The sequence below is a fragment of the Scophthalmus maximus genome, chromosome 13, assembly GCF_022379125.1.
Source record: "Scophthalmus maximus strain ysfricsl-2021 chromosome 13, ASM2237912v1, whole genome shotgun sequence".
Classification (NCBI taxonomy): Eukaryota; Metazoa; Chordata; class Actinopteri; order Pleuronectiformes; family Scophthalmidae; genus Scophthalmus; species Scophthalmus maximus.
Window position 1 is genome coordinate 10,426,638 of NC_061527.1, and position 143,293 is coordinate 10,569,930.

Genomic DNA, 143,293 nt, shown 5'->3' on the forward strand with positions numbered 1-143,293 from the left:
AGCTGAATCGGATGGAAGGGAGAGGATTGTTTCTGGGCAGCGAGCACAAGTTTGCAGTTCGCTCCAGCCAAGCTCCGCTAATGCTGCCTGTCTCTCAGACTGCCGGTGCTGTTGCGGGCGGAGTGCCTGGAGACTGGAGCTGTCAGGGCCTTGCCTGAGACGCCAGCCTCTCTCCTCGTCTCTCGCCCACCCGCAATTTCCCTGGCTCCCTCCGCCCCCTCCGCCGCCACCACCCCTGCCTCAACCCCATCAGCCGGTAGGCCAGCACGGCTCCCCCCGACCGCTGTTTTGACAAGGGCTTTAGACATAATGTCACAGGGAACCCCCCGGCCTGCCAAAAATGCTAACTAACCATAACACTAATTAGTCAGCGGGAGAATGGGGTTGGAAATGGTAGCCTGAACGGTGAGCGGCGCTGGTGGGGGGAGACTTGGACCCCATCCTGATTGACTGAGGGAAAAGAAGGGTGAAGAGGGGAGGGACGGCAGACGGAGGGCCAGGGTGGAATTTCGGGGCTCCATTTCCCTGATTTGCGGACGTCAAGGTGAACAGCGAGGCTTTTTTCAGGGGACGGGTTGAGTTTCATGCGGTCCGACCCTGGTGCGCTCCCCAACCCACTTATCTCCGATAGCATCAGTGTCAGCAGGATTACATCTCCCATAACCATTTAATGGTTTCATCGCCCGTGTCCCCAAGACATTTTATAAGACAAATAAAGTCCATTCTCTCGTTACTTAGAGGGTTCTCGTTTCCTGTGTGTGTTGACTCAGTAGGACCTTTTGGCCAAAATGTTATAGCTGCCAAAGAAGACAGATACAGTATAAAAAAATTAGTGAATTGCGAGCAAATTGCTGATGAATGACCATTTATTCATGGCAAATGGATGGTAAAGGTATTATTGTGTAATTTTTATGGGTATATGTGCACAGAATAAGTCATACTCATTGCTTTCTTGGATGATAAAAAATTAAAAAGAGATTCATTCTCCAATGTGCAACAATATGTTTATCTGTCGAACTTGTAAATAGCTTCAAGAAACATGGCAATTGTGTTTGACTTGTTTATCTAAAACACATGAGCAGAGGAGTGGTCCAGGAGAATGCCCCGCAGCTGCTCTCAAAGCAGCAACACATGCTGTCAACAGAGTAATGACAGTCTTATTGGCCCCTCGCACCCACATGAGAACGATAGTGGAGCGACAGACCCCATCTCCGAGCGGTTAAATGATGTCTCCAAGCTTTCAAAAAAGCCCATGTGGTTTACCCAGAGAACTTTCCCCCCTCCAGAACCATCGTCACGGGCACGCCGAGTTATTTGCATGGGTTGGCTTCAGTGCCGTCAGTGAGGGAGCGGAGGCAGGAGACAATGCAGTCATTGCACTCGGCCGTATTTCGTTTCATACTGTGCCAAAATATAAACCAGAGTTTTAAAAAATACATTTTTTCACATGTCACAAATGTCTTGTGAAAACACACACGCACGCAGGCCCGATGAATTCCAACATCACATCCAAAAACATTAAAGCGGCTGCATCCAAATTTCACAGACTTCAGAAAGAGTTGTGCAAGCAAGAATGCAATCTTTGGAAGCAGTGGGGATTGTGTGCGGTTTCCTCCCGCACTTTATTCAGCAGAGTTTGACTTTATAGAGCGAAAACCTGATTAAGCCAGTAATGTCTAAAGCTGTAGGAGGTTTGTGCTTGTGGTTCGGTTAAATAATATGCAACCGCTACCGGAGTTTATTGTTAATGGCACCGCTTTTGCTTTCCAAAATGAGCCACAGTGCCATCCTGTTACTCGACTAATGTCTTTTTCTAACTGTGTATTTGAATATCAAAGCCTTAACATAAACTGTCGCAATTGATGATGTGAACGAGGCGCCGGAGTCATTTGTGAGCGGAGGAGGAGGAGCAGCAGCAGCTACCTGGTGATGAGTTTACTTAGAAATTAAACCAAATAACAGAAAAACGAGATGGGTCATTAATCAAACATAAATACCGCCTGTATAAACTCACTTACAGGCATGTATCACACATCTAAGGCATACTTTATTTTTCTAACACTAATACACACACACACACGCGCTAACTAGATCTGTTTATTAACTCTGGAAATTATGCTGGAGGGCAACCAATATGCTAAAGTTAAATGATGCAAACTGTAATGCTCTAAGAAATGCATGAAGAATTAGCAAACCAAATTGTTGTGCGTTGATGTAGAACATTAAATCAAAAACATTCTTTTGCCTCGGTACGCCCATGACCATGAGGAAGTTGGATTGAGTAGGATTTTTAATATGATTACAGCCTTCTCCGCTGTAGAGAAGCACCGCAGCCCAAAAGATCGGGGCGATTTTGAGGTGAGAGGTTTTGACAGAAAAAAAAAATTCAAAATAGAGATGCACTTTTTATCACAGTTATCAGAAGGCAGCTCAACGCTGAGTAAAAGACATCAACTAACATTTACACAGCAGAAAAGTAGACACACACATGTATGGTATTGAGGGAAGTGCATGAACAACATTAGGTGATGCCCTTGTACCGAGTAGAACTCTATCCACAGCATACTTAATGTGTTGCTACTCTGCGATATTTGTGTAATGTTTATCAACGTCTTCAATTTACAGGTAAATTATAGTTATTATTCTGATTCGGTGTCATTATACTGATGCTCAATGACTCCTGGCTCCTCGGTTTGACAGAAAATAAGGTAAGAATTCAAAGTTGATGTTGTACTGTCAAAATGATTATGTCAATGTACAAGTGGGTTCACATTGGTTCTGCACAAAAAAAAAAGAATTAAAAAAAAAGATGGAGCATCATATTGATTCATTTGACCATGATTCATTCTGGGTCTGAAGTGGTACCAGTGCTCCCATTGAAAACTAACTCAAACATCCCCTCGCCTACGCATGGCCTCTCCACATTAACAAGCAAAATCCACAAAATGCCAATTATTGCAATCCAGTTACAATCTTAATTCATGGGCTAACGACTCCCTCTAAACTGTAGCAGCAACGTGCTTTCACTCTGTGGCAGCGTGGGTTTCCGTCGCCGTGCACGCTCAGGTGTGCTGTGCCGACTTTGGAAAGTAAAGCTGATTACTGTGGAAGTTTGCTCACACGCTGATGAAATCCCATTGTGCCTTTCATGAGCGATGCGGCGCGAGATGCTGGCGATACGGCTCATTTTGGCGAGTTTGCTGCATTTGACGAGGTGGACATTTTGATGCAAATGGAGTGCTTGTCTTGCATATTGGAAAGAGTCAAGAATCATAATCAAATGATACTAATCAGGTTCAAGAAGGCAGGTCTCAAATGCTGTAGGTCAAAGTGTTAGTCGCTCGGATCTCTCCTCTCGGGGGGTTTCTCCATGAGCCAAGTAACTGAGCTCCATCTCTCTCTGGGGCTTTGCTGCTCCATGGACGTCATTAGAGCGCTGCGAGCTGTCAGATTGCACGACTACAGGAGAGCCTATGACATACCATACAAATTTAAGCTACCGCAGGTCAGCCCAGCACTTGTTGCGGGGTCACATCCTCAGCCACGCTCCTCCAGGACTTGACCACGGGTGTAGTGGCATCACTTCCTCTGAGCGGAGGAACGACCCACCATGTTTTAGGTTTTTGTTCTGTGCAATTTGATCCATGTGAGGCTGGATCTGGAAGGACTGAGATTCAAAGGTCATCCCCACAGTGCCTAGTGGAAAAGGTCATCAGCACTGCAAAGAAAATATTTACTGTCAGCAAAGAAACGACTGAAAAAGAGCCACTGAGAGGGGAACAAATCCAAAGTAAAAAAAATTTAAAGTATGTATGCAAGTTTGTATGTTGTTAATCTTGATATTATACCATTATGGTGTTTCACAGTTATTTTTAAAAAAAAGTTTATGAAAAGCATGAATGGGTGTATCTTGTACAGGATTTTCATGAATCATAATATGATGTCAAAAACCTAACTCTTTCCTCCAAATAACAACAACAATCTAAAGGTTGTTTTTTTTCCTTAATCAAGGAATAAAAATGTCAAAAAACTGGACTTCTGAGATACTGAGACAGTTATGTCATCCTGTTTAGTTCAAGATGTCAGAGTCACACTATCTGCACTCACATTTTTTTCTTTCTTGGCTCAGTAAACATTTATCTTCTTAGCCCATCTACAAATCAGATCCAGAATTTAGCAGATAACTAAATAGAAAACCAAGCCAGTCACAATCATAAATCCAGGCTACGGCGACGAATGATTGTTTTTCTCTCTGTCTGTGAGAACAGAGACGGGGGGGACATTCAGATGTACTTTCATCATACCAGATATTCTGTAATAGATCTACATGCTAATAAGTAGTTTGAGATACATTTAATCTTGCAAATTTGCCAAAAACTGGAAGAAAAAAAAAGTGGTTAAGTAAAGGTTAAGTTATATATTAGATTAAATGTGGGTTTTTTTTAATGTTGCACTGTCAATATTTTGTATATGCATAAAGACAGGGAGGTGTTGGTTCTTTTATCATCCAGATATTGCATTTTAAACAGATTCACATAAATATACACACAAGTAAACATGCGCATTTGCATGTAACGCATGCATATGGCACACATGTAGGCCAAGCTGTGATTTAAAGATCCCTGTGGGGGAAATGAAGTATAAATATGTACACAAACAAGTATGTTTAAACATAAAAGCACACAAGCAGCCTCATATAAACACGGTACTTATTTCTGTTTGCCTGCTCCTGATCCAGCGGGCTAAAAGACAACTTTGTGTCCTCCTCTCAGCAAAGACAGTTTATACAGCCTCTGATTTATGAGGCAACAGTGTGCAGCTAAAACAACGCCTCTGACCTCTTTTCCCACACTTCTCTCTCTCTCTCTCTCTGTCTATCACAAGATGCTGAGTAGAGAATCTCTTTTTTATAGGTGTTGCAGCAGTCGACCCGTGTCAAACTGTTTTTGCAAAAACACTTTGAAGGGTGTTTTAGCATATTTACTAGGCGCAAGAGGGGCAAGATTCATGCAAACCACCACACAAACAGAGCCAGGAAGACCATAAATGATGTGTGTTTTTACTGCTGAGCCATCACACAATCTTATGCAATAAATTAGATCCGTCCTGTAACATACACCACAATTTTTTTTTTGCATCGCATCGCATTGGACTAACACAAAACTGGAAACTGGGGAACTGAGGCCGAGTCCGAGGAGCAGAAAATAATGGGTGGAACAGACAAAATCAGAAACAGTCACCGAGTGAAAAACAGAAACAGGTTCACAAATGAGAAGCGATAAAACAGTCTCATATTGAGAAGCAGAAAAGATTTAGACTCGGAGGAAAACCGCAGGTCGCTGGCAACTGGGACGATGTAGGTGACCTGTGTCGTCCGTCCATAAATAAGGCCCCACATAAAACCCATAGTTACGTTTTATTGTTGAGCGACATCCAGCAGTCGCGTGGGACAGTATTAGTATTTTCAACAAATGTCCCAAAGCAACATGTTTTTACGTTGAAGTGAAAACGCCCCCTTGTGGGGAGCAAAGGAGGAGGTCAGGTGACGTTGTTACAAAGTCCGGGTTGACAAAACATTGGCCTTAACATGACAAACCTTGACAAAGTACTTGAATTAAACCCAAACCATGATCTTTCCCTAAAACAACGACGTTGTCTAACAAAGTTGTCTTTGGGCCTACACCGAACTTGAAGAGAAAATGATTACAGATGATGCAAAGGAAAAATGTATTCCCGCTGGCGTTGACATGGGAAAGCGCCAGAGAGGATTTCCACCGACTAACACACATATAATAAAGGTCTCGTCAAACTGTGATCATTCTGTGAGGCATCTTTGTTTTCTAGATGTTTTCTCCTAATGTTGTAGTTTTAATGAAATCCTGACCCGAGCCCTGACATTTGGCGATGTGCCTTCACGTGTTTTCACTTATTGTAAGAGAAAACTCTCAAAACACCAGGACAATATTTAATCTCTTGCTATGGTGGACTTTGTTTTGTAGTTCAGAGGGTGACATGGAGCCAAAGCCGACTGATCCGGGCCACAGTTCGCAGGAGAGCCTCATGGGTATGCAGTGTTTTCCGATGTTGGCGGACTAGCAAAGTGAGGAGGGCCAACAAAAGACCTCAGAGAAATTTTGCATCATGATGGGTGTGAAGAGTCATCCGGGGTCGTGCTGACCACCTCAATCCTTTCATATGATTCACAGTTTCGATGTCCACACCTCCCACTCAGTCTCCTCTTTTTCTCCTGATCTTTTGCCATCTTTCCATCTCTGTCTCCAAAGCCATTTACACACAGACTATCTATCTGTAAACACACGCACACGCACACACACACACACACACACGCACACACGCACACACACACACACACACACACACACACACACACACACACACACACACACACACACACACACACACCAAGACTCTTGACAGAAACACATGACGTCCTCATCGCGACTTGCTTAGATTCCCAAAATTAATGCGGGAAAAGAATCAAAATATTATGTCCTCTATTATGGGCGCTGAAACATTAATGGGGAAAAACAACAGCAAAAATGAAAATCGTCTTAACTCTGTTTCCTCAATCTTGCCAGCAGCTGGCAGACACAAAATCAAAAAATCAACCCCTCGTCACCTCAATTTCTCCCCTCAAAGAGGAGGGAGATTTTGCAGAACTACTGGAAATTACATGTTGAATTAAAAGTCGATTTCATCTAAAACCAGAGGGCGTTTGACAGAGACAAAATATTATGGACTGTTGGCAAAAGCTCTCTGTTGGCTTAACTACTCCTGCCACCCGCCATAATTTTACATTACTTTATTGTTTCAGTCAAATAGCTTTTTCCACCCTCAGCTTTTCTCTTAATTTCTCTACTTTGCTTTTAATGGATGTCATTTTTCAAAAGTGGGAGAGATAAACACACTTTCAGCGGAGGGATTTATAAAGGGAAGACATTCTGGATTTCTTTTCCTCTCTCTCTCTCCCTGAAGAACTTTTTGGATTAGCGTTGTTACTCTTCTGTTTTCATATAATCCAGTTTCTCTGTAGCAAATCTCCCAGTGTTGCTCTCGGGCTGCCGTCCAGAATGACAATCTGTTGGTACATTTGACTGTCCACCATGTACTCACGCAGTAGTCACACACACACAAACACACTCACCCCATCATACTGCGCGTGCTCACCCACCTAGGCTGACAGTGAGGCATATTCGCATATTCTCTCTCTCACACACACACACACACACACACACACACACACACACACACACACACACACACACACACACACACACACACACACACACACACACACACACACACACACACACACACACACACACACACACACACACACACACACACACACACACACACACACACACACACACACACACGCTGACCCACCCAAACAGCCGCCCACCGCACCTACAAACATGCGCGTGTTATTTCGAAGGTGATGAACTGTGTTTGACTTGTGCAATCTGTTCCAATGAATGTCCCCGCACCTTGTGTCACAGTCAATTATGAATCCACTGAATCACAAAATTTGTTTCCATTCACTCTAATGAAACAGTTATAACCTCGGGAAGACGATGGTTCAAGTAATTGTCATGTAAACACCTTTAACAGGTTTGATTGAATTAGGGCGGACTGGATGAGGAGCTAGGTTCTTTCGAATTGCCTTTTTTTTTCCTCTGTAAAAAATCTTTAATCTAGTTATTTTGTGGTGGGGGTTTTTTTTGTCTGCGTGCTCACCACTTACCTCATGACATAAAACAGATGCAAAGCAATGTGTTTCATGAAAAAGCAGAATGGCTGGAGGTGGAGGAAAAATAAAACTTGTTTTTTCGCGGCGACAGAGAAACAGCTGTTACAACACGTCGCATTATAGAGCTCGAGCTATGTCACTCCAAATTAATCAGACTGGCTTTTAATGTATTATTAGCCTGCGGGCTTACACATGAGCTCCAATGTCCACTTTAAGATGAAGCACCTCATCTCGACCTGGGGTATTGAGTAAGCAGCTACTAAGTACATTTACCCAAGTACTGCAATTAATTATGGTTTTGAGGTACTTGTACTTTCCTTGAATAATTGCATTTTATTCCAAATTTTACTCAGCTAAGTTTGTCTGACAGCTTTATCTACCAGTTACTTTGCTAAACATAAGGTCACCTTCTGAAATATGATTGCAGACAGTTATGCCCAACAGTGTATACTCTAGAGTGTTTTTTTACATTATAACACATCTGGAATAATAAACCAATAATATATATTTTTACACTTTACAAATGGAGCCATAGTCATGATACTTTAAGCACATGTCGCTGAACATATCACTGTACTTTAACACTCATTGTGTTTGTTTGCTTGCTTCCTTGCTTCTGTTCACATAAGGAAACTGATACAGGCAACCTTCCAAAAAAAATTACCTAATGTGTGTTTAACATTTTTCTGCTCAAAATGAGTTTTCACCTATTTATTATGATTCGTGAGCTCAGTTCAGTCCATTCTTGAACGTGAGGAACCGTCCAAGGTCCATTTCATGCACTGACTCAAATAGACAAATACACTCAGTTTGCTCGTTCACAGGATGCAGTGTTGCGCTTAAAATTTGCACAATACTGAATCCAGGACTTCTACTCCTAACAGTAAATTTGCACTGATTATTTTACTTATGCTCACATTCAGGCTCATATTTTTTTTTATTTGGCTTATTACTTGAAAAGGTTTACGTGCTCTAATGTTCAGTTAACCCATCAGTTTACTCATACTGTCTATTCCTACAAAATATCTATATAACACACTGGAGGAAAGGGAATCCAAAAAGGGTTCTATCTATCTATCTATCTATCTATATATCTACAGTATCTATCTAATCTGTGGCAGGGACAAACAACTTTCTGGTACTTTTCTCTATAACAAAAAAGCATCACATTGCATTGACAGAGGATTCCGGTGTACACGGAAATATCAAGAGGCCTCTCTCCTCCTACATGGGTCAAAATTCTGGTTGCTACAGTCGGCTTTCACTCCCCTATTTATCTCTCTCTCTCACTGCTTTTGCCCTGCTCCTCCTCGTCTCCTCCAATCTCACATTTTCTTTGCAATTTTTTGGACGTGTTGGGTTTTGGTCCATTTCCCTGAACATGTCTCTCAGCTTGAGCTGTGCTGCATGACATGAGAGTCAGACAGAGAAAAACCAAGCGGTGCTTGGATGGGAATGTGAGCAGCCTCTTACATGGTGTATTTGTCTTTAGCACAGCTCACTTCCACTCAGCCCCTCAATGCCCACTTATCATCCCACCACATAACTGGGAATGGACGAGGAAGTAAATGAAGAAATGAGTGACCAGGATCTGGACATGTTTTACCTCTACAAACAAAGAAGGCACTGAATATTATTTTGGCAATAAACCCTAATCTGAAAATGAGTGTTAACTAACTGTAACTCTAGAATATTACATGTTGGGCGGTGGAAAAATTTGCCCTGCCTCTTGCCACAACCAGAATTACTGATGAGTGTGGGCACCGCCGGTGAGCACAGGAACCATTCAGAGTTTTTTTGAAAACAAGGTGGATTTTACCAAATTCTCCTCAGCAGAATGCATTTCAATTGTCAAAAATCAAAAAGCATTTTGAAAATGTAGTGACCTGCCCTTTGTTTGTATCTATGTGTGCAAGCTTGCAATCTTGCTGAAGTATCTTCGGTGCAAGTGATGTGAATTTCACCTCTCAATACTCAAAAATGTTGCTCCATGGCACCACAATTGGTCCAAACTCCAAGGGGTACATTAGAATCATAAGTAAAATTAATAACAGCAACATGAAGCTACTCTGACACTGTCTTGGACTCAATCAGGGACCTGATTTGATCCTGGTTCTGACCCAGTTGAAATAAAAATTTAAAACAAATAACTTTGCTCAACATTGATCAATATAGCCATGCAGCATATGCACAGAAAGGGGAGAAACTTGTTCTGGTGCAAATGGTTTATGTTGACTGTCAACCATTTACACCTATAAGAAACACAACTAATACCCCAAGCAAATAAATCAGCATATCACATATATGCGACAACTGTACATGTCCAGTATGTCCACGTATGATGGTCATGATATTCCAATGTAACACCACAAGCTACATACCATTAGAACCCTCTGAGTCCACTGATTCCATCTGTGTCTTTCTGATCACGAATAAGCAGGTGAAGAAAAGCAACAAAGAAATATTTGTATCGAACAGCGACATACAAAAATGATGTCTTGAATCCCATATTGCTACATGCTAAACATGTAGCAACACAGCCACACAGCATATGCACAGAAGGGGGAGCAGCTCGGCTACACACCGATATCAACCCTTTTTGCGTGTACGGAACCCGATCAAAAACACCGAGCAACTAAGTCAGCATATCGCATAAACATGACAACTGTACATGTCCAGTATGTTCACAGAGAGAGTCCTGATAGTTGCTTCTGACAACATGCTAACAACACAAGCTACATGTCATGCTAGAAGCTCTTAGCGCACTGATTCAAATGGCATGCTCCCCCCCGAACAAATGTTTGTAGCAAACAGCGACATACATAAATTGTGTCTTACCATCAAAGTTCTGTCATGAAAAGTTCTGTTTGGATCCATAAATCCACTTCCGTCAGCTTGCACAAAGACCACTCGTCCTTTTGAGCTGTTACTCCGCCTGCTCCGTCGCTATTTGCCTGAAGTGAAAGTGATTCTAATGTGAAATGGCATCATGCAAAACAAACTTTGTCCCGGTTTGTTCACTTCCTGATAGTTAACGAATGGTATTGCTGACAGGTATGGGGATGCTGTTGATTCCATTGGCTCTGACGGTTCAATAGACGTGTCAATCATCCAGATTGACCAATGAGGTGCTGAGCTACAGCCCTTGGAAGTTAGCGCCGACGTCACTACAAAGATCGTTTGTAGAGAGACAGATGAGCACTCCGTCTAGTGGAGTGAGACCCGTCACTTCCCTACTGAAGCCTGTAACTTTGCTCTGCTTCACTTTATCAGCATGAAATTTGGCATGGATCATGTTCAGATGTTGTTTTATGGATTTCAAGAGGAATGGAATTAATTTATGCATTATTCCATAGGGGATATTTAATCTGAAAAAAATAATAATAATTCAGGCGGACACAAAATCTTATATTTATGTAGTGTAACTTCTTCATCCACTCTGACCCAGTAACATCTATACTGATTTTTACACCTCCGATGAAATTTCACAGGTGTTTTTTTCGTTATGAATATATGTATAACAAGATTATTTATATAGGCCTTGTAGTTGCCGAGATAATGGTTGAAGATAGTCACTGGCTCTGAACCGGCCCTTCAACTGCCTCGGTGGAAAAGGGGGTAATAGTTAAAACCTGCTGTATTACCTTCAGTGTACTGTAGCTCTTATCACTATAATTAGAGATTGTGTCCAGACTGCCAAGGACTAAGTTTGCATCATCACTTCCTTGGTACTGACAGAGTGACCAACAACCAACACTCTTCATCTTTCGGCCAATCAGCACTTTCGTGGTGCTCAGCACGCACAATGTTTAAACCTCGCACCTTTGCTCTACACATTAAGTCTGTTTCTTTCAAGCAATAAACCTTATGAATAAGAGTGAATAGTGTGTGAGGTTGTCGTTTTTTTAGCTCTTTTGTCTTTTAAGCTCTTTTGTTATCAGATCCATTTGATAGTGTTATCACAGTCAAGTGTTACAGCAACCTGTTTAACAAAACCCCGCAGAGCAGCAGGAACAGTTGAATTTCTCGCAACATATGGTATTGACAGGATATGACAAGAAAGTTATGTGTTATGTATGGCTGCAGGGCATGTGGGGGTGTTTGAAACTATCTTTACGAGTCAGACATAGTGTGGATTTTTCAGCTATACATTCACTGTGTGGGTGGATAGTGTGGAGTCAGACAGTGTCAAGAATGTGAATCACAGGACAGAAGCAAACGTTGAGCACAAATGTACAAAAATACCATCACTCATATCATCGGAAAGTAAGTGGTGTGTAGGGTAAATGTTCTTCCTGTTGCTGACAGGATGATGCGAGCTGCATCGTTCAGTTTGTTCCTAAAACTTTAAATTCTAATCTAACTGTTTTAGTTCAAATGCGTCACCGACAATTGATTTGACCCTCTGCTAGAAGGATCAAACAAATACCAGAAATAATATGTAAGTTCTGAATTACTTTTCCCTACCCTGCTTACAGAGAGGCAGTTGAGATGAAAGCAAGTGTAAAGGTTAATGTGTGGATAGAAACTTACAGATCCAGCTGGTGTGAGTGAAAAGCTTCAATATTGAGTCTTGTGTGCCAACAGTGCGCCGACGTAATGAGACGAGAGGCTCCGCTCTCACCCGCCTGCTGTGAGCACAGTTCAAGTGTATGAAAAGCTTTTGCTGTTTTGGGGGGATTATTATCTCTTGTGCATGAAAATTGGCAATCAAAAACAGAAGCTGTTCTCTAGCAATGCCATAGTTACATTTCTCAGAAGGTCATGATCGTTGCTATTGAAAATATTTGATCAAGTTTAGGCCCCGGGCGTCTCTTCGTTCTTTTTCTTTCACCCTCTTAATGGACCATATGGCCAAGTTGGGGAAAGAATGGGAATATCACTGAGACCATTACCATTTTCACTTCCAGGGGAACGTCTCTACTGGGAGATGGGTACAGCCCCTTTCTTTGCACTTTCTTTGGAAGTGCATTTGCTTCCGGTCAGTCAAGTGCAAGAAAGATACGGGAGAGATGCTTCTAAGATTCCCACTGTTGATCGCATCGTGCAGAATTTAACTAAATTACTTTTCTTATTCTATTTCTATGAAATAAAAGAGGCTCTTTGAATCATGGATTTTTTTTTTTTTACCTTGTGAAGCTGATATTTGTAATTTTCTCCTGCAAAGCCTTTCTTATTTCCCTGCCCACCCTTCCCTCACAGCTTGTAGTTCAGTTCTATGTGGACGTCATATTTTATCGGTTAATCATTACAACTCGAAATCCTGTACTTATTTCTTACTTGTACGTGATAATTATCTTGTTTTGATAATTCAGGGAGGTAAATTTCTCAGTAGAATTGGACACCTTCCTTCTCCTCCCACACACACACACACACACACACACACACACACACACACACACACACACACACACACACACACACACACACATTTGCCTGCACAGCCTTCCCTGTGACTCGGTCAGCTCAGTAAATCCAGTCTGTCTAATCGATTAGTCACCCCTCTCTTTTTCGAGGCCACAGTGCTTCTCACCTGTTACGCCGCAGATAGGCCAGGGCGATGCTTACGACAGCGAATGTGGAGACGTTCACTGAAAGGCGACATGTGATAGCTTGTGATGAATTCAAATGAATTCTTGCTGACGACTTTCTTCCATTTTTCCCATTGTTGCGATTCGATGGGGAACAGTTCACGATAGGAGACTGGGGCCGGCGTGCGTCTGCGAAGCTGAAACGCTCTGAAATAAACTGATAAGCCCGAAGACACCACCGAGCAACGGCAGCAGCTTACTAATTGAGGCCTCTGTCTCCTCTCCAGCTGTGAGGCGCATCCCTTTTGGGTTTTTTTTGCATGATTCTAGCGGCTGGATGCTGTTGTGACTATGCCTCTGTTGGAAAGTTGTCACACTTTTGAGGTGACTCTGTCCTTGAGTTATGCTTTCTGTGAGATTTTGCACGCGTAGGATTTGTGTAACTCAGTCCCACGTGGTTGTGACAATGGCATCTAGGTAAGCAAAGCTATTCAATACACGTTAAGTAACTGCACTGCTTGGATGGCTGCATAATTAAGTAACGGAGGCGCATTTGTTTGAGTCAAAAAACCTGTTTGGGACCTTGATAATCTGTCGACCAACATAACAGATGAGAGGCATCTCTGTTAACAGAGAGAGAGAGAGGCCCATTAGCCTGGTATCAAACTCTCACATCTTGGCCACTGCACATGGTCCGGGCGTAAAATGCATAACACGAGCGTCTGTCAGGGATCCGTGAGGTGAATTAGTCCTAACAGTTCAGCTTGGCAGCAGACGAGGCTCGGCGGGACGGCCAAAGGGCTGTGAGTCTGAGGACTCCATATGAAAGACAGAGACCAACAGTTGTTTTCAATCGAATAAAGAAAGACAACTGAAAAACAGAGTGGTGGGTTGTTTTTTCATTCTCAGTTGAATCAAGGGAAGACATTACCAAATATGGGTTAATGCATTTTCCTTTACCGTCTATTTGAATTATCTAGTGTCACTCAATAATTATTGCTGTCAGTATGGTTTATTTGTTATGAAATTTGTTTAACTTTTGTTCAAAGTCAGTGTTTGTAGTCACAGTGTAGATAATCATAATAATCGGTGAAGATGTTTTCGCTCCAGTAATGCTTCGTTATTCTTTTGGACTGAACCAGCTTGTTTCATTTGCCTGGAAAGAGCTGTAAGAATATTTAATGTATTTAATGTAAAACAAAACAAAGGATAAATAATGTGGGCAGCAAATCTTCTTTTCTTTTTTTTAAGAAAATTCTGACTCTGAAAGCCTGTGGATTGGTGCTCTTTGGAGTGTGATTTAAATTTCACTGCTGTATTTTTAAAAAGGTGCCGTATAGACCCGGGGCTCTGTTTTGAAATGCCAAGAGGATTAATGGCACTGATAAGTGGGGATGGTGTATCCAGCTAAGTCCTTTTGAGTGTTGCCATTTCTGTTTCAGCCATGATTTGTGGAACATGGTTTTTAAGTATTACAGAGACGGAAAAGGAGAGCGAAGGAGAGCGAGCAGGGACTGTGGTTTCTGAGGGAAAGTGTGCAAAGCTTCAGATCTATGGCTCTCCGGGCGTCGCTGTGCTCAGACTCCAGCGACACAGACGGAGAGCAAACGTGAGCACAGGCAGACATTCGCAGACGCACACTGGGGCTTTTTCTGCATGACTGGAGGTACATATCGCCAGCTGCAGCGGGGGCAGAGGGCAGATGGTGCCTTTGAGGCGGGAGGTGTAAATATACAACGGAAGATGGTGCGTGCACGCGTGCGTGATGGTGTTGACATAAGGCCCTGGCCGAGGCGTCTGGAGCACAGCAGCACTCGAAGGTGAAAGGGTGAGATGCAGCTAAAGAAATAAATGCCAGTTTCATCTGTGCATCTTGTGCATTTCTCTCCCATGTTCTACTTTCTGCTTTACTCAAGGTGACGGTTGATAAACTGAGAGCTACATTTTCCCCCCTGAATCATGGTCTCTTCAATTATTCTGTCCGTGTTACGTACAAGACACTCTCCGGTCACCGGCCAGTGTTAATCTTTTACATCACGGTGAAGATGGAAACACTTTTCACATTGAAGAGGGTGGTGTAAATTCACAAGCTAGTCCATGAACTATCAATGTTATGCAGCGTCATCACAAGACGCCACAGCAGGTCCCTCCCCGTCCGCAGTCGTCTCTCTGGACAGTCAGAGAAAGTGATGAATCTCATCTCTAACCTCTGTTAGGATTTCAGGGTTTTTAAAGGAGGTGGGTGTGAAATCCTGTTATGCAGCGTGTGGGATACGTGGGTGGATGTCTCCATCTAGTGTTCAACTTTTCCCCCTTGCAGCACCTCAGCTTTCTCCACCGAATTGTCTGGGGGAAAGACAATTTCGCTTTCGCTTGTTATTGTGAGGCTGATAAAATCACACCATGCATTCAGTAATTCATAACTTTGTAAGATCATGATCCACAGCAGAAATAGCAAACACTCAAAAGTCTCCCACCCATCTCTGTCAATTGACTGAATATGGAAAGGTACAGGGGTGTATGTCTAACCGTCTAAAAAGTTCCAGGGACTAAAAGTTCCAGGTACTTTTGGTCAAAACGCATCTTAGATTTTTTCGAGGTATAGGCGGCCGGATTAAAATTCTCTCTCACATGTGCACAGACAAATCACTTAACAAGCTAAAACACAAGCAAAGGAATACAGCACACAATTAGTGTAGACTTCCTGTGTAGAATTACCTTTTTGGAAAGAGCTGGTTTTGGGCTGCACGTTTGATATAAATTGGTCGATGACTGCTTTGATCACACCCTGCAGGGGATCTCCATCCATCACTGATAGGTAGCCCTCCACGAGAGGAAGGTTGGACACATTCCAAAGACAATCATCTCTTTGTAAGACAACAAGGTTCGGCGATACCAGCTGCAAGGAACTGAAAATCTTTTTGAAGTTTCCCTTTTTCGAAAGCTTATTTTGGGGTCAGCGTTGGGGCAGTTTAAGCTCACATATAATGCACATTGGACACACATTATGGCCTTCGAGCTGGGTCGGCTACACGTTAGCAAACAGCTGCTCCCTAACCAGCTAGTCGGTGATGAGCAGGTGATGCACGGTGAAGCTTTAAATATGGTTGAAGAGAGCAGTCAGAACTGTGGGACGTAGAAACCAAAACAATGAGCTGAAAGATGCTGAAACTCATTTTGTTTAGGTTTTACACCCACAGATGTACTGCTTTGGTTCAGTCTCTTCCCTCTAATTGCTTTGGTTTTGGCCACAGCAGCAGGCCACTGTTTGTTTTGTGCGAAAAGCTCTAAAGACCCACTGTTTAGCCTCAGCAACAAAAGACTAGAGTCCTCCCTCTTCATCCATCGGCTCCAAAAATAACGTCGGGCAATTTGACCTTCCTATGTACCTGTCGCAATGTCTTATTCATGGATGCAGCCAGCTTGCCCACATTATAAAGATCGTGCATTGTGACCGGGGATTGTGCAATGGTTTTCCCAGGCAGGTGGGTCGTCAACCTCACACAGTAGGTTTGAGGACCTTGTCCGCAGCCTAAGAAAAGCACGGTGCGATAGACACAGCCACGTGTTTAGATCAGCACTGGAAAGAGGTGATTTTGTACATCAAATGTTTTTTTCCAAGAGTGTTTCACATTGCAAGCTGGATAACACACGTGATCATACATAACTGACTGCTAGATTCATATTATGCAAATGTGTTCCTAATGACTGTGTCCTCAGCCTGCATGTCAATAAACACTGGTCTGGTCTGACTAGACGGATTCCTCTGTGCCATGACCCGAACATCAGTATCTGACATAGTATCCTCCAACAACAACACAACTATTGGTTTCTGTGGAAAGAGGGTAAGCTTGGAATACTAGGTCAAAAAAACATCTTTCTGCAAAACCTCCTGAAACCTGACAATCCTTACATAGTGTTGTTGGACGAGAGGCCAGGGGGAAGCTATGAAGAGGGGAAGGGTTGTTGCTTCGCTTTAATATATATATATATATATATGATATACATTTGAATGAGAATTTGTACAACATCTGCTTTTGGCCACAACGGTCTCTGCAAGGACTTGATGCACAAGACAGTGCCGCCTCCATTAGAAGAGAGAGCGTCTGAGAGCCACCAGAGGGCAGTATTACATCTGATTTTAAACCAGAATTGCATAAAGTAATCTGCTCAGTGAAACAATAAAACACTTGATCAAACAAGTTTTTCAAAGCACTTTCTTGAATTAAATAATGCAGGAGTAGATAGAAATGAATGATCAATCCGATACATTGTGATCTTTAAAGTCAGTGAGTTACATTAAATGTTTTAAAAAGGCAAAATCATTTATATTATACTTTTTAAACAAACCAAAAAACTGTACCTAATCTAGTCTGTTTTGATCTTGTGTGTGAGCACGTTCAGTTTCTTTGTTTCATGCTTCCCAGCAATGTACTGGTATTTCCATTTGTAGGAGATTTCTGAGTAGATTTGTTTAGCGATTTGCTGTATTGTAAGGGTCAAAGGTTATAAGGGTATAAGGGTTAAAGTCGACTCAGCCGTCATAATGGTTTAAAGTGTCTGAGCGTGCTGTTTTGTTTGGATTATGTTGGATTAGAGCATTTTGTGGCAACCCAGACAACATCTTTATTACATGAATCTTTTGGAACTCCAAAATCCATGATCCTAGTGTGAGCAGTGTCGTGATGGTATTTGATGCAGAAACACTCCAGACAAGTAACTGACATAAATTCAACTGAAGCACGGTACACAGCATTTTAAAATGGGTCATTTGAATCTCCTACTTTCAGCTCAGCGCAGCGACTTTGGAAACACTGCTTCCATATTTGCTGCTTTGCAGAAATAACAGGAGTCATGACATGCTCTCAAAATATCGGCTTGCCGGTTCAGATGAATTGCGCCGTCTAGTGGTGTCTCCACCTCGGCTCAGTCATCAGCTGACAGCACACTTGAGTTTTTCCAGTTCAGCCCCCAACATGTGGATCTCTGAACTGATTTCTCTAAGGGGACTGATGATTCAACCCTAAACAAATCTGATTATTATTGTGAGAAAGAATGTAATTTAATCCGTCAGGAAAATCGCTCCTATAACCACATTCATGAACATATAATATTTAAGGGTAAATATGGCCACAGAACAAAAGACTTTCTTCTTATTGTTGTTGTTATATTTAAGGTTTAATGTCCATTCTTAAACTTGTGAGAAATAGTTATTACTACACTCTCACACTCTTAACCTGCTATTCATATTGGAATTTATTTTTTATTTTCCCTTTTATTGTTTTATCATTAAGTTTTTAACTGCTTTTATGGGAAGCAATTTGTATAGCATTTTTGTATGAATTGTGCTATATTAAGTTATTATTATTATTATTATTATTAAAGTAACTAAAGTAATGTTAACAATCAAATCAAACTAAATTGATTTCTGAGTTTCCTGTAGCGCTGATCGAGTTCAATTTGCTGTCACCTGCACATCATGACAACTAGGTGCTGAGTTTGAAGGTAACCACACTTGTGGTGCACAAGTGCAGTAATTCCAGAGAGGTTTTACAATGCAGGTCAAACATTGTACAAATTCCTATTATTATTAACCAGACAACCGATAAGGATCAAGAATGTGAGGGTCAGAACACTTGTCAGTGCTGGACTTCAGTTACTTACGAATGAGACTGTTGTACAGTACTGTAAATGCAGGTTGATAACTTTATTTAATAAGTGCAAAAGCTAACAGCATTAAGCAGTACAAATTGATCTAGTGGTTACAAATGATTAAAAAAAAATGGCAGCATTGAATCAAAGTAGTCAGTCACTATAATTGCATCACTCACAGTCAAAAAATCTTTAAAAGATAGTGGTAGATTCTAAAGAAGATAATTCTCTTTTCATCCACACCCAGCAATTCATAACATTATTCACATCTAGTCAACTAACGCAGTTCAAACATATTAAAAAAATAATAATGATAATAATAAATAATAATTCTTACTTTTCATAGTTTCTGTAGCATTTCAACAATCATTAATGCAACCGCTTCAGCATATCTGTATGACAATCACAGTCACATCCTATCTCTCACCATACAGTGTCATGATTTTACATTATACTGTCTTATTCACATTACTTTTACCTTTGAGCAGTTTTTTCTATTTCATCTCCATCTTCATACTGTTTTTCTCTCAGCAATGTCCCCACATTATAGCTGACATGTTAGGTATCTCTGTTACAATTATCCCTTTGAACAGTTTCGCACTCAATCTCATATTTGTTATATATATATATATATATATATATATATATATATATATATATATATATATATATATAAATATAAAATGCAGTTGCACCATAACCGTTCCTCACCACAAACACACACAAATATGGTTTGAGTAAACATACTGAAAAAACAAAGAGTAAAATTAACTTTCTTCTGTTCATTGAGATAATTGGAATAACATAAAAGTTTTAATATCTTGTTACAAGATATTTGAAATGTGACTAGAGCATTCAATTTTCTTTTGTGCTTGGCAAAGCAGATAAAATTTAGTTCTCAAGGCACAAGATCTGTTAAAACGTATCTCGGGTCTCCTCCTTCATTCCCATAAAAAACTTGAAGAAAAACAGGAATTTGTTCATGTCAGAGTGAACAACGCATTGATGGACTTCAGTGGCGCACAGCATCCAAGAATCTCATAAGCATGAAAAAATGAATTGATAAGGTAATTGCACTTAATGTTTACAGACTTTCTGTGTCTGAAATCACTCCACTGTTCACTCATTTTCAGCTCCTTTCATTTAAAACACTGTCTTGTGTTCTGTTGGGATTTTCAGACACAGAGTTGTAGCGTCAATCAGCTGTTAATTCATGCATCTATAAAAGGCCAAGCGAAAAAAAATGTCATACTGCAAATGTACTACGCTCTGCACACCAAGACTTTGCCTGCCCCTATACTTACATCATCTCTAAGTTAGTCAGAGGTGATAAAAATCAGTCCAACGTCCATCCAACTGGGCTGTTAAACAGAGGAGCACCCTGGTACACGTGCCCACTGAAGCGTATAAAAGCCCTGATGGGTTAAGGCACCTCTTAAATTTAATCACTGGTCAGTTATTGGCAGAAATGACTGCCTCTCCATGATTAGCTGCGAGTTACTTTGGGAGGTAGTCCTTATACATGTCTGAGGAGATTCTCATTCATCCAGGTCATGGTCATCCACAAGGGTGTTAAATCAGGAGCAACTGGACTTGGTTCAATCAATCAATCATCTTGGTTGTAGCTTAACGATAGAGCTGCAACAGTTAGTTGATTAGTAATCGACTACTAAATTAATCGCCAACTATTTTGATAATCGATTAATCTGTTCAGGTCAAAATTCTCTGATTTCAGCTTCTTCAATATGAATGTTTTCTGGTTTCTTTGCTCCTCTAGGACAGTAAACTCAATATCTTTGGTTTGTGGAAAAAACAAAACATCATATCGGGGTTAATGGGAAACACGATCCACATTTTTCACCATTTTATGACATTTATGGACCAAACAACTAATCGATTAATCGATTATGAAAATAATGGTGTGTTGCAGCCCTACTTAACTACAACCAAGTTGATCCTGATTCAACAACCATGGACTCCCTATACGGTACTTTTCCCTAAATGCTTTGTACTGTTACTCTATTGGTTAGTTTGATGGAAACTTTTGCTTTTATAGTAAATGATCCATTGTTACCATACATACCCCCTCCAGCACAGTTATTAATCTACTAATCTCTAATTCAGACCCACTGCAGTATTCCTATTTAATGTATGTCTCAATCTCAAGGGGGTTATTTTAAACATCTCAATTCTATTTTCCTCATCTATTCTAACATGTTAATTATTTATTTATTTTTAAGTTTGATCTTGTAATTGATTAATTTGTACAAAAGGTTCGGGGGAATCATCCTGTTGTGGTTTAAAATTTTTGAATGGCTTCTCTCACTGTCTGTCACTGAACTGAGCAGCACTTTGGAACCAGACCTTCTCCACCTGCTCCTTACCGAGCTCCCACACTTGACGGAGAATTCCGACGCCCTTCCTGGAGGAAATCATCAGGTACTCTTCATTTTCAGGGTGCAAGGTCACAAAGTAACGAGCCAAAATCAAAGACTGGCAGAAGCGCGACAGCACCAGCACAAAGAGACATTCTTTCTCCTCCTCGTTGAGGGGAAGGACACTTTCCCAGCCCGCCAGGACAAGTCCACCCACCTCAATGGGGTTAGGGTGCTCCATCATCATGTACATGATGGTGATGGCTAACTCATGAATGTAGTAGCCGCTGTTCAAGTCCCCAAAGTCAAGGATGCCAGTGATCCTGTGGCCGTCACTCTCATCAGGTTGCACAAGCACATTGAGGTCATTGAAATCGCCGTGGTTAATGCCTTGGAAGACAAATAAATAAAATGTTGTTGGTTATGGGAACTGAAATATTTTATCAATCTTGTTTTCAGTGACATAAAGAGATTAAAGCAATTGAGTCAAAGAGCACTGCTCAACGCTACTTTGTGTTCTTCTACAATGCAGTGCGCATTCCACCGGCTGATTTGTCCCAGGTTGCACGATGGCCAATACACGACCCTATTATTGCTGCTGTGCCATTTTTGAAGGCTCGCCTTTTTCCACTGTGCAGTCATAGGGCTTTCCAAGAGGATATGGAGTAACCAGCCTGTGGGACAAAGTAGCCTACTCGGGTGCACATTCTAATGCCACCAGTCCATCTGGCTGTTCGGACGTTTACCTTTCAAATAGCATACATACGGCTGCCGGGCCTGCTCACAATCCCTACATATATCCCCTTTAAATCTACACTTATCTCTGACAGGGTCCTCTATGGAACCCAACTGATGGAAATTCATCGTTAGAACGGAGAACTTCAAGCCCTGGACATACTTGGTCTCTGCTGACTAGACACAATCTGCCAATGACATCCATTTAAAAGGCCCATAGTGTCAAAATTGAGATTTCATGGCTTTTTTCATAATGAATAAGGTGTAGGGGCTCTGTAAGTACAGTACAAGTGTCAAAACAGGCAATAAACAGAGAAATACACACAGCCTGCATTCAGCAGCGGCTTTTTCTTTTACGATGCCCAAGGCCTTCCGCAGAAATATGATGTCACAGCTACAAAGCAGCTACACAGTCACCGCCTTCAGCCGCTCTGGCCCACCCGTCATTCCGTCGCTGAGCTATCAACAACACGAAATGTCGAGGAAACTACATCATTGTACATGCTTCATTAATATTATCCTTATTTAATCATGGCACAGGCTTCCTAAGAATATTAATATGAGAGACCAGTGGCTAATGCATTGCCCAGGAAGTGGCCCAGATGCATTGCCCAGGAAGTGGCCCAGAGGGAGACAGACACGCCGCTGCAGTCACAGCTGGGAGCTGCTCCGGTCAGGCGGTCGCTAACTGGCGGAACCAAGTAAGACAGGCCAAAAAGACCTGTTTCTTTGCAGAGCCCCTGAGAAAAGAGCTATGAAACCATATTGAGATGTTTGTTGGTACTAAAACAAACAAATATATCTTTTTAAAGATATCAAAACTTGAAAATAAAACACCTGAAAGGTGACAATATGGGCCCTTTACAAATGGTTCTAGCTGTGTCAAGGGAGGTAATAGGAGTGTTTGTATGACCATCGTCCTGGGGCACAAATTTAAATAAATGAGAATCTGATAAAAAAAAAACTTTGACTAGGTAATTTTAAAAAAAAAAAGCCTGTTTCATAGGAAAGCCAAAAGTACTTTATGAGAGAATCTAATGAGTAGATATCATACTCACATTTGCGGAAATTGGGGTATTTTGCGACCACAGAGCTCTTGTACAGATGAATGACGGACTTTATGACCTGCTGAAGAGGATCTCCATCTAGCACATTCAGGTATCCTTCCAGGAGGGTCACATTTGACAGACTCCATATGAACTTGTCCCTCTGCAGCGCACTGAGTTCAGGGTGTGCCATCTGAAAAGGAGAAAAAAACAAACAATAGTAATCATGACGATCAGAAGGCAGAAGAAAAGGTACAAGACATAAGACAAAGGGAGTGAAGATTTTTGTCAGTTGAGATCTTTTTCCAGCAACATTCGCAAAGCTTAGCAGCTCCACATGTTCACTTAAACCTTTGGCGATGTGTGTGATACTGAATTGGCATAATGATGTGGTTTGTAAATTTATCACTGAAAAAATGGAGGAATCCAATTCAGACGTGATGGAAGTAAACGATTTTAATATCACACCTCTTTCAGGATTTTGTCCATTCGGGCTGCTGTCTTGCCGATATCGTATAATAACTGTGGTGTTAGAGGAACCTTGGAAACAGTAGTTCCAGGCAGATGATTCAACACCCGCACCATGTACTTTTGACAGCCATAGCCACAATCTGCAAAAGTTAAATGCAAATACATCAGATTAGTATTACAACCATTTGTCTCCCCTTTCAGCTCTCATAAAACATGACTTATATGTTGCAGCAAGGAACATTCATCATTTCTAGAGTGTTTCAGTAATAACAGTGAAATTTATTTTCTTGCCATGTGCCTTCTCCAACGGTTAAGTATAGCCTATCACTCATCTTTAGGTGCTCTATGAAGCAGCATCTACATCTAGCTCTTTGAGCAAACTAGAGGATATTTTCTAGGCCGGTCACGATAACTACTTTTTGTCGCACGATATATTGTCCCCTAAATTATTGCGCTAAACAATATTATCATCCTTTTTAAGACCGTTTTTTTGATACTGAATCATGTGAGCTTTGTCGTTGCGTGTGCAAGTCCTATGCGATTTGTGTCGCTGCTGAGAGAAATGTTACCCAAAATTTTTAGAAAAAAACATATTTTCTGACATTTTATAGACCAAAACAGTCATACCACGAGAACAGACGAGAGGACAAAAGCAAGCGAGAATTGCTGGACTGTTGTTGACATTCATTCTTATGTCAACAAAACACGCATGTAGACACAATGGCTGTTATTGAGGTCAATAAAAAAATTTTGATTTCATTTTCATGTATCATACGATAAGTCGATAATGTCATTATCGTGACAGGCCTAGATATTTCTCTAATAATAATATATTTTATTTGTAATGCACAATGGAAACAAATCTCAATGTGCTACAAGGTAAAAGTATCAATATAAAAAGCTAACTCTAATGTACTGAATGACATAATTAAAGTCTGGATGGTATAATTGGCCTCTTACCCATTTCTTCCAGACTCATGAGCTGTCCTGAAGCAGTGGGCAGGGCTGTTTGGGCAGGAAGTCCATTCTGGTGCAGGAAGGACATGGCGTATGTCTGCATCTCGATCAGCTTGTGGTTCTTACTGTCCTCTGAGTTCATGATCTTCAAGACGTACTCGCCACCCTCCACGGTTGCCAAATAGAAGTTTTGGTCGTCGTAGCTGGGCAACGGGCGGATCTCTGCTGGCGTCAGCCTGAAGACCCTCTGCACCATCTCAGACGCCTGAGACTGGCTGAAGTTGGGCTTGGCATTTTTCGCCAACATCAATGCTGAATGAATAAAAGGCGACACCAAACTAAACAATTCTAATTTACAAAAAAAAACCATCACAATAATCTACAACAACTAAATGCCCCCCCCCCCCCCATTAGAAAATTTGCTACATTTCAAAGATAAATCCATCAATCTGGTGAACTTTGACAGCAATTTAAGAGGCCAGATCTATGAAGAACTTTATGCTCCTGTAAAAAATTGTGTGCTGTAGTAAATAATGTAATCATAAACACAGGTTGTATGGATATGAATGAGCATCACCTCCATTAATATCCTTACAATCTGCGTGTCGTATGGACACTGACCCCCGCCCACCTACCATTACAAAAAAGGGGGAAAAGTAGCTTCTATTTGAAAATATCATTCTTTGCAGAAAAACAATAACATCACAGAACAATTAACTGTACAACGAACATAAATAGTAGATTTGATACCTGCAGGGGTTTTCAGTAAAAGTAGGAATTTGCAAAACTTATGAGCAGATTATTTCCTGGGGATATTGTAATGCATCAGATGAGCTGTCCTCATATTTATCAGACCATAACTCCGTCTGTAATATGATTTTCATAAAATGTCCACTATCACCTATGACCCTATGGACCTGTGCAATCTGATTCGACGTCCGGCTATGAGCCAATCAGATCGCTCGATTTGGAGCTACCCCTTTTATTATGTGGAATAACTAACAATCGCTTTTGGAATTGCAATGCTCCTCGTGTGACGGCCGTTCCGTCCATAACGAGCAAAAATCACAGATGATATCTCTGAACTATGGGAACTTGTGATGGAGACCGTCCTTACTTCATGCCGAATATTGCGATATATATATAAATATATATATATATATATATATACTGCGAAACTGAAAACGAAAACACGGCAACATGCAACGACATCCTAACCGGAATTTGATCCGCTATCAAAAGTTGAAAAAACCGCCGCATGATTCTCCACGTGTGCACGTTTCCCCCTTCCGATCCGCAGCAGTGATCTTCGAGCTTCACGCCTGCGAGGCAAACGATGAATTCAGTGTCAACGTGTTGCCAAATGGAGGGAATCGCACTTACAACGCGAGAGGTTCAAGCGGAGAAAATGTTGACACTTGCCGGGCTGTAGACTGCAGCGTTCCTCCTGGGTCCTGGTTGTTTTATTATTACTCAGACGATCACTGAGGAGGCGTGAGTCTGACGGTGACCGCTGCGGAGTCTCCCAGAGCTCCCGCGGAGTGCACGATTCTACATCCGGTAAGACTTTTCAAAATACAACCCTCACTGGACATTGTCCAATCAACTGTCCAGGATCGATCAACTCCTCCCAAATACCTTAACCCACCGACCTGTGATGGGCAAAGTCACATATCTAATATCTTCTGAAAAAAATTATATATATATAGATATATATATATTTATTTTTTTATTTTTTTATTTTATTTTTTAAATGAGGAAGGAACTATGGCAGCTACAGTCGTGTCTTAGGTCTGACAACATTAAGAAGCAACTACTTGGTAATAATAATGGCGGCTGCTTACCGCCTCATCAACAACTTCACTTGATCGCTCTGGAGTTACTTTGTAACTGCAGCAAATTACCTTAATCCACCAAGGCTTTATATACCTCAAGCTAAATATTTTGTTTTCGAGTATCTTTTGAAAATGCAACTCCATAGTGGTCTGCAATCAATAGCAGATTATCCCTATAGCACAACAATGAAATCCCCCAAAGTAGGAGATTCCACGAACTCCTGGCACAATATTCAGCCACTTAACAAAAACGCTGCCGCACCAAACGACCTCACAGCTGCAACCTCCTGACTACTGCAACTTAAGAGACAGCAGAAACAACTTGGTCTACAAAGTTACCTCAGAAGTCCCAAAGGCCACCCACAATACAGGTTCCAAACACCATTTACCAACAACCATCCACATAAGATGTTACCAAAAAAAACACCACAATGAAACCTTCAAATGATTTTTATTCAAACGAGCCCCCAAAATAATTTGGCAAAACACTTTGGCAAAATTTTATGTATTTCACCTGCCGTGTACAAAACGTGACCTCTGAGGAGGGAAAGAGAGAAAAGCAGAAATTAAAATGCATTGTGCAGCCTCCATCTGATCCCCTCTTCATATTTATGATATGGCCTTTAGCTTGGCCTGTCCTCGCCACTATCTTCTCTCCCTCGCTCATGGCTTGATCAAATGTCCCGTGAAATGGCAGCTGTGACACTGACACTGACACTATTTATCCTCCAGTGATCACCGTGGCTCATGTTCCAGTGACTGCTTTAATAAGGGCTGCATTTGTATATTAATGGGTTGTGTTGTGGTTGTGGGGGCAATTGACTCATCCCGACTCCCGAGTCATATCAGTCTATCCGCGTAGTGTGATGTGCTGACCCTGTGGTGCCAAACTTTTCTCTTTTTACATCCCCAATGAGGCGGTCAAACGAAGCCAACGTTTATTCATTTCTTCTTCGATGCCACTATTTTTTCCCATCTATGAGATTTTTTTTCCCTCTAATTGACAAAATTGTGCCCATTCATTCATTCACTGCATCTGACCGGAAAAATTAGATGTCGAGCCAAATGTTCCGATGCTGCACTAATCCAGAGAAATCAAATCAGCTATTTCACAAGAAATAATTTGAGTCATTTTTGACCTTATTTCTAGAGTAGACTTTAAACTTGCAATGAAACTGTGGGTGGCACGTCTTTAAATGTTGATTCTTATGATGGTTTCTAATAATCTTAACTAACTTGGATGTTTTGCATCTAATATTCTAGTATAAGTATCATGGTGAACCAGCTCTAGCTATGAACTGAAACTGTACTTTAATCACAAAAATACATGAAAATTGCAGGCCATGGTTGATTTTGATATAATCTTTATTCAATCAGGCAGTCTCAGTGAGATTAGGATCTGTTTTTCAAGAGAGACCTGAGAACAACATTCCATAAAATCATGAAGAGGGTTCTTGAATGGAAGGATTTGAGGATTCATTAGCAACTGTACATTAAAACAGGTGTAATGTGTAGAGATTACTTCCTTCACTTTATCTCATCCACACATGTATAAATATAAACATTTGCATTTGTCATTCCGGTAACCACTAACTGCCGGTTCTCATTGCAGACAGCAATAATCCTGCTCTCCATTAAACAGCCTCTTCTGATACAACCTAAAACTTTAACTGCATCTGTAAACTGCGTTCTCAAAACCAATATTTTTCATGAAGAAAATGTATTTTTAGTATGAAGAGTGAGAAAGGGCCAATCTCACAGTAGACATGAATACAGTAATTCCTTAACATTCCATAACTTTAGTTTTCTACACCCGAGCTTTCACTTTACAGTACAAATTACCCCAGTCTTCACTAATTTTTTCAATATGTCTAATGTAACAAACATTATTGGAATGATAATGAGGTAATTTATTTTTCCAAATCAGTAACATATAGTAACAAAATAGTTGACCTTTTATCATGAGGTTAATTGATTTAGCTTTAAAACGAAATCATACGTCGTAATATGCTGCTTCAAAAGCAACCTCGCTGGTCGTTTTTTGGTGGAGGACGGTCTTCCCTGCAGGATGTGACACAGGGAACATAAAACTATTACACCTACCATCCTGGATCACTTTAATCTAGCTTCACAGTGCTAGTGCTGCAAGGATATACAGTACAGTAAAAAGAGTAGATGCAGTAGACTCCCCACTGAGTGTGTGTGTGTGTGTGTGTGTGTGTGTGTGTGTGTGTGTGTGTGTGTGTGTGTGTGTGTGTGTGTGTGTGTGTGTGTGTGTGTGTGTGTGTGTGTGTGTGTGTGTGTGTGTGTGTGTGTGTGTGTGTGTGCGTGTGTGTGTGTGTGTGTGTGTGCCCCAATCAACTGCTGAGCCTTATTTTTCTGTCACGACGCAGTGTGGTAAATTGTTAGAGCTATACTTACCTTTCCAGCTAGATGTCCTGATTTTCAGCTTGTCAGCGCCTCTATGCGTCGTTTTCCCTCTCCAAAGGTCTGTATTTAGTTCAGGTCACCACCAAATTCAGTTTAGGATCTATTACATGTATTGCAAAAAAACTCTTATACCAAATACTTTTTTGAGTCCAGAATATACAACAAGAAAATAACTTAACAACCTCAGGATTTCACTGAAGTTCTTCACTGAAATGTGCCTGTGCCACTTAAATTTACGTCTAAATATTCATCTGTGGCTGTTTGTCAGTGATAGGTGGTTAGCAGCAGCATTGGCAATCATGGACCTTTGTGTTTTGTTAGTGCTATTTGTGCTTGGGCTCCATATTTTGCCAATGTCTATCTCAGCTTTTCCCATTCTCATTATTATTGATATTATTTAAAAATATGCATACAAGAGCGTCCTCCCTTTTCCTCAAGATCCTGCGGACGATGAAGTGCCGATGGAATAACTTAATCTCAATGCGCTATAATGTCTTCACATTAATAATCAACAGGATACGTTTCAGCAGATGTAAGTGATGCACTTGGATTAAGTACACAATATTACGCTCATGTATGAATCCGTGTCAAACCTGGTGAAAGTGATGTGTGTTTTTGTGCCAGAGAGAGAGAGCAAAAGGTCACGTATTAACATGCATCAGTCCTGTGCAGGTTAACATCTGCTGAGCAGGGATAGATTATTCATGAAAAACAGAAATGCTGTGTGATATCCTTGCACTATTAAATAATTCACTCTTATCAGCTACCTATGTTATGCCTGAAATTAGGAATATTTCCTGAAGGTAAATTTAAAATGCCAGGCAATTAAATTACGTACCAACCTGAGACTGATCACTCAATAGACAATCAGCTTGCAGTGAAAGACATTTAAAGAAGTCTGCATGATGCGTTGTTAGGTAAACTGCATTAAATCATCTTGCCTCCACCTTCTTTGTAATTATTATTCAGAGAGTGCAGCAGTCTTAATCTCTTAATTAGCAGTATGGATTGGAAATGAAATAATTTCCCTGCCCCATTGACTTGATGAATTATAAAAAAAGAAAAAGTTTTCTTCACAACTCTGAATAAGGAGTTAATGATGTATCACAAGGACATTTTAATTATCTGAGCCATCAAAGAAGAAATGAGCAACTGATTACCAATGAGTTAACCTGAGGGTTGGTTGGAAAATGACAGCCAGGCAGTTGTATTGCAATTATGTAAGAAATATAATTTCTAATTTTAATCTAACTTTGGGCTAGTACATGGTATGGATACCTCTGCCTTCTGTAGCCCAGGAGGATGGAACAAATGGTTTACTGCTGGTGCTGGTATCAAATCCACTGTCCTTGAAGGCCAGTTACATTTTAAGTTTTTTGTTTACAAATTTCGATTCACGACAGAAGTCCACCACCCACTGCAACCAGCTAGCAGCACCAAGTAGCACTCTAACTCTGTAGTTCTAGAGGGGCGGGTTGAACATATTCTAGGCTGTTTTCAGAAATGAACCCTGTGTCAGCACCCAGTTTAGCGGACATTTTCCTGGGTTTGCAGGACATTGTCCAAGTCAGACACGTTCAGGAGCATTTCTGGAACATTCCAGCAAGGGGTGGCGTCTGGGCAGAACGCCCACTCGCTCGCACTGAATCTTCTGAAAGGGCTGGCAGGATATGTTCCTGAAAATGTTTGGAGCAACATTTGTGGACATTTCAGTCATGTCCACTATAGTCAAACTCAATAGATTGCAATAATTGAAAAAAGTTATATTTGGCATTATGGCTCTGTTCTGTGACCTCCCTGCCCTTCCACATTCATAGGTGGAAAGCCTGAAGTAGGGAGAGCAAAGCTCCCTACCATTCCATGAGCCTTCACGGAATCTGAAGCAGGGAGAGCAGCAAATAAAAGAAACCCAGCACATTGCTTAGGTCAGATAGGGCACCGTGGCTGAGGTTGACTGTGTGGCCTACCTGAGCTAACGCTATGCTTGATTTGGGTTTTCACATCCAGCTACTCCAGAAAAAGTTCAGTGCATATCTGAAAACAGCAAACTCCCTCTTACACTTCTGGGGCAGAATAAGCCAGCTGTTTGTCACCAGCCAGCACCACCTACTCTGACTGTGCCTTCTCTTTATGGCCCATTACCCCCTAGAAGGAAATCAGTCAGCCCCAAATTAGGTGGGAGTCAACTGTGCCATTGATTACATGTTCAGTGAACATGACACTGGCATATTTGATATGTAAGGTCACTGCTTTATCCATTAAGGCCAACATTAGGCGAGAGGCGGGGTTCACTATGGACAGGTTGCTGGCCCATCACAGGGCAACATACAGAGACAAACAACAATTCACAACATTCAATTTTAGAATTTCCAATCCACCTTACACAAATCTGCATGTGTTTGGACTGTGGGAGGAAGCCGAAGTACCTAGAGAGAACCGCACGGGGACACTATGCAATCTCCACACAGAAAAGCCCTGGTTCTTGTTGTGAGGCGACAGAAAAGATTTAAAAGAAAAGTTTTAAAAGAGAAAATGTTGTAGCAGACCTTTGTTCGTGTGGTAGCGAACTCTAGACAACAGGATTATAATGAACGAAGGCACCATAACCTAATGTAGAAACTTTTCTTGGTTTAGTGGGGAGGAGACTTTTGCTTGGTGATCTCGGGGATCTAGGCAATGTGTACTCAGTGGCCACAATGACCATGTCATGCACAACAGCACAGAACCATCACTGCTGGATCACAGAGGCTGGAAACAGTACAGGGACGGGCAGATGGCCATGACCTGAAGTAATGCCTCCAAAAAGTGAGTGCATGAGAGGGAGGTGCACATTTGACTCTCCCTCTGGTCGCAAACAAGTTGCCAACACGTCTTCTCCTAATACTTGGGCCCCGTGAATTTGTGTAAAGTCTTGGCGCTTCCTGCATCATGGTGCAATGCTTCTCCACCAGTGAGAACCAATGGTGACAGCTGCCGGGCCATGTCCTGCAACTACTCTTCTCTTTCCAAAGTTGCAGTGAAGGAAATGCTGATGCCAGCACAGTGATACCACTAGATCTCTATAGCTCATGAAGCGATAAACAGACATACATGTTGATTGACTGCAGTATGAATGATTCACTTCCATTCATTCCTGTCACGTCAACGACCAAAGGAAACTCCACCTTGTGTATGTGCAAGGTGGAGTTGAAAGCTCAATATCCATGCAGATGGTTCTTTTTCCTTTGTCTCAGCAGTGAACGAGTGGTGCCTTAATGTGAAAGGCAAACACAGCATGTCATTAGCCTATAAACATTACAGTTATTATATTGTAAGTGTGGGCAGTATTATAGATGAATGTTTTAGAGTCTACATGTTCATATCTGTATAGAGAGGGTGGAAGTGAGGGTGAATGACAGTGAGAGAGAGAGAGAGAGAGAGAGAGAGAGAGAGAGAGAGGGTCGAGAGAGAGTGTATGTGTGTTTGTACGCTATGTATGTGTCTGTTATCGTAAGTGAGGCTTGTGGAGAAGGAGCAACAGACTGGGGGAGTAGAGTGGACCAAGAGAGCGGCTCATTGTTAAAACCTCTCTCAAGACACTAATCTGCCTTTACACCGGGGAATAACAACAAGGGAGACACATTAGAGGTAAGACGATTTATTCTCTTTGGAAAATTAGATATTAAGTGTTCTGGACTAATAATCACTGTACTGTAAATCCAAGCTGTTTCCTCTTGAAATCACTCAGTGAGAGGATCCTGGTGGATTTCTTTGTGTAATTAATCAATTCATTAACGTACCACTTTTCCGTAAATCAACCTTTACATTTTTTTTGAAGCTACTGTTATTTTAATAGTGTCACCTTTTGAAATAGATAAACTTCACATTATGAGGTTAGAAAACACACACATAATATCATTATACAACCATGATCTACTGTATCTGAACAGATCATATCATACCATTTTCTTGATATCAGGGGAAATGCACATTATTGGATATTTCTGTTATTTTAATATTTGCTGCGTGGAACTAATTATTTCTTAAGAATCAACACCGAGGCTATAATTTAATTTGTGTCACCATCATTTATCTAAGTGGTGACCCTCTGTTCAAGCCATACCAGGTTCAGCATAACTGGATTTTCTTTGTTTTTAAATAACTGATCTCAAACCACTGAAATTTAATTAGACTAAGGAATCTAGGAAACAATTTGAAATAAATGGCAATCAGGAAAGGTGCTGCATGTTCATACTGCAGATGACATGCATCAAAAGTGAACATGTTGCATAACCAAACGTGCTTTAACCCTTTTGGTCCCATAAAGACATGACATTGTTCAGTCTCAAGGGAGCCGTGTCATGTTGACTGCAGTGCAAAAGCTGGAACAGCTGTTCCAGATATTTTTGCTGTGTCGACTTTTCCTTAAGGCAAATGCATATGATTCTGACGTGTTTTGGATTATTCATGACATCCTTCAAGAGAAAAAGAGAAGCACGGACATGCCTGCACTCTGGGGCTTAAGAAAGTGAACCAAAAGACAGACGCTTCTATATGTTTTAGGTATAATCAACCACCCAGGTGCTTCAAATGTTTCAATTTTTCAGACACACAATTCAATATATTGGTTTTCTGACAAAGCGTGTTGGGACTTAGTTTCACTCATTTTAGGTGAAAACAACTCATGACTCTGACTTTGGTAAGATAATTATCTAACTTATCTGAGCATCGATAAACATGCTTAGCACTTACAGAACACAGACATTAGTATGTAGTCTGCAAAAATGAAAACAAGAGTTACTGAGACTTTAAAACCAGAATATTTGCGATCTGTGGCTCGCAGCATGCTCATGAGGATGATGTGATGAGTCATCCATAAATGCATCAAGTGCACTCTAGATCCTGTACTGAAACATTCATTACAATGTTAGATCTGTATTTATAAAGCATACGGAAAAGAAATATGGCCAAGTCAGATGGCTAATGAGCTTTTGCATCCGACATTTCCAAACTGGAACAACTGGCCTGATTGACACTTGAAAATCTAATTGACAAGTGAACTAATCCATGGGACAGAGGTGGCTGTACTCAAAAGCCACAGGGCAGCATTTGGTGGTATACTATTTGTTTTAATGGATGTGGTGCTTCAATTCACCACCAATATCGTACCGGTGATTGTGTTAGCTCATTTTCTGTCACGACTGAAGGCTTTAGTTTAGTTTAACAGACATGAGCAGCATCCTGATGAAACACAGAAAGTCTGTGCCACAGACCTTTGACTGAAATATGTAAATGTGAAATCATTGTGTTTTTTTCCCCTGCTTATCATCAGCAACTGGCGGGAAAGCCTTCCATTTTCTGAAGTGCGAATATCTTTCCACTTCACCCCCACATCAAACGTTTGCATTCAGCTAAATGAACAGTTCCATTTTCCCTACATCAACTCAACAATGACAGAATACAAAGTCTTGAAAATAAAAAAATAGATATCATGGCATCACATTTAAATCCTCCCCAGAATTTCCTCTGTAAAATATAATTCAATTTCTTTTAGGCAATGCAATTACAAACTAGGAAAATATAGAAAAGAATCCTGTACATTTCATATCATATTTAACAATGGAATTATCAAATGACTATCATTATTATTATAATTACTTTCCGTTGACCGGAACTTCAAAAGCTTTCAAAGATTTCATATATAATGACACACTGCTTTGTGGTTTGCTATTTGTGTTCCCTGAACAGCAAGTGCAGTAACAGTACTTTTCAAGGACATGTCCTGCTGGCAATAAGAATCTGTAATTAGCAGCAGTATAAAGGCCACTGAAAGGATGTCTGTTTGATCCCTAGTCTGGCAGAACAAATGTAGTCCAGGTAGGGAATGTGCAACGCCTGCGTTATTAAGCATATTGAGGTGCCTTTAAGATACGATACGATACGATGCGATAAGATAAGATTCACTGACCTCAAATCACTGTGGTCCTGCCAGTGAAACATATCCACTGATTGGACAGTCGAAAGAAATACTTAAATAGGTCAAACATTTTCTCTCTCTCAGTAAATCCCATGAAAAGACCAAAGCCAACAGCGACGTATCGCCTGTGCATGTGAAGCCTTATAAACCGAAACATAATACTCAGTGTCATAGACCTTCATTGTCCAAAGCTAATAACAACATCATATCAACCAGTCATTCTACTGCACCAGGCGACATGCGTCTTCATTACCATGGAGAAAAGCACTGTGATCATAAATGTATTCATCCATGATGCAGTAGTCACCAAACAAATCAAACAAAATGTATTCCTGGTTGAGTAATATAAGGAATATATTAAAATTTAAAGTCCCCAGCTATTTTTTAGTTGTTACTGAGCTCTAACTATGAAATATTATACTATGTTATAATACTCTTTACATTTGTGATCAATTTTTAAAACCTGCATTTCTTTGGCCACTTGGGGGCAATGCAACAAGCTGTAAACATTCACAGAGAGCAAGATTAGTGTTGATTTGGATTCTTGTTTTGGGTGGTTGTAATTCCACTTCAATGTCCTTTTACCTCTGTTTTGGCTTCCGCCTGCTCATGAGAAATATACAGTATCTTGCTCTTTTGCTGCTAAAAGCTCCACCATGTTCACCAGCTCGTCCCTGACGTTGTCGGTCTGTCGTTTGGTGGACAGGTAGAGAACACTGGGTTCATCAGTATATTCTCACTGAAAACAGCTGCCTGCTGCAGATATATACGACTCTGAGTACTAAGATGAGACAAGAACGAAAAAGTAGAGTTGGAGGCTGTAAAACTAATGAGTAGGTTCTGTGGGTACATGACGACAAGCAAACCCGTGTCAAATGAAAGTAATTTCATTCATTTCTACTATTAGAATATTAATACAAATATTGATTAGAGTAGCTTTTGAAAAAATTGCACCACGGCTCCATTCATTGTTGACAATTTATATATAGAATAATTATAGGCTGTACAGTGGCACTAACTGGTTATTGGTCTGGTTGACTGTATTTTAAATAACAGCGTCTCTGATGTTGCCAATTATTTTCCAAGACAATCCTGTATGTCCGTTGAAGCATAGAGGCATGGCTTCGTAAGATTTTGAGCGCATCTGAAAGGGCAGGAAACAGATGGCAAATTCAAGCCCTTTCAATCCCTCAGTCTTCTGTTCACTGTCAGAAGTGAACTCAAAACACTTTAGCCCAAAAAGCAGTCAGAGCTAATCTTAATCAGAGTTTGGAGAATAATTTCTGCAATTAGAAATCAGTTTTGCATTAATGTCATTACCATTCACTGTCTTTCTTCTTGCATGAGTCTTTTCAGAACTTTTGATCTAAAATGGCATTAAATTCAGATGACTTTCACCCCCCCCCCTTCAGGCAGCAAGTCTACTGTGACTAAATCAGCAGGATGTCAACTTACAACTGCTCCTATGATCTAATGGCTGAAAAAGGCGAGTGGCTTTGTCCTCTAGGGGAAAATTGTTCCAATCTGACCCCTGGCATGAACAGCAGCCACATCAATCTGGATGACGCATGCTTGACGTGGTACCTGGAAAACAAACTTGGTCCTCGTCGATCCTCTGTGTTCCTCCCTGTCTGTCTCATCTACCTGATCATCTTTATGGTGGGCGTGTTGGGGAATGTGCTGACCTGTACTGTCATTGCACGCAACAAAGTGATGTGGACGCCAACAAACTACTACCTGTTCAGCCTGGCGGTGTCAGACCTGCTGGTGCTGCTGCTCGGCATGCCACTGGAGCTGTATGAGCTGTGGCAGAACTACCCCTTTCTCCTGGGGAAGGGAGGCTGCTACTTCAAAACCTTCCTATTCGAGACGGTATGCTTGGCGTCCATCCTCAACGTGACAGCACTGAGTGTGGAGCGTTACATTGCTGTGGTGCACCCACTGCGAGCGAAGTATGTTGTGACACGCACCCATGCCAAACGGGTCATCCTCATGGTGTGGGGTGTGTCAGTGTTGTGTGCTGTTCCTAACACAAGTCTGCATGGGATCCAAATCCTTCCCAGTCACTCCAACGACCCAGCTGGGAATGTAAACTTGGAAATACCAGACTCTGCGATCTGTACACTGGTGAAACCACTATGGATGTACAATCTGACCATCCAGGTGACCACCTTGCTATTTTTTGCACTTCCAATGCTCATCATCAGCGTTCTCTACATGCTGATCGGGCTGCAGCTGAAGCGCGAGAAGATGAATACGGCAGTGGAGGCAAAGTCGGGTTTCCGGCAGGAGAGCTTCTGTAACGTCCGTACACAGCAGCAGAAGGCACGTCGCAGGCAGGTCACTAAAATGTTGTGTGAGTATCTGTGAGCCATCTTCCTTTGTCTTTACAAACAGTATTTCCCCTACTCTTACTTGGAATTGTCTGCCTGACTGTTGCAACAACTATAGTGTTCAGTATAACTCAAGGTTCTTTTAGGTCAATATGTGAGAGTTTTTAAGATTAGAACTTTCTGTGATTTTAAATTATTCTCCATGAAAAGCAACAAATCCCTTTCAAGGAGCAAGATAGATGTACAAAACAAGCAATGCGAAAAAAATCACATTGGGCTGTAATGATGGGGATTTTTAATTGGTTGCAAAATCAAAACAAGAAAGCAGTCAAACCTAACAACTGTTATGAAAATTAATGTAAAGTGCCTTATTACCCCTCCTGTTTTGAAAATAGCACTACAATCTGATACACCTGCTGCACCCAGTTGTATGAAATAATTATTAGTTTCATGGAAATAAATAATAAAAATGCTAAAAGTGGACAGTTTCTAGATTGGTTTCAGTGTGTCTAATATGTTGATAAAAGCACATATTTATGTATACAAATAAATAACGATAATATCATAATTAAATGTGGCACCAACCAAACAGACAATGTTCCTCCATCACAAACATCGGCACATTCAGATCTAACAGGGTCTGTCACAGTCTGTCATATATGCTTAATGATGTAACCTATGTGTGCTTTTGTAGCAATCAGAAGTTAAGGTCAAAGCAAAGGGAAACATTAATGTCTTTCATGGTGTGCAGATAGTAATCCATACCTTATTACTGATATGATACTATGACATCGATTTACAAGATCTCAGATTCTTGGCCACACAGGCACAGCTGCTGAGAATGGGCTTTCAACTGTGTCAAAAAATTAGTCATACATATAAAAAAAAATACACTGCAATATACTTAGAAAATTACAGAGCCTGTTTAAAAATTGGATCTGTGATGATAAAAATTGTGAAACTTATCTTCCTCAGATGTCACTTCTGCATCAGGCGAGTCAATAGTGGTAAATGGACTGAATTTATATGACGCTTTTTACAGTCGTATCAACGACTCAAAGCACCTTACAATACAAGTCACATTTACACATTCACACATTTGTACAACGCTGGTTTTGCTGCCGGAAGCTGAAGTGTCTTGCCAAAAGAGTGGAGTGGGGGAAGGCGGGGATCGAACTGCTGACGACTGTCTCTACCTCTTGAGCCACAGCCGCCTGTAAATAGTCTAAATTCAGTCATGTACTCACAGTGGTGTCTTGACCTTGTCTGGACCTTTCAACCAACACATCAACAATGAGATCTCAGGAATTAGCAAATTCCTTATTACAATTCATTTTTTGCCAAGAAAATTGTTGTGGCTGTAAAAGGTTTTGTTAAAATAGAAACCTTGAAAAAAGGAACTTAGGCTACTTGGACATGAAAATGCACGAATATCAGCTTGTTAGGGTCAATTGCTGACGTTGTCCTGCTCATATAGAGAACCATCTCAGACGTTATAGTCAAACTGAAATTTAATTTTGAAAAAGCTTGCAGGAAGCAGTACATGGCCTCTCATTTCAATCTTTTACAGGACAGTATAATTATTATTCTGCCTTTAGTTTCTGTATGATATGAACAAGGACTTCAATTTCAACTTTTTGAGTTCAAAATGTATGATAATGATGTGTTAGAACTCAATCGTAGCCCAGAGCAGAGATTCTCTGCATTATTGACACACCGCCCCCCAGTGGGACAATTTAATTGAGAACACAGGGGGCATTTTAGCAACATCAATCAATGTACCGCTTTAAAAATCCCCTCAAGCTTTGTCTCACATTGTGTTTTTCTCTCTTTTGCGGTTCTTCCAGTTGTTTTAGTGGTGGTTTTCGGGATCTGCTGGGCCCCATTTCACACCGACCGCCTCATGTGGAGTTTCATCAATGACTGGACTGACAACCACATGGAAATCTTCCAGTATGTGCACATCATCTCTGGAGTGTTTTTCTACCTCAGCTCTGCAGTCAACCCAATCCTGTACAACCTCATGTCCACGCGCTTCAGAGAAATGTTCAAGGAGGTCATGTGCCATCGGCCACATCACATCACTCCCAGGAAATACTCGCTAAGTGTCACCCGTGTGACTCTCCGCAGCACCCTCAGTGATGCGCCACTCAGCAATGGAACTGTTGTTGTTGAAGCCGAGGCAGAAGAAGGGGAAGCGAAGATGAAAGAAGAGACGACTTTTTCAACTTGAGGGGTTGTCTAGGGGGTACATTATGTTGGGAGGGTGGCATGGTGGTCAGAGAGAGTGTCCCGTTCTGAGTCACTGCACCCATCAGCTGTTATCAACATCCATTTCAACTAGGTTACAGTAGGTGAATACATGAAATAGTCTGGGGAGACTAAGTGCAGGGAAAAGGCACTCATCTGCAGAAACTGTCAGACTGCTGTGTAAGTGTCACTATGCTACTTTTGAAAATCATAATCTCTAACTCAGCAAATCACATACTGAAGTTTAACTCCAAACTTCTTGCAGGACCACAGGCCAAACAGGCATGAGCAAATTTGAAATCTCTCAAGTCATAGGAAACAGTGCAGGAATGTAGATACGACTCACTACTTCAGTTGGAATGAATGAATGACAACTCACAACGATATAAAACTGGACATGATGCACATGAGCAAGCAAGCGGAAATAAGACTCTTTTTTGTTTCCCAATGAAAAGTCCTAACCTCAGCGAACAAGCTGAGCGATATGTCTTATGTTTAGAAAAACACTCACTCCGGCTCTATTTCTGCAGAAATTTACCTCAATTGCCCGAATGTTTTCAATGTAAATCAGTGAATTCAAACCGGTGTAGTACAGTAGTTAAGTGCAACTATACTCTAACATAACTTCTATGTGACAGTAACTGACAGTTAACTAATATCACTTTTTATTTCAACCTATATAATGAGCCAATTTTAATTGTGTATAAATTACAAAGGCATTTTTCAAGATGAGGAAATGATTAAATCGTAATAATTTTCAGATGTAGAAATCACATGGGGCTCTTAAATACAGTGAAACTACAGCAAGTTCACTCGCTTACTTGCCGCATGTTCGGAAAAAGTGTAATGTTCAGTGTATGAAAGCCATTTATATTAAAAAATATATTTTTAAGCACTTCATTGCATTTGGAAAACTATTTTATGTTTAAATGTTGATAGCACCGTTTACAAAAATTCAGCAATTTGCAAATTGAGAGAAAATTTGGTCCAAGCCAGAAAGAGGTTGAAAGGGTATATATTTATACTGTATAGTTTGTCATGTGGGACTCAATGTATGGCTTTTGCATTTTAAATGTTAACAATAAAAGCTGGGAGCATCTTCATTAACATGTATGTAAAAACATAGTAAAAATGGCCCATGTGTATAAACGTCATGATGGATGGATGAAAGATGAGGGAAAATTCAATATCTTATTAGAGTAGTCTGTGATGTAAGATGTAAACTATACTGTATGCGGAGTTGTTATTTGTATCAGACACACACACACATATATATATATATATATGTATAAATTCTGTATATCTGCATATAATCTGAAACTGCTATGTTGAAGCAACAAAAATGCTCGTCGACCCTGTGAAATGTTTACATTGGTATTTAAGTGTTTGTTAAAGTAAATTCTGGCAAATCTCTATTATTGTTATTTATGGATTTAACAAACAATATGAGGTTCACTGTGGCTTTTGGTTGAAATGTTGATGTTACTGTCAGATATATGAAATATATGGGCTTGTTTTTCCAGCAGCAATTTGTAAATATGTATGCAGCTTAGTAGGTGACATGAGCATATTTATATGAACCGCATGTACGGAAATGCCGATGGGAAGGGGGAGTGCGCCTCAGTAAGTGGCAAATTACTTAATTTGCATGCGTGATGGAAGTAATTTTCGATTTACTGAGGTGCACCATCCCCTTCCCATTGGCATTTCAGTTCACAGTTTGCTAGCACAAAGTTATAAACAGCAAATGTGTTTTTATAAAAAGAAAAAGTGCCCATCTCCCGGGCTTTGTAAACATGCATTAAAACACGTTCAAAAATAATTTTGGACATATGATGCTAGGAACAATGATTCCAAATGCATTTACAATGCTTTTATATTTCTTCATGAATATTGATTTAAGTCCCAAAACCTGCTGCTCAATAAGTGGTGTTGACAGATTTTCATATTTTGTCATATTAGCTGTCTGATGTTGTTTTATTTATGTGTCATCGGCTCTCTGTTCATGTTTGTTGTCCGGCTTCTAGCAGTGTTTCAACAAGCCGAAAATATCTGAAATGAAGTTACTGTAAATCATATGGTCGAAACTAAACAAATAAAGTTCTAAAAGACCTACATTTCCCTTTAAGACAACTCCCGATGTGCAATATAAGACACTATATGACTGAATGCCATGATGGTGTAAGTGGAAACATTCGTCATACCTGGCTTCGCTATTCAAAACCATTCTTGTGGAAAGGTCACAAGTGAACTGAAGACGTTTGTGAAACACATTCATGGATGCCGCTTCCCTAATGTAAGGGTGGGGAGCAGGGGTCGTTTTAGCTGTGGGTAATCCCCCATCTGTGCCTTATGCACAACGTAATGCATGAACCTCTCTTCATCTCTAGAGCACTGTCAGACCAGCAGCATCCTCATCATCATTAGTAGGATGTTCTATTGACATAAATGAGCTATGGAACAACAGTCATTTTTCATGTGTAGATCAGTCAAATTGACTAGGAAATGGGTTAATTGCCCCAACCCATACAGATTTACTTTGACAAGGTGAGGGATAAATGTCAAAGTTTTGTTGCCGATGCAATTCTGTGTGCACAGTCATCTAATATGGTAAATTATGTTTTTAATCCCTGTCCTTGTGTAGTTTTCTGTTCAAACAGCTGGGTAATTTTATAAACTTTGCGTTCAAGTTAAAATATGGTGTATATCAGCATTTTTACATCTTCATTTTTAAACGTTTTTTTAACATCTAGCAAAACTGTATACAGCGATCTGCTTAGCATATATGTTGTTTGTTTTCTTAAATAACATTCTTCAGATGAAAAAACTAGCACCAAATTATCATCCACTTAACTTTGGTATGATCTACTTCTACTGGTCACTTACATCAATCATTGCATGGAAGAATCATTTTAGTGTTCATTTCAGACACATTTGAGCTAAATAGCTCTTGTAGGCCTGTTGCCCCATTAAAGAGCCACAAGGATCTTTAAGATCACAACCATGGTTTTGTGCACTGCACCTGTTTGCTGAAGCAATGCTGAAGAAAATCAGATCAAGGAGGTTTGATGATGAACTAACGTACTGACGAGGGGGTTTTGAGTTCTTCTCTCACTGTGGTATAAATCCAAGTGAGGCACAGTGAACCACTAAATAAAATCCTGCAGCGATGCCCTGGGCTCTTTCATGACTGTGGCAGTGGCTGGAGGGTCAAACACTCTCTGGAAATGCAGACTAGTCCAACTCAATACTCATTTCATGTCAGAACATTTGAGTGTACAGGGTGTTGCCAAGAGCACCAACCTGCCTGACTGTATAATATACAGAGAGGAGGAGGTACATTCTGAAGACTATATGAACAGTGTTTGCTTCCTAGATATTAACTGACAATTTATGAAGAGACTGGACTCGTGGTTAGGCAGAGCATATTAAATATGTATGACTGCATCTAGCGCGGGTGTAGATCTAGTAAATTTCATTGCACCATTACACCTACTTACACAAGTGCTATCACTGAATTCATGAATACATTTTTAAACACTAAAGGGCTGCATCTCCATGTGTTCCATGATTCATCCAACCAATGTGAACATCTGATGTTTTCACATTGTACTTGTGCACTTCTAATTTACTGTATCTTTCTCAAGATAGGAGGAATATCCATCAGCCACACTCATACGGCGCACATGCATTCTTCTCATGTATACTTAAATCAGGATACTATTGCATACGGTAAACCGCCAAGAGAAAAATAAATCCTACATGTAGAACGGTTGCATTGGTAAAAATCTCTTGGAGGCACCACATGTTATCTTCTTGCCCTCGGTCAAATGAATAATGAGGGTGCTTTACTGGTGGCTGTAGTTTGGTGTGATTACCTCAAAAGGCTTTTCAAGGTTTCAAATTAAATCTCTTTGTCATAAGTGAGAGCTTCCGCCTTCTCTCAAAAACAATCCCGTACCTTGATTGTGAAAACAAAGAGCAGTATGACGTCCACATGAATGAGTCACTTAAGTAAAAGCATAATGAATTTTGAAAATCAAATGAATTTCTCATTGCTATTCTATTCTCTTTGCCGTTAGAAATTAAACTGTACTTCTTACCAAACCTTCACTTAATGTGTTAAAGTCTAGCTTATTAACTGTCTATAGTACAGCACTCATTTTATTATTCATGTTGTTGTATATTATTACTGTCTCATCTACTGTCTTATTGGCTTGTCTTTGTGTTGCATGATGTACAGTATCAGGTGCGTAACACCAGTTTACTAACCAGTATCTGCATCTTTTAATATTTTAGTATTATCAACATATTGATTTTTTTATTTTTATTATTGATGTATATATTTATTGATATATTATTCACATTATTTATGACCAATGTTTATTGCTACTCTGCATAACAGTACGTAACAAAAGATGGCTTTGGTTGGTGTCTTGTTGCTTTGTGCTGCTTGCATTGCTTTACTGTATGTACCAAAATCGTGACTTTTGCTGTCGTATATTTCACTGTCCAGTCGCTGTGCATGGCCTGTGTTTTTGTCTTGATAATTCTCGTGTTTGGGTGTCGCTGCCTTCTGTGGCGTCTTTTATTGCGTTGATGGTTCTCCAAAATACACCGTGCCTAAGGACTGACGCTGAAAATTTGCCATCTGGTTAACCCTGGCACATTCAAAGAAAAGTTGATTAATGTGTGTTGTCCTAATACAAAAGTCTTGCGTAGTGCCAGATGCTTTAACCCTTGGGCCCATTGCCCAGATAGATTATCACCAATGGATTTGACTAAAACACTCCAGTAAATAGCTCATAGCCAACTCTCCCAGGAGAAAATTGGAAAATAAGGCCTCATTAATGCACTGGCACAACTCTCAAACAGAGTCTAACAGTAGATTGTGAACACAGACACACAACCATTTATATATATACCACAGTAAGAGAAGAATTTAAAATCCATGCCTCATAAATTGTCAGTTAATATCTAGGAAGCAATCACTGTTCATATAGTCTTCAGAATGTACCTCCTCCTCTCTGTATATTATACAGTCATGCAGGTTGGTGCTATTGGCAACGTCGTGTACACTGAAATGTTCTGACATGAAATGAGTATTGAGTTGGACTAGTCTGCATTTCCAGAGAGTGTTTGACCCTCCAGCTACTGCCACAGTCATGAGAGAGCTCAGGGCATCGCTGCAGGCTTTTATTTAGTGGTTATACCACAGTGAGAGAAGAACTCAAAACCCCCTCGTCAGTACGTTAGTTCATCATCAAACCTCTTTACTCTGATTTTCTTCATCATTACTTCAGCAAACAAGTGCAGTGCCCAAAACCTTGGTTGTGATCTCAAACAGAGAGGTTATCCTTATGGCTGCCCAACAAGATGGACTGCCAAATGAAATGAAACGAACCAAGTTGGTGCTAAAACAGCTCTATAAAGATATTCTTAGATTGCTGCTGATTAAAAACTGTATTTATCATCTATTATGCACTGTTGATTGGTTAGTGATTTACAGTAATATAATAAAGAAAAAACTACATCATCACCTAAATGTACCCAGGAATGCAAGGTTCTGCAACATCACCAGCAACTGATTTCACATAGTTTTCAGCTCCCTCTCCAACTCCTGCAGTTTACCGGTTAAGATTAGGTGGTTTAGTCACCATTTTATGTTTCTATGGAAACCAGAAAAAGACTCATTGAGCTCAAAGGTGAAGGTACTCTGAGAAAAGGGTAAGCGTACTTGCATTTCCACATTTGTCTACTGGTTGCAATTCAAAGGGCATGGCTGGAACACAGGAAGACCAAAATCAGCATTACATCAACAAATGAGTAATCTTATAAAAGTAATAGGTTGAATGACAATTAATGGAATGAGTAACCTGAATTTATACCTAAAAAAAAAAGTAAGATTGTCTACTAAGTTGCCTTTTGTTGCATAGTTTCTAATATTCATTAGAGATAAAAGAAAATCACTTTTGGCCACAATTAATGTCTCAATCATTTTTGTAGCAGATGAATGGTTGACGTGTCCTTGGGTGAACCGCCCCTCTTACCTGTGTCAGTTGGGAATGGCTCCAGCCCCACTTCAGCCCTCAAAAGATAAGTGGTGTAGCTAATGGATGGATGGGAGGATTATTATGCAATCACCAACAAGGACTGTCGAGCAGTTCCATTCTGCAAGTGGAGGAGGAATGAAATAATGAAGCTCAGAGGTGGGATTTGCATCAGCAAGTGCAAATAAAAAATAGAAAAGCTGTGGCCACCTGAGAACTCCAACTGAGGAAAATTATTTAGGCTTTTATTACCTTATAGGCTGGATTTAAGTAAATCCAACACATTTAATCAAATGTCTAATTCCACACATATGCATGAAGGAACAAGTTGTTTTGAGCTCCAGTTATGTGTGGAATCTAAAGTGCATGTCAAAATACACATATTTTGAGATAATATTTTGAGAACATGATTACATTATTTTGCTATTTCAAGCACACTTTTCTCAACCTTAATATATGTAAGTCTTTAGTCATTAACACAACATAAAAGGTATATCTAGATGAGATAAGATGATAAGTTGGTGCTGTTTCATAGCTAATAATAAACTAATGAAGGTATGATCTCAACAACTTGTGTTGAAGTTCACACTACAGTAGATTTGAAAGTAAATATATGAAATTCATATATTAAGTTTCATGGTTAGAGCATTAATAACTCACTACACCGGTTGTAAAGATGAAATATTTAAATATCAATCATCAATCTTCAATTGGCTCAGGTGCCACGAGTGATATTTTACATTGAATTAAATTCAATCTATGATCGTGTGCATGTGTTCATCTGTGTGCATTTTGATCGTTTAATCATATGGAGATACAGACAAGCAGCTATATGTTCACAAAAAAGGTGTCCCTTGACGTTTTATAAAGGAAGCTGTAAGATGTAAAGTTGAATATAATGTTAAGCAGTAACACAAAGAGAGCAGAAACACAAATACATGGCAAAACATAGTCACGGTATTGGTTCACCAGCTCTCTGATAAATAAACACAGGAGTAATGTGTTACAGAACTAATCAAGAATGACAGAGTTTATGACACATTTAAGGCAGATGCCTTTAATGTGCATTATGGGACTGTGGTGACTACAAGCTGAGACAACAGTTTGCTTCTTAAGCAGTGGGAGATCATTGAGAAAAAAAACAAGTTAAAGACAGGATCACTACACATTTTCAGTAACATACATCTCAAAAAGTCATTCTCACTACAAACTTTCTTGCCACAGTTTCCATTATCTTAGAAAAGCTTAATTAAATGCAAACACATTAACTTGATTGCACAGCAATATTCTCCTGTTCAGCAGCAAGACAAACGTTCCAATTGCCAGCCTTATAACAAAGTGAGTGACAGGGTGTAAACACAATTACTTGGTGGAATGTAATTACCTCCACCAAGGAGGTTGTTTTCACCCGTCCATTTCTTTGGTTGTTTGTTAAATTGTCAGCAGGATTACTCAAAAAGTACTGACTGATAACGAGGAAACTTGGTGGAAGGATGGGACATGGGACATTTCTTTAACACAATTTTCCACAGAATAATTCATGGATCATGATGAAAAAATCTGGCATATTTAGGGGACTGATATCTATGAGTGTTAGTAAAATTTTACATTGACTATGTATAGCATGTTCCAAGTTTGGACATGTGAGGTGCACATGCGTCATGCATGGAATTCTTTCACTACTTAAGAAGAAGTTTCAAGTGTAGGTAAATAATTAAGATTAATAATCAAATAATCATACTTCATCATGGTACACTACTCTTGCAGTGGTGCTATCAATGGATGAAATGTAATATTGAGCTATGGATTACATACTCCATAATTTAACTGTTAGGTGTTCATCAATCAGTGAGTGACAATAATAGGAGAAATTTATTCCATCTGTCCTAAAGGCTGTTGAATCAGATGCAACTGGACTTGGTTGTAGATTCTTGAAGACGTTTCACCTTTCATCCAATTTCTCTGAAGAAGCCTCTTGGATAAGATGAATCCAGTTGCTCCTGATTCGACGCCTTTGGATAACTATGACCTGGATGATTGAGAATATTCAGACATTTTTCTCCATCTAAAATCAATTTTTAGAAAATGGTGATCCAATTGTCCTTTTACCAAATATTGTTGGGAAAGAGAAGTGTTCCGGGACTAAAAGGAGAAAAATCAAACTGTAGCAAGTTATCATTTTTCACTTATTATACCTGTAATTATACTAAGCACCAGTTCTTTATATGCAGCCTGGAAATTGTGTGAAGCAAAACACTGGCTGCATTTATGCAAATACTGTAGTCCACCAATTAAAGCATAAATATATATATTTAAAATATATATATTATAAATATACCTAATAAGAGGGAGTTTGATAATCATTGCAGGGCTCTGAGCAATGGAAAAGGAGACAGCCACAGATATTACACTACTAATTGCAATACACAGCCCATTTAAACTGTACTTCTGCCAAGACATGGCAGAGAATGAAAGAAGGCACAAGTCTCATTGCACTGATCAACATTCCACATTTTTCCACAGCAGATCTCTTCAAAATCCTGTATTTGTTCCCTATACTTTATGGATTTAGTTTAACTCTCACTAAAAACACCTCTAAAACATCTTAAAACTGGCCTCTTGTCCAGCCTCGAAATTCAGATAAGTAAAGTTCTATACCGCGTCTTCAGGGCCTTAAAAAAATAACCATGGATCCTCTGCATCCTTCTAGAGGGGGACAAAATGATGTGATAGTTATTAATAATATTCACTTAAAACATTCTATAATTTAAGAGAGAGTAAGCAGGACAGAATTTTTGTTTAAGGTCATCAACGCACCCACTTGCTCCCTGTAAAATTCTCAAGAGATTCTGCTACTGTACTCTCTTGTGGGCTCACTCGGACATACACCGGAGATTATACCTAGGAGGCTTGAAGGAAAATTTCTGGAGAATGTCCGGATCAACATCTGTGGACATGCGTATTCTCACATACAGCCCCTCGGCAGAAGATCAGGACAATGTCAAAACTTCAGTACATGTCTGAAAGCAGCTATAGAGGCAAACAACCATATAATAATAATAATAATAATATATTTGATTTATAAAGCGCTTTTCATGCACCCAAAGCGCTGGGAGAGGCGGCAGTGGGGAGGAGGGGTCAGGGGGTCAGGGGAGATGGGGAGGAGAGGGTCCATGGTATGTGCTGGAGTAGATGCAGGGGGTGATATGGGGGATAATGATTGATTTATTAGGTTGATTCTATCAGTGAAAATCCGGAGGAATGAGTTGCAGAGATCAGGGGTAGAGGTAGGAAGGGAGTTGGTGCGGGCCTACAGGAGGTTGGTCACTGTGGAGAAGAGGGTTCTGGGGTTTTGGCAGGGGTCTGTGAAGATGATGGAGAGGTAGGCAGATTTGGCAGCGATGAGGGCGTCTTTGTAGGCAGTGATGTGGGTTTTGTATGTTTCGTGGTGGACTGTTTTTTTGTAAGTCGTTCAAGTTGGCGGCCAGTTCATTTCATGTCACGGAGTGCGGGTGTGAACCAGGGTGAGGAGGTGTTGAAGGAGACTGTTTTTGTTTTGAGGGGTGCCAGGGTGTTAAGGGAAGTAGACAGGATGGAGTATAGGTGGTTTGTGAGATCGTCAGGGGAGATGAGGGTTGAGTCTAGGGTGAGGTTGGTGGAGAGCATGTGAGAGAGATGGTGAGGGTCAATGAATTTGAGGTTGCGGAAGATGATTTCTCTGGAGAGGCGGGGTCGGGGGGTGGGAGAAGGGATGGTGAACTGTATGAGTTTATGGTCAGAGAGGGGAAAGAGGCATGAGTGGAGGTCGAGCACCGGTGTGTTAATGGTGCAGACTAGGTCGAGTTTGTGTCCTTTGTCGTGGGTGGGGAAGGTGACATGCTGGGTGAGTGCTAAATTTTCCAGGAGAGTGGTGAATTCAATGGAGAGTTTGCAGGTGGGGGAGTCCATGTGGATGTTTAGGTCACCGAGTAGCAGCAGACGTGGGGAGAAGGATGAGACAAACAACCTTTCACAACCACACCTACAGGCAATTTAAAGTCTCCAATTAATCTAAACTGCACGTCTGTGGGAGGAAGCCGGAGATGAACATCAATAAGACATAACAGATTAAAGTACAGTGCTATTTTAAGTAAATATGCAAATTAAACATTATCTAACAAGTCTCTGATTGCAAATAATTCCAATTTTATTTATTAGATTAACATTATCATGGAAAGCACAATAACTGATAATATCACGTATTGTTAGCCTGGATTAAATTAATTTTGTGAGTGCAGGAAATAACATTCACATATATTTCCTCTCATTTTTATCCCACAAAGCCACAGTCAAGCCACATCCCTGTCATTGTGAATGCACCCTCTATAAGTCCATTGGAAAATGAACAGGAGAATGAACAACAGTTAAACATTTGTTGATACAATCAGCTCACTAAAAGCATCACATTTGCAGACATTTTGTTAATGATAGTGTTTAGATGCATTATTTCTCAAGGTCAAAATCCCACAAAGGATATCACCGATGGACAAATCATATATAAATGAATTAGGACAGGTGACATTTTCTTCTGCTGCTGTCTGCATTGATGAATAAACTTTGCAGTATGCAAATCCTCAAAAGGCATTGCAGTTGTGGGAGAATTCCCACAACATGAAAACTGTGACAAAGATCCATGTTCATGAATTGAATGATGACTATGAATCTTAAGAACTGTTAAATACAAAATGGGGTATAAAAGACAGTAACCTTGAAGAAGCAATGAGCGATGAGTGAAGCTTTACTATTTGTAGATATACCAAAGGGCTCCAACTATCATATGCATCAAACATAAACCTTAAAGCCAACTGTAAATTAGAAAACACCCACACGTCACGCCTAATGATTAAAGGGACACGTGTCTTTGATAACACAGATGTTCAGTCTTTCAGAGCCAATAAGAAAATAAGCTATGACGGCACCCAACAGGCTCCTGGGAGAGTAAAGTGACATTGACAGAGGCGATGAAAGTGATGAAAATACATTAAACCCATGAAGTCACTATTGAAACCATTTTTAAGCAGATTAATCGTTTTATCTATTTAGTCATGGGGGTCTGGAGTGAAGGTTCCCTTCAAAGTCACTCAGCTTCACAAAGGGAATTGCCCGGTGTAGTCCTCTTTTTCCTCTCCAACCAGTGGTTGTGAATTATGTTCTGAGAGGCAGGCATTTATCTAAATCTGTTGGCTTAAAGCCATGAAATCAATGAAGGCTGAGAAGCAAGCTCTGAAAAAAATCAATAGTCCTGCTTACTCACTACACTGGCTCAAGGGGAAAAAACAACGGACAACTTTGGACTTCAGATGGAAGGTTTAATTAACATGTCCACAGTCTTAACAAATACCATTGAGTTAGAAAAGGCATCGAGGACAATAGTTCAGTGCCTGGTCTTAAAAGGCCTGTTGGGACTGGGCTGTTTGATCGCTATTTCTACTTGCAGCTTTCTTTAACAGCAAAATTGACCTGCACTAATTGAGCCACTGCTGACTTGGTGAAGACATGTCGGACTCAGTCCACAGAGCAATAATGTTCACAGCGGGGGCTATGGGTGAATTGATGAGTCCAACACTGGAAACGGGTTCATTTCCAAAGTCCTACCAATAGTCAAAATTGGTTTATTTTAACCACGACCAAAAAGGTCTCCTAACTTTAATGTAATGTTAAGTAGAAATTTTAACCCAAAAAACAACAATGCTCTACAATCAACCAGGTAGTTATTCTAACCCAAGCAATGATCTTTGCCTACCAATTCATTTTTTCTGCCTTAAACTCACTGACCACTCGATCAGAAAACTGATTTATTTTTGCACCTGTGCATTGTAAAGGTTTTAGAAGCCAATGACAAATGTTGACATCCTGCCAACAGAGTCCTCAGATCAGATGTGTGTGTCCATCTGGAAGACTTTTACACAGCATATTGTTAAATAACAAAATAACATTGCTGACAGACAGTTAGGAAGAGAGAGCAGAGTACAATAGAGGGTTTACAGAAATCACTGCTACCTGAGTGGCAAGCATCCAACAGTCGGCATCTGTCATTGTGAATTCACGATGAAAAAAACAACAAAACCACTGCATAAATTGTGAAGAGCAGCTGTGCAAACCACTGCACAAGCACAGTCCTCCGCATGTATATGTAATCAGAGTGAGAGTCATTTGACTAATTGATTCAGCTACGCTCGATCACGCCAACTGCTCACTTCTGTCTCATTTGTCTTTATATATAGAATGAAAAGCATCTTAGTTTAGCCACGGAGGCAGGTCATCCTGAAATCAATTGGAGGGACACAAAATAACTACCTAAACAAAAGAACATCTGAAAATGTCCTCCTGTCTCACTGAAGACAGGCGTCTCAAGTTCACCAACAAATTACAGAGAAGAGCTGTAAAACTTTTCAGATAACCAGATGTAGTTGCAAATATGATAGTTAAAAGGAAAGATGAAATGAAGTTGAGGTTTATGGTCAGCCTTTGAGGAGTTATGAGGTGAAATGAGTGAAAAAAAAATACAATCCTGTAGAGACACTTTAATAAGGCAAACATGCCACGAATTAAAAGTCACAATATCTTTGAAATGGAATAAAACGCTCAAAATTACCACCAAAACATACAAAAAAGCAAAAAATGACCATTTGTTAACATGCTGTTACAAATACAAAATGGATCTGCGAATGTGCTGTATGAGTGTTATCAAACTTAAAAGATTAAATGGTTATGTGACAATTTTCAGTCAAATTAATTTAGAAATCAGTGAAAATTTGGTAAAGTTGACATTTTCTCACGGATGGATGTGAAGCTAGCGGACTTCTCCGGTAAAAATATCTCATGAATATGCTGAGGATTCCCACACCCACCCAGACATTTCAACACTTTTGGGAACTTGTTTGACATTCAAGGAGTCAGGATTGCAATGTTCTGAGCTACATCATGAAACTATTCAAGATTATCCATGAGAGACCCACCTTTAATAGTCTTTTTTCCAAATCAGGAGATGCTGGTGAATTCTTTAACTTTGAAGATGCAGCAATTACATTACTCCAGATGCACAATGGACCCGAAATGATGATGGTGAGCGGAGTACAACTCACATCCTTCCATCTGAAAGATTTCTGTCATCCATCGTGTCATCCTCAGTAGTAATAGCTCCCAAAAACTGCCACCACACAGAACAAGCTGTCCTATAAAGTGAAAACATGGAGAATATGTTTTGTTAAAACACAGAGAATTGAAGCGAAACTGTCTTTGGGAAGTGAGCCCCCCTCCACCAATTACAAGAGTAATCAGAACAAAGGCACCTACGTTCATGAAAACATCTTCTGCATAGTTGTCTGTGTCAGCATCCCACAAACACCTGGAACACATCCTAGTAAAACAAGAAGATGAAAAAAGATGATGTTGAAAACAGCCCGAGAGGCACCCAGAGATTTTTGGCTCCACAGTATTTGTACAGCAATAATCTTGTTAACAGAGAGGCACAAACACTTTCACTTTCATCTGCTTTCCCCAGACAATATAGTATGCCACACAATACGGCAGTTTTACAAACTTTAATAGCTATCTTGTTTACCAGAACCAAATGATCACTTACTTGACTCCCTGTCCCCGTTGTTCTCCAATGGCCACCTGCACGACAAGCTTATATCTGTCAAATCCAGCATCTGTTGAGGAAAAGAAATGAGCTGCAATAGTGTACATCAGTTATTGTGCAGTGGACAATACATGGGGGTGTTTTTAAGAGAACCCACATGCAGACAAAGATCAGGCAGCCCAGAACAAGTCAGAGATTTTATTAGAGGATGGTGATAAGAGAGACTCACGGGCATGCGAGCTACAAAACTGGAAAGTGGCAGGAGAAAAAGAGTGGCAAAATAAAACAAAGGGGCTTAAAGGACAATAATCATGATGAAAGACAAACAATTTACTTGTAAGACTAGTGGGAGATACCTGAGTAATCACTTTTTGAACGATACATACAACAGTATTTGGCTCCTCTGTGCTTCTGAGTTACATCACGAGAGAGGGGGAAAAGCGTCACTCACTCTTCACTTTGTCCTTAATGCAGTCTGCCAGGGACCGGGACAGCTCTGGGACTTCCTCCGGGTCGTACTGAACCCCAGACAGTCGCTCCCTAACGACTTCACGAATGCACTCCTTCACTCTGGCTGGTTTGAACCTAGAAGATTTCACAGGCGGGAAATTCACTCAGTGGGACTTGATCATCAGTGGCGGCTGGTGGGTGAATTCACTGAGGAGGCAGACTATGCAACATATCATGTCACTAGCAGATACAGCGGAGCGGAGCAATCAATGGCTCTGCGATTGGTCGAAAAGTCATACTCCGCTAGTCTCCCTCCAACCTCTTTTTTACTATGTTAGCGATACAGTATTCTACCTGACAACAGCATTAAGGTTAATTCTGATTGTTTTTAAGGGGTTCTTTTCGCCGAGGGAGGCAAAGCCATTTCAAGCCTCCTTTGATCATGACAGATCCATGTGCCTGTGATGGCTGGTTTGCTCTCACGCAGACGAGACCCGGCAATAGCCTGAACGAAATTGCACAATATTAATTCAGTAAAAATAAACACACAGAATCTCAAACTAAGTTGTGTTTTATTGTCATCCCATGTAACCTTTTCTCCCTTCTCCATTTTCTGAGGAGGCGTTGCCCCCCTTGCCCCCCACTGATGAGCCGCCACTGCAGATCATCAGCTTCCCTCACTACGGGGTCATATGTCGAAATCGAATAAATGATGGTGTTGGTGTCGTGGAATTTTGTCAATCCTCGCCTGAGAAACTGTTAAGACGAGTCTTCTCAGGCACCAACAGGGGTCAACCTGTCTGTGGCAAGCCACAACGATCATCGAGCAGCTGAAGTCTCTCTCTCTCTCTCTCTCTCTCTCTCTCTCTCTCTCTCTCTCTCTCTCTCTCTCTCTCTCTCTCTCTCTCTCTCTCGAGGTGTCATAGTCGCAGGGAGATGACGACATTACCCTGAACTAAATACACTACAGAGGCCGGGAACAGGCAGATTGTCTTGGGGCGCCGAACACTGACCACCTTGTTGATCCGTGTAAACGAACCAGAAATCTCCTTGATATATATTGAGCTCTTATAATAAATACTTCTGCTTAAGACATCCACGGTTTCCGTCTCCCTGAATCAGCATCCACTCCATCAATTATTCCTTGGCAGTTAACACTATCAGTGCTCCACACTGTATGTGAGTAACATGTATATATTGGTGCCAACACTCTACATGGTGGAATGATAACTTCAGGAGTGTATTAATTTGAAAGCATTAGATAATTTTAAACTTGGTGTCTCGTTATAAGTGCACCGTGTGGATTCGTGAGTCTTCTTGACGTTTACTTTTTGACAACTTGACACTTTCCTCACACACGTTTAAAGCTAACGTTATTGGCAACGCGACAAACTGCGGCTCACCAGAGCACTGACGCCCAAAAAAACCTGTTCCACGTCAAAGTGACTGACGCCAACCTTGGCTGGTTCATCTTTAAATGAAACAACAGCGTCGCTAGTTAACCTCGGGTTACACCGGAAACGCTAATATGGTGGCTAGCGTTAGCAATGAACACGGCGGTCAGAAGCTAACTTCACCCACTAGCATCGACACGTAGCCGCTTCGTCAGACTCACTTGTGCTGGTGACTGGGTCGTATGAGGTACGTGGCTGAAACCTCCATGGCGAATTAAAGTCACGGCTAAGAGGACATAAACAAAAGGCACGACGCTGCTAACGAGCTAATTTTTGAAGAGTGGTAACCGTTTCCATAGCGACGTCTGACTCCCCTGTTTCCTGTTTCAAAATAAGAGTTTGGGGAATGCGCGCGTTATATCACCGGTTTTCGTGTCTGGGGTTTCTTTTTCAGTTTAGTCTCGAAAACATCTATTATATTTCAACAGAATCAATGTCATAATCCTTTTTTAAATGTGTGTGTTGGTCTACCTTCTGCTGTAAAAGACTATGAGCTCTTTGAAAGCAGTTGAAAGCACAATGAAAGGCGAATAATCAGGGGAATACAGGTATTTATGATCGCAACGTTACATAAATCCACACCCTGGAAGCTGTCTAGATGAATCAGTGATCTCCGGAGGTTTGGGGTCAAGGTCCAAGGACACCCCAGTTTCTCCTTTGTGTTTCTCAAATGTCAACACTTCAAGTCAGAGAGGCTTTGCATTCGACCTTCGACGTGATCAAAAAAAACCCTTCGGTCTCTTATTCCTTTTGTGTCTCTGTCTTCGTCAGTCATGTGTGAGAGGAACCAAAATGCCCGCTTCTGATCTTTACTCACATTGTTCTGTCTCTGACAAGGGAAGCCTTGTGCGACACAATTGTCTTCTAAAATGTCACGACTACCACCAACCATCTCTTTCACTTCTTCCTTTTCCTCCCACGTGGAGTTGAGTGTCAATTCAGAGAAGTAACACGGTGCATCCAACTCGCTGAGTTCTTGATATCGGACTCCACTGCTTTCCAGGCCTCTTCAGCTGCAGTCAGATCAGAGCATGTCTCTTCTGGTTTCACTTCCCCGACAAGGAGGGTTAGGAGCAGATAACAAGAATACTATCAGGCTGTTATGACCAGTGTCTGGCTTTTCTCATTTCTCCACGGATTTTTCCACAATATAATTGTATATCTTAAAATATTTGTATTCCACGCACAAATATTTTACCATTTATCACATACAGGTTAAATCTAAATATCTGTATGAAAACAAGGTTCTCACCTTTAGTAGCACCATCCAACATTTGCATAAGATAACTGTGGTGCTGGACTACCAAGCCGAACAACACAAATCCAATGATTCTGTTTCAAATCCACCTGAAGCTTTACTCTGATAATTAAAGCTAATCATTTTGGATTTCAGATCAATTGTGCTTGTGTCAAATAAGCCACAGGGGTTTACACTATGTGCTCAGTGTAATTGCTCATAACCTGGAAGACTGCAGGACGATAATGTGGAAGCTAATGGTTGATTCGTTACATTCAGTATTGATCATCATTATCTGCAGGCCCTTAATGAGGTACAAATTCCAAATAACAGCAGGTGAATTGGTCTCGCTTCAAACATTAAACCTGCAAATGAGTAATTACACCCTAACGGTTTTTTAAATTGTTTGTTACAACGTGCGGCGGCCGACATCGTTGTCATGAAAGAGAATACATTTTAATGATTCAAGCACCATTTAGGCTGACTGCGACTTAGGTTCATGTGTAAACAGCAACAAGAGTTCTTAATCCCTTTATTGAAAAAACATTTTACAGAAAAGTTGTATTAAGATCTCGCTAATATTATTTTTTGAAATTGTGCATTGGTTGATGTTGAAAAAGGCACATAGCAACAAGATGTACAAATCCTAAATGTAATGACCTTAGTGTTTCTGCTTGTGGAAAAGAAGAAGATATTACATTACATGACACTGGTCGCTTTCGTCAAGCTTTTTTTAATTATTCATTTTATACCACTACTTTCACTTTACCTAGAAGACAGATGACTTCACAGTTATATAAAGACAGGATTGGGATGTATACTGAAGTACAGTACTGAAGAGTACAGTCTGGATGAGCCAGTCATTTTGGAAATAAGTGCAGTGGACAGATGGAGTTAAAATTGAGCTCTTTGGCTACAATCACCAAAAGATGTAATGAGAAAAAAGGAGCAGAAGTTGCAGAGATCAGGCGTTAGAGTGGTTGAAAATTCCTCGATCAGCAATAGAAAGATGGCTACAAAAAGCATTTGGCAAACTGTGATATCAACCAAATGGTGGGCTTTGTTACTGAGTGTTGACTTAGTACTTTGCCCATGTCACAATTAAAGTTTGATTTTTAATTTTATTTCCATTTTAAGGTCAGGAAGAAAGGTTCATTTTAAATGTTTGCCCCAAATTGTTGTGTTTAAAACAAGAAAATATGTCATTTGGCCAAGGGTGCTCGAACATGTACATAGATGGACTGTTTGAAGGCTGTAAAGCAGAAAAGCTCTAGCAGGTGGCACTATTACTGCACAGCTAATATTCAGTTTCATTTCCTCATGCAGCCCAAAGAGTCTCGATCTTGATTAGTCAAGTGCTTCCATTTGTGATAAACACAATCCCTCAATGAATCCACACCAATCTAAATTATTGGGTGTGTATTTGTGTGTGTGTGTGTGTGTGTGTGTGTGTGTGTGACGTTGTAATAAATGGAAGGGAGGAAAAAAGTTTCTCACCTTCAGGCATTAGGATCCTCATCGGCCCATATAAACAAAGAGCAGTTACATTGACTTTATTCTGACTAACAGCTGTATATTTACCTTTTTTGACAGCTAGTGCCTTCAGTGACCAATGGTGTTTATATTCAGTGTCTGCCATAGCAATACAAGCCTTTCCTCACCCCGGTCATCAGAGCAACGTCAGACCTGAAACCTAAGGGGAACAACTTTTAAGTTTCGTTTAGCTCTAAGTGTCTGCTGACATCCCTCCCTTTGTGATGGATGACATAAATACTCTTGGACAAGCAGCAATAAGAGGAGGGTTGAACAGTCAGATGTGTCATTTTCTCTAGCTGTTCCTTCACTGTAGAGATCAGCTGTACGACTTTGAGGCACCAGCACCACTGGCACTGACAGGATGGCACTATCGGAGTGGACATCTATTTTCCTGAATGAAGGACAAGGTCTCCTGCACGGAGACGCCTGGAATCTGGAGTTTGATTCCTCTATTGTACCCGAGCAGCCCGAGCAGGGATGGCAGAAGTACATGAGGAGCACAAGTGCCAGGTCAGTTTGTCGGACGACTGCCAAACACTGTAAATGATCTTTATACACACAGTCAGATAGATTGATGATAAATATTACACTTTACAAGAATTGAATATCTGGTTATAAATGTTGGAATGAAAATGTAATAAAAGTAAATAACTGATAGTGTAATACGGATTAAAACAATTATAGACAGTTAAAGAAAAAGTGTGTGTGTGTGTGTGTGTGCGTGTGTGTGTTAAGACTGGACTTTAGGATTAGGGTAAGGGTTTGGGCCAGGCATTGATTGTTATGGTTTCGGTGGCTGTGGCTCTTTGGGTGTGGCCATCGTCCTAGGGTCAGTTTGACAATGGGATCTATCCAGAAAAAAACAAAAACAAATAGATCCTCCTGAACCTCACTAAAACCCCACCCAAAACCTACTTCATTGTCATTCCTTTCAGGGGCCTGGTGACATTTTTATTACTTGAGTCAGCAGTATGATCAATCACATTGTCATTCCATGGCTTTTTTTTTTTACTATCATTTTATCAAGATGTTTTCTGTGGCAAACAAAATGGCTGATCAAAGACATAGCAATACAAATTTGACAGTGAAAGTATTAGTAGTTGGTATTGTCAGTTACACATACAGTGCATTACATTTGCAGTCATTTATAAACATGTGCCATCTGCCCCATGAAGGTTCCAATGCACCCACTGTCCAAGGGGCTGGCCCTCCAACCGAGTGATGGTGGTCTTCCACATGCGGCTGATGGGCGGGACGGGCACCGTCAAAGTGAAGCGCTTCCGTCAGAACTGCAAAAGGTGCTGCAGCGAGGCCCCGATGGTAGATCCCAGCATCACCGCGGAACACATCACCGTCCTCATGAGGAATCTGGTCAAGAAGATAAGAATTAAGTGCTACAATGAAAACCTGGATCAAGGCCACTATGATCATGAGAGGATTGAGGTCAATAGTCCTCATGAGCCTGCCCATTGCGAGGGGTGTATGGCAGGCATCTGTACAAGAGTGAGCTGAGCTTTCCGATTGTTGAGTTTGGTGCCATTGCTTTTGGCATCGCTTGCAACTCAACCTTCAATGCATGTACCCAAAACTAATATTGGTCCCAGACTTATTCTAGCAGGAAGGGAGTGTTGTTTTGAGATGGTATGAGTTTTTTAATTTGGTGTAATGCTCATATTAAAAGTGTGTAATGTATATGTTGTCAATTGAATAAATGCATCTCCAAGGAAAAAAATATTTGCAGTCTGAATTAAAAACCTAAACATGCTGTGAAGGTATTAAACCCATTTTAATTGCAAGACGCAAGCACATTTCAAGACACACCCTAGTCTGCAGAACACCTGCAGACTGCATCAATACGATACACACCTACACTCCATTGCCTGCGCATCGCACAACACCGATGCTATAGAAGACTCTTTAGAAGTGAAGGACTTCTCCCCTGTGGAATCCCCTGAGGTGGACATTCGGGTGGTGGAGGACCATGGTGGTATCAAGCCGGATCAGTACCAGATTACACCACAGCTCTCAGAGCCGAAGCAACGCTAGTGCAAGAGAGGGTTCCTTTACGAGGCTAATGTTAGCCAGTTTTCAAATAAGTTGTAAAACTATTATTGCCACAAATATTTTTGTAGCTATTGCATAAAAAATGTTGCATCCCTGCCACCAATGTCCTTTACCCAGGTGTGTGTGCGAGCACTACAGTAGCCCGTCTCTCTGAGAGGCTGTGTGTTGTGGGGAGGTGCCAAAGGTCACGCTACGCTACTGGAATATGAACAGACCACAGTCTGTCTGTAAAAACCATTTTACCCAGTCTGACGATGAACATGTCCACATTTGATTATGGAGTGTAAACTATAATACAAATTCATGATGTAGAGATGTCACAAACATTGAGTCTATGTCAGCACTGGTCTTGCGAGGTCCAAGACGGTTTTAAACACTAAGTGGCGTTATGAGTCAGTGGAGTTTTGACTCCACCAGTTTCATTTCTGAAGTTGTTACAGACATCAGAGGTCACCTGTTTCTCACGGGGCATCCACTATTGATTTGCATCCGACCAGCGGGTGTGACATTGATTCTGCTGTGGTCAAACTTCACCATCTCCCAGTCACACACTGAGGTACCAAACATCTACTGTGGTTTTGCCTTGTTTTGTATGAAACCACCGGCAGGGAAAGTAGCCGCCTTGCAGAGTTTTCCATTTTCCACATCATTTGCCAGAGGCAGTATGTATAACCGGACCACTGAGGCTGAACTTAGTCTCGCAAGAGTTAGTTGGCCAAGTAAGTACCACTGGTTATTCACAGATCACCTCAGCTGTTGTTTGAAATTATTCTTCTGATCATACAACTTAAATCAAATGTTCCCATAAAGCAAGGTGACAATTATGATTTCCTCTCTAGGCGTACTGTAAGTTACTGGACATCATGGCATCCAAGGATACTCCACTGAAGGTAAGACCTCTTCTGCATGTTAGGAAGTGTTATTTCTGAGGCTTAATACAACATTGGTTATGATAAATCTCCATTGTAACGGAAGATCTTCCCCCATATATTTTATCCTGTGTTCATTGTAGTGGCTCCTTCCACCAGTCACACCCACTCTGATTGTGTTTATTGTTCTAATGCCAGGTAAGTGTTTTGGTATAAGTATATACAATATGAGTATTTCAGGTCCTACTTTGCCCAAAAACCAACCATTAATATAATGTAGATTGTATTTATCATATAATGTCTCTGCAATGTTGCAAGCTAGAAGGATGTGATACTATTAAAAATGATAATATTAATAATTATTATTATTATCATAATAAACTTTATTTCATAGCATAAAATATGTCTGAAGGAGTTTTTAATGAAGAGGGCAGTTAAAACAGAAACATTTGAGACAACAAAGGATGTTTATACAATTAAAATCTTAAAAGAAGGGTCAAAGCAATGTTATGGAAATGCTTAAAGATTGAAAAACTTAAAGATTTAAGTTCCTCTCTATTGTTCAATATTTACTGAAAATCCCATAAGCCAAAGCATGCGAATATGTCAATCTTCCCATCAGCTCCATGCAGTGCCATCAAAGTGAACTGCTCTCAGCCAACCCAACCTGCCCTGCTGCAGGCGCTGACTCCCATCTTTAACCTGAGCGCCATTCGACCCGTCATGAACATGAGCACCTGCACCAACGTCAGCACCTTCTTCATCCTGTATGGAATACTAGGAGTGGTATGTTGTAACATACAGTGAACTGTGCTGCGTATGAATTTCACGGTTTATTCTTTTTATGGCACTTTTCTCTGAAGTAAAAATAATTCTGCGTCTGTCTCCAATCAAATGTCCGTGTCTTAACTGTGCTCCTCTTTTCCGCCAGGATGAAAAGTCTCAACTCTTGATGACTTACCTTTGGCTAAGTTATGTAAGTCCTGCAACCATCCATCAGTCAGTGATGTAAACCTCGGGACAACTGTGTAATCATGTGAATATTGTCCAATTCACCAGCTCTGTGCACTCACACCAGTTTCGTTGTTTCAGTGGTGGAGGAATGAGTTTGTCCACTGGGATCCAATTGAGTGCGGCACCCACAAGATCGCTCTCCCCAAAGACAAATTTTGGATACCAGATATCGTAATCAATGAATTGTGAGTTGCCTGCCACCTGAACACTTAAACCTATACTATACTGTATTTACTGTATATAAATAAAAATCCTCTTCACACTCTGGTACAATACATCTTGAGGATTAAGTGCTCTGCAGCGATGAGCCCCTCTTTCACCCCCTTCATGCTTAAGTCTGTCCTATAAATAAAGGCAAAGAATAGCCCCAAAAAGTTTGTCTTTCGATTCTTTCCTCCATCCCGTGACACTCACCTGCAAATCTATTCATTCCAATGGAAGATGTAACTCTTTAATTAACAGCTGGGCACTGTTTGTTTTTTTTAGCAAACATGGCTCCAACTAACTATTTTCACAAGAGAGTTTTGGTCCTCGTGGGTATTTGTATATCGAAACTTCCTTACATGTTTGACTACGCGTTGTAACAAGATCAATTTATTGTTTTTTTTTCTTTCTTTTTATTCTTGGTCTCTTCATGGGTTTTGTGGACAACAGAAATCTTATGCTTTACGACAGCAAGAATACATTTTTGTTGTTCTACATGAATATGAGAGCCAAATAAATGAGTAATGTCAGAAATTGCAAGTGAATAATATGAGAAAATATATAATATTATTGTGATGTTTTCCAAAATATTGTGTTGAACTTAATTCTGTGGTCAGAGACATTTAGCTTTGTTTTCAGATCTAAACTCAGAAATGCAACTAGTCCCTAGAAAGTCAGACTCTTAAACATACGTGCCCTGGTAAAAGCTGCCCTTACTAGGATTTTGCAGATGTTTCACTCTTAACACCTCTGCTCCCTCTTCTCTTGCAGTATGGATGAAAACACGGCACCTGACGTCCCGTACTTGTATCTGCACAGCGATGGTCGGGTGCAGGACGCTTACCCGGCCAAAGTGGTCAGCTCCTGTAACCTCAATATCTACACCTTCCCCTTCGACATACAGAATTGCACTTTGACTTTCAACTCCTACCTCCACGTGGGTAAGACACTTCATGGTAGTTTCATTTTCTTTCTTTGAAGATTTTGTTGGCCAGTTTGGCCACTGTGACAAGACCATGGTGCAATGTTTGATATCTTTACTCTGTTTCTCTTCAGTGTTTTACAGTTGATGCATCATGACTGATATCTGCCGTTTCATGAGCTGATTTCAGTTCAGGATTATTGCAAATTGATTCAGATTATTAAGATTAAGCATATGCACATCTTAGAGTTTCATTGATTTGTTCTGCCGTTTGTTGGGCTTGAGTTGGGATAATCAATGAGCATGGGTAATGTGAGAGGGAGGAATATCTATTTTCCTTCAGTGTTTACAGGGATGTAAATGTTGAATTATCAGGATAATATGTTTCTCTGTTTTTCTCTCCTCAGCTCGAGACATAAAGATTTTCCTGGCCAGAACCGTAGATCACATCACAGAGCACTCCAAGATGGTTATGACCACAATGGGGGAATGGGAGCTGCTGGATATCACCTCCCACCATCACAGCTTAGATAACCCTGATTACATTGACGAGCTCGCATTTCATGTACGTTGTTTGAACTGTCTCTGGAATCGCACTAACTGCCGATGAAATTGCCTTCCAGATTATGAGTGTGTATTTGTGCTATACAATCACTTTACTTATTTTTCTGTCCAAAATGTTTGAGTAAATATTTGTAACATACTAACACTTCAATTGCTAGGTTGTCACAGTAAAGAGTTATGAGAGTTGAAATATTTTACGGCATGGGTTGTGAGGAAAGAAAGGATCTGAGGCAAACTACACCCCCAAAATCTGCAAAGATTTCAGGAAATTCAAGTTGAAGTTGTACGCGACTAAATTTTACCAGGGGGCTGGCAGGAAAATTTCTGTCGGCAACTTACTTTTGTTTAAATGCAGTATATGAAAAAAGTGACAAGATTTATATCGTCCTCGGTATAATGTGGATAGGGTCTAATGCATTAAACCCAGACTGTCACCTGCAAACCTTTGATAAGAACCGCAATGAAACTGAAATTCTGTCAGCTAGTTTTAAAGAATACAAATGTGTACGGATATTGTTCCTGACAACGTGCTGTTTTTCTCTTCTCTATCTTCCTTCTGCAGATCCGAGTGAGGCGCCGGGCCACCCTGTATGTGGTGAACCTGCTCGTCCCCAGCTGCTTCCTCATCACGGTGGACCTGTTCAGCTTCCTGCTGCCTCCGCAGACCACCGACCGATCCTCCTTCAAGATGACCCTCATCCTGGGCTACACCGTCTTCCTGCTCATCATGAACGACCTGCTGCCGATCACTGGAGACACCATACCTCTCATAAGTCAGTTTCATTCACATTGAGCAAATGTTCCCAGCAGTGTGATTCCTCTTAGAGCTCAAGTGTGCAGTGAGAACTGTAGGAAAGTTGGGAATATGTTGTAAAAACTTCCCCTGAGGAGTCACTTTTGACTGCACTGTATTCTGTCGCCATCGCACAGAAATCAACTGATAACTGACAGAACTAAGGGCATGGAAGAGCAGGTGTTCAAAATATCTGCTCAAATCTGCAGGGAACTTCTGTGAGCGATCAGTGATCAGTTCACTTTCATAATTAAAGAGCATACAAGTGGCTTTGGTTTTTGTTTTTTTTAATGCCTCGTATACACACAAACGTCTGGGGCAGTTAGTCAGGCAAGTGTTACAACTTGATTTCCATACTCTAATCCATGAACTGATACTGTGGGCAGAATGCTTTTACGATTTACATAATTTACATGTGTTTTTGCAGAGGCGGCAGTAGGGGTGTAAAGAGGTTTACATATACGCGGCAACATGAGCATATATCGGGCACCGTAGATGGCAAAGTAACGAACAAAGATAAGGCTGTTTGTCGACTTCGTACAAAGCAGCTGGCTTATTCTTCAATGTCAAAAAATCAAGAAGTTGTCAAAAAAAGGGGCTGAATATATTGGAACCAACTGCAAGTCATGTCAAAACCGTTTGAATTTGAGACAGCTAGCCTGAACTTCTTGTTGTATGATTTATATAATTTTATAGCATGTGTCAGCCACAGTTACTGACAGTTGGCACATTATACCTCAATGTCTATAATCAGAAAACGAACGGCGCTGCATTTGTGGTTGTGTGCTTCTGTGAAATCAGTAAATATGTATAGTGAGGGCCTAAAAGCGATTCATGAATAAATACATTTACACTAATATCAATGGCTGTGTCTGTTGCAGCAGCTGATTGAAATACTTGTGTCATAAATTATTTTTTGTCCCCTCCAAAAAATACAGACGTGTTCCTCTCTCTGTGCCTGGCTCTGATGGTGGCCAGTCTGCTGGAGACCATCCTCATCACCAACCTGCTGTGCGGCTCCGCCAATTTCTCTCCCGTCCCGCACTGGATCAAAGTGCTCGTCCTGCAAATTCTAGCCCGTCTTGTTTTCCTGCCTCAGAAGGCTAAAGATCCAGGTATTCACTTTGCTGGTATCTTGCAGTGGTTGAATACGCAGTTTACGTGAGGACTGTAAAAATGTGAGAAAACATAATCGACATTAAGTGCTATTGTCTGGATTGCCTTTTTATTTATTTTTTTAAAAAAAGCAGCTGTGGCCAAGTGTGAAGCTGATGAGGATCGTCCTCCGGAGGAGAGGGGGACCGTGGTGGAGGACAAGGCCGTGCAGGAGCTGAGGAGCCTGGGCAGGGACCTCCGGGCTCTCCGCCACCAGGCGGAGCAGCATCTTGGTCGGAGCCAAAGCGCAGAGGAGTGGATCCAGGTGGGTGTCATCATAGACCGCCTGCTGTTCGGCCTCTACATCCTCTTCATATCAGTCAGCTTCATTACCATCATCATTGTCTGGCTGAACTCGTACAATCAGTAGACAACTGCCGTCTGTGTTGGAGGGCTCCAATTGTGTGGACGGCGACTCAAATGTTTCAATCAATATCTGATCAATACATCATAGTTTTGTAGTATTTCAGATCATTTTATTTGATTTATTTATTTAATGTACCACTGTTTAAAGGTAACAAATGCTCATATTATCACCATTGGACATTAAATTAGCTCTACTGCAATAACTAGATGGAGTTGCAGCCTTTCTCTTTTATAATGTGCAATTTTAAAATTGAGGAAACCATTGTATTCCAAATAAAACTATTTGGAAAATGTTCAGCTTTTGATTGACATTTATTTCAAACAAAAAAAATCCTGTTTCAATTTTTCTATTTATTTTTTATCCATTATAAAATATTGTTGCTAAGCGATGAACTAGTGCTCACACTGCAGAAACTAAGCCAAGATAACATAGTTACAAAATGTAGTTATCAGTTGCTCCCCCAAAACTTAATCTAATAATGTAGGACAATTTGCAGTTTTCATCATGTAGCATTTCATCAAAAACCCTTTAACAAAAAGTAGTTATGATAAAAAGTTATTGCATTTGTGAAGATGCATGTAACCAAGCGAATAACTTATTTGAAAACAATCTACATGCTGATGTGTAGGTAAAGCCTGAACCAAATGAATTTTGAGAAATGAATTTTATAATGATTACATAAGTCAAGTTTGTTTAAAAATATATTGAGTGACTAAAGCAACAAACTGTTCTTGAAAAATTGCAAATATCATTGGTGATAAATAATTTGCTACCCTGAAAGGGGTTGACTACATGGTCAAAAATATGTGGACATCTAATTACAAGATTTTTAAATCTGGCTGCTGAGATTCCTGAGGTCAGACACTGATGTTAGGCGACGTGGCTCACTGTCTTCCAATTCATCCTGAAGGTTTTTCTACATTTGTATTGCAATGTGAACCAAAACTAATACCAGCAACATTAAGAATTTAATTTAATTTTGGTAACCTTTAACACTTTAACACAATCTAGTTTAGGGGTTGAATTTACTTCTGTGTTATGTAATGGTTTCCTACTGTTTGTATTTCATCACATTTTGAAATAACTCACATCTACACTGAGAACTTAAAGGGCAATTACACAAACAAGTATATATTTTTTTTGATTATATGTATTTATTATAGTTAATAGATATACGATCTGTGGAGCCAACTTTACAGGACAGCTCTCACCAGGACAAGGACACCGCACACACTAACAACCACTTTGACCCAATGTTAATGTTTTTAGTGCTGCCCGCTGAAAGTCAAGCCTTCTAAGCTTCTATTCATCTTCGTCTTTGTGCTCATGCATGGTGAGTAGAGCTCACGTTATACAATCATATTCTTCTTAAAGGATCGGTCATTGGTAAAATGAAAAAACAAAATCATGTCCTAATGTTTCTCCTAAACCATGCTAAACTCGCCATCATTGTGTCCCTTGTACTGTTTAGGGACAGGTCACCTTAACATTAAGTTACATTACCATTTTTTGGCTTGTACCACCAGCTGTCGTTTGCTGAGAGTTGATAAAGCCTGTGTGAAGTGGCAATCAACAATGATAGAGACACATTTGTTCTTCCCTCTGAAGCTGGCTGCAGTCCCTTCATGCTGAACTGCTCTCAACCCGACGCACCTTCCCTGCTGGAGGCTCTCAAACCCGTCTTCAATCTGAAATCCATTCGGCCTGTCATGAATGTATCAACCCCCACTACTGTCAACATTTTCATCATCCTGTTTGGCATTTTGGGTGTGGTAAGAAACACGACATTACCCTGAAGCCAGTTGTGTAATAGTAGTGTAAAAGTCAGCTTTATAATAATTAGTTAGTTTTATTTTGTTAAAGATCAACTGACTAAAAAAAGAGGACATACTGCAACCAACTACTGTTTCTGTTCCAGGATGAAAAGGCCCAGATCTTGACAACTTTTATCTGGCAACAATTAGTAAGTACTTAATCTACAGCTCAGTTTCCCAGCAATAATACAATCCAATACCACTCTCCATGCCTGGGAATGAGAAAAAGAAAGCTTGGATCAGAGTGTAACCTGATTGGCAGATTTTCAGTCAAAATGATTTTTGACAATCGCGCTGCTTTTTCAATTTTTTTAAACTGGGAACATCGTTGTACATTTCAAAATGTAACTGGTGGGCAAACACCTGTGACCGCCAGAGGTACAGATCAGCATGTTTACCAGATATCACCTGTACGTGTGTGATTCATGTTGCAGGATTGGAGGAATGAGTTTATCTTGTGGGACCCAGAACAGTGTGGTTCCCAGTGGATTACAATTCCAAGAAAACTGCTCTGGGTGCCTGATGTGGTCATCAACGAGTTGTGAGTACCATCTACTGCTGTAGAGCAGTGCAGCCTGAGATGTGGGGTAATATATATATATATATACATATATATATAAAAATAATGTTTGCTGGGTTTTATGTCTTCTCTCGTCCTGCAGTATGGAGAAGAACTCCGCTCCATTCGCCCCATACAACTACGTATATTTTAACGGCTCGGTTGTCGATGCGCAGCCTGTCAGAGTGATCAGCTCCTGCAGGCTGGACATCTACCTGTTTCCATTTGACGTCCAGAACTGCAGTTTGAGCTTCAACTCCTACTTATACCGTAGTAAGAAGAAACGGACTCCATCTTTTATTTTTTAACATCTTTTTATTCATTCTTTGATTGAATTGTCCAAATTGATTTTTTTAAAACTGGATTAAATCTCACAAAATCTTTGACTATATTTCAGAGTATGAACTACAGATTGACCTTCTATCATCTGCGGAGGATATGTTTGACTTCTCTAAAGAAGTGATGGCCACTATGGGCGAGTGGGAACTGATTGGAATCACCGTGAAGAAATTTGATCTTACAGGTCAGGATGAAGAAACGTATCAGGAGATTCGTTTCTATGTAAGGAAATACTACTGTATGTACAACAATAAATACATATATATATATATATATATATATATATATATATATATATATATATATATATATATATGTGTGTGTGTGTGTGTGTGTAAAATACTTTTTGAACTCCCATATTGTGTTTGATGTATTTACACAACAGAAAAGCTGAGCTGATGATACAGGGGGAAGGACAGGGTGTTTGTTGTCCTATGCATTGTATATGTTTAAACCTTATAATATCACCCCCCCTAAATGTTTCCTGTGTCTTGTCTCACCTGTTATGTCTCCTCCCACTACATTCAAAGTGTTTCTGAAGGGAAAAACTTAAAAATTATGAACCCGACTGCGACAAACTTGTTGTCCAATTTATGACTTTTGAAGAGGATAAATTATTCATCAGTAGTTTTGGAAATCACAGTCACCCAGTCGGGTTCATCATCTTCATCACTTTAGTTGTCGTACTGCATATGCCACAAGAACAGGAATGTCATGTCATAAAAGTGTAAATCAGACTTGTACAAATGTAAAATAACCGGACATTACCCGTCACCACTGCTGCAGATCTCACTGAGGCGCCGGGCCACCCTGTATGTGGTGAACCTGCTCGTCCCCAGCTGCTCCCTCATCACGGTGGACCTGTTCAGCTTCCTGCTGCCTCCGCAGACCACCGACCGATCCTCCTTCAAGATGACCCTCATCCTGGGCTACACCGTCTTCCTGCTCATCATGAACGACCTGCTGCCGATCACTGGAGACACCATACCTCTCATGAGTCAGTGGATAATACGGTCATTAATATCTATTTCTCGTTCTTTGTAGCCTTTTTGACTCTGCAATATGTAATCTCCCCACTAGATGTCACTAAATCCTGCACACTGGAATTTCAAGGTCTTTTAAAAACAAACTTATTATTATTATTATTATTATCCCAGATGTGTTCCTGTCTCTGTGCCTGGCTCTGATGGTGGCCAGTCTCCTGGAGACTATTCTCATCACCAACCTGCTGCGCGGCTCCGCTCATTCCTCTCCAGTTCCTCACTGGATCAGAGGTTTTGTTCTTCATGTCCTCGGCCGACTGGTGCAGCTCCCTCCGAAGTCCAGAGATCTGCAAGACGTCACGGTCCTCCGAAATCCTGCAGCATATGGTAGTGTGTCAGACCTGCGATTGAGTGATTCCACTCAAACTGTTTTATGAGTATTAGGAGCCGCAGAAGTTTTTTGTATGAGTCAGTATGATCACTCAACTCTTCCTGTGTTCTCGCTGTGACAGAAATGAAAGTCACCCATCCGGTGGAAGGGTACGTCGAGGCTCCGGAGCAGAATGGACCACTGAATGAGACCAAGGCCCTGGAAGAGCTGAGGAGCCTGGGCAAGGAGCTCCAGGCTCTCCGCCTGCAGGTGGAGCAGCAGCAGCTGGGCGGGAACCAGAGCGCGGAGGAGTGGGTCCAGGTAGGGTTGATCATCGACCGCCTGCTGTGCGGCATCTACATCCTCTTCATATCCGTCAGCTTCATTACCATCATCGCTATCTGGGCGCAGTCATACAACACCGTCTGATTGTGCTTTCTGAGTTAGTTTTCTTCCATATTTTTGGATGAAGAGTCATATTCCTTGTTTTTAAGCACGCAGAGAAAAGAGTTGTTTAAATTCTTTCTTTTGATTGTTAAAATGATCTTTTTGTACAGTCACTGTTTTACAGGCACTAAGGCTCTGAAACCAATATCTGAAAGGTTTTGTTTCCCAAAAGTATCGTAGGGCAAAGAAGAAGACTGTGAACTCCTCCTTGATCTGCACAACAGATCTTAGTTTCTATCATTATCATTCTCAAAAGTGACGTTTTGCTGTTCGTATATTTTCAGGCTCCATATCTTCTCTTCTCTATTTATTCACAGTGCTGATCTTCTTTAACACATTCTTAAAGGTCTTATACAGAAATTATGACATAATGACATCCACGATGGATGATGTGCATTCATGAAATATTAATATTCATGAAACTTAGACATAAAGTTCCTCCTTTGTATTCATTGTTCAATACAGGTAAAGTGTGTCTGCCATTGTAGATGAATATTCATATTGAGACTAAATAAATCTACTTTCCTTCATGGAAACCGTCTCTTGTGTGTTTCTTCTCATGAACGTATCTGTCTGTTCTGTGCTGATTCAGGCTCACCGCATGTTGAGGTGTGTGTTTGTTCGGGACAGGGCAAAATAAAAAGACATTGTATAAAACAACAATGTAGTTAACACTGTGATGACGTAAATCAAACTGTCAGCTGTCTGTGATTGACTTGTTTTACTTGAATCCAATAGACATGTGAGTTGAGACTAAATTTATTAGCAACCGGTACCGTTTGTTCAGACTGTTGTCGTTTGAGTTTGGAAAATGGGTGAACAGCCATGACTCTTCACTTGAATGTGACAAAATGCCTGTGTAGTGTTGCTTTAAATTATATTATTACATATTGCTATTTTAAAGTGATTTTTTTCTCTTTATTGTTTTTATAAATCTAATAGTGTTTTCATATAATTTCTGTATTTATATGAACTTTTATATGATTTTATAGAAATCCTGTTCACATTCACTTCATGAGATTATCTTTTATATTGTACCATGCTAATTTCCTTCATTGAAATTTCACCTGCCTAAATGGAGAATTTTGTCCTTGCAGCCACAATTGATCCTATTTTATCTTTATTTTATCTCATTTATTTATTATAAGAATATAACACACATCCATATTTCAATGTTTGGGCTCAGAGCTGTCGATATATAAAATATGTAAAGGGGGGGTTTCATGGGGCCCTGATTTTAATTGCTACCCCCTTTTTCACTTACGCTTGAAGAGTGTTATATAATTAAAATGCATTATTATCTTCCTCTTTAGTTCTCCCTTTCACTTTTGTAAACTTACGTTACAAAACAATCAATCCAGCAATAAATGACTTTATTTAACTAAAACAGATCTGGTTTTATGTTAATTCTCTTTCTCATGGACAGCTGGGTTGTAACGCTGCAACACATTTCTAAAAAGGCATAAAACCAAGAGTAAGCCCGTGGTTCAACAGCACAGAACACGAGCGATGGAGAACGGAACAGATTGGAACTCCCAGAAGTGGAGGTGTTGGAAAATAAAATGGATGAGTGGTCACCGAAGGTGTGGAACAACAAGCTCCATCCACGTACCACAGTTCTGTGTGTTTTGAATCTCTTTTCTTGTGTATCTATTCATTATGCATTAGGATGCATTTCATATTTTGTATTCTTTATCTTGATCCCCATTAGCTTCCACAAAGTGGTCGCAAAGCATTCTGGGAGCCACAGAAATCTGAAGTCAAAGCATTTGAGCCCTAAAAGTATGAAAATAACCCTAACCCTTTTTTTTAACTTGAGAAAAAAACATTATACATTGGGAAAATATACATTTTAATTGTTTATGTGGAAATTAAATGAACTTATACCTATTTGCCAATGCTTTACTCAAATTGCGGGGACAAAACTGCACACAGTTACATTATAGAGTCTCATCTTTCAAAAAGCTGGTTACTTTCCTGTTTAGGGTTCGGTAATGGGTTGGTGTTAGGCATGTGGAGGTTGTGATTAACTCTCCAGAGAATTCATGTTAGTCGTTACAATCTCCCATTAAGTTACACAAACATGTACTGTATGCTTGTTCATATGCCAGCAGGAGCCCTCTTTTTTTGTACATGATTTGATTTGTGGAGGTTTGTTTGTTCCCTCAGAAACATCCAGCATGAGTCCGTCGCAGCAGAGGATCAGCATCGTCTCAGGTTTACTCTTAATGTCAGGTAACGGACACCCACTTTTATCTATTACTTCATTGTTCGATGTCACGTTTATGTATATTATTTTCCAAACCGACGCGTGTTTAACTCTGCAGCAGACACATCTCGCTTTCTCCCCATGTGAATAGTATTGTTATTATTTTAGTAATAATATGTTTATACTGTCAATTTCAGGTCTAAGTAACAATTACGGTGCACTGAAATTGAAGCCGTCTTTTCTGGTGGAGGAGAAAAACCTCAAAAATCGTTATCATCCGCCACATTTCACAATTAATCCTTTGACAAACTTAGGCTGCAGGTCTTACTACATTATGTCAAGGGGCATGTTTGAGGAATTAAAGGATGTCTGCTATCAAACAGCATTTTGTACTCAAGCCATATAACAACAAATCATAACACCACAACGGTTATTAAGAGCTCATTTCTCTTCTGTGTCCAAATAATTCAGGTCGATTTTTTTCCTGATACTTACTACTACTACAACAATAAAATAATTAGTGACTTAATGCATATGCTAACATAGTTTTGTTGTATTTGAGCCTGTTGCTAAAAATACTCTATACAAGTACAGTCTTTGTTGTATATAATAATAATAATAAGAAGAAGAAGAAAGCTCTCAAATACTTGACGAGAACGTGCAGTTAAGGTGCAACTGAAGCAACAGTCGGTGTTTATCATAAACGTCCTCCTCTTCTCTCCTCAGCTTTTCTATGTCACAGTAAACTGTCTTGTAGAGACGGCCACAGCGGTCCGACCTACGAGTCCATGCAAGCTGTGTTTGACCTGCAGCCCTTCAGGCCAGCAGTGAACCTCAGCAATCCCACCATCGCCAACATCTCCTTCACCCTGTACGCCGTCCTGGGAGTGGTGAGTTTTCCACTCAATTCTACTCTGTTTCAGAGAAAAGCAGTCGGCTTCCCTCGAGGTTAACCTGTTGTCTTTACTGTAATCCTAGAATGAGAAGACTCAGATCCTCACTACTTTCCTGTGGCTCAGACTGGTATGTAGCATGGAAACATATGGCAGAAATTAGTGTCAAAATTATAAAATGTCAGTAAGCAGATATTTAGATTTTATTTCATTTTTTTTTGTCACTTTAGTACTGGCATCATGAGTTCCTGGTCTGGGACCCTGATGAGTGCGACGGTGTCACCAGGATTTCTCTCCCCGTGAACCAGCTCTGGTCTCCTGACATCATTGTGTATGAGTTGTAAGTTTGGTTCAAATGTGTAAAGGTTTCTCTCTCTTTTTTTTTTGAGAGCAAATTTCTTTTAATCGTTATGCGTTTCTTTTACTTCACCTTCCACCTCCAACCTTCCAAGTGTCGATGATGACGTGTCCCAGGCCTGTCCTTACGTCTACGTCAACCACACGGGTCACATCCGCTGGGACAGGATGCTGCGACTCGTCTCGGCCTGCAACCTGAAGATCTTCAGTTTTCCCTTTGACGTGCAGAACTGCACATTTACGTTCGGCTCCTACATGCACACCAGTAAGAAGAGGCTCCTCTGATTTGAAACACAAACGAACAAGGAGAACTAAAATAAAAATCACTGTGTAATAAAACAGCGTCACCTTGCAGAAGCACTTCGACAGCACTATGATACTGTCTGGCCAGTTTTCTCTCTCTCAATGTGTTTTCCTCTTTCACAGTAAGGGATGTCAGGGTCAGTCCAGCCCTGACCTTCGAGGAGATGTCTAGAAACTCAAAGCTTTACCTGGAGGCCAGTGGAGAGTGGGAGCTGGTGGACATACTGGGAGAGACGTCCATCCTTCAGTTTGGAGTCGACGAATGGGACATCATCACCATTTGGGTGAGGAAAATCCATTCACACATTGTTTGCTACTCTTGAATCTGCAAATACATCAATGGTAAAAGCTATCCCGCTATTATCTGTATAGAACTATTACCTGAACCTGCTGCTGCCATAGGCTTAATGTTGCTTCATTACAAGTTCCAGCTCGGTGTTTAGCTGTCTGACATTTAGTTCCTTACTGTCAAAATTTTTTTTTTTTCCACGTACATCCACAAAGATGCATTTAAACTGAACACACCTTTCTTGTTCACCAGGTGGTCATCAAGCGGCGCCCAGTGCTCTACGTGGTCAACCTGCTCATCCCCAGCTCCTTCCTCATGCTCATCGACATCCTGTCCTTCTACCTGCCGCCCCACAGCGTTGACCGCGCCTCCTTCAAGATGACACTCATCCTGGGCTACACCGTCTTCCTGCTCATCATGAACGACCTGCTGCCCAGCACAGCCAACGGCACGCCCATCATAGGTCAGAGGGGATGACACGTGGTGGTGTAGTGACCGGAACACCTAAAGAGTCTGGATTATAGATTATAGGTTATACCATTGTTATCATCATTATAATCCTGGTGTAAATCACCATAAAACCATTAAATAGTTTTTTTTGCAGGTCTGCAGTACTTGATAGTACAATTACAATGTACTGCAAAAGTTTTTATAGTGTTTTTTTTCAGAACATCAATACATTACATTATGTCTTCATGTTCCGTCACAGAGAGAGATATGCATGTATTCTTCACAGGTCCGGCCATACTTACTTAAGAAAGTAAGAATTTGCCTTATATAAGAGAAAGAAATTAGTTGTTGTTTTTTTTGTTTGTTTTTTCACATTTCCAGAATGAAGTCGAAATGTCGAGGATAAAGTTGAAATACTACTTCGAGAATAAAGCCGAAAATTGTGACCCGGAGCACTTTTCAGCAGCACCAAACAACCGGATGTTGATGTTTTGATAGCCAGTTTGCTAAGCTAACGCTAGCTGCTAACCAAGTTTTAAAGTTGCGATATTATTATTGACCAGCTGGATCTGTAAGAAGCGACGCGGTGACAAGGGTGTTTGCACATGCACGTCAACGTGTGTCCCGACACGATAACGTTCAATTGCAAACAACCGTTAAAGAATTTTGAGAGGCTTCCAGTTAGCGAAGCTAGCGTAGCTTTGCTAGCGTAGCTTGGCTAACGTTAGTCAACGCGCATGTGTGAAAGCTGAAATCTGAACTGGCCCTAAAGCTCTTCCGTAATGGCCTGCATATCGGTAAGCTAGCTAGTTATAATGGAGACGATCGTAACTCTTTTTATGAAAAAGATTTATTTTCCTGAACAGAAAAACAACAAAATAAAACAGTGTTGAAGATGAGTTTTGAAAGTACCTTGCAAAAGAAATCACTGAGTGATTAGACCTTCACACGTGACCTCTTTCATTTGATCTTTCAATGTGTCCCCCTGTCCTTCGACTTCCTGTAGGTATCTATTTCTCCGTGTGTCTGGCCCTCATGGTCATCAGTCTGCTGGAGACGGTCATCATCACCAATGTGCTCCACCACAGCTCCAAGAAATATCAAGAGGTCCCACACTGGGTGAGGGTGGTGGTCCTCAAACACATAGCCAACCTCATCTGCTACCGCTGGCCGGAGGACGTCGGGCCCCCGTGTGTGCAGCAGGAGGACAAACCTGAGGGCCCCAACGGCAGCTCGGGCCCGTGGGTCACCCAACCGGCCAACCAGGCCCCGGCCCAGCACCCAGCCGACAGAGGAGGTACTCAAACAGACCCAGTGAGAGACGAACACGATTTGATCCATCACTTTTACCCGATGAAGGTCCCAAGTGGCCTTACCTTTGAAAATTAGAAGTCACATACAAACAAACAAAAAGTATCAAACAAACTTATAGTATGAATGTCGAGTCAAGAATGACATCTTATCTAGTATTTATTTATACATAGTATAATAAGTTTATCCTTATATCATGTATATAGCTCATTTATTTTACACGATCTTGCTCCTACTGTTTGTATATCCACTCGAGTTCATAATTAATACTAGCTTATTATTACCTAAATTTAGGAAAGTCTGTGAACTGTCCAGTCTAAAGAACAATGTACACAGTCACAAGCCTCAACGTAAAGGCTAATATTGGCCAAACAGTGTGAACTTTATGAATGTGTTATGCATGGATGGAGACATTCAGTTTCAGAATCAGTTCCAGTTAAAGACTGAGAGGAAAACACTAACAAGACAACCTCACCGACGTCATTTGGTGATTTAGTATAATGTAATCTGAATATTGGTGTAAGATTTTGTAATTTGATGTATATTGTTTAGTGTTTATGGAATGTTTCCAGTTTTCATCATTATTATCAGCTCTTTTAATTAATATTATTATCTCTGTAATTATCTATGTACTCTTCTCTCTAAACAGCAAGCAGTTACAGCTGACAGTCAATCTCTGTGCAAGAAGCAGTTTGAGTTTACCTAAGTGATGCATGATTCTTCACATAGTGAACCTATTTGTCATAACTAGGCTATAGTTTGATTGTCAAACAGTGGGTTCAACCGGTCGCTGGTCCTGATTCCAGATCATGTAGCTGTGACCCCGACCGTCGCCGTCCCCCTGCCAGGCCTGACTGAACTGCAGCAGATCCGTGAATACCTGGGTGACCTGCGTGACCACCTCACCTCGCTGCAGAGGGAGAGCCAGCTGCAGGACCAGTGGTGCCACGTGGGATACGTCCTGGACTACCTGCTCTTCCGCATCTATCTGCTGCTCATATCCTGCTACGCCTTGGTCATCATCTCCATGTGGTGCGTCTGGATCAGCCAGTCCTAACCCCCTCCCTGTCGATTCAGAGTCTAAATAGAGAGAAAAAATAAAACTAATGTGTGAGTGTAACTAGAAGGTAAAACAAAACCAAACATATAGAGTTATTGTTTCTTTATTAATTTTGTTCATGTTCATTTTATGAGTTTGAATTTGCAAGGAAACACAATGTGCTGTATCTGCACTACTGCTGATTTTATACCAATAAGTGAGTGCAGTATAATGGTTTTTGGGACAATGACTGTATAATCATCATCATCATCATCTCCAAGAATATGTATCTTCCCCCTCCATTACAGTTAGCCACTGATCTCTTCTCAAAGTGCAATGATTTTGTAATTTCTTCGGAAGAATAAAAAACATCCAAAATGTTGCCACCACGCAGAAATAATTAGGTCCCAAGTTCAACATTCAATTCTGTCAATGATGAAGTATCCTCTGACGCTCCTGCAGAACGTGTCAATGTGATGGAGCAGACAGTGGACCCTTTTTCTTGCCTTGTAATTAAAGGTTCTTGACACAACTAAGGCTAAATTGAGGCTGGAATCAACTTAATGTTAAAAGTGATGCATTTTGTAATAAAATGTATGACTGGCTGTAATTAAACTTCATTTCAATTTTAGGCCTAACGGTTAAATTTATGTTAATGATGATGATTATTGAAAATATCTGAGGCTCACCCTATCAGATTATATCCACTAGATGGCGCCATTGGTCAGCAGTTGGACATTATGTACGCTGCATAAACAGAAGTCAAATAGTTGTATAATATCCATATTTCAGAAAGGATAAATAAAGTGACTGGAAACATCCCCACCTTAATGTTTGACATTTACACATGGATGCATTATTTATTATGACCCAGGAACATATTTTATTCTGATATGGGCTTTTCTACATGGTTATTTTGATGCTTGTACTGTAAGGTATTTTACTTGTGACAGGGTATTTGTCCACTGTTAGTGCTACTTTAACTATACTTAAAGATCAAAGATCTTCATCTACTGTGTTAAGTAATAAAGACTAAAGTACACAATAAAAAAAGTTTTTTTAAATTAGTTTTGTCTTGTGTTTCTTCCTAAGAAATTATTTCAGTGCTGCTTCACTGCATTCTGACTGAATCACACATTGAGTGTTTAGTTGATGCTAGTTCCTGGAGATTGTGTAGTTGATCAGGTTTTGTCTGGCGAAAATTTTCAGAATATTTCCTGTTTTAACTGTTTTCTACTAAAAGTTGAAAGTGAGAGATAAGTCAGTTGAATTCTAATGTAAATAAAATAAACTGAAGCTCTCTGATTGTTGGGCTAATAGTTAAAGTCATATTCATACTCCGGGAAATTGTGATTTACTGTTTTCTAATGTTTTATTGTCTAAAAAAAAGTTAGTAAGTAAAGAGCAGATTAACTGAAACAGGTGGTAAATGTTAGTTGCTGCCCGAATTCAGTGTCGCTTTAATCAGCAAGTTTTCTGTTGAAACAAAAAAAATGAAATACAATGAACATTGTGAACAGTCTTTTATTGTCGACATCATAGAACAAAGGCAAATCAACACAAATAATATTGATATTAACAATTACCATTTTTAATAATAGACATTTTATTCTGTAGTGCACTTTAAATCCCCACACACTCCTCCAATGTTAAAGGCAAAGGACAATCAATCTGCTGAGCTCAGGGTTTTCCAGTGGAGTCGTTTGGTCACTTCGTTCAGGAGTCATGAGGTGAAGAGTTCAGAGTTAAAACGGAGAAGACACTCGGGAACACTTGATCTCTTTACGTCTCGTCTGCGAGTGTCACACTTATTGCTTTAAGCGGCGTCTTGTGAGAGTGAGTTTGGACACATAAAGCTAAGCCTGTAGACGATGCTACGTGTCCTATTAGAAGGTTTCGACGTACAAACATTGTACTTGGGACAAGAGACCCTGGCCAAAAACACTTTAAAATCTGACAACAACATTGACAAACCCTTAGCTTGGACTTAAAACCCTTCACGGCATAGTGCGACCTGGGCGACGGGAGGTTCTTCAAAGAACCAGTAACGGTTCATGGCCTTAACAACAAGCTTCTGAAAAAATCCCAGAGAGAGAGAGCGAGCGATCGTCCCGACTCTCTGCTCCCAGCGAAAAAACAACAGAAAGGACGTCAGTGCAATTTACAGGAATCTGTTATTCCAAAAAAACTAAAAAACAAGATTGCTTTGTTAGAAAACAGGCAAGTGCTGATTAGGCTGGTGCAACCCATTTGTGCATGGCTGCATGTACAGCAGGTAGACATGTGTACATACATACACACACGCACACGCACGCACGCACGCACACACTCGCACTCATATTCACACACACTCTCACCACTCATGCACACAAAGCAGCACTAAAAAAATGGAGCATTTGCAGTTTCATTTAAAATATTTTTGAGACCTCTTCCTGAAGTGCAGTCCTCCGACACATTCATCACTTTTCTAATGTGAATCTGTCAGCTCTGCAGGTCTAAGCTCATTGGTCCTAGAGGCACATATACGCTCGGCTAAAACAGATCAAATCAACACGGTGAGGATCAGGGATGATTTAAAATCAAAACACACAACGAGACTCAGTATAAAGGGCGGGATAACGTTGATACAGTGTGTGAATACTGGAAATCAGTCAAATCATAAAACAGATCTAAACTTTTATTGAACTATTTCATTCATTGTTCTTGTTAAATAAACCCTCAGCTAAGCCAGTAGCCAGTTAAAATCTCCAGAGTTGAAGCAGTTGCCAGAAGCTGCAGTTGTAGGAAAGATTAATATCAGACCTGGGTACAGTAGTCTGAACAAACACCTGTTGTTTTTTGTTCAACTTCAATGTGAAAAAATAATCACATTGATTTAACCAAAGAAGCAGTGAAGCAAACCTCGGGACGTTTTTTTACACATTTGACTGCAACACAGATGCTGTCAAATATCCCCTGAGACCTTCTCATGCAAATCTATGTAACATACATTTTCTATTAATACAACCTCATCTGAACTGTGCACACAAGTGCATCACTTCTCAAAAAAAGAGTTAAGTAATGACACAATGGGAGGGGGAAAAGTGCTCACTTTTCTCACAGAGGCCAATGATGAACTTTTAAACATGTTTTTGGAGCAACAGAGATGGTTGTCAGATAATAATTGTTTGATTCTGCAACTGCGTGTCACCAAGTCATGGTAGAAATGTAAAAAATATTTTTTTAAATTGTGTTTCTCTTGATGAGGGTTAAACCAAGGGTCGTTTTAGAAAACTACCATGCCTTGGAGCTAATTGTGTCATAACTGTCCCTCGATTTTACATGAAAGTGTAAATGTTTCCATGTCATGTGACACAGCTGAAGACTTGATGTGGTAAAAAGGTAAAAGAACAACAGCTGTTTGCAGCGAGTATTGTCACCCCGGCCTGAGAGGACTGGAAAAAGAAAGAGAGGTGAGGTCTGTCACTACAATCATGGTCGCGTTAGGCTCCTCCCTCCCTCTGTTACCAGCACTACGTCCCTCCTCCCTCGTCCTCTTGTTCCTCCATGTTCTTGCGCGCCATCCTCTCTCTCCGCTCCGCCAGCCGCTGACATCGAGGGCAGTCTTTACCCGTCCGGAAGCAGCCGCGGTGGTAACACGCATGGCACTCTGGGGAGAGCAGAGAAACAACGATCAGTGACGTGACCACGAAAATGTGTCATCTCGACAAAGGACGATATCAGTGTTGACAGAGAGCCGCTCCCATGTCCTAAAACAAACAATGCCACTGTGTTTCCATAAGTCAAGCGGTTAAACGGGTTCTTCAACAACGAGATGTTCAGTCCTGAAGCAACAGCCAATCACGAGCAGAGCAGAGGGAGGGAGGAAGGGTGAGGAGGGGAGTATAAAAGGCAGCAGTCAAAAGCAGCGAGGCAGAGGGCAGGAGGAGGCAGGTAGGTAGGTGAGAAGGCCCACATCCTGGGAAGAACACACACACGCACACACAAACTCCACCCTAAACCTGTTCAGACACCTTCAGTTCTTTTAATAAAGCCTCACAACCAACTTATCTGCTTCAACCGACACTTATTTTCTGTAATCACCATCTGAAATGATTCTGTTTCTGTTTCCAAAAAGACAAAGTGATGAAAAGTGGATGAAATGACAAGCCATTCAAATTCAAAAGTAGTGTTTATTTCATGTTCACATTAAAATGGAGCTTAAATAATAAGGGAAAAGCAACTAAAAGGCATAAATTACACATTCATTCGGCCACACGTAGTCACCTCGCACAGTAACAATCTCCTATCAACAGAAAATAAAACGGTTGGAAAAACATTCACAGGTGAGGCAGCAGAACAACAGGCATGAAGTTTCCTCTGCAGTGGACCCATCAATACATTTAAATAAAACAAAACTACTTCTGCTGATTCCACAGAGATGCGTGACACAATCACAAGCATCAGATGTGTTTGGTTAGAATAAAAACAACACTACTCAATGTCCAAACAGAAATTCATGACCACAGCAAACTAAAAAGTAAACATTAATAAGACAGCGACGACTTTGGTGTCATTTTCCAAAAGCAATCTATTTCTAAAGCCGTTTTCAGACATGCACTAAAGTCTGGACGCTTTCCTGAAATCTTCCAGAGCTTCGACAGCTTAATGTGAGAACGCAAATGTCGTCTAACGTTGCTCTGGGTATTTTCCAGAACTTTTCCTGCAAGCCCCCTAAAATGTCCCGTGTGAGAACACAGCAGGAAAATCTCTTTTTCACAGTGAGTGAGTGGGCATGTTCAAGACTGTAAACACTGCTTTCCACAGTGGATATTATCGTCCTGTCCGCCTCCTGCATGCTCTACCCAGACCCCACAGAATGTTCCGGAAATGTTCCTGCTGTTGTGAACGCCTCTGACTCGGTCAAAATGGGAAAGGCGAACTCAGGAAAATCTCCAGACCCAATGTTCTGGACATTTTACCCAAGTTCATGTCTTAAAAAAACAGCTTAAGCCGAGAACCGAACAGTGCAGAACTCAAGAGCCAAAGACAGGAAACTAGACGAGTGGAACCAACACCGACACCTCCAGAATCTAAGCCAAAAACACCTCCATCACCAAGTAGCTGCCAAAACATCCTCCCTCCACCAGCTGTGCAAAACCAGGACACACCCACGCGATCACAGAGCCAGAAGACAGCGACAGTTTGAAAGGCATGAAAAGACAGACTACAGACAGAGAGAGAGAAATAGTAAGATCACACAATGTATGTGATTATCAGTTTAGTGAAGGTATAAAAAATATGCATGGCATAATGAGTAACGTGCTTCAGACTGATCCGTCTGCTCAATATGACTCCACAGCCAGGAGGAAAAGAAATACTCACCCATGAAAAATAACTTGAACTCCTTTTTTTTTTTTGCACAGGGAGCTTTAAAGTTGCTGGTAGGCAGATGTTGTTATTACTATTTTTACGGTTATTATCACTGTTGTTACCGAAGATTATCGTAAGCTAAGCTTACCAGCTGCTACGAGATGTGTGAGTGTATCAAGGATTTGATGAATTATTCATTGAAATACTAAAGACAGAAAGGTCTTAATATTCAGGATCGTCGATATAGTTGTGCAGCCGACAGCGTTTAAAATCTACAGACTATGAACATGTAAACAAGACAGGACAGTAAGACAATAAAAAAAACTCCGTAAACCTTGAAATAACTACAGACTTTTGCTTGATATGATCAGAGATCAAGATATATGAACCTGAAGCCCTGAAGCAAACTGTTGCCAATAATCAATCATATAATAATAATAATCAGTATCTGGACGATTACAAGCCGTAGGTTTATCCACATCCATCAAACATAAACCTTTCAGCTATGTGTGGTACTGATACTTGGCTGATGGTTACTTCGGAACACGTTCTCCAATATTCTTTGAGTATCACTCTTGTCCTCCACCTCCCTCAGAACAATTGTCTGAGTCATTCATCTCTGCGCTCTCCTCTTTGTCGCTCTCCTTCTCTCCGCCTTCCCTCGTCTTCCTGCCTCTCTTTACCCTCTGGGCTTTGCGAGTTTTGCGACCTCTCCAGTTAGTCCTGGTAATGGTGGTTGGCTCTGTTTGGCCTTCCTCAGGTTCTACCTCTCTTTTCCCATCACCACTTTTATCCTCTCCCCGGATTTTCCCTCTGCCGAACACAGCCGACAGCTGATGGGGTTTTAGCAGTTTTGTAAATGCAAATTTCTCCCCCTTCCCTGCACCAGATTCAGATTTGACCATTTCGGCTGCTTCCATTTTGGCTTTGTCTTGCTTTTCATTATTGTTCTCCTCATTCTTCAACTTGACTTTCCCCTTCTCCTCAGTTCCTGTTTGTTTCTCCAACAATCGATTTTCAGACTCTCCCACTCTCACTTCGGCTTTCCCTTCAGATTCTTTCTCTCTTTTCGCGAAAACCTTGGGAAGACTGATTAACCCCAATAAGTTCCAGAGTCCTTTCCCCTCTTGTCCCACTTCATCTAGACTCTCCATACTGCTGCACGTTTCACTGTTACTGTCAGACCCGTCTCCTTTTGAGATGCTCTTCTTTAATCTATCTATTTGAAGAACTTTCTGCAAGTTGACTTTTTCCCTTCTTGCATACTCATCTCTCCTTTCCTTACCACTTGTTCTCTCGTTGTTATATACATCCCTTTGACAATCTCCTTTCTGCTCTTCCTCTTCCTCTCTCCGTGACTCCGTCCCTCCTGACATCTCCTGCTCCTCCTCATTACCTTTGCTCCTCGAGAAAACTTTAACCAGATTTACTGAAGTAAAACCTATTCCACCCCTTTTCTGTCTCTCTTCTTCTGCCGTGTCCCTCGACTCTTCTCCCATCTTTTCCCTCTCCTCACCCTGATCCAAGTCTAAATCCTCCTCCCCTCCCTCCCCCTCTTTCCTGTCTTGGGTGAGAGCCTTCAACAGCCTACGGGGGTTGGAGATCTTCCAGTCTCTCCAGGTAAGTGGAATGAAGGGGAGGCGGGGGGAGGGGGCTCTCGAGCCGCCCACGCCGGCCACCAGCAGAGAGGGCTCACCTTCGCAGCGCTGGCACTTGTTCAGCTGGAAGGGGAAGATGATGTCTTTGTCGTTGCCGCAGAACTCGCACACAAAGCCCTTCGCCTGGCACAGCTGGGGAAGGTCGAAGCAGAGACTGAATTAAAAACAAACGGGTTTAAGAAATATCCGGTGATCTCCAGTTGAGTAACAGTATCTGATTTAACCGATCTCTGTGTGATTAATGACTGTAGCAAAAGAAAAGGCACAAAACAAGTGGATGGTTTTCTCACCACACAACCAGCTACGTGCATGGTACCAAGTTTGAGCAGCTCTTTCATTCGGGGAGCCATGTCCCCGTTGCGCACAGCACTGAGGTCATTGAGGGAGAAGAGGTGAAGGTCCTCGGTCAGGTGACCTGGCAAGCTGTCGAACTGGTCCAGCACCCTGAGGGAGAGACACAAGCACACAAACACACAATGGTGATGCCAGTCTTTTTTGTGATTCCAAAATTATTGTTAAACTCAAAGCACCATTACATATCTTACTCTTTAGCAAAACGACAGGTCTTGAAGAGATTCTTCATGTGAAACAGCTGCACCCTCAGAACCTGAACAAAAAAGGGGGACAAAAAAAAAAATATGTTTACTTCAACATACAATGAAATAAAGAGAAAAACACACACACAGCCATTTAGTTTGAAACGAAGGATAAGGAACAAAAGGCGAGTTTCACTTCCCAATAACAGCATCTGTGATGTTCAGGTGTTAAATATTCAGTGTCCCTAACAGCTGAGGGAGCTGGGCAAGCATCCCATACCTCCTCTTTCCAGTCGGTACTAGATGTTTCAACACCTAATCAAAAAACAATCCAATACATTTTATCCAGGAAGGTTTTTAATGCGTATCCTTCCTTAATCACATCACTCAATGTGTGAGTGAAGTAAAATGTGAGTGATGTAAAATGTATTAAAGGCACACCCAAGGAAATTTGTGACACCCAATAGATAAAAATAGACTACATGGTAGTGGATTACAGCTTTAAAAGGTTTGCTCTATAACTAAATGTAAAAAATACCTAAGGCACCGTGTGGTTTAGACCAGAGCCCAACCGATATTGGCTGATATGAGCCTTTCACATACATATCGGTATCTGCGTTTGTGTCTGCTGATGTACGCAACTCTTTTTTTAGCACCATCTTAATGGTAGTTCTTAATGGGATGAATGGCTCCATTCACTCCGACATAGATAACTGGACTATTTTCAGCTTATACATCTGTCACAAGTTGGTAATTTTACAATTAAGAGACTTGCTCAGCAAACAACAGCAGCATGTTATGGTCCAAAGTGGCTGAAACCATTTAGCAGCTGATTTTTTAATAGACTAAATGAGAATTTAAACTTGTATTTGTGTTGGGATACCAACGGTTACCCTCTGGCTTCTGACTCTGCACTCACCCGCACAGCCTCCAGAGCTTTGATCTTCTTGTACAGGCCGCTGTTGATGTCATTCGGGTTAAACAGTGGGTCGCCAGCGATCTTGCTCAGCAGGTCCCGGGCAAAGTTGCTGACATAGTACTTGCTGAAGTCCCACTTCCTCAGCACTCGACCGGGAACCACCGCCTGGGCGTTCTCATGGCAGCACTGGCAGAAGTAACGGCCGAGATATTCACAGTAACGCAGTCGTTTGATATAGTCTGAGGTGGAAAGAGGCAGCAGAAACACAAGTAGGGTAGAGGTAAGAATTTGCAATGGACAGTGTCTCTGCAAAGCTATACATATGTCTATACATAAAAGATAATACCAAAGTAAAATTACAAAGTTTTAAGACAGCTGATCGAGTTGTGCTATTGTTTAATCTGTTACAGTTGCATTAAAAACAAGAACTGAAAGTGTTAATGTAAACAGAAACTCAGTGTTTGGATAAAAACAGGAAGAATAGAATTGAAAACTTGAAAAAAACTTGAGAACAATAACATTTTATGTATTTGTGGTGTTGCTGGTTGTACCTGGGTCGATGCGGGTGCCACAGCCAGCGCAGCGGTAGATCTGTTTAGCCACAACTATCTTCCTCCTGACGGAGAGGGAAAACATTGACGTAACATACAGTAGATGTCTCAGGAGCAAGAGCGAGGACAGGAATATGACTCAATGTAAACTAACAGAATGAAAGACCAATACGAGCCATATTAATGAAGACAAACTTTTTTTATGCCTGAACCACAAACAACATGAAGACATTATGAAGCAACTTTCTAACCAAAAACATATTTTAGAGTTAAAAAAAACCAACACTTCACAATACAGTCAATGTGTCTCTTAAGTTATTATGGGGCCAAATTTGCAGTCTCATCATCAGTTCTGATAGGCTTTCCTGGACAATTTTGATTTAATCTGCTAATCTACAGCTAAATTGTTAACCAGGGGTCTGTGAATGGCAGATTAAAACAGAAAAGAATAACAAAAGAAAGAAAGCGAGAACGTTAAGGGAAGGAAGATTAAACCCGGCGTGGACTCACTTGGGGGCAGGGTGAATGTTGAAGATGATCTGTGGTCGAGGCGGCGCCCACTCGAGGTTGCCCCGTACTCGAATCCTCAATTTGTAGATGTCTGCGTGTTCGCCATCATCGGGTGAGATGGGCAGGGAGTCGGGGATGGGCAGAAGCTGGGTGACGGCAAAAAGGAGAGTTGTGTGAGTTCACTGTTCACTTGTGTTCACAGACTTTGTACGTTTGGTGACATGAAGTAGAAGTACAAAACAGTACTTCAGCGAAATGTTGTACCTTCTGTGGAGCGTCTTGTTCTGGGACCAGCCAGTCGAGCTCCGAGGCAGCAGGAAGCTGCATGCCCTCAAACTGCCTGAGCAAACCCATGGCTACTGACTCAGCAGAGTTAGACTGGAGGAAGGATGGAGAGCTGAAAACACACAGAGAAGAGATTCTCTTAGATTTACAAAAAATATGGTGACAGCTTTTAAGTTTGTTGTGTTGCAGCTGAGCCAACTGGTTAATATTGCAAATGAAATGGAAAAACAGTTAACTTTTTAATTGTGCAATTTAAATTTTAGGTAATTCAGGTAACATTTTTTCAGATTATGGGAAATAAGAGGCAAGAATTGTCCGTTGTTACTTACATGGAATCTGAGCTGAGAAAAGACTTGCTGCTGGAGCTCACGCTGCGCTTTATGTCTGCATCTACAAGACACAATAATAATAAATAACAGATTTGAACACCGAGAAGCAGAAACTGGTAGAAAACCCTTTTTTCATCCACCAGCCACAGAGACTAGAAGATCATCAATATTTATATTGAAATGCAAATATTGTGATTATTAGGGTGGAAAAAAGATTTTTGAGGAAAATGGATGATTTTGTCTGGACAGAACTGTGCCAGCAGTTGGCTGGTGGATGGATGTTCAATTGTCACCACTGGTAAAATTGCATAATTTTCTAAACAGCTAAGCACCGTTCAATGTTGTGAGAATAAATGACTCATCGACAGTGATGAAAAAGGAAAATCTCGGAAGACATTTCCCTTTAGAAAATACTGAAAACCCCAAATCACATCTGACATTGTATTTAAGGTATTTTTTGCATGTAGCGTGCAGGAAAGCAAAAGAGTAGGGCAGAGATCAGACTCCACAAATAACATGTGAAGTAAGCAAAGACATTAAGCAGTAGAGGTTTGTCAGAACAGGATTGTTGTTTGTTAGATTCAGAGCCGTTACAGAACAGCAAAGAGCTGGATAAGCAGGTTTTTCAGGGGGAAATGGCTTCTCATTATATCTGTAGACAAATTTCCCATCATACGTGTATTAGAGCCTTATTGAAAAGAACAAACTCTGAAATTTCCAGAATAAAGTCATAATTACTACAAGAATTCATTTGGAATTGAATGACAAAAAGTCCAAATATTTAGAGAAAAAATTAAATAAAAGAGGCAATTTCATCCAAGCATACCTATTGGAATGCTTTTACGGAAGATTTGAAAAAAATCAAAATGTTGAAACCTGGAGACAAATCGGTTAGGCCTGAATAGTGAGTGAAGATTGTCTGATTTGACTTTGACTTCAAACTTTAAAAGGAAAAAACAAGATGGAAAGATGTTACAGCAATCACACCTCATTCTCACTGTGACCACTTTGACATTGTACAGAAGTACATTGGACAAAATTGAATGGATGGATGGATGGATCCTGTAGCTACAGTCACCATGAGTCTTCACTTGTTACCTCTCTCATCTCCGCCCATGAGGCTCCCTAAACTCTAAACATGTACGGGCACATTAGACCTGCCACCAGAACCTCTGAGCAACAAGCACCAAGACAAACAGCCAAGCGCACAATTCAGCTAAGGTAAGGAGGCAGCTGGCTCAACACCAAACTGAGAACTTACAGCGTACTTCCTACTGTAGTATACTATAGAGCCATTCAAGGAAAATAAATGTTTCATTCTGAATAAAAACCACTGAATTACAACAGCTGCTGTGACTCTTTGAACCACAGAACATTATTTATTCACAGGGAGCTCGAAACAGAATATAATAGTATTTTTTTAAGTACTTGGAGTCAGGATGGTGTAAGTTTCTTACTGTAAGAAGTTTGGTTATCAGAAGAACAAGGGACCTGGACACTGTAATTGTTCATTCTAATAAGAGTATATGTACATATAGAGTATAGGTAGTTACATACTTGAATATCAGCTCAGTTTGAAACCCTCACATTGGCACAGCACCGTGACTGACCAGGATTCTTTTTTTCAGCATGATCATTTCTGTCCAATTTTTTAAAAAATTCAACTAAACAGCTACGTGTCACTTTTCAACACAATCCTAGTCAACGGGCAATAAAACAAAACAAGTTTTAAAAAAAACTTTAGTCTTGCTTTTCCTCATAGTATAGTACTTACAAATGTATATTGGATAAAAAATGGCTTACTGCCCCTTTAAGCTATCATTGGAGTACTCTCTTAAATTCTGTCTGTAGGTTGCAACTGCAGGGCCTCGTGCAAGTACAAATTGGTGAAAGCTGGAAGGACAGGGGTTTTTAAAAAAATGTTGAACGATCTGAATAATATATGCATGGAAAATTTGGATGAAAAAAATCAGCAATGACAAATTCTCAGTTTGGAGAGAAGCCACCAGCTTCCTCTCAGAGGAGCGCTGCCTCAGCAGACAGTATGTGTTTATCAGTGGAGCCTCGCCCACACATCCAGCCTGCAGATACCTGAGAAGAGGGAGGCGAGTGACAGCGAGAGGCCATTCTGAGACACCGCCAGCAGGGACTGACCCTCACAGCCATCTGAGAGACAGAAACTAACACTCAGCACAACCATCACCACAGGCACAGACATTCACAACAACAATCCCGCCTGTGCGTCAGTGTCACAGGAGAACATGCGACAGCACAGTATACTGCACCGATACTGCATATGTGGGAGTAATGCAGCTATGCAGCTCCAAGATACAGCACACTTATGTATTCACATTCTGCAGCACTGGGAGGTGCAGTTCTAAGGTTATAAATTAAAATACACAAATAAAACTCAGGCACAAGGTGCATGCAAACATAAAACCCCACGACCCATGTTAATACTGTAGCATCAAAGAACATGTTAAGATATTTCTGTGTGTTAGTGATTTGTCTCTTGTGGTTTATATATGTGACGTCCGCTTCTCTTACTCAGAGGAAAATGTTTCTATGAGGAATATATCCAACAGCAATTGCACCCTTAAGATTTATTATGACCATAATAATCCTGGATATGCCACATGACTGTAAAGTCTGCATTAACAGCAACACTAATAAAATCATTTTACTGTCACAAACACAACTACGGCAAAACAATCTGTGACTTTCTGACTCAGACTTCCATATTTATGGTCCATGGTAAAAACGTGAACGTGACATGAAGACTGTGTGGTAATGAGGTTATAAATTATGATGGAAAAGAAATTCATTCACTCAGACAGAGAAACATTTCCTAAAGGGCATCGTATGCATTTTGGATTTTTTTTTAAGCTGAATACTTTTTTTTCCCGAATAGATTGCTTTTTATTGCTATTGATGTTTGCTTGCAGGGCAGAGCTGGCAAAACTCAACTATTGAAAGTAGCTAATGTTTGTCCAAACAGTCGGGAGATTTGTTGCTAGGTGCTTAAAAAAAAAAAAAGGTAATTGGATTATTAAAAAAATTGTGCCAATTCATTTTGAAACAGCATAGGCCAATTAGGAAACTCTCCTTTACCATTGGCCTAACTTAATAACTAACACTAACTCATGAACATGGGGGATGTAGCGCAAAAAACCCATCTCATTTTTTTTGTGTTTTTTCCCCCGGTGCTCCCTCATTCCCTCTCTCTACCTCTGAGTTCACACTCCTCCACCTCCTCAGCTGAGTCTGAGTCAGACAGGCCCTGGTAAGAGTCCTGAGAACTCCGCCTGGAGCCTCCACTGTCAGTGGAGTGAAACACTGTAGGAGGGGGAGACAAAACAAGTGGTAGGAAAAAATATGTGAGAGACAGATGACACAATGTATATATACACTCATTATAATGCTAGTGAGACTGATTTATTAATCCAAGAGGAAAGACTTGAGACGGAGACATATAAATCCCAGTGAATACACATAAGAGTTGAGAGGGGGACCCAAAATTACAATTAAGGTAACCTGTAAATTTGTTGGGTAAATCTGCTTAAAATTAGCAAAAAAAATTCAGAGTGTTTCTTACATACATACACATGTTAATTTTCAATACTTAATTCGGAAAACATTCAAGTTTTCGAAAATCACCCTGACCATTCAAACTTGGAGGAGGAGAAGGGCCACAACACAGTGGATGTTATTTTATATTCAAATACTTTTAATTACTTTATATTCATCTAAATAAACAAATATCAATTACATGAGAAAAATAAAAAGAAAAAAACATTGCTATAATATTCATCCATTTACAATGATCAATTTGACCCAGACAGATGTGATCACTATCAGAGGTTTCCAGTGTTTTTATTATTTTATGCTGTGTATTTTATGTTTTCTAGTATTTTGTCTCTCTGTAGGTGAAGGCATCCATATGTAAGAATCTCTTAAAATCTAGTGATAATTATGTCATGTCATTTTCAAAGGATATCCAACAAAGCTCACTTACCATTAAAAAAAACTATGACATAGCAACTTATTAACATAAAATGTCGACCAAGACCATGCATTTTATGAAGGAAACATCCTGCACCTGTTACAGATGAGTATGCGTTTTATCTGATCTGCCTTACTGTGCTGGGAGGTTGCGCAGGGTGGCAGGCGGCTGCGGCGGATCAGTTGCCTGCGAAGGCGGATCTTCTGCTTTAGCTGCTGGATCTCACAGTCACTGTCTCCCTCCTCCTCGCCCTCCTCCTCCTGGCGCCGCAGGTTGTACTTCATCAGCTCGATGGCTGCGATGAGGGACTCGGAAATGCTGAAATGAGCGTTCTCCTAACAGGACGCAGAGAAAGATTGGAAATCCCTCAGTGGAGAGCACTAACTTTATTGTTTCAACCAGCTTACAGCGATTTCAACTAAAAGGTGTATTTCTCACATGATTTGCAGAATTGTAGCATCACACCAATTTGCCCAAAAGTGTACATCAAGCTGATCAATTAGCACTGACACCAGGAGTAACTAAAATGGACTACGGCCTGACCTTTTCGAGGTCAGCACAGCTGCCAAAGTCCTGCTCCGACAGGTAGCTGATGAGGCTCTGGCCCTCCGACGGTTTCCTGAACATCCCATCTGGCATCTGTACACCGCTGTACTGGGACCCATCTGAAGCACCAAAGACATGCACAACAAACACAATTACATTTTTGTTCACAGTTGATTCGATGTAGGAACTTTGAGGCAATCAGTTTTTAGCTTTTATAATTAAGGTTTGGCTTTTTTACCTTTTATCAAACTGGTTTAGTTAAATTAAATTAAATATTCAAAGCTCGGCAAGAAAAACACACTCACTATTGCGGAGTCAGCTGAACTCTATCATAAATACAGTGGCCAATAAAACATTTTATACTCACAAACACACCTAACAACCTTTCTATGACCTCCCTGCTCAGAGTCCAGTGAGTGACGTTAATGGACCAGCTGACAAACTTTCAACAAAAACTAGGTCAGCTTTCCTTTTCAGCTTCCTCCTGTATGCATAGCTGCTTTCAGACGTGGACCGAAGTCCCGACATTTTCCTGAAATTGTGCGGACGTGCTGTATGTAAGAATGCAAATGTTGCTCCAGATATTGTTCAGAACTTCCCCTGCCAGCCCCCTAGTAAAAATCTTAGGAAAATGTGCAAGTGAGGCCATGTTAGAAAACAGCAGGAAAATCTCACAGCGAGCAAGTGGGCATGTTGATGACTGTAAACAAAAAATACTGCTTTGCACAGCGGAATTATCGTCATGTCCTGCCTCCTGCATGCTCTACCCAGACACCACTGAATGATACAGAAATGCTCCTGTTGGTGTGAGCGCGTCTGACTCGGACGGTCTCCTGCAGCGTTCTTCATATGTGACTGCCAAACTCCGGGAAATGCTTGCACGCAATTTTGCGGACATTTTACTTCATGTTTGGAGTGGAGTTTCTGTGGCTCAGGTCTTACTTATACTTAAAGTAATCTCTTGTTTAAGACATTTTATCCAGTTAATAACTGTTGTTAACTAATATGTGCCTGTTTGTGACTATGATTAATGTTTGTATGCAAGCAGAAAACTCACAAGACTCCATGTAGAGGGAACTGGGCGTACTGGAATCACTGCACTGAGGTGCGAAGGGGCCGTAGTCCTTCATGCAGCAGTCACTGCCAGCCGTTTCTATGAGACAAACAGTGCATGTTAACAGTCTCTCTTTGAAATGCCAGAGTCACTAAAATCGATGATTCATTTTTGAAGAATAATGGAGCAGGGAAAGAAACGGATTTGATTACATCATCGTTTTTGGATAAGGTTGATGGAGATGTTTTATTGCATGCAGAGCCAAGTACTGTAGGTGGCTGCTGAGTGTTGAGTAAAATGTGAGTCAATCAATATGACAGTTCATTTTACTTACACTTTACATGTGATATTTTTAGAGAAGAAAAGTTATAAACTTGTATTTTCAGCTGTTCCCTTCAGTGTAACTACCTTCTACATGTACAGTAAATTTGGGAAACGTCGTTCTGTAATATATCTTTTACATTTACACATTATTTTCTACATTGCTGTATAAAGAACGATTCTCAATGACAGTAACAGCACTAAATCAAGAGATTGGCATAACTCTCATATCAAGAACACTTGAACATGCCATGACAATTTCAATGAAATGATAAGTCATGAGAAATGTGTGCATGAACAAAAACTAACAACATTAAAAGTGATCATTCGATGCTTTGTCATTACACTTTGACCTGAATAAAACAAACAACAACAAAAATGAACCTCGATGGCCGAAAGCACATCTATGAAAGTAAAGGCAAGACTGAAAATGAGAGGGGTGGAGAGAGTTCATCACCATGCAGAGAAAAATAAAACGAAAGGGTGGGAGGGGTCAAGTGATGGAGCACAGTTAAACTGCACTGCCGACCTGCTACGGGATCTTCTATTATTATGGTGATTTTTCGGTGTCCCCCTCCTTCGCACAAATGGTAGAAAGAGACACGAAAGAGAGAGAGATAGAGCAAAAGGAGAGAAAGTTACCTCAGGCCAAGAAGGGGAAACAAGTGAGCAAAGAGTGGAGCTGTTAATTTGGTTGCATTCAAAAACCTTCAGACAGGAAGTATTCTGAGAGCAACGAAGTATTCTGAGAGAGAACGTAGCCTGATAAATAAAAACAGGCTTTGCGGGTATAATTCCATCTAAGTTTTACTTTCATTTTATCCAAACGTGCGAAGAAGGAAATGTTACATACAAAAGTTTTTAACCACCTTCAAAAAGCTGAAGGCTCATTCTAAAGCATTTTAACCCTTGAAGGCATCTTGAAAATACATCTTGAAAACAATAATCACATTCAGAATTCAGTTCAACATTTCTAATTTATCACAACATACAAGCTGTTAGATGGTTAACAACCTGTTATAAGATGAGTTACTTTCAAGTTTACTCACCATTCCTGAGTTTCTGGTTGATACCCGTGTCAGAGAACGAGCGGGTGTGTCCTTTGGACCCGCGGCCTGGCCCCCTCTGGACCTCTGAAAAAGATGAGCGTCTCGGTGGGGGCGGGGCCTGGGATCTTTGATCCAGGGAATGTACCCGAGCTTCGCTCTGCTCACTGCTGTGGGTTGAGCTCTGGGAGTCACGGCGACTGCGTTGCCCCAGGTTACCGATGGCCAGGTACTCTGGACCATCGTCATAGTCCCCATCGCCAGAGTCCCCTGTCTCAGGCTGAAGGGAGGCAGGCGTGGGGGAGTCTGTTAGGGTGATACAAGGGACCGAGGCGGGGTCAGGAGGGGGAGTGGCATCCTGCTTGCTCTCCCCCGGCCTGGACACACACACCCAGGGAGCTCCCAGGCTGCTGGCTGGAGAGGTAGCGTCTGCAACACAAGTAGATGAGGTGAATGGAGTTGACAAGTTCACAGGTCACATGTGGAATGGAAAAGGATTATTATGTTAAACAAGGTTTTCTTTATTATAATTTCATTATTGTAATTTCCCATATATGCATAATATCTATTTCATGTCTGTCTGCACAGGAAGACGGAATTATCCTTCCTTTTATATATTTGTAAGATTGTATTTAATGCAAAAAGTAACAATATTATGACAATAACAATGTTAGAACATGCTTAGGAGAAGTAGCCAGTTGAAGACATTAAGTCTTATAGGCTTAATCAACACATTCTTCACTAACTGACATGGTTCACAAACAATCAGGCCTCTGTATGGTTAAGTCAGACAGTCTATTCATATACAAACTGTAGTGCATTCATAGTGCCATCCCCTGAAACCATCCGCTCTGTCCCTACAAATACTGCAACAGCATAGTCACCACTTTCCCATCATTTGTTTCACTCAATAAACAACCTCAAAATCCTTAATTTAAAGAGACAAAAACAAAGTCTGTGTATCTTTGATAAACCATTCTTTATCCTAAAATGTACAACAGGCCCGTATGTGGCCAAATATTGTCACAACAATGAACCCATGTGACCCAAAGTGTGCTCCATGGGAACATATCATTCATCTCTCACACAAAAATACATGTGATGCCTGTAACATCACCACTTACATGAAAACTGACAATATGAATCTTTAAGCATTCAACTGACACAGATTTAAAAAAAAGCACAACATGGTTTCCTCACTTGTGCTGTTGCTGTTTTGGGATCCGACTCCCGTAGTTTTCCCGGATTTGTGGCCAGTAATGACGGCTTCTCGCAAAGAGCAGTTGGAGGTGGTGAGTCTGCGGTTTAGAGATTCTCCTCGAGGGGCCGAGTCACGGTTCCAACAGGCCCCACCGGCCCCTGGCAACACACACAGGCTCTGGCTCTTCAACAGACCCAGACAGAGTGGGCCCCTGAGAGGGGACAGCTGGAGGTTCGAAAAAGAAGGAGATTAAAAGATTTAAGGCCATGTACCAGGTTCTTCTTCTTCAAATATATCCTGACTTTACAGTCACCATCATCATCGATTGTACAAGATACAGACATTATTGAAGCACAAAGTTATTTAAAGCCATTTCTCCAGACGCACCCCGACGGTGTCTACTTGGGCGAGCAGTTTGGGATTGTTCTGCTCCACAGCTTCCAGACACTGAAACATGGCAGTCACGTGAGGCTCGCTCAGCAGAAAGGCATCATCTGAAAAGACGAGAGATACAGGGAGTGAGGGGAGGGAAGTTTGCATAGAAGAGCAGAAACAGAGACAAGAAGGGAATTGGGGAACAGAAAGTGACTTCAGTTATTTCTTACTTTAGTTTAACCTCTGCAACATTTCTGTTCATATATTTATACTGAGCAGCTCACCGTTATAGTATTTACGGGTATGTCCGAGGTGTCTGAGCAGAGGTCGGAGCTGAGCCGACAGCATGTGAACCTGTAAACTGTGAAGCAGCCAGCGCTCTGCCTTGTAGCTCTCACCAGCACTCATCATCCCGCTGCTCAGTACCGGCTCCAGCTGACTGAACTGAGGGCAGACAGAGAGGGAGAGGTAGGGGAGAGAGAGAGAGAGGAAGAAAGAAAAGTAAAATGGATTTCTTAGGGGAGCGGTACATTGGGGGCGGGGGGGGGCGCGCGGCAGGGCAGAATATAAATTAATTAAAAAGGCCAGAATATAAATTATATTCTTTTTTTTTTCGAGGGGGAAGTGAATTCATTGTTGTTGAAGTCTTTTAAGGATCAGCAGATACCAAGGTTAAAATTGGCCTGACACGTGTGATGCAAATGAGAGGCATGACAGTTGAAAAACCAGTGAGAAATGAGAAGTGACATATCAGCACAAACACTAGGAGAGCTGTAAGCTGTAAACCCTTCAGGACAGAGACAGGGGGCGTCAAGAAGATAATCAGATTCCAACAACTCCAACAAATCCCTTTGCCGTTACAAAAGCTGAAGGGCAACTGTTCTCCACAACACAACAATTTACCACAACAGGTAATCAAGGATGTGTAGTGACTTTGCTGAGGTCATCTTTTCATTGAACTAACACTGCACTTTGCAACTTTGCAAAGTGGGAGTGGGAATTATTGTTTTTGTCTCAAATTCAGCACCTACTTTTCACTGTCCAACAAGCAAAGTCAAACACTGTTGTCTATCCAAAAGAAGACTTGCTTCTGAAATTATATAAAAGCAGCAGTTTATTCCTTCCCTCCTTAAAAGAGTTACACACTGTCGGAATTAGAGCGAAACAAAATGCATCACTTGTCGAGTGTGAATATGATTTACGGAACCGAAACATATCATCCCCTCTTTTTCCGTAAATGTGAAACCCTGAAAAGTTTTCCAGCGCTGCTTTGAGGCTTGATAAAATCAAACAACAAAATGACTCGTGACTGGGGGAATAAATAAAACTATTGTGTGAAAAAAACCCAGATCAAAATCAAAAGGTAGCGTATTATCACACAAAAGACATTTTGAAAACAGAAATTAACTGCTTTTCATAGTCAAAGTTACAATTTTGACAGTGACTCACTTCCCCTTCAGCTGCAACATCAGCAATGCTACAACAAAAAGATCAATGTCTTATCAGTGAAGTCTGATTGCTCAAGCTGTTGCTAAACAGTGACATGTTCCCTTCTTGAAATGCCCATCAATACCGTAAGGTCACAATCTGAAAGATGCGACACAACAGCTAACAATTACATTTGTAAAGTTTAGGCACGTATCCACATAAACTTACCCCCATTAATAATTGAAGAGATATGTGTGCCAAGATAAGTTTTTTTTTTTACAAACCACCCTGCATGCGGCTGGCTGTGACCATACCTGTTCAACGTGCGAGGCAAGGTGAGGGCTGATGTAGCGGACGCACCACACAAACGGCCAGTAGTCTCTTTGCTTGTAGTATACCTGCAACACAAAACCACGGTGTTCACATGAGCCATTGTGGAGAGGGAGTGTGTCCCACATTTCAGTAGTTTTAGAGTTCAACAAAAAATTTCAGGTAACACCTGTCTGATAATGTAAAAACTTTGTCTAAATTGGTAAAGCATGTGATAAAAATGGTTACACACATTCCCAAACAATGTGTGGGTAAGTGAGAAACTTTCCTGTTACATAATCTACATGATGTGAGGCTCTTTGCTTCATCTTTCCTACTGAAATGGAGAGTTTATGTGAAACAGGTAAAGGCTACAATTACTTGTAATATAACTTAAGTTTCAATTACTTCTGTATATGGGTTGTCAGTTACATTTGTCTCGTATATTCACCTGCACCTGTTGTATTGTACAAAATGGGGTTGTGTGACACTGCTGGAACTATATACCTGCATGTTCAATCACAAAAAGTGACAACATCGCTTCCGTGGCCTGACCATTCAAATTCACGGGTCAAAGCTTCCCAACTTGTAAAACAAATAGTTACACAGGGTAGAGTGGTATCAGTCAGATCTCCTGACCTGCTCATTCTTCAGCCCATGACTGAGGATGTTGTTCATGTCCTTGTGGAGCCGCTGCAGACCGCCGTAGCGTGACCACACATTGGGGTTATTGGTGGACACGAGACCCTCCACGGTGGTCTTCAGGCTGGACAGCAGCTTCCAGTGCTCTTTCCTGGAAGGACAGCAGGAAGGAGGGAGGCCGGAGGTTTAGGAATGAGGAAGGAGGTAAAGAAGTGTTGATGTCAGCAGTCTTGTAGCCTGAATCATGACTCACACAAGCAAACACTATTTTAGGAATTAAAAATTTCAGCGGTTTGGTTACGAAATCCTGACCTAACTTCAGTGATCAGCTCGAGGGAAAATAAAGGCTGAATCTCTGAAAGGCACATTCATGAACACCAGTCTATTCTATAATGAAGCAGCAGCATCAAATCACATCATGTAGCATGGACAGAGAGAGAGGGTGAATGTTAGAGATCGTTCTCCACGTACTCATGATACATTTATACAACAGACTCAAGTGTGTATACAAATACCCCTTTACTCACACAATGTACGTGTCGTGAGCTAACATCTATTAACATCTATATGTGTGTGTGTGTGTGTGTGTGTGTGTGTGTGTGTGTGTGTGTGTGCGTGTGTGTGTGCTAGAGCAACAAATGTCGGAGTATAAATTACTGCACAACACACTCAGCAAAGAAATGTCAACTTGTGATTTGACAGCTAGCTTAGTTAGCACGACCTAGCTAGGCGACAGCTAACGGTTAATTTAAAGCCAGCCGGTGGCCAGTTGCAATAACGCAAGAAAAACCAAAACACAGCAGAACAGTAGTCAGACAAACACGAACAGTAGTCAGACAAACACGAACAGTAGTCAGACAAACACTTGGCCTGTTCGACTCGACAGGTTGGAGCCGCGCAGCTAATGTAGCGACCCGACAGCTGTCAAACTGGACGTGTGGGCTTAGCCTAGCATAGCATTGTGGCTAGGCTATTAGCGTTGACGCGCCACCACTTTGCACAGTGGCTCAATTTAGGAGCAAGTTCAAAAGTCACTACTGTTTAAAGGTGGACCGACCAGCAACAGTTTTATACGTTTTCATTATTATTGATTTATGTATGTATGTCGCCGCGACCGCTCGTAGCCCAGCCGGAGCCCAGCTACATACGCGGCTGTCGAACTCACCTGCGCTCCTCCGCCTCTGCCTCCGCCGTGATCTCCATGTCCTCCGGGAGGAGCAACGCTTCGTACAAGGCCGCCAGCTTCCCCGGTGTCGCCCGCCGGCGCCGCTTGCTACAACGAGGGTTTCTATCACGGTGGCGGGGCTGCGTGAGAGAATCACCCGGAGCTCCGGAGATCCTCCATGTCCACCGCTGCCTGTCGGTCGGAGCCGGGGATCACAACAGTGCAGGCCGCGTCATGACCTGCTCTCATCAGGAAGTGGGCGGGGGCGTTGTCATATGCCCCGCCCACGTCCCCGCCCATGACAAGTCTTTTACTCTGAAATAAACTCAGAGTTCATATTCCTCTGTTTGTTTTTTGAGTCGTTGTCGGTTGTGATCACTGCAGGCACCGTGTGTGTAGCTCGACTCATTAAAACCCTTTGAGGTGGCTGATGGAGAAGAAACCTTCTAGAATTACACGACCCGCAAGATGAACTTTAAGTCACTGCTTCCACCTGCTGTTACAAATTGGCATAATAACTGACTGCTAACACCCGTTTGTTGAGCAAAAATACCAGTATAGCGGTTAAAAGACTCTGTTAAGTGTAAAGATTCTCCATGAACTTATCCTACCTAAGTAAAAGAACAAAAAGCATTACCAGGAAAATGTACTCAGAATACCAAAGTAGCCTACAAGAGTTTTTTAGTTAGTAAGATACTACATTATTTGACCAATTAGGCCTTGGGAAGTAATCTGAAACATGACAACACGCCACTTTTTGTCAGAGATCATTCAACAAAAATGTTGGGAAAAATAACTAATTCAAACATTGTGATTGTATTGTGATGTATTCTATAAAATTATCATATTTATTATATTTTAATTCAGGTTAAATCTTAATCCAAAAAGTATGCAGGACATCCTGCAGTCAGATAAGTGTAGTTGAGTAAGAAGTTGATATTTCTCTCTAAAGTGTAGTGAAGAAGAAGTATAAAGAAGCAGAAAATAAATAAAATACGCCCAGAAACATTCAAATGAATGGATGCCGTGGCATGAACAGTGTCGCAAAATCTTGTGACGCACATTTGTTTCAGCTCATTTCATCATTTTATGAGCATCCACCTATAAGCACAGGTGTAAGTGACATTTAGTCGGCGAGGCACCGTCCACTGTCACATCACACCCACACGATGGCGCCACAGCTCTGAACTGCTGATTCCATATACACAGACGGACAGTGGATGAGATTTTTCCCTTGGAATGTGACAGCCAGTGTCATCCCCAGTCATTTCCAGGCATGGTTGCGGATGACTGAATGCTGAGTAATTGTCCTTGCATAATAGGCGCAAACAAATTCATACACATTGTGGTCAGTCCCTGCCCAGCAAATTGAGATTACCTAAGGCTTCCTTCCCCTGTGCTGTGACTCTTGTGTGACACTTGAGATTCGTTGGCACTGAGGGAATGCTGTTTACAAGTAGCTTGCACAATTCGATGAGCTGATGAGCAGAGGGGTTTGCAGAGACGGCAGAGATGTGATCCTATTTCTCACTCTCTGGTAATGTGCAAATTGCAGACGCCTCCTGGATGAACCAACATACATTTCATAATACCAGGGTTGTGGGAAGTATTTAGATTCTTAACTTAAAAGTGAAAACAATGATATCACTATGTAAAACTGATTATGAAAAATAACATATGATGACTCAATTATTGCTGCTGATGCATTATTGTTTTAATACCTTTGCGATTTTGGTTTCTTGTACATGCATTTTAATAAAAATATAAGATAAGATAATATATACCTCTATTGATCCCAGTATAGGAGAAATTAAAAAATTTACACAGCAACACAATGGGAAAATGTAATGAAAAAAAGTAAAATAAGAATAGAAAATAATGAAATACTATATAAAATATCATGCAATATCAAAAGTTGTCTTGCAATTAAATAGCAATTTTAATAAACATTTCTTGTTCTGACCATTATTACTAAAGTTTTTTATACAATCAATGATTTTGAGTGTAAAATGTGGTGAAATAGAAGTTTGCAGTAGAATGAAATGGATAATACAATTACCGTGCTCGACCACTATAGCATAATACAAATGAATCAGTCGTTGTGCTGAGTGTGTTTAATGTGCGTCTTGCTCACGGTGACGTACGAAACACACCCCGTTCATACCACAACTCTGTCCGAGGCACTGTGACTCAGAACTGTGACCTGCTGTAGCATGAACACACATGATGAGCGGAAAGAAGGTGAATAGGAAGATCGGTCACGGTGACGCAAAGCCCAGTCAATCCAGTTTTTCAGTTTGCAACATGAAGTTGCCTTTGTAATTCACACTTTTATTGAGGAGTCAGAACAGTAAAAATCATGGAGTCAGAAAAGTAAAAATTCTTGTCTCCTTCAGCAAGAAGGTCAGAACGTTCTGCATTCCGAGGCTTTAGTAGACGTGTGGCAGGTAGCGAGAGAGGTAATGTGGTGTGGAACATTGGGTGGAAAAACTATTTTTATTTAGCCTAAAGGATGAATTTGTGTCATATGAAATCAATCAACTAGTGGCACATTTTTCCGAAGTGATATAATAGTTAGCTCATCCCCAGACAAGAATTGTCGTGTTCTACTGGGAGGAAAAACATCTCCTGACAAGATCTTTGACATGATAAAAAGATTAGATAAACTTCGGAGGCAAACAAGATATCGACCCAGATACGAGGCTGAAAATAATCCATTCCAATTTTTCCGTGGACCTCTATGACAGCTGATCAGATTACGTGTAATTTTGTGAGAGTCTAAAAGGGGAAATTGGATTCACATGATGGCACCTGTAAACAAACAGACTGCGGAAGCTCGCATACAAAGAGAGAGACCCCTTCTCCAAAATGTCCTCATTTCCCTCATGTTGTATTCTATTGCACCTATCGAGGAAATACAGTTCATCTTAACAGGGAAGTAAGTCAGGCTTCATTTGCAGGAAGGAGAAAGGATTGTGACTCAGATACTTGGAAATTTTAACAGGTGTAATTTCCCTTTTTTTGACAGGATGAGCCCTCTGACTCAGACTTGCATCAACAGGCTGCTGTAATTCAAAGGGATGGAAGGTGGAAATGAACAAGGTCCATATTATATCGTTCAATTTTCTTGTGGTCACAAATGGAGATCACAAAAGGTAATTTCATGTTTTCCTCAACACATTTTTTTCAGTAGCGTCACTGGCTACGTTTCCTTAAGACAATCACCATCCTGAAGCCTGACTTTATTTTCACACAAGACACACCGATGACTATACAGAATGCAGCATATCTGTGGTGAGACTGAAAACCTGCAGGGCCAACCTCCTTTTGTTCCTGAAAAAGATCACATACGTCCTCTCTCCGTTGAAAAGCCAGCTCGGCATTCATATATTGATGTAGGACGTGACAAGCATTTGAGTCTTTGCTAATCAAAACACTGAGTCAATCAGCGGTTGAAAGAGAAAAAGAACGTTACACAGGGAGGAACAAGAAGAACACCGTGTCCCAAGATGTAAGATTTGGGCATCGAACGGCTGAAACGTTTTTCATAAGCGAATTATTACAAAGAGCTGTTTCATAAAAAGGGATTACACTGATTCAATTGTGATTTAGGAAATCCTCATTAATGACGCTAAAATACATCATGATATTAAGCGCAGATTTCATTGATAAGAGAAAAAAAGGGAAGGTCCAGAAAATAAACACTTGTGACAAATTGAAAATTTCCAGTATATCGTCAAGCCATGTTTGTAATTTTATTGTTCATAAGATGTAAAAGAATCGTTAAAGAGTAGTGTCATTTGTCATAGAAAGGGGAGAGGAAATAAAAATGCATGAAGACGGTCTCTTAATAAAACAGTAATTTATTTCTGACTTAAAACTAAAATCGTCTGAACAGCACATTACAAGGGCATTGTTAAGATATTTTCTCCAAGGCTCAGTGATCACTTTCATACAGTACACACGGCATGTACGCGGCATCTCCTTCAAAATAAAAGAAAAAAATTCAATCAGAGAAAGAAGAAATTAGCCCATTTTCAAAAGAAAAAAAAGGAGGAAATCAAAGTCCATCGAGTAGAAAGATGACTGATTGTACAATTACCAAGCAGTTTGGTTTGGTTCTAAGCCACAGAGAAAGAAACCTGATCGTCTGGCAACAGCAGACGACGGCAAAGGAGGCACAAAGACGTGGACATATAGACAGGACATCCCATAATATGCTCATACACAATCAACAATCGGGTTCCAGCTTTAAGTGTGAAAAATGTTTATTAGTTTCCATTGTTTTGTTGTGGAAATTGTTTTGTTAAATTTGACTCTTTGTAAGCAAAGTGTTGGTTAGATTACAATAAAAATCTTAATGCTTCATTCATTAAATACATTAAAATTTGCTTTGCAACAGAACATTTTCTCTGCATATGAAATTCAACACATGAAAATGAAAAAGATGGCTCCTTTTCTAGCTAATAATTTGTGCACCAGGCCCTCCCTTCCGTCACATTTCCAATCTTTAAAAAAAAAAAAATAGTATTCTCACCCTCAACCACCTTCTCCACCAATTGTTCCCTTTCTCTTTCATAAACCCTCCGACAATCATTCACAGACTTGACAGAAAAATAAAGAGTGCTGGATAAAAACATGAGGTAAGAAAGTGGTCTGATTATAGATCATGCAGAACATAAACAAAAAAACAACAACAAAATATAGAGATGGAGAGAGTAGGAAGAAAAGACAGAAAATGTGCATTTAAAAATGGGGAGAGGGAGAAAAAAAACGTACACAGCTTTGCGTCTTTGGTTATAAAGTAGGTCGAACAATTTTCACAGCTTTTCATCCGCCCCAACCACTCCCACAAATTAATTGGTGTTCTTTTTTTTGTGTTGACAAAGAAAGTCTAGAAAAGGTAAATTATTTGTATCTTTATCGAAACATCCCATCACACATTTCATATCTTAACATCGTTGTGTTCTCCTGTACAAACCCTCCTCCTCGCTCTTAATACTTTACACTATACAAAATATACATTCAACCTGGATTTCACCTAATGCAAGCTTGGCCTTAGTGTTAGCACTACGTCATGAGAAGAAACACGTCTATCATGGAACTTATTGCCTACTTAATGAGATCTACTTGATGCATGAGACTACCAAATTTAATACCTGACTGATTCTAAAATACCAAAAGACCAATGACAAAAGGTTTCTTTTTTTGCTTTAATAAGTATCTTGTTCATTTACATAATGAAAATAGCAGCCCTGAAATAAATAAATGCAAATACTAAAACCGTACTAATTAAAAAGTATTACGATTCATGTCAAAGTATGGTGGCTCTGAGAAGACAACATAAGCTTTTTGTTGCAGCATATAACAAGCTGGGGCTCTCGACTGGCTCTGCTCGAGGCGAAGGGCCGCCTGGCGCCCTCCTCTGCTCGGGGAGGACCAATCCTCTCCCCACACGTCTCCCTCGGACCTCTGGCGTCTTCCAGCCCTGGAGTGATGTGGGGTAGAGATGCTTGGGAGGACAGTTCCTGCTGGATGTTTCACAGGACCCTCGTTGCCACGCTGGCCCTCTTCACAGAAGCATCGTCCTCTCCCATCACCTTTTACCCGGACAAAATCAAGCGCCCTCTGTGCCTTTTTAACCCCCCACCCACAACTCCTGCACTAGAACAGCATGCAGTTTTATGGTATGGAATGGCTCCCCACCCACTTTCCTGCAGCCAAACACAGGGCCAGAGTAAGACTGTTCACTGGTGTTAAATGTCTTAATAAAGTGACGGCCTGGTGACGGGCAGCTTGCACACGTTGAAGCATGGCTCTAGGTGACAAGCACAGATGACGCAGTTGTAGATTTGTTTTTCCTCAAAAGGGGAAAATACTGAACACAGAGCGGAGCCTTTTTGCTTTACGGAGCTAACGGGGCGGTAGTAGTTGTCTTTTTCTAACAGAACCTTCCACTTCCGGTCCGTGGGAGGTGTGTGTGTGTTTGAGCACGTGTGCTGGAGGGAAGTAGGATCACGCGGAGGTGATGTTGGGCTGATGGGGGACGCTCGGACTCCCCTCGTGGTGAACTAAGGCGCTGCTGTTGTTGTTGTTGTTGTTGACAAGCAGGTGTTGCTGCTGCTGCAGCAGCGGCGGCGACGTGCTGCCGCCCTGGTTGAGCTGACCGGACAGCTGGGTGAGCTGCTCGTTGTTGGCCAGCGACTTCAGCACGGCATTCTCGCGCTCCAGCGCCGAGTTCCTCTCGTACAGCTCCTTAATCTGCTCTTTCAACACCTCCACCTCCTCGCGAACGGCGTACATCAGGTGGCTCTTCACCAAGTCCTGGGAGAAGACATGAGAGCGGAAACTTGAAATTACCACACAAAAATGACACTCACTCCACATTTTTGAAACACCGCAGATTCCATCTTCATAGGGAGAGAAATAGAAAAACGTCGGAGCTCAAAGGGATAATTAGCCATCTTTTTTTGGCAGTGAGGCGTCACTTCCGTGAGGATTTCAGGGGTCACTTGTCAGTCTACGTGCGTGGGCGGACGTTGTGTCGGTGTAGGTGAGATGGTTGAGTCACTTTGCATCAGCGGCAGTGAACTCAATTATGAAACAAGTCATTGTACAGGCTTGCAGAGTATGTTACATGTGTAGAAAACTCACCATTGCCTGCTCAATCTTGTTGTCGATGGCGACGACGCTGGCACCGGATGCACTGTGGAGAGAGAAAAATAATTTGTTAGCACAAGATACAAATCTCATGTCTGCCATGTGGTACGGACCGAAATCAACTCCGTCACATTTCCCCTGTACTTCTGACTAGAGGGAAATACATATCCCTGGGGTATTGTCTGACAAGCCTCCTTCCTGGAATGAGATGGAACTGAGGTCAAAATTATTTTCCAAAACACAAATTCAATTTTCAGAGCTCTTGAGAGAAAGTGTCAAAGACAAACACCTTCAAAACCTGCAGGGAGCGGGTGTTTGATGGGATGTTGGAGACATGGCAAGTAGAGCCGCAACAGTTAATCCATTAATCGATTAGTAAACGACTACTAAATTAATCTCCAACTCCCTCAACAAAATTCAGTGATTTCAGCGTCTTCAATGTGAATATTTTCTGTTTTCTTCGCTCCTCTGACAGTAATCTGAACATCTTTGGTTTGTTGACAAAACAGAACATCATGGCCGGGGTTTGGGAAACACGATCTTTTAATCTGTTGAAGTCCAAGCTAGATTTTAGCACCATTTCCCTGTCTGGACCAGGACTAGAAATAAAAACAAAACACCTTTTCCTCTTCCCTCTGTTACAGCATCATTTACTTTACATGCACAAAATCCTCTACGGTTACAGATAAACGCTAAACCTACACACAGTTGGACCTTCAGACACCAAAACACTAGATCGAGAAGAGAAACCTCAAAATCCAAAACACCAACAAACAATCTCACCTGATAAGATTCCCGTTCAAAATGCTCATTTATAATTTCATAAACAAAATGAGTTCACCTCCAATCAAGACACTCGGCAACAAACACAGCACTTCACGTGACGTGTCAGAAGTCCACGTCTGAACTAGAAGATATAGTGAAGGTGGTGCGTTGTGTGGTCGCTTTTTCTTTTTTCACATTTTGACAAAAGCACCAAGAAGCGATGCACCAACAGCAGCCGAGACAGAAAAGAAGCTCCTGCAGGTTGTTTGAACACCAACATCTCAGCAGGTGGTCGTCGTATCAACTGTTACAGGACTGCAGTGAGTGTGTCTCTGTGTGAGTTGGTGTGAGTGTGTGTGTGTTGTTTGAGAGAGAGTTGTGTGTGTGTGTGTGTGTGTGTGTGTGTGTGTGAGAGTGTGTTAGCGTGTGTGTGTGTGTTGTGAGTGTGTGTGTGTTGTGAGAGTGTGTGTGTGTGTGTGTGTTGTGAGAGTGTGTGTGTGTGTGTGTGTGTGTGAGCGCGCGCGTGCGTCCGGGTGCGGCTGATGTGGGGGATCAGTTTACGTCATGTCCACCTCCTCCCTCGGTTAAAAAAACTATTTTTTAAATCAAATTCCTTCGTCCGTGTCGCTCCTTAACGAATCCAGCAGCTTTGTTCAAAACGTTTTCAACGTCGTGTTTTGTCCCTCTCTCCTCCACAGAACAGAAACGAAAAACGCACCTCCACCCGAGACCACAACGATCCACGTGCAGCCACAACACGAACACGATGCCAGGTGGCGGGAGTTTACCTCACGGACCGACAACACGGAGGGTCTTTATCTATCCCATTGTCCAGGAGGGAGAGAGAGAAGGAATCGCCGCCCTGCTCGGTTGTGGATGCAGAACGAACCGGGGGGAGAAAACCCCCCACAGTGATGGAGGCGCCGCTAGAAGGAGCTCTGACCTGGAGCTGACGACCACTGACAGTGGTGGTTCAATTTTAAAAATCAAATCAAAAGTGCAGCCAGAACAAAACATTTGAGGAGTCTAGAACCACGCAAACATATTTGGATCACATCAAAGCATCGGACAGATTATATATAATATATTCACGTAACTTCAGTCGTGTATATAAGCGCTACTCCGTGTGCGTAAACCTCGCGGAGCTTGAACTTGGAGAAACAAAAGGGAAGAACGTCTCCCTGGATATTCGTTCCAAAAATAGTACAAATCAAAAGTGCAGACTCGTGTCGAAGGCGTCATGAACCGAAAGGAGAGTACTGAGCATCAACACCTCGGGAGTCGATCCGTCCATGTCTACACACGCTCATGCTGGAGCACACGTACACCACGAGTGGCCAGGGCGAGGGGGCGTGGCGTGTGGGGAACGAACCAAACACGAGCCACGTGGGACGACGACGACGCGGGAGGACACAGCTGATGTCGACACGGAACGCTTTCAACTCTGTAGAACAACGAGCACACTGGCCACACGGAGGCCAAACGCAGCGATTTCAACTTTTAAAAAATCTTTTTTACCTGACGCATCTCGACCTGTACGACGCCAGACGTCCCGAGTACGTCGGGGAAGTTCCCGGCGAGCAGGGCAGACTGTAGCTCATCCTGCAGCGCATGTCGCGGCCGGTCCTTCCGAAGAACACAAAAGACCCTTTTTCCTCCAAACAACTGGTCGGATATAAACCGTCTCCGCTGTGCGTCGCGACGCGAGTGACTTCTGGTTTGATTTGGGGAAAAGCAGCTGAGTGAGAGTCTTTAAATGCACCGCTCGGTCACGTGGTTGGAAAAACCAAGGGGGGCGGAGTCAGAGCCTCCTCCTCCTCCTCCTCCTCCTCCTCCTCAATCACTGCTGCACAAGTTTCATTCTGTCTGCCAAAAACCTAAACCCCGTCGGCACAGGACGACTTATTCAAAGATAAGGCGGAGTAATTAAAAAGGAAGTGTTTTTTTTATTTTTATGTACTGTCTGACAAAGAGTTCTCGGTGCCCTTGTTCTTCTCTGTTGCCACTCTGGAGATGGCAGTGCGCTTTGGCAAACACATCTTGTCGCATGTCATTCTTGTATTCTTACATTCCCCTCGTGTTTCTGCACATGCACAAAGTAACGTCCAAGTGCTCGAGTTGGTAGATCTGTGAAGGGGACTTCAAGAAGAAGTGTGAAGAGCTAAAGTGGGAAGTCTCACAGACTGTATGTGAAGTGACACAAACTCCAAGAGCAATGAGAAAAACTGTTAACTTTTTTTATTGGTCACATTGACAATAGGTCTAATGTCAGCGGAGTGAAACGTCACTGCGTTTCCCAGTAAATCCCCAGGGCGAATTCATGTGCTTTGCAAGTACGTAATCAGATTGGTAATGCAGCGTTCCACATTGCTTCACTGTTCCGCTCTGTCTTTCCTTCCAGCGGCAAACAACCAAACACGTAGGTCAAAGTAAGACCTTAAAAAAATGCCAGCTCCATTTTCCGCTCATTTGTATTCCTGTCGGAGAGCAGAGCGAGTATAAAAAATGTTTTCTAGGCAATTTGTAGATTGCGGGACGGCGCAAGACAGATCCACACACACGGGCGCAACTCGTTTCCCCACTGCGGGGTAAACGAGTTGCATTCCACAACAAGGGTCCTGCTCTGACGCGTGATGTGAGGGCAGATAAACAACGCGACGCAAAGACATTCCTCCCTTTTAACCGAGCATTTGCACATCTGGGACAATGAGAGAGAAGCATGTCCACGAGCTGCGGCTGGAATGTGTTTTGTATATCAATGACAAACAAGAGACGTGGAGAGGAGGTTGCATCAAATTAGCGTGTCCAGTGACTGCGAGATGTGGCCTGAAGCAGTCGGAAGAAATGTTAGGGCAACATTTTTTTTAAGTAAGTGGACTAATTTGTTGCCATTCGGTGTCCAAGCAAAAGAAAGCAAACCCTACATTTTATTCAAAGAGGAAGACATGTGGCGGTTTATATAAGGACCGCTCGCTGTGTTAACCTCAACATGGGCCTTCCCTGCAGACTGCCAAACAAAGTCTGCCGGACCACAAGGCAGCACATTCCAGCTCTGGACACCTCCAGGCTCAGAGGCCAGCGGCTCCAAACCCAGACATCTGTGTCAGAGCCACCACCACGCTGGGACGACACATAGTCCAGCTCCTCGTGAGGACTGGTTATTAGAACAGACCTGTAGCCACAAGGCGTTTGGTTTGATACCAGCGACAACCAGCGTGTGTCCAGTTTGACGCAGACCTGCTCACACACCCAGTTACCCAGGCGAAAGGAGCCACACGTTTAAAAACAGGTAACTGGTCTTGCTGATCGGTGGACACTACAGATTTGGGGTGGATCTATATCATATGATACACGTGCAGGAGAGAAGTGTGCCCTCTTCCATTGACCCCAGTTTGTCACATGATGAGTCGTAGAACCAGAAATCCAATGTGTTCTCCTTTAGGGAGCAGATGCACCGGCACACGTCCCTGTCCCAAAGCATGCAAACACTCACTGTGGGGGGAGGCAGCTGAATAAATCAGACCTCAGTGATAACCCCCCCCCCCCCCCCCCCCCCTCCTCTGCGAGTGCATTTCAAAACAATAGGCGGAGGGTGGGGGCTGTAACAACAGAGGAGTGCGCTCACTGACGACTCACTGTTGCCCTCTTTCAGATGCAGAGACCTGGCTTTAGTCTGCCTTTCATCGTTTGCTCTTTTAAAGGTGCAGTTCAGCCGCTGCACCAGAGGAGGGCAGCAGAGGCTCCAAGGAGTTTGGGCACAAAACTTGAGTTTAGTCACGTCGTCCTGTACTGATCACAACGAACTCATTGTTATGGCAGAAACCAGCTTTTTTTTCATGTAGACACTATGCAAGCTGAGAAAATATGAAAACGGAAAATGGGTTTGTTATTTTTAAAAAGCACATGAGGCCAAATCGCTCATCCTAGCTCTGATATGTCCACTGTAATTTATAGTTGTCAAGTAAAACCTTCAACTTTCATTACAATCGCTACTTCAGGGTTTTCCCTTTTGTTATAAGACTTCCGTGTGCAGCACATAAACTATATGAACATAAGAAAATATGCTAAAGACTTTCTCTGGCTCTGGAGAGAAAGGATACCGGGGAGAAAATAAATAATTAATTAAAGTTTGAAAACAATGTAAATTGTCAGAGAAAGTAATTATGCAAGAGGCAATATTTTAATGATAATATTTTGGTGATTAAGGTCCAAAATGATGTTTAGATGCTTATTTCACAACACACATAGGCCAGTGTGCTAGTCCCCCCCTCCCCCACCACCACAGCTCCCTGGAAATGTTACATTTCAGAGAACTGAAAGTGGCTTCTCTATCTAACCCACTGAAAAGATTGGGGGTGAAAAAACTGCATGACTCTGCGACCTACCAAGCCTGCCTCTGAACACTTTGCTCAACTAATGATCCCTCTCCCTGAAAACAAAGAGACCAGTATTTTTCAAGAGAGTTTTCCCAACAGGGGACCTGTGAGCCCCACATGTTTACCTATCTAGTTAGACAAATTAAATCATGGCAGCGGCTACATCCAGTTTTCCGTAGAAAACTCCCCTGTAAATAAAAAGGTTTTGGCGGAGATCATTTGGATCAAAAATATGTCCCTGTCAAGTAAAACTCTTTTTTACTATTTGTTGAGATACTTCATCTGAAGAAAATTCTAATTTCTTGGACTGTAAATAACAATACTCAAGTATCATTACCTCATACCACAAGTCCTCATTGCACTGTAAAAGCTTCGAACAAAAGCGACAATTGCAGGATGCCAATTGTATGTTAACGTGCGCCTCTGAACACGGTGGATTTTTTCGGACGCTCTATTGTCGGGACGCGTCATCTTTTGTGAGGGGAGGTCCATGCTTACACAATAGAGGCTAAAGAAAATAAGACAGGCTTCAGGGTCGCCTTGCTCGGAGATTGAAGTTTTATTTTTCCAGCACTAAATCAGAGTCATGAGAGGGTGAGACTGGTGCCACTGAGCTTCCTCGAAAACAGCCCGGAGGAACTGTCCCACTTGCACCCTTCGTCTGTTTCGTAATCCCCAGACTTGTTCACAAACATTGCCTTGTTGTGTGCGGTCCCTACGTGACGTGCTCGGGGGCCGACCACCAGCTTGTCCTCAGACGTGGACACCTCCAGCAGACGTCTTGGTGGATGAATTAGACAACAGGGACAGAGGATGCACTTGAATCAAGGCCCTCAAGGGCTGAAGACAGTCAGCGATACGATATTCCGGACAAACAAGACAGTGGATTAGCTTCATCCGTTACTCCTCATTTGAACGTATTATGGCAGACATGGTTATTTCAACCTGTGTAGCGACTAAAATAACTGCCGGCAGGGATGTTTGTTAATGGTTGCAGAGCCATCCCACCCTGCTCCTGAAGAAATGATAGAGAGCCACAGTGTAACGTGACCATCAAACTCCAGCCCTAAATAATCACTGCCAATACGGTGCTCTAACAAACCAGAACTTCAGAATGCACCATGTGGCACGGTATCATATTTCATGACCTTTTTCTTTCCTACCCTGAGTTTTATGGGTCTCCGCCATTTGTTTGGCCCAATGTGGATTAAGGCGCCACTGCAACGTGTTCAAAGTAATGGTGTTACTCCAGAGGCCTTAATGGGAAAAATCCTGGCACCTCACCGTTAACGAACCTCTGTATTCAGCCAAGCTATTATCACAGGATGAAGGAGGTCGCCTCAGTTGGGCTTCCTCTCTGAAGTACAGGGTTCAGGTCAGACGAATGTCATTAGGTACTTTGCTTTAAAAGCTCTCCCGTCATGACTTGACATTTCACAGTAGAGATACTAACAGCTTAAAAGTTCCTTGAAAATCGGTTTGTGGCCAGAGGGCGAAATATATTTTTCTACTCTGTGGACCAAGATGGAAAATTTAGTTTAAAAGATCCAACAAATAGTCAATTGGCCAATTGACATAAAAATAACTTCAAGCAACAACAAAAAAAGAAGAAAAAAATGTGCTGGTTCCAGCTTCTCAAAAGTAGGGATTTGATGCTTTTGTTTACCATAATTAGTTTGAGCAATTTTCATGGATATCGTTAAACTGCTGGGATTATAAGACATTTAATTACTTACAAAATTTAGAGAGCTGCTGTTAGCTGCAACCCCAAATAAGTTGGAGTTTGAATGCATAATTTACTTCTCTTCACAATCATTTCCTGGCCGACCGTGTTGACGCCATTTGAGTCTCTGCTGATCCAATGTTTGGATGCTGTCTTTGAGACATGAGGTCTGTTACATAGGCGGGTTAACATCTTTGATGATTAGGATCATTCATCAATCCCTGCATTTAAAAAGGCTGCACAATGCCATGTCATGTCATGTCATGTCCATCAAGGATCTGCAGTTAGTGATTTTGCTGGAGGTAGGGGGCTCTTTTACAACCACTGAATAATCCGCTCAAAATGATGTACTACTTACTTCTGCGTCTTTTTAAAAAAGACTTGAACTTGGCAAGGCCCTCTGAGCATATGCCCCACGGCCTGTCCGCAATTACAAAGACATTTTTTGTGAGTGTGTTTTTCATTTATATGGAGAAATGGATGACTCCAATCAATGCCGAGAGGGAAAAGGAGTAGTTGGTGATAATCCAAGTTTTAACAGATATTGAATAACATGCCGAGTCGCAGTAGGCCGGTACTTTAGAGTGAAATGTACATTTAACTTTTAAGATTAGCTGGATAATCTACCTTTCTCTCACTTCTATTCATTTATTTCTTTCCCGCTTCCTCCCTCTCACCTTCAGCCACGACTGCGGTCATTGCTACAAATGTGTTTGGCGGAAAAACTTCACTGGTCACAGTTCATATGATTTCATTGGGGAATATTAAAGAAAGAATGGTGTGAAATTATGAACTAACTCAATAAGGAGTTCAATGATATGGGTCTCTGGCCACCAGCACTTTATGCTGACGCTTTCCCACGTTCAACTTTCCGCATAATGAAATGTTTGTTTCTGTGTCATAAACACGGACTGCATTCACGGTCAAGATCAAATAACTCTCCATGGCTGAGCGAGGGGCCACTGATCAGGTGTGCCCAGTGCGAACATAAATCTGTCTTTTCTTTATTGTCCAGAATCATAAAGTTGATTACTGTGGATGGAGGGCAGTGAAAGGGCTGCTGCTGTTTAACTTTGGACCAATCACAGCGTCACAATGAATCCATTCAGAGGATCAACAGATCACTTTTCCGAAATGTTTACAGCCGGAGAGTGTAACCTGTAATTTAGTTAGGCTAAAATAAATCAATCTCAGAGGACATTCAAGCAGAGCTGTGTGAGGGATCAAGTAAGGGTCAGGGTTTCGTGCTTATGTAATGATGTTCAGAAATATTTTTTAAATTCCATGGTTGTTTATCGGCCATGTATACGGGTTAAAAAAAAGTCCAAAAAAACTTGGTGGTTGCACAATTCTGAAGATTCATAAACTTACATTTCTCATATCAAAAATTGTCCATGGTTTACAGAGGATGATATACCACCCCTGGTTTGGAAATTGATTGTGAATTTTTTTTCCACAAGTACTAAATCTTTCGGACCTTTATATGAGCCCATAGAGCAACAGAAGATGTATCACAATAAAGGCACGGAGGAGTGTGATATTGGCATAAAATGATATCCACATGTTCGGAGTTTATGTCAATATCATGTCATATTCCCTGCGGTGATTCGTTTTCAGATGGTGAACGCTTAAGTTGTCGAGCTGAAACCGATTTCTGACACAGTTAGCAAATTTCCGTCAATTTATGTTGGAAGGCTGGTGATTTCTGTATTTTGCCTCTTCTCACTGTTTGGTCACTCATTTTAATTCAAGTCAAGCATTTTTCAGCAGCTACACTCGCTTGACTTGGGTTTTGATTGGTTCCAAAGTCAGTGACATACTCGATAGTGTCAGCCTGCACACTGTGAAAGCAACAATTAAGATGTTATTGTAGATAATACATAATCTCACACGCCCATGGGTAAGCATGTTTTGATGTGGGGGTACACTGCCCAGCTGAGGTTTTACACTTTTCACAAGGCAATCACAGAGCAATCTTGAAGGAATGCTCCTTTAGGCCTTTAAACTGTTGGTGAGCGAATACCCTCTTCAATTATAACAAGTCCAACCTTGCAGGAGAGTTGGCTCAGGACAAAGGGAGTTGGAATGAGGCGGCTCCTTCAGGTTTTCCTGCGGTGAGTTTAAACATTTTGCATGAAGACGCACTGTTAGTCACAGAGCCTCGGGGCAAACATGACCTGGATGGTGAACAAACAGAAGTGCTGAATCTTTTGTCATCCACGTCGACACACACTTGCTCAACTGCTAGGTGTTGTTTTACGTAAACATCCGCTTCTCATTGGAACCTGCTTCGCTTTCAAGAATATGGGCCTCTCATGCTCACTGCTGAGCAATTACACACGCACACCAACTCTAGATTTATGAAAGTTATTTCTGCTTTATTCCACTATTCATCTTTGTTTACTTGCCAACTGCTGAAAGGAACTAGGATGATATTCCCATGTCAATTATCATGTCATTATTGATATTAATTAAATGAGGTATTATCCCTTTGATCACAACTGTGAAATAACAAATGGAAAAAAATATATAAAATATACCGCATGCCTCTATATAAACCACAGTGGCAATGTAACACAACCTAATGTAAAACAAGCATAATTTAACATTGAGCTATGGTATGCTAAATTTCATTTCAAGCCTCCTTAAATATAAAATTCGATCATAGGATTAGTTTAGATTAGATTAGACTGTTTTTTTGTCCGAAGAAGAAACATGTTGGTTTGCTTTGCAAAATATAGCTGAGTCAGAACACAAAATACACACGTCCCACTGTGCTGGAATTTGGTAGATGAAGCAAAAGTCAAAAGGAAAATTGCTCACATTTTACTTCAGGTCACTAGATGATCCCTATGTCTCTCCCCTCCTCAACAAGGCAACTAGAAGAACTGCGCTGCTGTCACCTTATTAGTATCAGAGCGAATTAAGCATCTATGGCAAACAGTCAAGAGCTCAAACAGCCACAATGAGACAGCAAGTGGGAACACAGAAAACCATTAACCTAATTAATTCTAAATCAAAACAAACTGGCATTAATTGTTTCCATTTAAATGACGATGCGGCTCAACAGGAACTCGCATGTTTTGGAAGGATTAATTATCTACTGATAATGCACATTGTGAAATGTTTAAGTATTTCCTTTACTCCACGAATATCGCAGTCTGTTCTGTATCCTGAGCAAACCCCAGGAAAAAAATATGCAAATAAATATCTCCAAATAGTAGAGCACTCTTTGATAGCACAAGTACACAAACGCAAATTTTAATTGGGTAATATAACCAGAGTAAGGGCCGAAGGTGTTACACGACTCTAGTTAAGATGCTCGTATTTTGCATTTATTTCGAATGTCTGCCCATCGTCCATTTTCTTTCGCTGATCTGTGGTCAGGTTGCAGTGATAGCAGGCTGAGCAAGGTTTTTTCCATACGTTCCTCTACCCAGCAGCTCATTCTCCTTCCGGCCATTAGATGAACAATGGCTTTAAAAAGAAAACGATGAAAAATGCCTGTCACAATTTGCTTCTTTTGTTCGCCTACTGAGTTGTAAATGATCAGAATAGCTGCTGATTAATTTTCTGCCAATAGTCTAAAACTAATCGACTAATAATTTCAGCACAGTATTTTCTTTTTGGAATGTGAGGGCTGTTCGCATTTCACACAAAAAGACAGTCCTAACTGTCATGACAAGTTAGGCTACAGCTCTCACTCTTCTCATAAAACATCCACATCGAATTCCTAGAGACAATGAATCCAAGATAGTAATCGCCAGCTCCTCATCTGAGCATTCAAATGACATACTTTAGATATTACATCATGTAACACAACCTCTGTCACGTTGTTACGGTGTGATCTTCTATTTGCAGAACTTAACTGCCGAAAAAAACCTCATTCATGCAAGTTTTTGAATGCAACAATCAGGTTGTTGATAGGAGAGATTTTTGCCAGCGCTAATATATTTCAATATTTCAGAAATCTTTCCCCCCAACATTTTAACCCACTAATGCAGACATGCATATGCAACAGTATTTTAAAAGATGAGGAAACACTTAGGTATTTCTTTTGTCTCCGTTGGAATTTTTTCATCTCTTTGCCATTTCAATAACTCCTACCTATTAAGTTGGCCATTGAAACCAAGTGCAAAAGAAAACATTTAAATGAGTTGGGTTTTTTTTTACCAGAAAGGTGATGAAAATATTGGACGAAAACAATAATTATATCTATTTTTAAATAATTTAATTTAATTAAATAATACATGCACACAAAAAAGAATAATTGTATTATATTGTATATTATATTATGAGAGTAACAATGCTTTGTGGATCTTTGGACTTAAGGTAGCTGTGGTCACAAGGGAAACCCGATGAGTTTAATTTGCAAACAATGCAAGTAATCTTTCAACAACTGAAATATTGTCCTAATCCTTGTTGGATGATGGAGTTTAGCTCTTAAAAATAGATACAAACAAATTGATGAGTGTCTCACAAACCTGACAACATTCGCTGACAACTTTTCAGATTTAAATGACGCTTCAGGGTTCCATTAAAAGCTAAACGACAAGTTAAAGTACACTTTTTCTTGCGAGGTGTGCTTGGGTTATAAGGCTGCAGGGTTTGGGTTGGCCAGCCAGTCCAGGCCAAACACACACACACACAAACACACAAAGACAACCGTGCTCATACCTATCCTTGACAGGCTTTGACCCTCGTAACCTGCTAGGCCGGAAAGCCTGGTAGAAAGCAGTGGATGGGTTCCTGCATTTCAATGGCGGAGGAAACAGAGACAGGAGAAACATGAGTAAAAGAAGAGAAACATGTACGCTGGCATATATATATACACATACATATGTGTGCGTGTGTGTATATATATATATATATATATACACATATACACATGTGTAGAGAGAGAGAGAATGTGGATGAGAAAGTCGAGGGACATCGTGAACCACACTGAGAGGTCAGAGGAAATGATGACACAATCCAGATGGCCGAGGTCTACTGAGAAATAACATGATTTAGCAAGAACAGGCACCTAGCAAGCCCAGGAAATTAAAAAAATAGCAAATTGTCATTTGTCTATTTTCTTCATCAACAAAAAACAAAAGTCCTGAACGATACTTTAAAACATAAAGTATTCTCATCATCAGTTTCACTTCAGGTCTCTCATGAAGTCTAATACTTATATACCTAATGCAGAATACTAAATAATTCAGACTTTTCTAAAACCCTACACTTACTGACATAAAGTTGACTTTGTCGTATCCTCGTCAGCTATAAACATTCATGAATTTTCTACACCACTACAACAACTTTGCCAGACTTCTTTGTAGAAAAGAAAGTGAACTTCAAACATGGGCAGTTTTCCTGACACAGCGGCTGATTACAGGCCACATGTAATGTTTATCAGCATTTGGGTTTTTGATAGCCCATGGTTGTTAATAATACATAATCAAACCTGTAAATCTCAGTCCTCGATATTTGGATTTTAAAATAGTCCAATAGGCTTGACGTCCACCTAAAGCTTAGCCTTCAAGTTTGATTCTAATGTCTAATTGATTATTTACATGGTTTCTGTCTTTTATTGTGAAGCACTCGGAAATCAATGTCGGCCCTAAAAGGTGCTGTGTACTCTAAACTTGTCATACTTGCATTTGGAGAACATTGTTATTCAAAGTGCTTCTACATACCCTGACTGCATACATTTCAAAGGTCATGAGAAGATTTGTATTAATTTGGGATGTTTGCTCTCAACAGATCTGCATGTAATGCTTTGATAAGTAAACTCAATTCCACTAAAATATTTTAATAAACCTACAATGAATTTTACCAGTGTCCACAAAAATACTGTAAGAGTTATGGGCAAATTAGCAGTCGGACAAGTACATGCTGGATTTCAAGTTCATGTCAGTTGCCAAGTTGTCTCCACAATAAATGTAAAACTTTCCATGGGAGGCTTGTCCAACAATAAGAGCAGGGGTGGTCTACAAAATCGTAAAAGTGGACCGTTTTCACCATAAATGAGACCCTGCAGCAGCGAAAAACAAAAGCAGGCAGGGTAAAGGAATTCATTTACAAAACTAGAAGAGCAGGGTAGACCATACACTACTATACTGGCTGACTGTCGACCGGGATTTACAGCTGAGCTACCATATCAGAGCCAATGAAAGATTTATCCGCGCCACAGCCCACAAACGGCAGCTCAAGACTTTCCTCGTGCACCGGGGTGGTATTTAGACACTGCATGTCTTGAGAGCTCACAAACAACATATTACCAAACAGCAGCTGTGAGCTCGGCTTTCCGAACAAGCCAAAATACCTGGTTTTATTAGGACAAGGGGGAGGGGTTTGAAAGCGCGATGAGTTAATTAATCGAAGCAGTTATTCCCCTCAGAATTTTATTCCATCTATGGCCGTAGCTGCCGAGGGCAGGGGGGTGATGGAGGGTTGATATTTCTCGTGATTGCCCTGTCAACATACTATCATGGGCGCCCGATGCACAGAAAGGGAGCCTTATGCTTGTGTCAGAAATGTGCTCAGCTTAACCAGAACCTACCGATGTAATGCCGAATTCTGCCTGCCTGCCAAGGACGGTAAAAACTTAATGGATGTCAGTTTTTCCCCTAGGTTTACAGGTTTGGGGGGGGGTTAGTGGGCATTAGGGTTAGGGGGCGTTAGGGTTAGGGTTAGCTTTCACAAATCACGTTAAGTTTCATACACAATCTTTTATACAGGAATGAGGAATGTGGTGTATAAGGAAAATGAGCTTAAATGACTTCTGCTTGGCATTATATGTGAAATTAAAAAAAAAAAAATATATATATATATATATATATATATATATAATTATTATAAACATTGATTGGACTTTTCAGGGGGGGGGCGGGGCGCCCCCCTAATTCAATGGTAGGGGAAACAGTGGATGTCTTGACGGGCCACAGAGCACAGCAGCGGGGCAAAGAGCGCTGCACACAGCTCTACAATGAAGCAAGGTCACAAAAAACATTTTTCGCATCATTATGGAACTGTAGCAAACAAATAAGACTATAGTGGGCCACCAAAGTCCAAGTAATTAATGGGAAACACTGCAAAGAGCTGATCCATGATTATTTGGTTCGTAAAATCTCTAAAAATGGAGAGAAATGCTATCACAAGTGCTCCAACCCATGATCAAAATAGTTGCTAATTCACTAACATACTCACTTGTGTCTGCCCCATGAGCTCAGAAAGTTTGTGTTTCTTCTGGGGGTCAGGTGGGGTCAGTGTGTGTGCATAAATCAGAGGTCACCCACCGGAGAGGAAACGCAGATGTAGCCAGGGTCCGTAATGTGGAAAATAATTTCGATAGCGCAAATTATGTCCCGGGACACAACGAAATTTATGTGATGTTCACACGTGTTTTCTTCAGGGATTACATTTATAAAGTGGACACCTTGAGCCATGTTGCAGCTGCACTGATCAAACTGACGTACATCAGTTCCTTCAGATGGACGACATAACGACATAGACGACATAAAACAGTACAAGTTTTTATAACTCATAATCATCTGACCCTGAAACTCTGAAACATTTCATTGAACTAATGAACAATTAGGTCATTAAGTATAATCAGATATACAGCTAAAATGATTAACCAATTAAAATTAATCAGTGACTATTTTGATAACTGATTAATTGTTTCAGTCTTTTTTTCAAGCAGAACATTTTTTTTCTGGTGACAGCTTTTCCACTATAAGGATTTGATACTTTTTTTTGTCACAGGATTTTGATGGATTTTTTTTTTTTAACAGAATAATTTGTAAAATATCAGTAATTAAAATAAGTATTAATTGAAGGCATAATCAAATATAAATTGGATCACTGATTAGGATTATATAGAAGTTGTGCTTATACACTAATTTTACCTCATGTCATGTTCAAACCTTAATACTTTTGACCTAAGCTGCTTTAAGACATCCACTGAAGTCTCGACATTTTCCTGAACTTCTCCAGAGGGGCTCTATGTGTGAACAAAAATGATCGCAAATGTCGCTATGAAACTTTTCCTGAACTTTTCCTGCCAGCCCCCTGGTAAAATTTTCAGAAAATGTCAGATCGAGCCCATGAGAGAACACAGCAGGAAGCAAGTGGGTGCTCTACCCAAACGTCACCCTTTGCCTGAATATTATAGACCTTTTCCTGCTGTTTTGAAAACTTCTGGACAATCTCCTGCTGTGTTCTTCGTATGAAAATGGCAAAATCCAGACCCAATGTTCCGGAGTTCATGTGTGAAAACAGCGCATGATGAGGCATATATTTAAGCAAAGTCCAATTAGTTGGGTGTGTGAAATAGTAAAAGGCAGAATGTTGTTGGGTCAAATACAGACAAGTTCAGAAACATGGCCTCTTATCTGTTTAACCTACAGCCACAGGTGAGATAGAGTGCAGTCCCAAAGTCTACAGCACTTTCACATTCAAGTGAATAGAAAACGTGACAGAAACACTTGTGTACGCCCTTGGGTGTTAATTTAGAAGGCATTTAGCCTACATTTGACCGTAAAAGGGGGTTTCTGTCAGTCATTGTTAGAATTTATGGATTTCTCTTGCATTAGCTGTTGAGAAGTCCCGCAGTGCCTCCAGCCCAGACTTCTGCTTCTGTTTGTGTGAGTCCTGAAAGAGCATTAAAACCCATAAGATGTGAGCGAGGTCAGTTCTGATCCCCTCCATTAAAGTACAATATTGCTCGGGTCCTGCGAGAAGAAATAGCTTTTTGTTAGTTTTTGTTCCTTTTAAATCAGGTCAGCGTGACATTTGACTTCTGGGACTTCATGTGTGCTTCTTTTTTTTTTACAGGGAAATAGTTTTTTCTCATTTCATTTTCACCACATGCTCTCCAGTTTGGCCCCTCACAGCCACACTTAGGCACTGAACCTTAGCATTTTGTCACAGCTCCGAAACCGAATGAGCAGAAATGACTATACTGAGAGTTCTCCAACACTACAATATTGGCCATAACACAAGGCTTTTTTTAATTAGGTTTACAAAAATGAGGATTGTCCTAAAGTTCAAGACCCATCATACAGTGTGTTGAATGATGGGTTGGTTGTAGCATTAATGTTACTAGGCTAGTGAGTGTTTTCGAGGCCGTCTAAAGTTTTGTTAGTTTAGTTTAAGCCGCAGGAGTTTATCAAGGCTGGTGTAACATGTGCTGCTGCCACAGAGGAAATAACTTCAGGAGGAATTTAAAATCCCCTTCTTAGCTACAGAATTGAACCAGTGAGAAAATCAAACATCCAAGAATCAGTCACAGATGAAGAACTTTAAAAGAGTGAAGTCAGAAAAATCTAAACTGTCAGAGAAATTGGTTATGGGAGAGAAATGTGAGTGAGAGAGGAATCAACTCGCTGCAGCAACACAGTCAGCTAAGGCCTCTGGGAAAGGGAGCAGTCTACAGACGTCCAACTGAACGAGCATTGCGATCACTACACCATCGGCCAGAAACCAAAGGAAAGCCCTGGCCATTGTACAGCACAAACCATCCTGCAAAACGACACCAAAATATGGGTCTTACGTTGGGCAAGATGCAAGGCAACGTCACACAGCGTTTCCTATTAATTACCCCTCCACACACCTTTATACACAAACACACTGAAAACAGACCAATACGTCCTAGTCCGACTGGCCGTCGGGAACACCGGGAGAAATCCAACTGCATCGGTTGCCTGGTGGACCCTCAGAAAAAATGTGTACAGTTTTGACCGTCCTTGGCAATCAGGCAGATCTGAATGACACTGGAAGTTTACGCTTTGGCTGTGCACGTTCCCGGGACATTTAGCAGTTCTCAGCAGGAAGGCAGAACACCGGAAATTAAATTTCCTTCCTTTTACAGAACTTAGAAAAACAAGACATATTTAATCCATATAGTCAACAGGAATATGGGTCATTCTGTCAGTCAGCACAATATGAAAGACCACACCTGTTGCAAAAACTGGATTGTGAACTTCAGGTTGTTTCCCTTAAGTTGTTTTGTTTTCCTGCTACAGGCTACTTTCTGCATGCACAAAGAATTGGGCGAACTAAAGGACGGGGGGAGGTGGGGGGTGAATAAACTGGACGATGGGACTAAATGTGACCTAACGTTTGGAGGAGTCCTTCTCATAATGCAGTAATTGGTAGATGCCGTGGGAGACAGAGGAAAAGGCTCAGTGGCGAACAGGGACGCGACCCTCTGTATGGGGCCTTGCCTGCAGCAATACATAGGTCAGGCAAAGTCCCAGCTGTGCAGCTAACCACCACTGACATCACAACCCCGCCCACTCTCCTGTGGGAGGTTACAACACGTAGGACAGAGAAGAGGGGGGTTTGTTGGGGTATTTGTGACTCAACTTTAAAAAAAACAAACAAAAAAAACACAGAATGTAGGATCACAACTCAATGTTTAGCAACGTTAAAGGCAGGCTTCAACACATCACCAAAGACTGCAAAATATGTAAAGCCAGCAAAAGGATGAGTGAAAATATGTCACACTGATATGAGCATGCTGGTAAGCAGAGGGCGTTAAGTTCTGCTCTGGTTACACATAATTGTGACCATGAGTACAGATGAGTCAGTATAATTCAGGATCCAGGGTGGCTCATTCAGCTGGGTGGCAGCTGATAGCATCAGCCTGGAGCTACAAAGCCACCCTATCTGCTCAATTACACTTAGCAGGGCTCAAGTTCACTGAATGAGTCTGTTAAATAAAGTGTAGAATTGGTTCGTGAGGCGTGATGCTGGCCAGTAAACTCTGCCATATTTCCCTCGCAGGTCTGTTTCTGCTTTGTAACAACACTGGCCCAACGCCCTCCAGTGACTCTTCCCGGGGTAGTAAGTAAGAAGTACATGGGATGTATAGAGTGCGAACGCAAGCATGACAAACTGATATTGTTCAACATGCTAAAAATCTTTGATGAAGGGTAAAAAAAACCTTTTGAATATTATTAATAATCACGTTCATAAGCCTACATTGTTGAATGTCTTATGGGCTTATAGACAGATTAAAAACCCTCGAAAGAATCTATTGTACGAAATTTCAAGTTGAACTTTTGAATAACTAAATGTGTCGACCTACAACTAAAAAAATGTCCTAACAAATATGATAGATTTATATACAGTGAACAGTATGGCACTTTGTAAACGTTTAACAAGGTATATGACACAGCCAAAGTTTTTTTTCATTTATATATTTTCTTTACATCAACCTCCATTACTAGATGGTCCCATAAGGATTGTTATTATAAAAGGTCGATAACATACTCTGGCTTTGATCCAAAGTCCTCCCAGCTGTTGCCAGGGCATTCATATCTCCATGCAGACGAAGCACTAGCAGATTCCTGTGATACATCCCACTCCTTTTACATACCGTTCTGTGGGTGTGTCTAGGCGGCATTACATCGACTGCCCTAAAGTTAAACTTTCCTCAGCCTTAATTTTTTTTTTTGCCTAATAAGGGAAGCATACAGTGCCATAGGTCCTGTTTCAGGCATACAAAGTTATCGTATTAAGCATTGTAATGTATGTTACACCATTGTCGAGTTAAGATGTGTCCCTGTGACCCATACAGGTGGACTGTGGGAGGTTCAATCACCTCAAAACTGACCTCAAGTTAAACTCTGGAGTTTTGGGCCACTGGTGTTTTTCTGAGCAGTTGTATGGATCCTAGTTCAGTGATAAAAGGCCAGTGTACTGCCCTTCCTACTTTCAGCTGCTGTCCATCAGCTGAGGTTAACTCACTGAAATCACAGGAAGTGGTAGCAGCATATTTTCCATTGTTTGGTGTGGAGCTTTTTGGCTGACCTCATTCTGAAAGTGGCAAAGTGGCAGACTGGCAGAGAGGCATGGATCTGCACAGCGGCAGCAGGAGGGGGGGAAAAACAACAACTGTGGCCTGCTAAATGTAATTAAACATTAACAGTACTTTACATTTTATAATTAATCAGCAACAGCACTAGACTTTAAGACCTTAAGGACACACCCAAGATGATGAATGAGTGAATGAGTATTTTGTTTATCTTTGTCACAAATATAACTACGCATGACACCTTTCCGTGCAGTTCGGCAGCCGACACGTGTTATTTCTTTTAACCTATGTGCATGTTTCACAGCTCCAAGGTAGATAAGGAGGGTGAGGTGTTTGAACATGTCAAACTTAGAGGCTGACTCAGATAAAGTAGAGGAGTATAGAGGCATGGGAGTGTGAAAGTTCAGCATGAACTAGTCACCACACATAAACCATACTGCTGAACAGGAGGTCAACCTGGCTATGTAAATACTTAAAGGGGCAGCAAGCTATTTTAATCCAATACACTTTTTTTGTAAAATTCTGCAAATATTTCCTCACGGTCCGCTAGCTGTCGGTTCTGTATGTGCGCTGAAAAAAACCAGATTTTTGTGTGCAGTTTGTAAACATCACTCCCCGACACCTTAGGAGACGTGCTAGCGACAGACGCTACGACACAGGGGTTTTGGATTCATGGTCAGAGCGTCCTTCTTCCATACCCGAGGCTGCGGGGGTACGAGTCCCAATCAGTATAGAAAAAAAATTGACAAATAATCTTTCTCCAAAATCACTGACTGCCCCTTTGACTCCTAAAAGACTAACAACGTTAAATCAACCTGTTGAGAAAAAGCTTTAAAGCCCCAGTGTGTAATTTTTTTAATTTTCTGGTGGCATCTGATGGTAAAGTTGCAAACCACAACCAACTGAGCACCCGACAGGGACACTATGGTGGCGCACCGCTTATTCCCTTTCCGGTTTCCGGCAGCGCTGAAAATTCAAGCCAATGTGACGTATTCTGGACCGTTTTGTGCAACCAGATTTAACACGACGTAGCAAACATAGCGACTTACAGGGAGGTCGGCTCCGCCTAACTAACTATATTCAACTAATTCAAAGTTGACGAAAAAACATTGGATCTTGGTTGCTGGTGATTATACATATATGAACACATAGTTATGGACAATATATTCAATTACTGTGAATAAGTTCTTCTCCATATTACACACTGTAGCTTTAAGATATCGCAACGACCGGTTACTAATGAAATCAATCTCATTCACATCAGCGTGACAGGAGTAAGTTCAATGAAATGTTATGATAATAATAATCATTGGATAAAGGCCAGCAGTTACACACACACTCACACACACTGGAACATTATCACATAATTACAGGAAGTTATTTGTTTGAAGCAAAGAGATAAATCTCATCATCTGGATGGTCTGAAAAAGAGAACAAGTTTGGGCACATATGACGAATCCACTCTGATTCAGTGATAAACCAAGGTACCATCTGTTCGTCATGTCAAATGAGTGAAAAAAACGTTATCAGGCTACCAAGCCACAATGACTCACGTCCGTTTCCTTGCAGAAGCCTGATCATTGTGCTGTAAGACATTGGAGGAGGTGGGGGAAAGAAAAGCAGGTTGATTCTGTCGAGACGAAGTTGGCTTGAGAGAAAGAAGAGGAAGAAGACAGCTGAGGAAACGTTTGACACAATGTGAAAGCGGACATCAAAGCAAAGCAGGAAACTGACAGTTCTAACAAAACTCGTGTCTTTTCTCAGCTGAGGTCAAAAATGCACCATTATGAATTTGCCTTGCCTACAAGCATGTTAGATTCAACTTGCGGAACAGATATGACCTTAGTTGGCCTTTAGAGCAGGGTTGTGAATCCACTGCTGAGCCTACACAACCTGACAAGACTGATTTGTTTTAGTATGGGATGTTTGATACTAAATTCATTATCCATTCATCATTTTAAGTATTTTATGGTCATCTGAATGTGCCTGGGTCTTTAAGGAGCTACAACAGAAATCTTTAATAACCCTTTGACACTTTATGCTCGTATGCCAGATTACAACAACTGAATCAAACTGTAGTCCAAAATATCAGAAGGCACCACTTCACTTCCTTCTCAATTAAAACTTGACTAGGCGTCAGTCGTCATGTTCCAAGGCCTGCGAGTGTTTTCAAGTCTTTCAGAGTTAATATTTTTGCTTTTCTTCTTGCTAAAGTCTGTAGTGTGTAATGTGTCTAATGTCTGCCAATGAGTGTACTGTAGAAAATTCAAACCTGTGTTTTTTTAAAACATATTTTAATTATATATACACAGGACTACAGAAAGGACAGTCACAGGCCTCAGTGAACCAGATCAATTGACGACAGCCATTGAAAGCGGGCGAGCGCACACAGAGGATGGATGACTCAAATGCAGCTGCCTGCCATGTTTTCCACACATCCTCATTACTCACTATTCAGACATCCTGGGCTCTGGGCAATGAAACATTGTTGTTCAGCCCTGGCTTCCAACTCTAGGAGAGTGAATGACTGCTATACACATCAGCTTCACATTTTCTATAGCAACTGATTAGCGTGTTGAGAGCCGAAGACATTTATATCCCACAGACGTTGAGTCAAATATTCAACCCCGAAGCCTAAGCTCTGATCTGTGGTCCGCTTTAAAAGCTCCTCTCTATAGAAAGTCATTATCCTACAACTGCTGAATCACCAAATCACTGCATTAACCCAAACTGATTAGCATTTTCTTTCTTCTTCCCTGTCCTTATTGTGTTTTATTTGCCCTGAAATTCTTTTTAAGTGAATTTTTGTCCCATATCTGCGATTCATTCTTGCATATTGTTTGAATTTTTATTAAAACAAATCAGAGACACAACGGGAACAATGAACACAGACCAGTGGTCAGTTCTGCCCGGCGATTTTCTGGAAATCGTTGCATCTCACACTTGCAAAGAAACAGTCCCATCAATAGACTTCTCTCGTTTTCACTTCCCTAATTTTGTATCTGAACTTTACTGTAAACCAACAGGGTGAAAGACAACAAAATCGGAATTTCATGAAAAGTGTCTATAGACAACCTAAAGACCTAAACTTATCAAAGGGATTTTTTTTTAAACATACTTACGAATTCAAATTGATTTTGGACTAACCAGTGGGTTTCCACCTCCCAATGCTAAAGCAGCCCAAGTCACACCACACAAGATGCACAAAACTGTCTGTTGTGTGCACTGTTCAGCAGGTTAAGCAAAACCAAACATTTGAGAAGCTTAATTAATCATATGAATAGTTAATGATATCAATTTTCTGTAAATCATCTAAATTAATAATGTGATAATCATTGTAGCTCTACAGGGCCTGTTTCACAAATAAAGTCCTTGAATATGGTGTCTACCAAAAACTAATAATCAGACATCAGACAGATGCATCTCTTGTTGTCTAGTTCTTTACCTGCTGTGAATTCTGGGTATTTCCAAGACGTTTTGACAATGATGATGATGAGGACGAAGTCTTCAAAAGCCTTTCTCGTCTCACAAGTCATAGCACAATATTGTCGACAAACCCCAAACTACGAGTCATGTTTTCACCTGTTTCTTTTTTTTTTGGTGCCACTGGTCAGCAAGTGTCATTGTCCGTTACCATGGAAATGTGGGAGTTTGCCCAGAGCTTCCCAGACTAACACTTTAAAGGATTAAAATAATTCAGAAAAAATATATGAAAATTATAATGAAACATTGGATTTCGTGTATATTCAACAGTGATTGATTTATCACTTGTAAACTATCAACATCCCTTGGCAAAGTTACAACCCATACAATTTAATATTACACAATCTGTCAGCTCAACATAGCCTCCGTTCTCCACGTAATTACAGGCCAGTAACAAGAACCTGTCAACAGGCTTTCTGCTTGGTTACAGCAAAGGTTAGGTGCATACTTAACATACTGTAACCACTTGAAAGAGGAGTCGAACCTGTTCTGTATTGAGACCATTTTGGAAGGGACAACAACAAAAAAAGTTTGCACACACTGTACTCATTCCGGGAACAGCCTGCAACATACTCAGTGGTGGATTCGATGGCCTTGCTTCCAGCACAAACTGAGTTAGCTATGGTACGCCGCCAGGGCCGAGGTTGGCCGAGGTTGTTTACTTGATTTTGGCAGGTCCACTCTAATTGGAAGTGATCCCCTGACCACATCTTGCTGAGATAACAAGGTGGGTCCGGCTCGGCTAACTTGTTCAACCACGCAACCTCACACCGCTGGACCCTTTAGATATTTTAGAATAAAAATGGAAAAATATAACAAAGTTGAAATCTTTTAAAAGATTTAAAAGACCATCGCAAAAAGGAGGAAACTGTTGGTTCTGCCTCTGTGCCAGAGAGGACGGTCGTATTTGAGAACTGGACCAAATTAGATGAAACCATTAATGAGTATGATGAGAGCTAGTCAGGGAGAAATAATTAAAAGCAAACTCACACCAGTTATTAGGCTTTGTAAAATTTGCTGGTGATTGCTAAACATCAAAATTTCTCTCCACCATTAAAAGTAAAGAGGAGCGAAGTGTAAGTATGAACTTAAACTTCTAATGAAAGCACAACTCGCTCGATTGATTAAACCAGAAAAGACAAAGATGTGAATGGGAAGTTTAGATGCAGAGACGGAGTGTGTGTTAATAGGTCAGCTAGGGGTGAGAAGAGACATGAGACAGGCCCAGTCCATCCCAAAAGACTGGGCTGCCGCAGGCCCATCTGCTCAGGCTGCAGCCACAGGCCATCTGACAATCACTGGCATTCAGGGTTCCTGATATTTGTCCCCTGGAAGTTCAGGCAGGCCAGCGATATGTGGAATATAAGCCTGTTGGCCTTGTTTCCAGTCAGCATGGCAACCGAATTACAACCCCCCTAAAACATAGACACGCACGCCCGATCCCGAACCAGACTGCCCATCCCACCCAGTCCTCATTCCCTCCCTTTTGTGTTGAACTGTCAAATCGCCAAGAAGTAAAATGGAGGGAGGCACCACTGTACATGTGGCCTACCAATCTATCTATCTATCTATCTATCTATCTACTCAACATGCTCACGAACAGGAAAACGCTGCTTCACTCCTGAGCTGTGTGGAGAGCTTATTAACCCCTATTATATTTCTGTCCAAACACTACAAGTGGCTGTTGAAAAGCACCAGGTGACAACAAAGAACTGTCACTTTCATTGTCATGAGCAACAATGGTTGCAAAGGTCTTCTCACTTCTCTATGGTTCAGCACTTATGTCCAACTGAACAAATGACACTAAGAAAAACTGGAAGTCAGAATAAATCTAAGTGATAAAGATGGTGAGCAAAATCTTATGTAAATGTATATCATAAGTAGAATGTAACCACATACGCTGTACAAAATGTGTCTTCGATTGAAAAGATTTTTAATGTGCAACAAAAGCTTTGACATTCTAACGTCTCAACATAACAATTAATCGTTTGAGGAATTTGGCAAAATAATCTGTCAACCTTCTCCTCAGATTTGAGGCTGGATAATGACAAAATGACAAAATAATAGCATCATATTATAATTTAAGTGTCAATGCTTCTCCCTGCTCTGCTCAGTCAGAATACAGATATATGATGCATAAGAGGAGAATTACTTAGAGCAGCGTTTTGATTGACTGTGAGGTAAAACAATAGGTTTGCTTGTAAGCTGCTTGTAAGGCTGCCAGCCGAAGCAAATATTTTAATTTTACCACATGAAAAAGCATCAAAATCAAAACGATAAAACGATTTCCCCCGACTTCTAGTAAGGCTGCATTGACTTCTGCTGGAGGTGGTAAACACACACGCTCCATCAAGTTGAACTGATAAACACAGTGCAACTGAAGCTTCGTGAAGGCATCCAATCAGATTACAAATTTGTGACATTCGGTACGTGTGAAGAGAAATGAATCTTGTGTGTATTTGAGTTTTCCGCAACTGCGCGGTGACATCATATGTCAGATATCAGCCAAGTGGAGAAGGTTTGTAAATTTGGCAGCTGGTTTACTTTCCTTTTGCTGGGCCAAGTTCTTCGGCTTGTTTGTTGATATGAGCTATGCCCTCTTTTAGTCTGGCATGCTAACAAACTAAAATCTATAAAACCATGCTTGTGACTAAATGGTGGCAGGTTAGATCTTTCATACTGAGTGGGAGGAATAACCTTCACTCCGGCACTGGCATTTCATACTGTGAAGAGGTCAACAGCAGACAACCGACCACTTTTTCAAAAGTAGTAGAAAAAGCCTGCTGGTCAAATGGCTGTACAAGCAACAATACAAATTATAAATTTGCTACAGCATTACAGACCACGTCAAGTCACAAAAACTGCCAATCACTGATGCAAATTTGCAAGGGGGTTTTTCCCAGTGAAACTAGGTCACTTGCGCTGCCTCAAGAAAAATAAAATTGATGTCAGGCTGTTTTGCATAGAGTAGAGTGTGTAGGAGAAACCAGTCAAGGAAGAGTCACATGAACGCAAGTGTGAAAGAAGAATTGAGTCAGTGACGGTATCAATGTTACCACCTATTATTATTACACAGAGCTTTTGATTCTCAAGTGCATCTCAGCCAGACCTCGTGAATGGACTTGTGGACGGTGCTTGGTGTGATTTGTGTTGATGTCCAAAGAGCAGCATTACTCAGAGGAACATATCTCTCCCATGGCTCATGTCATTAATATTTCCTACAAAGGACCAGTGAAAAGGTTGAGTAGGTAGCTGAGTTATCCATAGATACTTAACCTCTTTTCAGATTAACAATCTTAATTTGATGTCAGGGTTTATTGTGCTCCCTTCTTTATAAAATGTAATATTAAATAGTAAATTGTGCAACAGATAATGCTGCTTGTGAAAATATAATAAATCATGGATTAATAATTAACATTCCAGAGTGAGAGAGTACAGCCTGGGGGTACAGTGGACTGTCCTGGGAGAAGTAACTGAGTTAAAGGCCAAATGTTTAAATTGAGGGAAACTTATTTGTCGCAGGAGCAGCTTCATCATTTTATTTGGCAGGATTGCAACCTACTGAGCGGAGACACTAACCCTTCCAAGCTGAGGGGAAATTATTCTCATCTCGCGACTCCGCCCTCACTATGCTTTGCTCCACTTTTATGATGCGCTCTAATTCAAAACAGAAACAATGAAACTTGCAACAGACACCTCTGCAAAGCCAAGCTCGTACACAGAACGACAAACCTCGAACAAGGGGAGAAAGTTCTGTGTTCTGATTATCTGTGTCCCGTTAAATAAGGGTGTGTTCCTTGAAATACTTTTACATTTTTTTGTCCTTGCTGAGATTTACAAGAAACTTAAGTGAGTTAACAAGACATTTTGATTTTACCTGATGGTAGTTCAAATGATGCCTCCAAACAACTTGCCTTAGGGCCTCACTCAAAACTGCACAAGTTTTGAGGTAAACCAAACTTCAACGTGGGTGTGTGTATGCATGTGCATAAATGAAGCGAGCAGAATCCAAGCAGAAGAGCGATTTGTGAAAAGTAATGGCAGGCATACAGCTGCTAGCAGCCAAAATAGGGATTTCAGTCAGTAATTGTCGTACTGATACAGACAGTAAATGTATATTTTAAAAGTTTAGGTGAATGACAAAATTGTTCACCACATGTGATCCACTTGCATTGCAAAAACGTCAATCATTTAATATAGAATATAACAAGTGACCTGCATGATGGAAGTAAGAAAAAAATAGCTATAGGGTAAAAGGTTATTGTCAATATGATACTATTCATAAACCTTTCACACCTAATTGCATATATCATGTGACTTTTTTGGTCCAATCATGATCAAATGATCACGCCTGTGGTAAAAGTAAGGCTGGTTTAACTAGTTCAATAATGCCCTACATAAAAAAGATCATACCCCGAACAGCTTTCTGTCTTTTTTTAAGTGTCAAGTAAAAGTCAAGTCAATTTACATGGAAACATGAGGAACAGTGCAGAGAGCAAGAATAAAGGAACTAAAACCCGTCAGAAACAAGTCAACACTTAGTTTAGCTGATGTGTCGACATGAACATGGACAGCCTGACGACGACTCGAGCCTGAGGGTCTGAGCAGAGGGCTGCCATCATCCTGCTGATTCCGTCTGGCCAAGTCATCGCTGCCACAGACACACTTACGTACCTTCTATTATTGACACGTGTGTGTGTGTGTGTGTGTGTGTGTGTGTGTGTGTGTGTGTGTGTGTGATGCAGATGTGTCTGTGTGCCGCCTGTCCTCTCCACCTCCATGACATGTCCTGTCCAGTCCTGCTGCCCGCATCACCATAGCTACTCAGACAGCCACTGATGTCACACACTGTCTCTGCCCTCCACACATTATATCAACCTGTGTGATGCCGCTGGGATTAAGTATCTCGGTAAACAATGATTAGCTTCAGGAATATCTGGACTGAGGTTGATAAAAATCAGGCCACAGCCTCCTAAAACACACACACGTGCGCGCGCGCACGCACGCACGCACACGCCTCCTCTGGCTGTATCATTCATAATAAGCACTGAAGAACAGAACAGACAACACTGATAAACACTGAGGCCTACACGCGTGTGCCTATGTGCGCGCGTGCGTGCGTGTACTCCAGCTCTCATCTAGGGCATTCTTGGCTCAGACATCACCTCTCAACCTCTTTCCTCTGCTTGCTTGGAATGGCAAAGAGTGGCAACACTTCAGCTCAAGCTGTGCCATCACACAGACCTTAAAATAGCTGCCGTGTGTATATTAGAAGAACACTGAGAAGCACATGAGAAGTCTGTATTTTCAATATTTAAAGATGGGAGGATGGGATCATTGCCCAGGGCAAGTATGCTCTCCTAGACAGACAGAAGAATAAAATCCAATTGTCTTCGTCTGGGGAGTTATTACGTTGTCAGCTACAAAAACACAGCTACTCTGTGTGTTGTAATTTATCCAAGTTGCTTGTTAATGCCCCGTTCACCCAACCAGCCTGTATGGTTGAATGGAGGCCGGGAGGAGGGAGCTTTGGGTGTGTAAAAGAGCCAAGTTACTATCCAGCATTTTGTGGGTTGCCTCCACATGTCTAAATGACAAAGACAGAAAAATTCCCATTGGCTCACTACTCCTCAAACCCCTCCTTCCTCCCCAACTACAACTTTACACTGAGGAAAATGTGTTTTGTCTTTTATTGTTCTTAAAGCACTAGCAAACCCTTCTAGTGATGATGTGCCTAATTTCGGCACTGGAGAAGGGAGAGGTGTTCTCCTCAGTGTGGAGTGTGACCACACCGCTGTAGAATGCAACAAGAATGTTTAGTGTGCGGAAAAACGTCCAGATACACACATTCCACCTCCAACAGTCCATCAGTACTGCTCCAGGTGAATACCTGAACTTTTTGTCTGCACAGACTGGGGCAAACTCATGTCCACACATCAGAATATCGTAATGCTGATATCCCACAGCTGGACAAGACAGTAAACAATATTCAGGTATGTTTCGGCTTTTTTGCGTTATACCCTCTTACCTGTCGTCATCCACATCCATGGTAATATGGATGCCGAATAGACTGTTGACAGCAGGGGTGGGCAGGCCGAGGGTGTCACTGATGAAAGGCTTCACACCATCTTTCCCTGGCACCAAGCGGACACTGGTCAGAGGTGGGCCATCAGACTTCTGCCTACCATCTTCTGCCTTGTTAATGAAGCCTGATGGAAGGCCTGTCGTGGCTCCTCCATGGGCACCCTGCGGTTGTGCAAGTCCTCCTGTGCCAGGCGCCTGACTTGGCACACCTGGAGGGGTGTTGGTGGTACTGGGCACTGTGGCAGGCGAGCTCTGAACACTGCTGTGGGAGGTGGTGGTGGTCGTGAGGGAAGGTGCAGGGGCATTGCCCATCCCTGCTGAAGGCTGAGTCTGGCTGACAGGGTGCTGTTGGCCACTTCCTGGATGGATGCAGGCCACGGGGGCTGGGGCCGCCTCTCCGCTCAGCCCCTGGACTCCTGGGCCAGCGGGGGCGATGAGAGACGAGGCTACCTGGCTGGCTGGAGGCACCGCGGGGAGAGTCGTCAGGGAAAGGTTCTGAGTGCTTGAGCCAAAGTGCTGCTCACGATAGTCCGGCTGGCCAGCTGAGAGGCCAGCGGGATGAGTAGAATAGGCAAAGTGCTGTGGTTGCGTGGCCTGAGCCATACTGGGGGACTTCTGCTGCATGGCGCCTTGGTGCGCACCATTGAGGCTGAGGAGGTTTTGGGGAGCAACAGGCTGCATATTAAACTGAGCCTGTTGTGATGCTGTATTCGTGTACCCCGTGGACTGGAAGGCACTCGCTCCACTCCCGATCTGAGGGGCCACGCTGTAGCCCTGCGGCTGGAGCTCTGTGGGCTGAGCGAGGCAGTAGCCACCGTCGGCGGGGTTCTCCGAAGCCTGTGCAGAAAAGGCGACGCTAGTAACCACCGAGTTGCTGGCCGTCCCCAGCCCGCTGTCCCTGTCTATACTGTGATTGTGGGTCACAGCTGGCCTGACGCCATCCGCGGTCCGATTTGAATCAGAATCTTTGTCGTAGAACTCAGTGCACGTCCACCTGCCCCGTCTGAAGGGCTCTCCGATACCATGGTCGAGTTTGATGACCCTGAATCGGGAACCACAGCCGGTGCTGACAGGGGGGGCTGTGTGAGCCACACTGGGCGAGACAGTGCTGGAGCCCGTCGGGGGATGTGTGGCGGAGCTCGGCACACTGCCGCCTGACGTGCGTGGGGTGACACGACCGGGGCCCACACTTTTATACGAGAGTCCCCCGTTGACGGGAGCCGCGGTGGGCGGCCGGCCCTCCTGAGACTCCCCCACGTTGTTCAGGGTCTCGTCGGACGAGCTCCTGTCGCACACCCCCAGCTCGGTCCGAGAGACGTCGAATATTTCCGACGACACGTCCTCCGTGCGGGACTCGTCCGGGTCGTCCAGGCTCTCCGTGTCGTCGGTGATGCTGCTCGCCGCCACCTGAGCCTGCGTGACACTCGTGATCTGGAAGCAACTTTTCTTCTTCGGCATTTTCGACATGTTGCCTGTCCGCGTCGGAGTCCGGTTCTCCTCCCGGGTGAAACTCAGTGCTGCGGGCCGATCGTCTTGCGAAATAATGTCACAGCTGAGGGACGTGACACAGACACGTACCGTCACGATTCATTTCCATACCGCGCGTCCTCCTTCTGTCTCGTGTCGGGAGGAAAGTGTCACCGCCGAGGCCAAACCCCCCCCCCCCCGCGAACTTCCCCGAAGCGTCCCACGGTCTCCGGTCACAGCACACCGGCAGCCGCCGCTCTCCTCCCGCGGCCTCTCCAACAGCCCTCTCCGCCTGTTAAGTGTCCGGGCAGCGGAGGGGCCCTCGTCGAACTTCTCGCTCAGCAGCTGCCGCCGGTGCTGTAGTCTGAGGCGGGCCCGTGTCTCTCAGTCGACTCTTCCCACTCGGCGAGTCTCGCCGACTAGCTAACTTAGCTGATGTTAGCCAGTTCTCCGCTGCCTCGGTGCCAGCATGTGCGACATCATGACGTAAACAAACCCATGGGCGAACTCAAAAGGTCAGACCATCCCGGAGAACGAGTCTCGAAGTCGGTCAAGTTTCGCCTCTCGCCTTGTGCCCAGCTCACTTTTTGGCAGCTGCTGCTAGCAGCTAGCTGACAGACGACCGGTTCACTACAGCAACAGTGAGCTAACAGCCAACCACCGAGAAGATGGCAAGAGCGAGGTGCATCATGGGTATTGAGGTCAGACTAGTTTTTTGTTTGTCAATAATATTAATAATTATAACAATACAATCAAACATAGATGCTAACCGTTTTTTAAACATTTAAAAACATTAATTTATTTTTGTTAACTGAGCTGTATATATATAAAATTAAAATGTAATTCCACAATGGAATACCAGTTTGCCACAAATGTTTGTGATAGTGTAATTGGACATTTCATTTTTATCATAAGTATCCCACAGTACAGTTGGCAATTTTAAAATGTTAATTAAAATTTGAACATTAATATGGAATATCAAATTAATATATTAATTTGATATATATAGATATATCAAATTAATAGTAATATGTTTGAATCACATGACAGTTTATTAGCAACACCAATTTAATATTGTCCTATAGGTAATATTCATTTTTTATTGAAATGGTTTTAAAGTTATTCAAAAGAAAGCAAAACCTCATTCATAATATGGGATGGATAACAAACATTTGTCCCAAAAAAGAAATCTGTATAACGCAATACATTGCAGCTGCAATACAAACTGCAACAATTACAATGAAGTTAAATCAACACCTCTCTATGTGTATATGTATCCGTATGTGTACCTGTATAGATACATTATACACAAAAAACAGATTTGGCCAAACATCTTGTGAAGCTAATTACACTTTCTATAGTCAAAATATTAAAAACAATTAAATCTTCTTCTTTCTTTTTTTTACTTCACTTCCGGTAAAAGGCCAACCCGGTGTGCACTGTGCAGCGTTATATTTTTTTTACCCCAGGGGGCATCTGATTGGTTTAGTCCAATATTCTACCCCCAATTCTAACCAGTCATCGCTCTCTATGACCAAATTTAACCCAATCTCAGGCAGGGTGGGGGCGGGTCCTATCCTCCTCGGGTAGGAAATAAGAAATCAAGCAGTCAACGTAGGAGTTCCCCAGCTGTAAAAAAACAAAAGAAAGTTCCCTTGCCGTTTGTACGACCTTAAAAATTTCTTAATGACTCACATGCAGTAAGAACTCTGCCTTTGATCCATTTTTTTATGAAAACGGGAAGGGGGCATCAAAGATATTTCTCTCATCAATTTCAATTATTATACATAAACTGAACACATATCATTCTTTTTATCTGAGCTCAGCTGTGAAGGGGGCCTGAAATCTTACTTCGCTTTGGGAGGCATTTTCACCTCACCATTTAGCTGACCACTGAAATATGAATTTACTATCAACCGATCTTAATTTTGTCTGGGTGAAGACGTATTACTTCTGAGATTGGGGGTTGGCAGCTGATAATTAAGCATCTTCTAAATCATTGTTTTGATATTCCATTTTAATGTTCAAATTTTAATTAATATTCTAAAATTGCCAACTGTACTGTGGGATACTTTAAAAATGAAATGTCAAATTACACTATCACAAACATTTGTGGCAAACTGTTTTTCCATTGTGGAATGACATTTTAATTTTCAGATTTACGTTATTATTTTTGTATCGTCCCCTGTAGGCTTCTGTACTAAAATCTTTTTATTTCAGTGAAGTTGTACTGACAATTTTTTTACCTGACAGTGACTAATTTCCAATGAACTGACAACCAGAACCATCACGGACTCGTGCTCAACTACAGGACAGTCTGTCATAAGATCAACTCATGACAAACGAAATAAAAATGGGTCATGATGTTGTCCTATGTTTAAGTGACATAATTTCTGGTCCTTTAAAAAAAAAAAAAATATATATATATATATATACGTCTGTTTTCAGACCTGTTTGTGTGCAAGTTAGCAGCATGACTAAAAACAAACTTGTTGACATGTTAGACAATAAGTGATTAGTAATTGGTGAGGCTTTGGTTTCAACCACGAATCTGGGAATGGTTAAAAACATTCACTGTGGATCATCCTGGCCTTCTTGGGACTTAAGACCATGTAATTGAAAAGTTTCCAGTTCAGTTGGGGACTCTTGTTGCATATCTCATCTTTCATTTCCAATCAACTTTAATCTTTCTCTGTCTAATGACACAAAACTATCAAAACACAAAAATATTTTTGTAGTTTGAAAAGCATTCTCATTATTTTCTCATAACTGTATCCCCCTCTTTCTGTAGTTGAATGCAATCTCTATCACAATGTACATTTTTTGGCAGGTCCACATTCAGATACAGCCCAGATAATGGAGTAATGTGTACATCTTGCCCTGCAGAGGTCTTTGAACATCAGTTGTGGAAGAAATATTCAGGTTTTTAGTTGAGTAACAGCAACAATGTAAAACTACTAAACAGTCAACAGTGTAGCCAGGTTTTCAATGCGACATGGAGTTACTGTAAGTCAAGACAAGTTTTAATTTATACCCCAAAATCACATATTTGCCACACAGGGTTTAGAATTTGCACAACTTATAACATTCCTTCATGGCACAATACAGAATTATAACTGTAGACAAGTGTGGACCTGGACTTTGCCAAAGAGGAGTACTGGGTTTGGTGTATTGTTTAATGACACTTTCAGGATCAGAGACTCCAGGGATCAAATCTGTGACCTCTCTCCCTCAACTCCTATACTATGAGGCTGTTTTTGCACTGTCTGTCTTTTATATATTACAGTCTTATTGCTCTTAAAAACCATGCCTGGGAGAAAGAGGCGACACAACTAACCATAGTATTAAAGTTTATTACGTGGGTGATGAAAAGCGAGATTGAAAATAGCTTTGCCATATTATCCCCTGACACAAGTGACTAATCACTGAAATGCATGGTTACATAATGTCCGGGTGCCAACTCACAAGGTCTGTCTGACAAAAACAATTTCATGGCGTCCCCAGATAACACAGGACATGGAAAACAACTCAGTTCACTATTTGACACATTGTAATCAAATACATGATTTTCTTTTCTTTTCTCTAGCTGCATTACATAAGGGGTGAAAAGACAGATGAAATATGAAAAAAGGAAGGATTATCACTTGATTTCGTCAAGACATTATTCAAGTAACATTTCTTAGGTCAAAAATAGTTCCAAAGTAGATATTTTGCGGTGAGTTATTTATAAGTTTTTTTGAAACAGCTTTCTTAAAACAGCTTTAAAGTCATTGTGGTGGTACTCAAATTCATAATAGAGAGAATGGCATGTTTGTCATTGCCACAGCGCTCCAAGTACGTTCCATTATACCTCGGAAGTCGGAGCTCGGAACCCGGAAGTTGGGGTGTCGGTTTTTTTCCAACCTTGCAGTTGCAATTTCAGACTCGGAGGTCGTGACTCCGAGATTATACTGGTTCGATAAACCCGAGTTCCGAGGTATAATGGAACGCAGGGTGACTCTGGTGTATCATGTGGCACACTTGCAACATGCTATACGGCAGTAAGTCACACAACAACAACAACCAGATCCAGAGCTGGCAGCTAGCTGTAAGATAAAGCTCAGTGAGGTGTTCTCAGTACCGACATCATGGCAGAACCAATGAAGAACGGGAAGAGGACATCCAAGGAATGCCTGATTTGATTCACTGCTCAGGACACCATTACTCCACTATATATTAGAAAGTCGTTGTTGGCTGCCAAATTGATGTTTAAAACCTTGTATAACCTTTAAATTGATATAAGATTAGATATCTTTGGGATCCGAAATGGATCTAGAAACAACGCCCTCGAACAACAATGTTGCGACATCAGCTCCAACAAGCCCTCTATACTTAGACGCCCTTCTTTAGTAGCGGGCTGTGCGTGGGCTTTCCCAGCCCCAGACGTAGTGTTTGCCTAGCTGGTTGTGTTTATTTACTCTGGTCTGAGGGAGAAGACTACCAGGCTGTGCGGCGTGACGGTCCAACATGCTGGGTCCACTTTCAGTACGCCACTGCATTAACAAGACAGGCCTTGTGTCGACTGTATTTTGGAGCCTGGGGTCCAGTGGTCACTTTCAGCAGCCCAACCTGAGGGACCTCTGGCCTTTAGCAAAGCACCGTGGGGTCCAACAGTGCACGATCAACAAACAAACTGACCGAAAATCACTCAGCACTGGCTAAATAAGGAGCTTCCCCAGAGGAAAGGGTACAAGACGTTGGTTCAGGCAACTGGGCCAGCCTGAAACTGGAATAATGAAATATGCATGTGAACCTTGTGCATGGTTTCAATTTTATTGGGCTCCATTCCCACAAAAACACACATTTGCTTGTTTGTGTTGACCTGGACCATTTATTTCCCTGTGTCTGACTGCTAATAAAAGCGGGTGTTAAATACATTTTATTACCGTCACGTGTGTGCGCGTCAAGGTGCAGCTCTGTTCCGTTTTTGTCCACCTAAGCCTCCTGTTTGGTCCAAATATAAACAATTCAGAGAACTAGCTCAAAGTTAAAGTCTGGTCTATTCTGGATATCGCCGGGTGAGTTTTACTGTTGAAGTATGCATGTTCATCCTGATATTTTTAACTACCTCATGAATTCTTACAGCCGTGGCCTTTCGGGAGATTCATAGTTATTGCACAATATCCTACGATTATATCACACTGTGTGGGTTACTCAAGTTCAAATTTTAAGATTTCTTAAATTGCCTGGACTCAAACTGAAGAGGGGATATGGCACTAAAGAAAAATTCTATAGTGATTTTCTGTGTCTGCCTGGAGTTAAGAGGAAGAAAAGAACCTCCAAAGACTATTGCAACTACAGTTATTTGAGGAGGTGATTCACTGGACAAGAGAGGGGCTGTTGAAAGTAGAAAAGTGTGAAAATTTACCCGAATAATGCATTACTACTATCAATGTGTGCATATTTACAGACATCCCTTGGCACAAAGGAACACGAAAAAGATTTGGACAGCCACCGTATAGTGTCAATCACTTCTTCAGACAGGTTTTAACGTGTGCAGGGAAATGTACAGTGAATGAAGCAGGTGAACAATACATGCCCACCATCTTAGCCAATGAGATCAGTGCAAATATGAAAATGCATAATCCAGTTCCTCAAAAAGCCTCCAGCACTTTTCTTACGTATTACCCTGGGAAGGTGCTCTCTCGTCTGACTTGATTTGTTTTTTTGTTTTTTTTAATAAATACAATTTAAAATGGATCTTTACAAAATCACATTTGCTTTTGTATTTAATACATTGCACTGCACAATCTTATTCTTGCCCATTTTTATTGCGGGCAGCATTAGGATTTGGTGAATTGTCCAAATTACCAAACTACAAGCTGCAAAAGAGTTCATAGTGCAGGGTCTTGGAGTGACACCCTTATGTCACAAAGCATGATTCCAGTTAGCTGGAAAACTGGGGAAAATGAATGCAAAGAAGATAAAAGAACATTCCTGCCGAGGACACATTTTAGAGCCGTAATCCTGAATGAGACGCAGTCATTGCTTCATTGTGTAAAACGGCAACAACAGCAAAAGAAAGCAACAGAAATCTGTTATTCAGAAGGATTATTTCATCAGGTGCGTACGTGCCTGCGTGCTTGTGTGTGTGTGTGTGTGTGTGTGTGTGTGTGAAAGAATTTTAGTGACTCACAAAATTTCGATACGTGTTGCTAAGCATGAAAACAAAACTGCATGTGTACATGCTCACATATGATGAATGTGCATCCAAAATTACATAACAAATTTGCTTAACTTTATTGAAGCTCCAACACGACAAAAGTCATACTGCCAAAGCAGTGCAGGTATAATTTGGGTATTTGCACTGATTCACTCCCTCTCTGCCTCCGTGCTCATGATCAGATCTTGATCAATCAGCAGAATCATTTAGCTTGACTTGTTTTGACAAAACTATCTTGTTCCCAGAAACTGATCTGCATCCAGGAAATAGGATTGAATCATAGATGACACAATTTACCTGTGTGTGTGCATGAGTATGTGTGTGCTGTTTCATTCAATGGAGTTTTTGTGTCTTTGTGTCTATGCACACACCCGCAACACCTCACATCATACCCCTGAAGCACAGATTCCAAAGGTAACATATGAAAATTATAGATGCAGTCAAATTCAAACCATTTTAATTGACATATTCATAAAGCATTGTTCTTACAAAGATACGGGCCCACCTGGCAGCCTGCACATGAAAAGCAGTTGCTGTGCTATGTCAGTTCTGATCATCAACTTTTTTCCCCAGTTTGTTGACCTGATCCACCACGGATGTCGTAGCAGTTTGTGGCTAGCTGACTTTATTTTTGCACCTCACACACTGACAAGTACTGACTTGAAAACCCAATAAGGAACGTAATATGTCGCAGTAGGTGTGCCTGGTTTAATTTTCTAAATCCTACCCTTCCTCCTAACCGGGTAGCGTTTGGGTCACACATTAGAAGTGGACATGTCTTGTAGTCTGACTGGCTGCAGATGAATACTGTTGTTGTTATTATGTCACTGCTAACAATCATGTCACATTATAAGATCGATCATCATTTTATAAAATTGAAATGACATCAAAGTAAGTGCCACAGATCCATTAAACATCAACAAGCTGTGATTCATTTATCGAGTAAATGTAATATCATGCAGAGGGTATTAATTCAAGCTCTTATCTAACTGTAACCAGACTATCATTAATTCAGAATCACATCAAAAGTTTTTTTTAAGTTTTTTTTGTTGTTGTTGCTGAACATTTTATGTTTTATAATAATTGTTTACATGTTAACAGGCCAAAAGTAAGAGTGGATCCCCATCATAAGTTACGGGAGCTTTTAGTTATGTCTCGTTTTGATTAGTTAGTCTGACGGAAAAAGTCAATAACAATCAAAAAAAAGGAAAATATTCTAAATCCCATGAAGCAGAAAAGATGCCATTTCAATTTAATTGTGATGGAAAAGTGGCAGCAAGACTTCAGGGAAATGTTGGTCAGTTGTTGGATGAATTGGCTCCTTTGGTATCAACTTCTTAAGCCAGTAAAATCTTAAGACTTGAGTGACCCCCGTGACATTTCCTCTGGCGCCATCATCAGGTGAAATTGTCCCTCACGCAATACCTCACATCCTCCGCCCCAGCTGGACTCTGTGTTTCCTGCTTTTTAGCAAATGTTAACA

General features: G+C 41.3%; 8 protein-coding genes and 1 long non-coding RNA gene across 18 annotated transcripts; 4 read left to right on the top strand and 5 right to left on the bottom strand.

Annotated features, from left to right (window-relative positions):
- Positions 1-20,751: 20,751 nt before the first annotated feature.
- On the bottom strand, positions 20,752-26,094 carry hykk.2 (hydroxylysine kinase, tandem duplicate 2). Of its 4 annotated transcripts, none has more exons than XM_035648029.2 (5): positions 25,964-26,094; positions 24,545-24,853; positions 23,582-23,724; positions 23,126-23,306; positions 20,752-21,722 (listed from the first exon to the last, which is right to left on the bottom strand). In XM_035648029.2, exons 2-5 carry the CDS (start codon positions 24,846-24,848, stop codon positions 21,280-21,282), a joined length of 1,071 nt encoding a protein of 356 aa, XP_035503922.1. In that variant the 5' UTR covers positions 24,849-24,853; positions 25,964-26,094; the 3' UTR covers positions 20,752-21,279. The 4 variants fall into 4 exon arrangements, with proteins under 4 accessions (XP_035503922.1, XP_035503921.1, XP_035503923.1 ...); XM_035648028.2 differs by having other exon boundaries at positions 25,925-26,081; XM_035648030.2 differs by lacking the exon at positions 25,964-26,094 and adding an exon at positions 25,760-25,863.
- A 3,430-nt stretch (positions 26,095-29,524) lies between these two features.
- nmur1a (neuromedin U receptor 1a) lies at positions 29,525-41,462 on the top strand. 2 transcript variants are annotated; one of them, XM_047336675.1, is made up of 3 exons: positions 29,525-32,433; positions 36,175-37,118; positions 38,943-41,462. In XM_047336675.1, the coding sequence occupies exons 2-3, from the start codon at positions 36,206-36,208 to the stop codon at positions 39,326-39,328; spliced, it is 1,299 nt and encodes a 432-aa protein (XP_047192631.1). In that variant the 5' UTR covers positions 29,525-32,433; positions 36,175-36,205; the 3' UTR covers positions 39,329-41,462. The 2 variants fall into 2 exon arrangements, with proteins under 2 accessions (XP_047192631.1, XP_035503920.2); XM_035648027.2 differs by having other exon boundaries at positions 29,525-37,118.
- Positions 41,463-51,938: 10,476 nt separating this feature from the next.
- Positions 51,939-56,521, bottom strand: dynlt2b (dynein light chain Tctex-type 2B). 2 transcript variants are annotated; one of them, XM_035648035.2, is made up of 5 exons: positions 55,741-56,521; positions 53,471-53,604; positions 53,020-53,089; positions 52,731-52,794; positions 51,939-52,609 (listed from the first exon to the last, which is right to left on the bottom strand). In XM_035648035.2, coding segments are annotated over exons 1-5 (318 nt in total). In that variant the 5' UTR covers positions 55,743-56,521; the 3' UTR covers positions 51,939-52,561. The 2 variants fall into 2 exon arrangements, with proteins under 2 accessions (XP_035503928.1, XP_035503927.1); XM_035648034.2 differs by lacking the exon at positions 55,741-56,521 and adding an exon at positions 55,085-55,249.
- Positions 56,522-57,933: 1,412 nt separating this feature from the next.
- LOC118318406 (receptor-transporting protein 3) lies at positions 57,934-59,428 on the top strand. The gene is made up of 2 exons (XM_035648033.2): positions 57,934-58,206; positions 58,872-59,428. Exons 1-2 carry the CDS (start codon positions 58,058-58,060, stop codon positions 59,206-59,208), a joined length of 486 nt encoding a protein of 161 aa, XP_035503926.2. The 5' UTR covers positions 57,934-58,057; the 3' UTR covers positions 59,209-59,428.
- A 145-nt stretch (positions 59,429-59,573) lies between these two features.
- LOC118318402 (5-hydroxytryptamine receptor 3A-like) lies at positions 59,574-70,655 on the top strand. Its single transcript, XM_047336674.1, has 20 exons — positions 59,574-60,479; positions 60,600-60,650; positions 60,773-60,827; positions 61,252-61,415; positions 61,561-61,605; positions 61,722-61,828; positions 62,619-62,788; positions 63,177-63,334; positions 63,896-64,106; positions 65,065-65,241; positions 65,374-65,546; positions 66,918-66,981; positions 67,257-67,420; positions 67,567-67,611; positions 67,897-68,003; positions 68,125-68,294; positions 68,419-68,582; positions 69,147-69,357; positions 69,518-69,730; positions 69,856-70,655. Exons 2-20 carry the CDS (start codon positions 60,624-60,626, stop codon positions 70,140-70,142), a joined length of 2,712 nt encoding a protein of 903 aa, XP_047192630.1. The 5' UTR covers positions 59,574-60,479; positions 60,600-60,623; the 3' UTR covers positions 70,143-70,655.
- A 2,478-nt stretch (positions 70,656-73,133) lies between these two features.
- Positions 73,134-78,078, top strand: LOC118318105 (5-hydroxytryptamine receptor 3A-like). Its single transcript, XM_047336676.1, has 8 exons — positions 73,134-73,259; positions 73,348-73,392; positions 73,493-73,602; positions 73,715-73,884; positions 74,046-74,206; positions 74,464-74,674; positions 75,668-75,958; positions 76,779-78,078. The coding sequence occupies exons 1-8, from the start codon at positions 73,158-73,160 to the stop codon at positions 77,027-77,029; spliced, it is 1,341 nt and encodes a 446-aa protein (XP_047192632.1). The 5' UTR covers positions 73,134-73,157; the 3' UTR covers positions 77,030-78,078.
- On the bottom strand, positions 73,766-75,801 carry LOC124850920. Of its 3 annotated transcripts, XR_007031979.1 has the most exons (4): positions 75,574-75,801; positions 74,448-74,724; positions 74,111-74,247; positions 73,766-73,900 (listed from the first exon to the last, which is right to left on the bottom strand). It is a non-coding gene; the product is annotated as an uncharacterized LOC124850920 (long non-coding RNA). The 3 variants fall into 3 exon arrangements; XR_007031978.1 differs by having other exon boundaries at positions 73,875-74,247; XR_007031980.1 differs by lacking the exon at positions 75,574-75,801 and adding an exon at positions 74,896-74,953 and having other exon boundaries at positions 73,875-74,247.
- Positions 78,079-78,517: 439 nt separating the features above from the next.
- On the bottom strand, positions 78,518-99,507 carry rubcn (rubicon autophagy regulator). 2 transcript variants are annotated; one of them, XM_035647121.2, is made up of 21 exons: positions 99,242-99,507; positions 98,074-98,227; positions 97,440-97,523; positions 95,982-96,141; positions 95,710-95,816; positions 95,322-95,547; positions 94,125-94,550; positions 92,758-92,853; positions 91,698-91,819; positions 91,291-91,489; positions 90,380-90,487; positions 89,243-89,317; positions 87,152-87,212; positions 86,802-86,934; positions 86,538-86,683; positions 86,028-86,092; positions 85,477-85,715; positions 84,567-84,628; positions 84,312-84,465; positions 84,060-84,153; positions 78,518-80,660 (listed from the first exon to the last, which is right to left on the bottom strand). In XM_035647121.2, exons 1-21 carry the CDS (start codon positions 99,277-99,279, stop codon positions 80,524-80,526), a joined length of 2,886 nt encoding a protein of 961 aa, XP_035503014.1. In that variant the 5' UTR covers positions 99,280-99,507; the 3' UTR covers positions 78,518-80,523. The 2 variants fall into 2 exon arrangements, with proteins under 2 accessions (XP_035503014.1, XP_035503015.1); XM_035647122.2 differs by lacking the exon at positions 89,243-89,317.
- Positions 99,508-103,086: 3,579 nt separating this feature from the next.
- Positions 103,087-136,241, bottom strand: tsc22d2 (TSC22 domain family 2). Of its 2 annotated transcripts, XM_035647351.2 has the most exons (4): positions 134,086-136,241; positions 117,443-117,514; positions 105,896-105,947; positions 103,087-105,565 (listed from the first exon to the last, which is right to left on the bottom strand). In XM_035647351.2, the coding sequence occupies exons 1-4, from the start codon at positions 135,606-135,608 to the stop codon at positions 105,257-105,259; spliced, it is 1,956 nt and encodes a 651-aa protein (XP_035503244.2). In that variant the 5' UTR covers positions 135,609-136,241; the 3' UTR covers positions 103,087-105,256. The 2 variants fall into 2 exon arrangements, with proteins under 2 accessions (XP_035503244.2, XP_035503245.2); XM_035647352.2 differs by lacking the exon at positions 117,443-117,514 and having other exon boundaries at positions 134,086-136,239.
- Positions 136,242-143,293: the final 7,052 nt, after the last annotated feature.

Excerpts from the sequence above, each read along its gene's own strand:
- tsc22d2 (XM_035647351.2), bottom strand. The coding sequence starts at position 135,608 with ATGTCGAAAATGCCGAAGAAGAAAAGTTGCTTCCAGATCACGAGTGTC. Across the intron at positions 117,515-134,085 it reads ATGGATGTGGATGACGACAG|GAACCCATCCACTGCTTTCT; the intron begins GTAAGAGGGTAT and ends ATTGAAATGCAG. Across the intron at positions 105,566-105,895 it reads ACAAGATTGAGCAGGCAATG|GACTTGGTGAAGAGCCACCT; the intron begins GTGAGTTTTCTA and ends GTCTTCTCCCAG.
- LOC118318402 (XM_047336674.1), top strand. The coding sequence starts at position 60,624 with ATGGCATCCAAGGATACTCCACTGAAG. Across the intron at positions 60,828-61,251 it reads GTTTATTGTTCTAATGCCAG|CTCCATGCAGTGCCATCAAA; the intron begins GTAAGTGTTTTG and ends TCTTCCCATCAG. Across the intron at positions 68,004-68,124 it reads GATGTGGTCATCAACGAGTT|TATGGAGAAGAACTCCGCTC; the intron begins GTGAGTACCATC and ends CTCGTCCTGCAG.
- rubcn (XM_035647121.2), bottom strand. The coding sequence starts at position 99,279 with ATGGAGATCACGGCGGAGGCAGAGGCGGAGGAGCGCAG. Across the intron at positions 94,551-95,321 it reads CCAAAACAGCAACAGCACAA|ACGCTACCTCTCCAGCCAGC; the intron begins GTGAGGAAACCA and ends CTTGTGTTGCAG. Across the intron at positions 86,684-86,801 it reads AACAAGACGCTCCACAGAAG|CTTCTGCCCATCCCCGACTC; the intron begins GTACAACATTTC and ends GCCGTCACCCAG.
- nmur1a (XM_035648027.2), top strand. The coding sequence starts at position 36,206 with ATGTCAACTTACAACTGCTCCTATGATCTAATGGCTGAAAAAGGCGAG. Across the intron at positions 37,119-38,942 it reads GCAGGTCACTAAAATGTTGT|TTGTTTTAGTGGTGGTTTTC; the intron begins GTGAGTATCTGT and ends CGGTTCTTCCAG.
- LOC118318105 (XM_047336676.1), top strand. The coding sequence starts at position 73,158 with ATGCAAGCTGTGTTTGACCTGCAGCCCTTCAGGCCAGCAGTGAACCTC. Across the intron at positions 73,603-73,714 it reads GACATCATTGTGTATGAGTT|TGTCGATGATGACGTGTCCC; the intron begins GTAAGTTTGGTT and ends CAACCTTCCAAG. Across the intron at positions 73,885-74,045 it reads CGGCTCCTACATGCACACCA|TAAGGGATGTCAGGGTCAGT; the intron begins GTAAGAAGAGGC and ends CCTCTTTCACAG.
- LOC118318406 (XM_035648033.2), top strand. The coding sequence starts at position 58,058 with ATGGCACTATCGGAGTGGACATCTATTTTCCTGAATGAAGGACAAGGT. Across the intron at positions 58,207-58,871 it reads ATGAGGAGCACAAGTGCCAG|GTTCCAATGCACCCACTGTC; the intron begins GTCAGTTTGTCG and ends TGCCCCATGAAG.
- dynlt2b (XM_035648034.2), bottom strand. The coding sequence starts at position 55,131 with ATGGAGGTTTCAGCCACGTACCTCATACGACCCAGTCACCAGCACAA. Across the intron at positions 52,795-53,019 it reads CAACGGGGACAGGGAGTCAA|GATGTGTTCCAGGTGTTTGT; the intron begins GTAAGTGATCAT and ends TTGTTTTACTAG. Across the intron at positions 52,610-52,730 it reads CAGAAGATGTTTTCATGAAC|GACAGCTTGTTCTGTGTGGT; the intron begins GTAGGTGCCTTT and ends TTCACTTTATAG.
- hykk.2 (XM_035648029.2), bottom strand. The coding sequence starts at position 24,848 with ATGTTGGCGAAAAATGCCAAGCCCAACTTCAGCCAGTCTCAGGCGTCT. Across the intron at positions 23,307-23,581 it reads TGGACAAAATCCTGAAAGAG|ATGGCACACCCTGAACTCAG; the intron begins GTGTGATATTAA and ends TCTCCTTTTCAG. Across the intron at positions 21,723-23,125 it reads ATACCCCAATTTCCGCAAAT|GCATTAACCACGGCGATTTC; the intron begins GTGAGTATGATA and ends TTGTCTTCCAAG.